The sequence below is a fragment of the Hyaena hyaena genome, unplaced genomic scaffold (genome assembly GCF_003009895.1).
Source record: "Hyaena hyaena isolate Hyena2069 unplaced genomic scaffold, ASM300989v1 scaffold_13, whole genome shotgun sequence".
Taxonomy (NCBI): Eukaryota; Metazoa; Chordata; class Mammalia; order Carnivora; family Hyaenidae; genus Hyaena; species Hyaena hyaena.
This window is the reverse complement of record NW_024080645.1, coordinates 1,996,720-2,139,284: the sequence shown is the minus strand read 5'-3', so window position 1 is coordinate 2,139,284 and position 142,565 is coordinate 1,996,720. Positions and strand designations below refer to the sequence as shown.

The 142,565-nt window shown below is 47.1% G+C and overlaps 3 protein-coding genes and 1 pseudogene across 3 annotated transcripts in view; all 4 read left to right on the top strand.

Moving 5' to 3' along the window:
- Window positions 1-5,007: 5,007 nt before the first annotated feature.
- On the top strand, window positions 5,008-12,408 carry LOC120219818 (annotated as a pseudogene).
- A 38,767-nt stretch (window positions 12,409-51,175) lies between these two features.
- ARPIN (actin related protein 2/3 complex inhibitor) lies at window positions 51,176-61,772 on the top strand. The gene is given in 6 exon segments (XM_039257084.1): window positions 51,176-51,314; window positions 52,644-52,719; window positions 55,734-55,866; window positions 59,398-59,604; window positions 59,997-60,160; window positions 61,073-61,772. Coding segments are annotated over 6 exon segments (681 nt in total). The 5' UTR covers window positions 51,176-51,222; the 3' UTR covers window positions 61,082-61,772.
- Window positions 61,773-67,557: 5,785 nt separating this feature from the next.
- LOC120248660 (AP-3 complex subunit sigma-2) lies at window positions 67,558-121,338 on the top strand. The gene is made up of 6 exons (XM_039257095.1): window positions 67,558-67,626; window positions 70,911-71,002; window positions 71,369-71,480; window positions 86,877-86,948; window positions 115,397-115,504; window positions 117,163-121,338. The coding sequence occupies exons 1-6, from the start codon at window positions 67,558-67,560 to the stop codon at window positions 117,289-117,291; spliced, it is 582 nt and encodes a 193-aa protein (XP_039113026.1). The 3' UTR covers window positions 117,292-121,338.
- Window positions 121,339-139,623: 18,285 nt separating this feature from the next.
- Window positions 139,624-142,565, top strand: part of LOC120220371 (alanyl aminopeptidase, membrane) — a 24,689-nt gene continuing 21,747 nt past the window's right edge. Inside the window, exon 1 of the mRNA XM_039217451.1 lies at window positions 139,624-139,645. The gene's annotated coding sequence lies outside the window, so the exon portion shown is untranslated. The remainder of the gene's footprint in view (window positions 139,646-142,565) is intronic.

Here is a 142,565-nt window from a genome sequence, read left to right as displayed (position 1 = left end):
TATCTTTTTGTTTTAATGTTTTTTATTTATTTTGAGTGGGAGAGAGAGCACAAGCAGGGGAGGAGAAGAGAGAGAGACAGAGACAGAAAGAAGCTCAAGCAGGCTCTGCATGGTCAGTGCAGAGTCCTACATGGGGCTCGATCTCATGAACTGTGAGATTATGACCTGAGCCAAAACCAAGAGTCGGTTGCTTAACCAACTGAGCCACCCAGGTGCCTTCCGTCTTAATCTTTAAAATTTTTTTAAAATTATTAATATAATTGGATGTGATCCTGCCAACTTAAGATTATTTATTTCAATTTTTTTGTTTCCTTTTATTTCCTTCTTGTTTTCTTACAAAAATTGACATCCATATGTCCTCCCCATCCCCCTCACCCCTGCACCATATGACAACAGCCTCATCATATTAATAATATGGTTGGGTTTACCTTTTAGTTTCATCTTAAAAGATTCTTGAACTTTATTTTGGGAGAGAGAGGGGGCATGCGTGCACGCGCACACACACACACACACACACACACACACAGTCAGGGAGGGGCAGAGAGGAAGAGAGAATCCCAAGCAGTCTCTTCACCATAAACTGTGAGATCATGACCTCACCTGAAATCGAGAGTTGGACAGTCAACTGACTGAGCCACGCTGGCGCCCCTTAAAATTTTTTTAAAGACAAGTTTGATCACTTTCAATTCTTATATCTCTTGCAGCATCTGTTAGATATGCTTCTCTTATACAAATACTTTATGCAAAAGTATTTCTAGTGTGAAACTTTCTGTGCTAAATCATCTCAGGGTTGGTGTACCTCGTGATATTTTTTATCATGTCCATCTATTTAAATGAAAGTTAGACTGGATGTAAAATTTTATGTTTCTAAATCCTTTTCCTTCAGTAGTTTGAAAAGAAGACTCTTTTGCCATTTTGCATCCAGTACTGGTATTGAAAAGTTGATGGAATTGGGGCGCCTAGGTGGCTCAGTAGGCTAACGTCCGACTGTTGATTTCAGCTCAGGTCCTGATCTCACAGTTCATGGGTTTGAGCCCCACCTCAGGCTCCATGCTAATAGCATGAAGCCTGCTTGGGATCCTCTCTCCCTCTCTCTCTGCCCCTCCCCCTGCTCTCTCTCCAAAATGAATAATAAAACTTAAGAAAAAAAAAAGTTGATGTAACTCTGATCTTGGTTCCTTTGATAAAATCTGTTCTTTTTCCTGTAAAATTTCAAGTTTCTGTTTTGTCTTCGACGTTCTCAAATCTCACTATTATTTCTCTCCCTGTGGGTTTTTCTCATCTCTCTTCTGTGGTCCTCGTGACCCGCTTCGATCTGAAATCTTTCTTCTTAGTGTAATTCCAGTGAATTCGTCTCTATTTTTTTTTTCAGTTATTTCCTCCTCTCTGTTTCCCCCCTTTTCTAGAGTTTCATCTATTTTTTTTTCTGTTTCTGTTTTCAGTGGGCTGTACTTTTCTGCAGTGGGCCAAACACTGTCCTCCCAAAGACAGCCACCTCCTAATCCCCAGAACCTGCGACTGTATTACTTTACTTGGCAGAGGGGAGTGAAGGCTGCGGATGGACTTCAGGTTGCTAATCAGCTGATCTTAAAATAGGAAGATTATCCTGGATTATCCAGGTGGGGCCAACGCAATAATGGGGGGCCCTAAATGTCAAAGAGGCAAGCAGGAAGGGCACGCTGGGGTGAGGAGGCGTGAGACAGACTCACCTCTGCGAGAATGGAGGGCCAGGAGCCTGGGGACGGGGGCGCCTCTCCAGGCTGGGAAAGGCAAGGAAGTAGATTCTACCCTAGAGCCTCTGGGGGGAATGCAGCTCTGCCCATATCTTGATTGTAGCCCAGTGAAACCCATTTTGGACTTTGAGCCTTCTGGAACTGTAAGCTAACAAATTTGTGTTTGAGGCCACTAACTTTGCGGTAATTTGTCACAGGCGCAATAGGAAACTAATATACTTAAAAAAAACAACAACAGCCAAACGAATACACTTAACAAATTGTTTTGCTTGTTTCTTTTTCTTTCTTAGGGAAATTTATTATATTTAAATTTATTATATATATTTTTTATGTTTTTCAGTAAGCTCCACACCCTATGTGGGGTTTGAACTCACGACCATGAGATCAAGAGTCTCAAGCTCTACCTATTGAGCCAGCCACCTGCCTCTCTTGCTCTCACCCCTCTTTTTCTACCATTTGTTGGCTTGATCGCATTTTATTTATTCTATATTTTCTTACTGATGGTGTGCAGGATCTATATCCCATTTTTGTGATTCTGGCGGTTAACCTTAACGTGTTCACCCTTCTGCAACATCGTGTGTGTGCTTAGTGTTAGGGTCCAATCATTGTGCAAGTCTTGTTATGAAAAATAGTGGGCTCCCCCTTCCTCCCCCCTACCATTTCCTCCTCCCCAGCAGAAACCACTTTCACTCCTAGAGCTGGTTCTTCTCATATTCACTTCTTTATCTCTAAATAGTATGCGTGTACCACTCCTTTGTGATTTTTCACTTTTGGTCATCATCTGTTGACTTTCCATTGGAGAGGATAAAGATTGAACTCTCCCATCAGCACGCATCACACACACACACACACACACACACACACGCACACACACACACACACCCGTCTTCCCAGTCCTCCCAAGCCAGCAGGAGGTAGAAGAATGAAAGAATAAACTTTGGTATGTTCTCATAGCCATGGAAATGCATGAACTATATAGCTCCAGGCAACGACGGACATGAAACTCGACAGCCTAATGATTAGGAGAAAAGCACGTCTCAGATGACAGAACAGAGTGACAATATTTTTTATATAAGATTCTAAACTAAGTAAAACAAAACTATCCGTGTTCAGACACCCACGTATGTGATAAAATCATTTTTACATTTATTTATTTATTTTGAGAGAGACCGAGACAGTGTATGTGGAGGGGAGGCAGAGAGAGAGGGAGAGAGAAAGTCCCAAGCAGGCTCCAAACTGTCAGTGCAGAGCCCGATGCAGGGCTCCAACTCACAAAACCATGAGCTCATGACCTGAGCCGAAAGAAAGAGTCAGACGCTCAACTGACTAAGCCATCCAGGCGCCCCAATGATAAAACCATTTTTTAAAGTTTATTTATTTTGAGAGAGAAAGAGAGAGCAAGCACAGAGGAGGGGCAGAGAGAGAGGCAGAGTGGGAGAATCCCAAGTAGGAGCTTGGAATTGTCAGCGTGGAGCCAACATGGAGCTCTAACCTTAGGAATTGTGAGATCATGACCTGAGCTAAAGCCAAGACCAGGATGCTTAACCGACTGAGCCACCCAGATGCCCCAATAACCATATTTTAAAAAGCAAAGAATGATAAACCCGAATTTCAGGATGGCGGCCACCTTCCATTGGGGGGTGCCGGGGTAGGGGAATCAAGGAGGCCGCAGATAGTTGTGGCTCACTGGCTGCTGGGTTCATGGGAGCTCATGATGAAAACGATGCACGCTGCGTACATAGACGCAAGTCCAAGTGAACCAAATGCGAGAACACGCGTGAGCTGCGGGATGATAGTGTGTTCTCGGCTCTGTAAAAGTGTTCGCAGTGGTACTGTGCTTCACAGCAAAACTTCTGGAACATTTCATCAAGTTACATTGTTCTGTAGATAATTTTCGTGGTTTTCTGGGTCTGGGCTAATTGTTGGACCTTTGGATCTCCTGGATTGATCCTCTGGGTTCTGTCTTCTTCTTTCTCCTTGTCCCTTCCTCTACTTGCTGTGAGATTTTGTCCACCTTAATTTCTAATTCTACACCTCTACAGTCATGGTTTTAACTTCCAGAAGCTTATTTTTTATTCCCAAATGTCCCTTTTCTATGGTGTCCTTTTTTCTTTCCTTTCCTTTCCTTTCCTTTCCTTTCCTTTCCTTTCCTTTCCTTTCCTTTCCTTTCCTTTCCTTTCCTTTCCTTTCCTTTCCTCTCCTTACCTTTTCTTTTCTTTTCCCTTTCTTTTCTTTTCTTTCTTTCTTTCTTTCTTTCTTTCTTTCTTTCTTTCTTTCTTTCTTTCTTTCTTTCTTTCGTGGACCCAGTTTTCCTTTCTTTAAGGATTTCTTTTTTATTCATAAAATTGTTTTTAATGTTTAGTTTTGAGAGAGAGAGAGTGCCATCGTAGAGGGGCAGAGAGAGAGGGAGACACAGAATCTGAAGAAGTTTCCATCTCTGTCAGCAAAGAACCTGACGCAGGGCTCAAACCTATGAACCATGAGATCATAACCTGAGCCAAAGCCGGACACTTAACCCACTGAGCCATCCAGGTGCCCCATTTTTGTTTTACCCTTGGTGTCCTGAAATATCACCACACTGCCTCTTGGTGTAGATCAGTTTTTCTTCCTTTTTGATTGAATTATCTTTCTGCTATATGCATACTTCATGTTTTAAGTGTGTCCATTCTGACTTTGAGGGTTGTTTTTTCTAACATTCGATTTCCCTTTTTGCCAAAATCTCTCTTATTTTTGAATGCAAATTTCTCCTTTTATCCATCTGAGGGTATTATATATAAGTCATCTAAAGTCTTATGGTTTCTTCTGCTTGCTGGGTTTAGGATCTCTGATTCGATGTGTTGTTAATCCTCAAATAGTTTTTGACTCTTGGGTTTGTGATTGTCTTTGTGTTTGAGGCTTCCTTTTAGCTTCCCCAGAAGACTCCGGCAATGGGCTATAGATAGGTGTTCCTCACCTCTTGCTTCCTAACAAAACCCTGATTGTGTTTGGGCGGCCATATGCCCAGCCAGCTCAGGGGACAGATCCTGATTATACTAAATTGCCTGGAATTCCAGTGCTTCTCTTTCCCAGCCTCCCCTGCAGCTAAGTCTGCCATGTGACAGACTTCTATCCGGTAAGATATAAGCGAAAGCCTACTGAGAAATTTCTGGGAAATCTTTTACTTACTGTAAAAGGGACACTTGTATGAAGAAAAGTCAATGATACTACCTCTTTCCCTTTCTTCCTTCCTTTGACATAGATGTGATACCTGGAGCACAGCAGCCATTATGCGACCATGAGGCAGCTGTACACTAAGGACGGCGAAGTGGAAAGTCTGAAATCTGTTTTGCGGACAGCTTTAATTGAGTCAGAGCCGCCAACCCTGAAAGCACCTTGAGACATCCTGTGATGTGATTTAATGAAATGTCTTTTTGGCTTGAGCCACTGTTAGTCATATTTGCCATTACTTGTTAAAGATTTCTGATAAATGTGGCCAGTGTGTGAACGCTATTTCCTACCTCCTGACCCCAGGGATTATGGCAGAGGGATGGAAGACTACTGGGTGGGCAGGACCAGGAGCCTATGTCTACGACCAAAGAGGCTCCTCGCTCCGAAGTGTTGATGGGCTTCCTGACCACAGGCATCATTTGTAAGCTCACCTTAACTACTGACGGCAGCCAGATGCCTCTGTTGTTCTCTTCCTGGCACAAGAAGGGGGAGGAAACCAGAGAGCCAGCCTCCCGTCCTTACTGTGGTGCCTCAACAAACCCGCTTCAAGTAGCGCCTGGGCTCCTTTCTGTTTCCTGTCTCTGCCATTTCTGAGCTTAGAGCATCTCGGCTGCTCCTGACTTCTATAGCCGTCTTCTCTTGCGTGTGGCTTACGCTGTGGTTTCCTCCTTCAATCTAGCCTCACTCTCCTTCTGTCTTTCAAGAGATCCTGATCGTGTCTGGTCTACTGAGAGCACTTGTATTCCACCGTCCCCACAGTGTGCACATGTGTGTGCCTGTGAGTGTGCTCCTCATGCCTGAGCCAATAGCGATGGTGTAGACTCAGGAGAAAAAAAAAATAGCCTTGCTGTTAAACATCTAAACCCTCTTCTAGGAATCTATCTGAAGAAATAGCAGAATTGTAATCAAAGTTTTCTATTCAAGAATTTTCTTTCCAGCATCATGTATGAAATGAAGAGGATTAAGGTCCCAGAAAGTGTTAGAATCTTTCCAAGAACGTGATTTTGTTTCTGTTTGACTGGAAGCACCCATCTGCCTAGAGGTGGACGAGGAGGTATGAGAAAGAGAAATATTAAGGTTTACTACAATTCGTTGTTTTCTAAGACTCACATTTCTTTGAAATTGGGTGTGTCTTATAATCAGTGTTGGCGGATAGTAGCTGTTGGCTAGGCAGCTGTGGTCACAAGGTTGTCATTGTCTGTGTAGATAGCAACTTGGTCTGAAAACCTCTTATTAATACCTCCTGTAAGGTTTTTAGAAGGCTGGGGATTTTTAGAAGGAGGGGCGACTTCACAGCTTAGTCAATTAAGTGTCTGACTTTGGTTCATGTCATGATCTCACGGTTCGTGAGTTCAAGCCCCACATCAGGCTCTGTGCTGACAGCTCAGAGCCTGGAGCCTGCTTCAGATTCCATGTCTCCCTCTCTCTCTGTTCCTCTCCCGCTTGCACTCCGTCTCTCTCTCAAAAATAAATAAAGATTAAAAAACAAAAAAGGCTGGGGAGGCGCAGCCTTAAAACTTATAGGATGGTGGGGTCACCAAGGGGGCTCAGTCTGTTAAGCAGCTGACCCTTAGTTTTGGCTCAGGTTATGATCTCACAGTTCGTGAGTTCAAGCCTGCACGGGGCTGTGCGCTGACAGCACAGAGCCTGCTTGGGATTCTCTGTCTCCCTCTCTCTCTGCCCCTCCCCCCTTGCTCTCTATCTCTCTCAAAAAGAAATAAATAAAGTTAAAAAAAACCTTGCAGGTTGGATGTCAGCAGTGTGGAAGAAAATTCCAGAGGCAGTGGCAGATCTCTTACTTAATCTCCTGGTTAAGAGATCCCACGTCAACGAGTCTTGATGCACAGACAACAACTTTGAGCTGCAAAGGGATTCCAGAGGACCCTCTGCATCCGTCTCTTCTGTGAGGAAGTTTTAGGAATACTTTCCAATTTATTCCTCTTCTATTCTTCCTTTGACCTACACCCAGGAGTGATAGGTGACAAAAATGCGTGTCTCCATAAATCTGACATGAGCTTTTTCAAGAAGTAGAAATCAAAATTCTAAATTGTAAGAAAGCATTGTTTCTCATTCAATTGGAAGCTTGTTTTCCTTTCTCGAGAGGACCTAAAATAACAGTGCATCTTACAACCGAGGGCATCCACTTCAGCCAAATGCAAAATTACAGAAAGAATGAAGAGAGAAAGAAGGAATTACTACCCAGCTCCTGACATTCAGAATAGACTTACACAGCAAGACATGAGCCTTGCAAAACGGGCGTCTGTCTTAAAAGAAAAGATCTTCTAAATTATTTTCCTTTGATCCTAGACGCCCCCGCACCCCCCCTTCATCAGCATTTCAACAGCCAATCTCAGAGGACTCAGCTGTGGGGTCCTCCCTTAGCGCAGAAGACAAGCCTTCCAGCTCTGGAAGGGAGGAGGCTTCGCTGCTCTAGACGTGGGTGGCGTAGGGGAGTGGGGGGGCGAGCCTGGGGAAGTCGGCCTGTGCAGGGCCCTGGGCAAAGTAAGAAGATGAAAGCAATGGGGTGAGCGAGCCAGCCAGGCAGAAATATGAGCAGAGGTAGGTAAGTCCGTGACTCACAGCACCGGTGATGGAAGCTGCTTTGCTTTGCCCCTCTTCCTGCTTGGAGCCCTTGGAGAAAGCCACCTGCAGAAAGCCCCAGAACTCTCCCAGGCACAGTCCTGGGTGGAGGGGCCTTGCGTGGAGGGGCCCTGCGTCTGGCACCCCCGCCTCTGTATTGCCCCAGAATGGGATCCAGGCATAGCTAAGAGGGAGCCGTGGAGTTGCTGGAGGGGATCACTGTGATGTGACATCACCCAGGAATCTGAAGGGACCGGAGGAAACCCACGGCCAAGGAGCCTGAGCCTGCCTTCTGCCCCTGCCTCTGGGATCCCAGAAGCCACCCTCCTTCCCCTTCCCCTTCGAAGGCTCCATCTTGTCAGTAGTGGATGACTGGCCGTTTTCTCTTCGACTGAGCCTCACACATAAGGATTATTGGATGCGACTAATTGAAAGGGCACTTTTTTTCCACACTAGCCAGAGACTAGGACATGGGGAGACCAGAAAAATATGAAAGAGCTGCATTTTTTCTTCACCGCCTCCCCCCGGATAGAGTTGCATTTCAAGGCCCTTTTGGGGTGCCTGGTGGCTCAGTTGATTGAGCCTCCAATTCCATTTCGGCTCAGGTCATGATCTCTTCGTTCTTAGGATCAAGCCCCATGTCAGGCTCTGTGCTGATAGTGCACAGCCTGCCTGGGATTCTCTCTGTCCCTCTCTCTCTCTGTCCCTTCCCTGCTTGAGCTCTTTCTCTCTCTCAAATAAATAAACATTAAAAAAAAGGTAAAAAACCCGACAGCGAACACTGCGCTGGGAATCTCCACACATCGGTTCTACTTGGCGTTCCTCTGCCCAATGTGGGGGCTTCTAGTCTAGGGAAGAAATAGGTTTAATCCCTTCCTAGAAGCAGGCGAGTTTTAGGTGCTCTGGGCAAATTAGTCACCCGTGGGGGAGCAGCAGAGGCTCATCAGTTGGAAAAGGACCCTCCTTACTATTCTGGAATGTGAGTCTGGCAATAAAAGGGAAGCCCCTTAAGGAGACCTTGCTTCAAGAGTGGGGGCTGGTTCCTGTCACTCAGATTTGTACCTTAGCGTGGAGATTCCTGCTGGGCATGGAGAGACCTGCCTGGGAGCCCAGCATCACCGTGCCCTAAGCCTTGAAGGTCAAGTGTCACCCCAGGGACTCTAATCTGTCTAGAACACACCTAGGAAAATAAGTGTGGGAGGAGAATTCAAGGTTAAATTGAGAAGAGTTGCAAAGGGGAACTTGCCCTTTTGGTTACTGGCCTATCTCATAGAACTACAAAAATTAAAACGGCATGGTGCTGCACAGACCCATCGGTGGGCCAGAATAAAGAGCCAAAGGAGGGGACTGGGGGGCTCAGTGGGTTGAGCGTCCGACTTCAGCTCAGGTCATGATCTCACACTTCGTGGGTTCGAGCCCTGCGTTGGACTCTGTGCTGACAGCTCAGAGCCCAGAGCCTGCTTCAGATCCTGTATTTCCCTCTCTCTCTGCCCCTCCCCCACTCACGCTCTGTCTCTCTCTCTCTCTCAAAGAATTTAAAAAATTTTAAAAATTAAAAAAAAGAGCCAAGGGGGAAAAAAGAATAAAAAGCCAAGAAATATTTGTGAGTATCTATATGAAAAGAAAAGGAAAGGGGGGAAAAGAAGAGAACAAAGGTGGCATTTCAAGTAGGGATGTATTTAGTTCTGACTATAATGACAGATTGGAGGTTGGCAATATCAGGAGCTGCTATAGATGAATAAGAATTAGCTCATATTTAGTAACTGTGGACTCCATGGCTTACGTACATGCTTTCAAACACCCTCTTTGCTTTGGTCTTCTATTCTGGTTTTATTTTGGGTCTTGATTTTTTAATATTTACTTACATATTTTTATTTTTTTATTTTTTATTTTTTTTAATATTTTTATTTATTTCTAGGAGAGAGAGAGAGAGAGAGAGAGAGACAGCGTGAGCAGGGGAGGGTCAGAGAGAGAGGGAGTCACAGACTCTGAAACAGGCTCCAGGCTCTGAGCTGGCAGTCAGCACAGAGCCCGACGCGGGGCTCGAACCCACGAACTGTGAGATCATGACCTGAGCCGAAGTCGGACGCTCAACCGACTAAGCCACCCAGGCGCCCCTACTTACATATTTTTAAACATATGTTAAGTGGTTTAGTTTTTTCTTTTTTAAATCATTTATTATTATTATTTTTAATCATGATAAGAATACTCGTTAATCGCCATCCCCTATTCCCGCCACCTTCCCCCACCTCCCCTCTGGAGGGCTCCCCTTTCTTCACATCCTTGTCAACACCTGTTGATGTTGTTTTGTTGTTGATTTTAGCCATTCTGACAGGTGTGAGGTGATATCTCAGTGCGGTTTTGATTTGCATTTCCCTGATGATGAGTGATGGGGAGTATCTGTTCTTGTGTCTGTCGGCCATCCGGACGTCTTATTTGGAGAAATGTCTGTTCATGTCTTCTGCCCATTTTTAAATTCGATTATTTGTTTTTTGAGGATTGAGTTTTCTAAATTCTTTATAGATTTTGAATCCTAACCCTTTATAGGATGTGTAATTCGCAAATACCTTCTCCTGTTCAGTAGGTTACCTTCTAGTTTTGTTGTTTGCTTTGCTGTGCAAACATATGTTACTGTGATGTAGTCCCAGTAACTTATTTTTGCTTTTGTTTCCCTTGCCTCAGGAGGCATAGCTAGAAAAATGTTACTAGTGTAATAATTTCTCTAGCCAGTGTTAGAGAAATTACTGCCTGTGTTCTCTTCTAGGATTTTTATGGCTTCAGGTCTCACATTTAGCTCTTTAATCCATTTTGGGTTTTTATGTATTGTGAAAGAAAGTGGTCCCATTTCATTCTTTTGCATGTGGCTGTCCAGTTTTCCCAACACCATTTGTTGAAGAGACTGTCTTCTTCCCATTGGATAGTCTTGCCTCCTGTGTTGAAGATTAATTGACCGTATAATCATGGCTTTGTTTCTGGGTTTTATCTTCTATCCCATTGATCTATGTGTCTACTTTTGTGTCAGTACCATACTGTTTTGATGACTACAACTTCATAATGTAACTCGAAGCCCAGAATTGTGATGCCTCCAGCTTTGCTTTTCTTTTTCAAGGTTGATTTTGTGGTCTTTTGTGGTTCCAAACAAATTTTAGGATTGCTTGTTCTAGCTCTGTGAAGAATGCTGTTGGTATTTTGATAGGGGTTGCATTAAATGTTTAGATTGTTTTGGGTAGCATTTCATCAATGCTTGTTCTTCAAGGGCACCTGGCTGGTTTAGTTGGTGGAGCATTCAACTCTTGATCTTGGGGTTGTGAGTTCAATCCCCACATTAGGTGTAGAGATTACTTAAAAATAAAATCTTTAGGGAACTTTCCAGAACGCTCGGTGACAAGTGGAGGAGTGGTGGCTGCCCAGCAACGCCAACACGCTCCTTCCTGCTCCCTCACACCGGCCTCGGCCTGCTCACCAGCTATAGAAAATGGTGAGAGATAGAAACTATTTACTGTGTTTTGGGGGTCCAACCCAATGCCACCCAGGAAGAATTGAAAAAGGCTTATAGGAAACTGGCTTTGAAGTACCACCCTGATAAGAATCCAAATGAAGGAGAGAGGTTTAAACAGATGTCTCAAGCTTATGAAGTGCTCTCGGGTGCAAAGGAAAGGGAATTATGTGACAAAGGAGGAGAACAGGGAACCAAAGGAAGGTGGAGCTGGGGGAAGTTTCGGCTCCCCGATGGACATCTTTGATACGTTTTTTGGAGAAGGGGAGAGGATGCAGAGAGAAAGGAGAGGTAAAAATGTTGTCCATCAGTTCTCTGTAACCTTGGAAGATTTATGTAATGGTGCAATAGGAAAACCAGGCCTGCAAAAGAATGATTTGTGACAAATGTGAAGGCCGAGGTGGTAAGAAAGGAGCAGTAGAATGTTGTTCCCATTGCCGAGGTACTGGAGTCCAAGTCAGAACTCGTCAGATAGGACCTGGAATGGTTCAGCAAATCCAGTCTGTGTGCATGGAGTGCCAGGGCAACAGGGAAGAGATCAGTCCTAAAGATGGATGTAAAAGCTGCAATGGAAGGAAGATAGTTCGAGAAAAGAAGTTTCTAGAAGTTCATATTGACAAAGGCATGAAAGATGACCAGAAGATAAACATTCCATGGTGAAGGAGACCAAGAACTGGGACTGGAGCCAGGCGATATTATCATTGTTTTGGATCAGAAGAACCGTGCTGTTTTTACTCGGCAAGGAGAGGATCTTTTCATGTGTATGGAAATCCACCCGGTGGAAGTACTTGTGCGGCTTTCAAAAGACAATATCTAGGGGCGCCTGGGTGGCTTAGTCGGTTAAGCGTCCGACTTTCACTTAGGTCATGATCTCACGGTTCGTGGGTTCGAACCCCGTGTCAGGCTCTGTGCTGACTGCCAGCTCAGAGCCTGGAGCCTGTTTCAGTCTGTGACTCCCTCTCTCTCTGACCCTCCCCTGCTCACGCTGTCTCTCTCTCTCTCCTAGAAATAAATAAAAAACATTAAAAAAAAAAAAAGACAATATCTACTCTGGACCTCACCTCTCACCCAGGTCAGATTTTCAATCATGGAGATATCAAGTGTGCGCTAGATGAAGACATGCCAATTTATCATAGACCATATGAAAAAGGTCACCTAATCATTGAATTTAAGGTCAGCTTTCCTGAGAATGGCTTTCTCTCTCCTGATGAACTCTCTTTGCTGGAAAAACTCCTACCTGAGAGGAAGGAAGTAGAAGAGAATGATGAAATGGACCAGGTAGAACCGGTGGACTTTGATTCAAATCAGGAAAGATGGTGCCATTACAATGGAGAAGCCAATGATGGTGATGAACATCATCTTACGGGTGGTGTTCGGTGTCAGACCTCTTAATGGAGCCGGTAACTAACACTGCTGGCATTTTATATGCGGTAGTGAATGAGTGAAAGACTATAATCATAGCTCACTACTTCCTATTGCTTGCTTTTGTTCTAATATTGAACTATAGTAGTGTTTTAAAAGTTAAATGGAGAATAAACTTAAATATAAAAGCTCTGACTTTGCCCTGTATGATGACTTCAGTGTGCAAGATAAGTTTAATATGTATAAAAACTACTTAAAAAGGGGCCCCTGGGTGGCTCAGTCAGTTAAGCGTCCGACTTCAGCTCAGGTCATGATCTCACGGTTCGTGGGTTCGAGCCCCGCGTCAGGCTCTGTGCTGACAGCCAGCTCAGAGCCTGGAGGCTGTTTCAGATTCTGTGTCTCCCTCTCTCTCTGACCCTCCGCTGCTCACGCTGTCAATCTCTCTCACAAATAAACAAAACATTTAAAAATATTTTTTAAAAACTACTTTAAAAAAATCTCCCCTGGCATTTGTTACATCATACCTCCTAATTGGTTCCGTCTCCATGTGCAGGAAACAGCTTAGGCTGAAATGCTAGGTGTATGTACTGACTTCAGCGTATGACCCTTAATTGTTAAGCTGTGTAGTTAAAATCTGTGTTTAATTGGCAATCAGAAAAAGCACTTAATTTGTAGAGAAGTATTGGTCTGTAGTTCTATTAAGTGGGATTCATTGTGATGCTTCTGCATTTAATTTATTACCTCAGCTGTTACTTGAAGATTGCATGCTGTGTAATTTGGCCTGTGGTATCGGTGATAGAAAGGATACTTTAGTTTTTAATGTTCATTTATTTCTGAGAGAGAGAGAGAGAGAGAGAGAGAGAGAGAGTGTGTGTGTGTGTGTGTGTGTGTGTGTGTAAGAGAGCGACACAGAATCCGAGGCAGGCTCCAGGCTCGAAGCTTTCAGCACAGAGCCCGACGCAGGGCTCAAACTCATGAAACATGAGATCATGACCTGAGCCGAAGTCAGACACTCCAGCGACTGAGTCACCCCGGTGGTCCAGAAAGGATACCTTTTTAAAAAGGGGTTTATCATAATACGCTGCTGTTTGAGGGCTTGCAACTGTAGAATTGCATTCCCTTCTGCTATGCCATCTTTTAAAAATGTGTGTGTGTGTGTGTGTGTGTGTGTGTGTGTGTGTGTATACACAAACATATATCAATCAGTCCTGTTTACACATTTTTCCTTCTCTTTGGACCATGGTAAGCTTCAGAGTAGCGACTTCGAGAGCAGGGTGACTTAGAGTGAAGAGACATTGATTGACATGGAGGAGTTAATTTGCATGTATGAGATGGGAAGGTGTTTTTTTAGGTATGTTACAGGCTTACTTGGAACCATTTAACTTACTCTCTGAAGTAACTTATAATTTAATGTTGGTAGTATAGCAAATTATGGTGAATAGCTTTAATTGTATGTTCAACAGTCATGTTCTCAAGCTTAAATCTGGATATCAGAATTAAGCAACTCTTGAAATGTTTGAATGTCTCCTTAATATACTGATTACAGGGGCGCCTGGGTGGCTCAGTCGGTTAAGCATCTGACATCCACTCAGGTCATGATCTCACAGTTTGAATGTGAGCCGTGCGTTGGGCTCTGTGCTGACAGCTCAGACCCTGGAGCCTGCTTCAGATTCTGTCTCCCTCTTTCTCTGTCCCTCCCCCACTTACAATCTGTTTCTCTCTCTCTCTCAAAATAAATAAACATTAAAAAAATTTTAATATACTGATTATAAAGCAAAAATAAACAAAATCTTTAAAAATTGTTTTGTTCTGGGGCGCCCGGGTGGCGTAGTTGGTTAAGCGTCCGACTTTCGCTCGGGTCATGATCTCGCGGTTCGTGGGTTCGAGCCCCGCGTCGGGTTCTGTGCTGGCTGCCAGCTCGGAGCCTGGAGCCTGTTTCAGTCTGTGACTCCCTCTCTCTCTGACCCTCCCCTGCTCACGCTGTCTCTCTCTCTCTCTCCTAGAAATAAAAAAAAAAAAAAAAAAATTGTTTTGTTCTTCCAACCCATGAACGTGGAATGTCTTTCCATGTCTTTGGGTCACCCTGAATTTCTTTGATTTGTGTTTTATAGTTTTCACAGCACAGGTCTTTCACGTTTTTAGTTAAGTTTATTCCTAGATATTTTATTGGTTTTGGTGCAATTGTAAATGGGATTGTTTTCTTAATTTCACTTTCTGCTGCTTCATTATTCATGTATAGGAGTGCAGTGGATTTCTGTACATTGATTTTATATCCTGTGACTTTACTGAATTCATTTATCAGTTCTAGTGGCTATTTGGTAGTCTTTAGGGTTTTTCTATATAGAGTATCATATCATCTGCAAATAGAGTTTTACTTCTTTCTTACCAATTTGGATGTCTTTTTTTTCACATTTAAAAAAATTTTTTTTTCAAAAGTTTTATTTATTTCTGAGAGAGAGAGACAGTGTGAGGAGGGAGGATCAGAGAGAGAGGGAGGTACAGAATCCGAAGCAGGTTCCAGGCTATGAGCTGGCTGTCAGCACAGAACCCAACACGGGGCTCAAACCAATGAACCATGAGATCGTGACCTGAGCCGAAGTCAGATGCTTAACTGACTGAGCCACCCAGGCGCCCCTTTTTAAAAAATTTTTAATGTTTATTCATTTTTGAGAAACAGAGAGAGACAGAGCATGAGTGGGGGAGAGGCAGAGAGAGAGGGAGACACAGAATCTGAAACAGGCTCCAGGCTCCCAGCTGTCAGCACAGAGGCTGACACAGGGCTCAAACTCAGGAACTGTGAAACCATGACCTGAGCCAAAGTCGGTCACCTAACCGACTGAGCCACCCAGGCACCCCCAATTTGAATGTCTTTTATTTCTTTTTGTTATCTAATTGCTGTGGCTAGAACATCCAGAACTATGTTGAATAACAGTGGTGAGTGTGGACATCCCTGTCTTGTTCTTGATCTTAGGGGAAAAGCTCTCAGTTTTTCACCATTAAGCATGATCTTAGCTGTGGGTTTTTCATATGTGGCCTTTATGATGTTGAAGTATGTTCCCTGTAAACCTACTTTGCAGAGGGTTTTTATCATGAACGGTTGTTATACTCTGTCAGGTGTTTTTTCTGCAACTAATGAAATGATCGTATGGTTTTTATCATTTCTCTTATTGATGTGACATTTCACATTGATTGTTATATGGATATTAAATCATCTTTGCATCCTGGGAATAAATCCCACTTGATCATGGTGCATGATTTTTAAAGTATATTCTTGGACTCAGTTTGCTAATATTTTATTGAGGGCTTTTGAATTCTATTTGTGAGAGATATTGGTCTGTAGTTCTCTTTTTCTGTAGTGTTTTCGTCTGGTTTGGGTATGAGGGTAATGCCAGCTTCATAGAATGAATTAGAAGTTTTCCTTCCTCTTGTATTTTTTGGAATAGTTTGAGAAGAGTAGATATTAACTCTTTTTTAAATGTTTGGCAGGGGAACCTGGGTGGCTCGGTCAGTTAAGTGTCTGACTTCAGCTCAGGTCATGATCTCATAGTCCATGGGTTTGAGCCCCACGTCAGGCTCTGTGCTGACAGCTCAGAGTCTGGAGCCTGCTTCAGATTCTGTGTCTCCCTCTCTCTCTGCTCCTTCCCTGCTCATGCTCTGTCTCTCTCTATCGCAATAACAAATAAACTTAAAAAAAAAAAAAGGTTCATAAAATTCTCCTGTGAAGCGATCTGATCCTGGACTTTTGTTGGTTGGCAGTTTTTTGATTACTGATTCAATTTCATTGCTGGTGATCGGTGTGTTCAAATCTTCTTTCTTCCTGCTTTAGTTTTGATAGTTGTTAGGTTTTTTTTGGGGGGGGGTATTTATTTTTTAGAGAGCACAGGCAGAGTAGGGGCAGAGAGAGGGGGACAGAGGATCCGAAGCAGGCTCTGCACTGACAGCAATGAGGGTGATGTGGGGCTAGAACTCACCAACCAGGAGATCAAGACCTGAGGCAAAGTCGGATATTCAATTGACACAGTCACCCAGGTGCCCCTAGTTTTGATAGTTTATATGTTTCTATGTTTTGAGGAATTTATTCATTACTTCTAAGCTGTCCAATTTGTTGGCATATAGGTTTTCATAATATTCCGTTACAATTATTTATATTTCTAGAATGTTGGTTGTTATTTCTCCTCTTTCATTAATAATTTTGTTTATTTGGTTCCTTTCTTTTTTAATGTGTGTTTAATGTGTTTTAATATCAATTTTATTAATTTTTTCTTTTCTTAATTTAAATTCTAGTTAATTAGGAGCACTTGAGTGGCTCAGCAGGTTAAGCGTATGACTCTTGATTTCAGCTCAAGTCATGGTCTCGCAGTTTGTGAGTTCAAGCCTGCGCTGACAGCACAAAGCCTGCTTGGGATTCTCTCTCTCCCTCTCTCTCTCTTCTCCTCCTTGCCCCCACAAATAAATAAATAAACTTAAAAAAATTCTAATTAGTTGGTACATAGTGTAATATTCATTTCGGGAGTACAATTTCTTTTTAAATTTTTTAAAAATGTTTTTATTTATTTCTAGGAGAGAGAGAGACAGCGTGAGCAGGGGAGGGTCAGAGAGAGAGGGAGTAACAGACTCCGAAACAGGCTCCAGGCTCTGAGCTGGCAGTCAGCACAGAGCCCAACGCGGGGCTCGAACCCACGAACGTGAGATCATGACCTAAGCGAAAGTCGGACGCTTAACTGACTAAGCCACCCAGGCGCCCCTCGGGAGTACAATTTTATTAATTTTTTTCAAGGAACAGGTTTCCAGTTTCATTGATCTGTTCTATTCTTTTTTAGTTTGTATATCATTTATTTCTGCTCTAATCTTTATTATTTCATTCTTCTGTTGGTGTTGGGTTTTGTTTGTTCTTTTTCTAGCTTTTTTATGTTTAATGTTATGCTTTTATTTAAGATTTTTCTTGCTTTTTATTAAAGTAGGCCTGGATTGCTGTAAACTTCTCTCTCAGAACCACCTTTGCTGCATCCAAAAGATTTTGGACCATTGTGTTTTCACTTTCATTTGTTTCCATGTATTTTTTATTTCTTCTTTGATTTCCTTCTTGATTAATTCATTGTTTAGTAGCATGTTACTTAACCTTCATGTATTCGTGGCTGATTTTGAAAGTTTTAAAAAAGGTTTATTTCTTTTTGAGAGAGACAGAGTGTGAGCAGTGGAAGGGCAGAGAGAGGGGGAGACATGGAATCCAAAGCAGGCTCCAGACTCAGAGCTGTCAGCACAGAGCCAGATACAGGGCTTAAACTCACAAACTGAATTCAGGACCCGAACTGAAGTCGGACGCTTAACCAACTGAGCCCCCCAGGCACCCCTCTTGTGGCTGATTTCCAGTTTCATGGTGTTGTGGTCAGAAAAGACGCATGCCATGACCTTCATCTTTCTGAATCTGTTGAGACTTGTTTTGTGACCCAGTGTGTGATCTGTTCTGGAGGATGTTCCACATATACTTGAAAAGAATGTATTCTGTTTTTTTATGATGGAATGGTCTGAATAGATCTATGAAATCCATCTGGTCTAGTGTGTTAATTCAAAGCCATTGTTTTGTTTTGATTTTCTGTTTGGATGATCTGTTCATCAATGTAAGTGGGTTGCTAAAGTCCCCAACTATTACTGTAATGCTATCAATTATTTTCTTTATGTTTGTTTTAACCGTTTTATGTGTTTGAGTGCTTTCATGTTGGGGGGGTAAATATTTACAATTGTTATATCTTCTTGTTGACTTGTCCCTTTATGATTATATAATGTCCCTCTTTGTCTCTTGTTACAGTCTTTGTTTAAAGTCTATTTTGTTCTATATAAATATTGCTAACCTACCTTTCTTTTGACATCCATTTGCATGATAGATGTTTTCCATCTCCTCACTTTCAATCTGCAGGTGTCTTTCAGTCTAAAATGAGCCTCTTGTAGGCAGAATACAGATGGGTCTTTTTTCTTTATGCGCTCTCTCTCACCCTATGTCTTTTTATTGGAGCATTTAGTCCACTTATTCAAAGTAATTATTGATAGATATGTATTTATTGTCATTTTGCTACTTGTTTTGTGGTTGTTTCTGTTGATTTTCTCTGATCCTTTCTTCTCTTGCTCTTTCATGGTCTGTTGGCTTTCTTTAGTGATACACTTGGATTCCTTTCTCTTGATTCTTTGCATATCTATTACTGGTTTTTTGATTTGTGGTTACCATTAGGTTTATATGTAACCTCTTCTGCACGTAGCAGTCTGTATTAAGTTGATGCACTTAGTTTAAAACCTGCTATTTACTCCTCTCCCACATTTTAGGTACAAGGTGTCATATTCTTATATTCTGTGACTCCCTTGATTGACTTATAGAAATATTTATTTTTACTGCTTTTGCATACTTTTACTTTTCACACTGTCACTTACGGTCTTCCTTTCCACTCAAAGTCCCCTTTAACATTCTTGAGGACTGGCTTAGTGGTTATGAACTCCTTTCTCCTTTAATTTTTTAAAAATGTTTTCTTTATTTCTGAGAGAGAGAGAGAGAGAGATAGCGTGAGCAGGGGAGGGTCAGAGAGAGAGGGAGACACAGAATTTGAAACAGGCTCCAGGCTCTGAGCTGTCAGCACCGAGCCCGATGCGGGGCTCAAACCCACAAACCGTGAGATCATGACCTGAGCTGAAGTCAGATGCTTAACCAACTGAGCCACCCGGGCGCCCTTCTCCTTTAATTTTTGTTTGTCTGTCTCCTTATCTCTCTTTCTATTCTGAATGATTGCCTTACTTCATAGAGTATTTTTAGCTGTAGATTTCCCCCTTTCAGCACTCTGAATATATCATGCCACTCCCTTTTGGCCTGCAAAGTTTTTGCTGAAAAATCCAACGATAGCCTTATGGCATTCCCCTTGTTTGTAACCATTTTCTCTTTTCTTGCTGATTTAAAATTTTTTCGTTATTGCTACTTTTTGCCATTTTATTTATTTTTAAGTAAGCTCTATGTGAAAAGTAACCCTTGAACTCATGACCATGAGATCAAGAGTCACATGCTCTCTGGGTGGCTCAGTTGGTTAAAATCTGACTCTTGATTTTGGCTGAGGTCATGATCTCATAGTTCCAGGGATAGAGTCCCACACTGGGTCCTGGGTTTACAGTGCAGAGCCTGCTTGGGATTTTCTCTCTCCTCTCTCTCTCTGCCTCTCCCCACCTCTCAAAATAAATAAATTAATTAAAAAAAAAAAGAGTCACATTCTCCACCAACTGAGCAGCCAGGCACCCCACTTCTTTTTTTTTTTTCTTATTTATTTCAGAGAGAGAGAGAGAGAGAGAGAAGGAGGAGGAGGGACAGAGAGAGAGAACCCTAAGCAGGCTCTGCACTGCCAGTGCAAAGCCTGACACAAGGCTTGAAACCACAAGCTGTGAGATCACGACCTGAGCCAAAACCAAGAGTCAGATGCTTCGCCGACTCAAAGCATTATGAGTATTCAAGGGACTGAGAAATCACATTTGCCTTTGGGTGTTGGGATAAACATTAGGGAAAGGGTGGCATTCTAGATGAGTCTTGGAGAATGAGTCAAATTTAGGAGATGGAGATGGTGTGGGAATGGCATTCTAGGTAGAAGTTACTGAAAATACGAAGATACAGAGGCAGAAAAGAAGTAGCTGTTACGAGGCACAGGGAGTGGTCCTGTGTGGAATATGTGTTTGTTCGTTCACTTATCCCAAAATATTTGTTGAGGACTTAATATGTGCCAGATATTTGCTTCTAGAGTTGGCTCAGCAGCTCAGTTATATGATCCAAGACTTCAGTCCTTTATAGATTTCCAGTTATCAATATTCTGTGTATCAACAACATCTCCTGCTGGGACACAATGTCTGTAACAGCTCCTAGTGCCAAATTCTCATATGACAACATGCAAGAAGGCAGTCTCCTCTCACCTGTCAATTAATATTAAGGAGCAAGTTTCGGGAGCTGCTGCAGACTTCTCTCCGGACCAAGGGCTCTTTCCTTGTCCACCTCCATTTACTGCCTCATCTGCTCCTCCTATTCTGCCATGCTCCCTCTGATACTTACTGATAATTGGAGTTGGGCAAATCAATTATCCGTATGAGACAAAACATAATAAACTGCATCTCTTCCTCCTCAGACCAATATGAAAATCAACTCTGGGTATATTACAGATCTAAATGCCAGAAGGAAAACTTAAAAACTTTTAGAAAACAATGAGGAAATATCTTTCAATTTTAGAGTAAGGAAAGAGTTCTTCAACCAGATGCCAAAAAGTTCTAACTATAAAAGAAAAGATATATACATCGCATTTAAACTAAGAACACAATAGAGACTGTAAAAAAAAAATGAGGGAAAAAAGGGAGAAAATATTTACAACCTATGCATCTAAACAAAGGATTGCTATCAAGAATGCATAAAGGATGTCATCAATGCACTGGGTGTTATGTGGAAACTAATTTGACGATAAACTATTTGTAAAAAAAAAAAAAAGATGTCATCAAATCTATCAAGAAAAAGATCAACCCAACCTTATCAGAATACTTGCAAAAGGCATGAATAGGCATTTCACAAAAGAGAAAACACATACGGCTGATAAGTACATGAAAAGATGCTCAACCTCCATCATAATCAGGGAAATGCAAATCAAGACCACAAGGAGATTCCATTTAACATCCATGAGATTGACCAAAATTAAGAAATCCAATGCTGTGTTTGCGTGTTAGAGAAGATACAGATCAATGAGAACTCATAAACATTGCCGGTGAGTATGTAATATTGATTCAACTATTTTGAAATAATTTTGTGCATTTGAACATTTTATACCCTATGGTCCAATGAGAAGACTCTTATATACATGAATAAGAGATACTATGAAGGTGTCCACAGATTATTGTGCCGAGTAGCAAAACACTGGAATGGAATGTAATACCCACTGGTAGGAAAATGAATGAATAAACTTTGGTATATTCACACAGTGGAATAATAAACAGCTCTGAAATTTCATACAATGAAAATTATATATAGTAACAATAGGTATGAATCTGAGTATATAATGATGAGTGAAAAAAAGTACTTCTTAAATGACCACATGGAGTACAATACACAAAATTTTTTAAAAAAATATTGTTATTAAGTTATTTATTTTGAGAGACAAAGAGACAGAGACACAGTGCAAGTGGGCAGGGAGAGAGGGAGACGTAGAATCCGAAGTAGGCTCCAGGCTCTGAGTTGTCAGCACAGAGCCTGATGCGGGGCTTGAACCCGCAAGCCGTGAGATCATGAGCTGAGCCCAAGTCAGATGCTTAACTGACTGAGCCACCCAGGTGCTCCTACAATACACTTTTTATAAGACTCTAAAACAAGGAAAACAAAACAACACATTGTGTAGGCACTCATATATGTGACAAAACCATTTTTAAGGGCCGTATGGATGTGAAACCAAAACCACAGGCAATATAAGAAAAAAATAGATAAATTAGACTACATCAAAATAATGAACTTTTGGGGCACCTGGGTGGCTCAGTTGGTTGAGCGTCTGACTTCAGCTCAGGTCATGATCTCACGATTCATGGGTTTGGGCCCCACAGTGGGCTCTGTGCTGACAGCTCAGAGCCTGGAGCCTGCTTCAGATTCTGTCTCTTTCTCCGCCCCTCCCCCATTCATGCTCTGTCTCTCTCAATCTCTCAATAAGAAATAAATGTAAAAATAAAAAAAACTTCTAAAAATGTAAAAAGTTAAAAAAAATAAACTGTGTATCAAAGGGCACAATTGACAGAGTGAAAAGGCAACCCACAGAATGGGAGAAAAATTTGCAAAGCATATATCCAATAAGGGATTAGTATCCAGAATATATAAAGAACTCCCACAATTCCAAAACAATGACTACAAACTCCCCACCTCATTAAAAAATGGGAAAACATCTTAAATAGACGTTTCTCCGAGGAAAGTACGCTAATGGCCAACAAGCACATGAAAGGTGCTCAACATCACTAATCATTAACAAATAAAATCCACAGAGATACTGCCACACACAGATTAGAATGGGTATCAAAAAAAAAACCCCAGAAAATAACAAGTATTTATAAAGATGAGAAGTTGAGGGGTGTCTGGGTGGCTCAGTTGGTTAAGCGTCTGTCTCTTGACTGTGGCTCAGGTCATGATCTTACAGTTTGTGCATTCGAGCCCCACATCGGGCTCCATGCCGACAGTGCACGGCCTGCTTGGGATTCTGTCTGTCTCTCTCTCTCTGCCCCTCCCACACTCACTCTCTCTTTCTCTCAAAAGAAATAAACTTAAAAAGGATGAGAAGTTGAAATCTTTATGCATCACAATAGACAAAATTGTGACAGAAACAACCCAAGTGTCCACTGATGTTTGAATGGATGAAGAAAGGTGGTATATAGCTGAAGACATTATGCTAAGTGAAATATGCCGGTCAAAAAATGACAAAAAACGATTCTCTTATATGAGGTATGTAGAGGAGTCAAATTCCTAGAAACAGAAAGCAGAATGGTGGTTTCCAGGGACTGGGAGAAGGGGGAAATTGTTATCGTTTAATAGATCAGAGTTTCAGTTTGGGAACATGAAAAAAGTTCTGGGGTTGGAGGCTGTGATAGTTGTGTAACATTATGAATGTTCTTTTTCTTAGTTAGTTAGTTAGTTAGTTAGTTGTTAAATATACATCCAAGTCAGTTAGCATATAGTGCGATAATGATTTCAGGAGCAGAATCCAGGGATTCATCCCCTACATACAACACCCAGCGCTCATGCCAAAGAGTGTCCTCCTCAGTGTGCCTTGCCCATTGAGCCCCCACCCACCCACAGCCCCTCCAGCAACCCTCAGTTTGTTCTCTATATTTAAAAGTCTCTTATCTTTTGTCTCCCTTCCTGTTTTTATATTATTTTTGCTCCCCTTCCTGTATGTTCATCTGTTTTGTATCTTAAATTCCACATATGAGTGAAGTCATATGATATTTGTCTTTCTGTGACTAATTTCGCTTAGCATAATACCCTCTAGTTCCATTCATGTTGTTGCAAATCATTCTTTTTGATTGCCGAGTAATACTCCATCATATATATATGTGTATATGTATGTATATGTATGTATATGTATATATATGTATATGTATGTATATGTATATATATGTATATGTATATATATATATATGTATGTATATACACCACATCTTCTTTATCCAATCATCTGCCAATGGACATTGGGTTCTTTCGATACTTTGACTATTGTCGATAGCGCTGCTATAGACTTTGGGGTGCATGTTCCCCTTCGAAACAACACTCCTATATCCTTTGGATAAGTACCTAGTAGTGCAATTGCTGGGTCGGAGGGTGGTTCTATTTTTAAGTTTTTGAGGAGCCTCCATACTGTTTTCCAGAGTGGCTGCACCAGTTTGCATTCCCACCAGCAGTGCAAAAGAGAACCTCTTTCTCCACAGCCTCGCCAATATCTGTTGTTGCCTGTGTTGTTAATGTTAGCCATTCTGGCTGGTGTGAGGTGGTATCTCGTCATGGTTTTGATTTGTATTTCCCTGGTAAGATGAGTGATGTTGAGCATTTTTTCATGTGGCGGTTGGCCATTTGGATGTCTTCTTTGGAAAATTATCTATTTATGTCTTTTGCTCATTTCTGCACTGGATTATTTGCTTCTTGGGTGTTGAGTTTGATAAGTTCTTATATATTTTGGATACTAACCCTTTATCTGATGCGTCATTTGCATATATTGTCTCCCATTCTGTCAGTTGCCTTTCAGTTTTGCTGATTGTTTCCTTCGCTGTGCAGAAGCTTTTTATCTTGATGAGGTCCCAGTAGTTCAGTTCTGCTTTTGTTTCCCTTGCCTCCAGAGGCTTGTTGAGTAAGAAGTTGCTGCGGCCAAGGTCAAAGAGGTTTTTGCCTGCTTTCTCCTCGAGGATTTTGATGGCCTCCTGTTTTACGGTTAGGTCTTTCATCCACGTTGAGTTTATTTTTGTGTGTGGTGTAAGAAAGTGGTCCAGGTTCATTCTCCTCATGTCGCTGCCCAGTTTTCCCAACACTGTTTGCTGAAAAGACTGTCTTTATTCCATTGGATATTCTTTCTTGCTTTGTCAAAGATTAGCTAGCCATACATTTGTGGGTCCATTTCTGGGTTCTCTATTCTGTTCCATTGATCTGAGTGTGTGTTTTTGTGCCGTTATCCTACTGTCTTGATGATTACAGCTTTGTAATACATCTTAAGGTCTGGAATTGTGACGCCTCCAGCCTTGATTGTCTTTTTCAGGATTGCTTTGGCTATTTGGAGTCTTTTCTGGTTCCATACACATTTTAGGATTGTTTGTTCTAGCTCTGTGAAGAATGCTGGTGTTATTTTGATAGGGATTGCATTGAATGTGTAGATTGTTTTGGGTAGTATCAGCATTTCAACAATATTTGTTCTTCCAATCCATGAGCATGGAATATTTTCCCATTTTTTGTGTGTGTCTTCAATTTCTTTCATAAGCTTTCTTTTTCTTTCTTTTTTTTTTTAAATGTTTTATTTATTTCTAGGAAAGAGAGAGAGACAGCGTGAGCGGGGGAGGGTCAGAGAGAGAAGGAGTGACAGACTCTGAAACAGGCTCCATGCTCTGAGCTGGCAGTCAGCACAGAGCCCGATGTGGGGCTCGAACCCACGAACCGCGAGATCATGACCTAAGCGAAAGTCGGACGCTCAACCGACTAAGCCACCCAAGCGCCCCATCTTTCATAAGCTTTCTATAGTTTTCATTGTATAGATTTTTCACCTCATTGATCAGGTTTCTTCATAGGTATTTTATGGGTTTTGGTACGATTGTAAACGGGATTGACTCTGTAATTTCTTTTTCTGCCTCTTCATTATTGGTGTATAGAAATGCAACCAATTTCTGTGCATTGATTTTATACCCTGTGACTTTGCTGAATTCATGGATCAGTGCTAACAGTTTTTTGGGAATCTTTTGAGTTTTCCACATAGATTATCATGTCGTCTGCGAAGAGTAAAAGTTTTACTTCTGGCCGATTTTGATGCCTTTTATTTCTTTGTGTAGTCTGATGGCTGAGGCTAAGACTTCGAATACTATACTGAATAACAGTGGCAAGAGTGGACACCCCTGTCGTGTTTCTGACCTTAGGGGGAAAGCTCACAGTTTTTTCCCATTGAGGATGGTATTAGCGGTGGGCCTTGTCTATATGGCTTTTATGATCTTGAGGTATGATCCTTCTATCCCTATTTTCTTGAGGGTTTTTATCAAGAAAAGATGCTGTGTTTTATCAAATTCTTTCTCTGCATCTATTGAGAGGATCATGTGGTTCTTATTCTTTCTTTTATTAATGTGGTGTATCACACTGATTGATTTGTGGATATTGAACCAGCCCTGCATCTCAGGAATAAATCCTACTTGGTCGTGGTGAATAATTCTTTTAATGTATTGTTGGATCCAGCTGGGTAGTATGTTGTTGAAAATTTTTGCATCCATTTCATCAGGGAAATTGGTCTGTAGTTCTCCTTTTTAGCGGGGTCTTTGATTTTGGAATCGAGGTAATGCTGGCCTTATAGAATGAGTTTGGAAACTTTCCTTCCATTTCTATTCCTTGGAACAGCTTCAAAAGAATAGGTGTTAACTCTATTTATTTATTTATTTTTTTATGTTTGAGAAGTGCTTTATTTATTTATTTTTCTTTTCTTTCTTTTTTTTTTTTTTTTTTACAAATAGTTCATTGTCAAATTAGTTTCCACATAACACCCAGTGCTCATCCCCACGAGTGCCCTCCTCCATGCCCACCCCCCCCCACATCCATCAGTCCTCAGTTTTTGTCAGCATTCAAGAGTCTCTCATGGTTTGCCTCTCTCCCTTTCCCCCACCATTTCCNAGTCCTCAGTTTTTGTCAGCATTCAAGAGTCTCTCATGGTTTGCCTCTCTCCCTTTCCCCCACCATTTCCCCCCTTCTTCTCCCCCTTGTTCCTCAGTTAAGTTCCTCCTAATCCTCCTATACGTGCAAACTTTTCTTTAAATGTTTGGTATAATTTCCCTGGAAAGCCATCCGGCCTTGACCTCTTGTTTTTGGGGAGGTTTTTGATTACTGATCCAATTTCTTTACTGGTTGTGGATCTGTCCAAATTTCCTATTTCTTCCTGTTTCAGTTTTGGTGGTTTATATGTTTCTAGGAATTTGTCCATTTCTTCCAGATTGCCCAATTTATTGACATATAATTGCTCATAATAGTCTCTTATTATAGTTTGTATTTCTGCTGTGTTGATTGTGATCTCTCCTCTTTCATTCTTGACTTTATTTGGATCATTTCCTGTTTTAAAATTTTTTAATGCTTACTTATTATTGAGACAGAGAGAAACAGCACGAGTGAGGGAGGGGCAGAGAATGAGGGAGATACAGAATCTGAAGGAAGCTCCAGTCTCTGAGCTGTCAGCCCAGAGCCTGACGTGGGGCTCAAACCTACAAACCATGAGATCATGACCTGAGCTGAAGCTGGACGCTCAACCGACTGAGCCACCCAGGTGCTCCGGATCATTTCCTTTTTCTTCTTGATCAATCTGGCTAAGGGATTATCAATTTTGTTAATTCTTTCAAAGAACCAGCTCCAGGTTTCATCGATCTGTTCTTCTGTTGTTGGTTTTTTTGACATCATTGATTTCTGCTCTAATCTTTATTGTTTCCTGTCTTCTGCTGGTTTTGGGCTTCATTTGCTGTTCTTTTTCCAGTTCTTTAAGGTGTAAGGTTAAGTTGTGTATCTGAGACCTTTCTTCCTTCTTTGGGAAGGCCTGGATTGCTATATACTTCCCTCTTATGACTTCCTTTGCTACATCCCAGAAGTTTTGTGTTATCATTTTCATTGGCTTCCATTTACTTTTCAATTTCCTAATTTCTTGGTTAACCAATTCATTCTTTAGTAGAGTGTTTTTTTTTTTAATGTTTACTTATTTTTTGAGAAAGAGAGAGAGAGGGTGCAAGCAGAGGTAGGGCAGAAGGAGAGGGAGACACAGAATCTGAAGCAGGCTTCAGGCTCTGAGCTGTCAGCAAAGAGCCTGACACAGGGCTTGAACTCATGGACCATGAGATCATTACCTGAGCTGAAGCCGGACACTTAACCGACCGAGCCACCCAGGTGTCCCTGGTAGGATGTTCTTTAATCTCCAAGTATTCGTGGTCTTTCCAAATTTTTTCTTGTGATTGATTTCAAGTTTCATAGTGTTGTCCTTAAGCTATAAGGGAAGCTAGATCAGGTTCACACAGACCTATCCACAGAAACTTGGCAGGCCAGAAAGGAGTGGCAGAATATATTCAATGTGCTGAATCGGAAAAATATGCAGCCAGGAATTCTTTATCCAGCAAGGCTGTCATTGAAAATAGAAGAGATAAAGAGTTTCCCAGACAAACAAAAACTAAAGGAGTTTGTGACCACTAAACCAGCCCTGCAAGAAATTTTCAGGGGAGCTCTCTGAGGGGAGAAAAGACAAAACAAAACAAAACAAAACAAAAACCCCAAAAGCAACAAAGACTAGAAATGACCAGAAAACACCACCAGAAACTCCAGCTCTGCAGGAAATTCCTATCTTTCAGTACTCACTCTAAATGTCCATGGACTAAATGTCCTAATCAGAATGGCTAAGAAAACAAGATCCATCTATACGCTGTTTAAAGAGACCCGTTTAAGACCTAAAGACAGCTTCAGATTGAAAGTAAGGAGTTGGAGAACCATCTGTCATACTAATGGTCACCAAAAGAAAGCTGGAGTAGCCATACTTATATCCGGCAAACTAGATTTTAAAATGACTGTAATGACAGATAAAGAAGGGCATTATATCATAATTAAGGGGTCTCTCCACCAAGAAGAATTATAAATATTTATGCACCCAATGGGAAGCACCCAAATATATAAATCAATTAATCACAAACATAAAGAAAATCATTGATAATAACATAATAGTAGGGGATTTTAACACTCCACCTACAGCAATGGACAGACCATGTAAGCAGAAAATCAACAAGGAAACAATGGCTTTGAATGACACACTGGACCTGATGGACTTTAACAGATACATTGAGAACATTTCATCCTAAAGCAGGAGCAAACACATTCTTCTCAAGTGCACATGGAACATTCTCCAGAATAGATCACATACTGGGACACAGATCAGCCCTCACCAAGTACAAAAAGATTGAGGTCATACTGTGCACAGCTTCAGACCGTTATGAATGTTTTTAATGCCACTGAACTATACGCTTAAAGATGGTTTATATGTTGGGGCTCCTAATGGTCAGTCCGTTGAACATTCGAATCTTGATTTTGGCTCATGTCATGATTTCAGGGTCCTGGGATTGAGCCCTCTCGATAAGATTCTCTCTCTCAGGGTGCCTGGGTGGCTCAGTCAGTTGACCATCTGACTCTTGATATCAGCTTGGGTCATGATCTCTAGGCTGTGAAACTGAGCTCTGTGCTGGGCATGGAGCCGGCTTTGATTCTCTCTCTCTCAAAATAAATAAATAAATAAACATTTAGAGAAGAGGGACTCTAAATAACCCATGATTTATTAACTATTGCTAATATTTTTGCAGTCTTCATTTATATATATACATACTGTGTATATATTTATGCTAAAATTGGAATATGGAACATTCTTTTTTATAACTTTATTTTTCACCTAACAATGAGTCCATAACATTTTTTCATGTCATTAAATATTCCTTAACAGTATTTTACATATAGTCATAGTTGTTCCACATACCAAGTTCATTTAAATAGGTAGCTGTCGTTAGAATTTAACTTCTTTAATTTCCCTATTATTAAAATGCTGGGTCAAACCTCGTAGTTTACTCTTTGCACCGATTCCTGATCCTTTCCTCTGGGTAAACACATGCACATGGAATTGTTGAGGAGAAGATACACTAAAAAGTTAGAGCCTTTGATATCAAAAAAGTCCAGCGATCCTCAGGAGAGTTTTACCAATGCTCCTGTCCACAAATAAAATGTGCAAACAGTACGTGAGCCCATTTTCTCATTTTCTCATCAGCTATGAGCTTTATGAGGTTTTGAATCCTTTCTAAAAAATCTTTTTTCCCTGATGTTTTAATTTGCATATCTCTGATGACAGCTGAGATGGAATATTATGATGTTTCGAGAGTTTAAAAAATTAACTAGTTTTTAATTAAAAAAGCAATTCATGTACATAGTATAACTATCAAACAGCATACAAACATTCACTATGAAACATAAGTCTCTTTCCTGTCCTGGAGCCCCAGCCCTCCCAAGGCAACCGCCGTGATCAATGTCTTGCTTCTCCTTCCTGAAATATGTACATACACACACACACACACACACACACACGCAAGAAGAAACGCATCTATGTAGATTTACATCCTTTTTGTACACAACGGGAACATGTTTTTAAGAGTAAAACGTGTGGCTCCTGGGTGGGAGTCAGTTAAGCATCTGACTTCGGCTCAGGTCACGATCTCACAGTTCGTGAGTTCAAGCCCCACGTCGGGCTCTGTGCCGACAGCGCAGAGCCTGGAGCCTGCTTCAGATTCTGGGTCTCCCTCTCTCTCTGCCCCTCCTCCACCTGTGCTCTGCCTCTCTCTCTTTCTCTCTCAAAACTAAATAAACGTTGGGGCGCCTGGTGGCTTAGTCGGTTGAGCGTCCGACTTTCGCTTAGGTCATGATCTCGCGGTTCGTGGGTTCGAGCCCCGTGTCAGGCTCTGTGCTGACTGCCAGCTCAGAGCCTGGAGCCTGTTTCAGTCTGTGACTCCCTCTCTCTCTGACCCTCCCCTGCTCACGCTGTCTCTCTCTCTCTCTCCTAGAAATAAATAAAAAATAAAAAAAAAAGAAAATAAAAACTAAATAAACGTTAAAAAACAAAAAGTAAAATACAAATCCCAAGCCCTGCCTACTGCTCAACACCCCATCTGGGCTACCCTCCCTGCTAGTCACTACACTCCCACTGGACTGACCATCTTTGTGGCCCTCACTCTTTGCTCCTTCCTACCTTGGGGTCTTTTTTTCTTGCACCCTGCTGCCTCTGCTCAAATGGCATCTCTGGAGAAGTCTTTCTGACCACCTGTTGTAAAGCAGCCCTACTACACTCAAACTGTCATGGTCACATCTCTGTGTTCACAGTTTCCTTTACAGCATTTACCACTATCTGAAGTGATCTCATTTCTGGATATTTAGTTTATTCCTTGCGTCTCTCCTCTGGCGGGATGTAAGCTTAGATTTGAGCCATTCTATCTTCCTCTTTTTCCCCAGTGCCTAGGACAGTTCATGGCAGAAAGTACGTCCTCAACTCATATTTGTCGAATGAGTGATTCTTGGGCACGCAGTACTGTACTTTTCAGTTTTTACTTAACATTGAGTGACATAGTTCAGTATTGCACACACACATGTATGTATATTGCCTGTGTATGTGTTTCATTCTTTTTTACTGCTACGTAAATATGTCCTAATCCAATTAGCCCGTTCCCCATCGATAGACAATTTGATTGTTTCTAGTATTTTGTGACTTCAAACATGCTCACCTGTATGTTATTTCCTATACATAGGAATATATTCCTAGAAATAGAATTGCTGCGTAAAAGTGTGTGTGTTTACAGGTTTTTATAGCTTAGTGAGGTGTAATTGACATATACCATTATGCTGGTTTCAGGTGTATAGTGTAATGATTTGTGTATATTGTGAAATCATTACCGCAGTCTAGGTAACATCCTCCACCAGGGGCACCTGGGTGGCTCAGTCAATTAAGCATCCTTCTCTTGATTTTGGCTCAGGTCATGATCCCAGGGTGGTGGGCTCAGGCCCAGAGTTGGGCTCTGTGCTGAGCATAGAGCCTGCTTGAAATTCTCTCTCTCTCTCTCTCTCTCTCTCTCCCCTGTCTTTCTCTCAAAAATACATAAATAAATAAAATAAGCCAACCAAACAGAACACATCCTCCACCATACATAGTGAAAATTTTTTTTCTTGTGATGAGAACTTTTAAGATCTGTGTGTTTGTAGTTTTAATAGATCAAGTGACCTTTCAAAAAACTCACACATGTATTTCTCCCAGAGATGTATGTGTCTGTATATCCATGTTATAACCAGATTTGTATTGCCAAATGTCCTGATTTTTATCAAACTGGGGAGAAATACGGACGCAAGCAAAATTTGGCTCTTATAGAAAATATAAATATAAATGGCTCATAAAACATTGTTAAAGGCTCTCAACCCTACTCAATGCAATAAGACTATTGCATAGCTTTAACTATGAATGGGGGGGGGCACCTTTTACCATGTGTATAAGACAGTTAATGATAAATCTAGAGCAGTGCTCCCTCCATCTTGTTTTTATGCCATTGGCACATCAGTGCAGAAATTCTAATTACATGCCTTATTATTATTATTATTATTATTTTGGCTGAGAGTTCAGGTTTTGTTTGGAAAAGCCCTATGACTGAAATCATTAAGCTTTTTTGCATTTTTTTGGTATATTTATGGTATTTTAGAATTTTCATCTTGAACCGATTGGGATTCAATTTATCTAATATCATTTATTGATCTGTGCTTCTCTTCCCTGCTAATTTGCAATGGCACCTCTATCTTATGCTGGTGTTCCATTTGTCTGCCATGGCCTCCCTATGGGAATGTAAAGTCACTTATGAATGTGTGAAGCCACCTTCCTTGAGATTTTATTTTGGGGAAGCCTAAGAATCTTGATGCATCATGCTATGGGGAAGGGGAAAAAACAAGTGCCTTTGAGAGTAACAAAAAGGAATATCTTCCAAAATTATGAACACAACACAAATCTGGACTTTCCGTAGGAGGCATTCCTGGCTCTCTCTCTCTCAAGGGCATCATCAGGAAGGCCTGAGGGTGTTAGAGCTTTGGAGGCAGGTGGCTCAAGGGGGAAGTTTACAACCTTATAAACTGAGATTACTAAACCAGATAGAATGAAAACAAATGGATTTAGCATTCAATTCAGGACGCTTTAAAAAGAACAACAAAATAAATGCAAGGAAAGCAAAAGGAAGGAAATCATGAAGCTAAAAGGAGGAAATAATAAATTTGAAAACAGAATTGCTAGAACTGATAAAATCGGAATGATTTTTGAAGAGAAAAATTAAAAACTGGTGGATAACAATGACGAAAAAACAGTAAAGCATACTCATAGCAAGATGCTGTACTAAGATATTAACAAATAATGTTTGTCTATTTCATCTGTTCTAGGCTGAGAGAAGTAAATGAGTCCCTCATTTCTACTGTATTTTTTTGAAGTTTTAATTTCAATTCAAGTTAGGTAACATAAAGTGTAATATTAGTTTCAAATGTACAATATCATGATTCTGCACTTCCTTACATCACCCAATGCTCATCCTGACAAGTGCCTTCCTGAGTCCCCATCGACTATTTCACCCACCCCCACCCACCTCCCCTTTGGTAAACATCAGTTTTTTCTCTGTACTTAAGAGTCTGTTTCGTGGTCCATCCATCTCTCTCTCCCTCTCCCTCTCTCTTTTTTTCCCTTTGCTCATTTGTTTTGTTTCTTAAATTCCACATTTGAGCAAAATCAGGTGGTATTTGACTTTCTCTGACTGACTTGTTTCGATTAGCATACTACTCTCTAGCTCCACCCATGTCATTGCAAATGGAAAGATTTTATTCTCTTTTTTTTGGCTGAATATACCGTATATTCTCTATCCATGCAGCAGTGGATGGACATTTGAGCTGTTACCATAAATTGGCTATTGTAGATAACGCTGCTATAAACATCAGGGTGCACATATCCCTTTGATTTAGCGTTTTTGTGTTCTTTGGGTAAATACCCAGGAGTGAGATTGCTGGATTGAAAGGTAGTTCTATTTTTAACTTCTTGAAGAACCTCCATACTCTTTTCCAGAGCAGCTGCACCAGTTTGCATTTCCCCCAACAGTGTAGGAAGGCTCCCCTATCTCCACATATGTGGTAACTCCTATTGTCTCTTGTGTTGTTGATGCTAGCCATTCTGACAGGTGTGAGGTGATATTTCACTGTGGTTTTGAGGGTACCATTTCCCTGGTAATGAGTCGTGGTGAGCATCTTTTCATGTGTCTCTTGGCCATCTGGATGTCCTCTTTGGAAAAATGTATTCTTGTCATCTGCCCATTTTTAATTGGATTATTCCTTTTTTGGATGTTGAGTTGTATAAGTTCCTTATATATTTTGGATGCTAACCCTTTATTGGATATGTCATTTACAAATATCTTCTCCCATTCAGTAGGTTGCTTTTTAGTTTTGTTGATTGTTTCCCTTGATATGCAGAAGCTTTTCATTTTGATGTAGTCCCAATAGTTTATTTTTTTAAAGGTTTTATTCTTTAAGTAATCTCTACACCCAATATGGGGCTTGAACTTAGAACCCCAAGATCAAGAATCACATGCTTTACTGATGGAGCCAGCCAGGTGCCCCAGTTTGGTTTGGCTTATATTTCCCTTGCCTCGGAAGACATATCTAGAAACTAGTTGCTAAGGCTGATGATGTCAAAGAAGTTACTGCCTATGCTCTCTTCTAGGATTTTTATGATTTCAGATCCCACCTTTAGGTCTTTCATCCATTTTGAATTATTTTTGTGTGTAGTGTAAGAAACTGGTCTGGGTTCATTCTTCTGCCTGTAACTGTTCAGCTTTCCCACCATTTGTTGAAGAGACTATCTTTTTCTCATTGGATATTCTTTCCTGCTTTATCAAAGATTAACTGGCCATATAATTGTGGGTTCCTTTCTGGGTTTTCTATTCTGTTCCATTATTTAGGATTGTTAGTTCAGCTCTGTGAAAAAAGCTGTTGGTATTTTGATACGGATTGCATTAAGTGTGTAGATTGCTTTGGGAGTAGACATTTAAACATTTATCCTTCCAATCCATGAACATGGAATGTCTTACTAGTTCTTTGTGTCATCTTTTTTAAAAAAATTTTTTTCAATGTTTTATTTATTTCTGGGAGAGAAAGAGACAGCGTGAGCAGGGTAGGGTCAGAGAGAGAGGGAGATACAGAATCTGAAACAGGCTCCAGGCTCTGAGCTGGCAGTCAGCACAGAGCCCGACGCGGGCTCATGAGATCATGACCTGAGCCGAAGTTGGACACTTAACCGACTGAGCCACCCAGGGGCCCCCTTTGTGTCATCTTCAATTTCATTCATCAGTGTTTTATAGTTTTCAGAGTACAGGTCTTTCATCTCTTTGGTTAGGTTTATTCCTAGGTATCTTATTATTTTTGCTGTACATGGGGTTATAAATGGGGTTGTAAGTGGGGCTGTTGTAACGCGGGTTGATTCCTTAATTTCTCTTTCTGCTGTTTCCTTATTGGTATATAGAAATGCAATTGGTTTCTGTACAACTTTGTATCCTACAACTTTACTGAATTCATTGATCAGTTCTAGCAGGTTTCTGGTGGAGTCTTGGATTTTCTCATGTCATCTGCAAATAGTGAAAGTTTTTTCTTCTTCCTTGCCAATTTGGATGCCTTTTATTTCTTTTTGTTGTCTGATTGCTGAGGCTAAGACTTCCAGTACTATGTTGAATAACAACGGTGAGGAGAGTGGACATCCCTGTCTTGTTCCTCACCGTAGAGGAAAAGCTCTTAGTTTTTCCCCAGGAGGATTATATTAGCTGTGGGTTTTTCATATATGACCTTTATTATGTTGAGGTATGCTCCCTCTAAGCCTACATTGTTGAGGGATTTCATCACGAATAGATGTTGTACTTTGTCAAGTGCTTTTTCTGAATCTACTGAAATGACCATATGGTTTTTATCCTTTCCCTGTTGATGTGATATATGCTGTTGATTGATTTGTAACTCTTGAACCGCTCTTACAAGCCAGGAATAAGTCCCACTTGATTATGGTGAATGATTTTTATTAACGTATTGTGGGATTGGGTTTGCTAGTATTTTGTTGAAGGTTTTTGCATCTATATTCATGAGAGATATTGATCTGTAGTTCTCTTTTTTTGTGGTGTCTTTACTTAGTTTTGGTATCAGGGTAATGCTGGCCTCATAGAATGAATTTGGAAGTTTTCCTACCTCTTGTGTTTTTTGGAGTAGTTTGAGAAGAATAGATATTAACTCTTCTTTAAATATTTGGTGGAATTCGCCTGTGAAGCCATCTGGTCCCAATTTCTGTTTGTTGGGAGTTTTTAATTACCAATTCAATTTCTTTGCTGGTTATTGATCTGTTCAAAATTTCTATTTCTTCCTGTTTCACTTTTGTAATTTATATGTTTCTAGGAATTTATCAATTTCTTCTAGGTTGTCCAATTTGTTGGCATGTAGTTTTTCATAATATTCTCTTATAATTGTATGTGTTTCTGTGCTGTTGGTTGTTATTTCTCCTCTCTCATTTGTGATTTTATTTATTTGACTCCTTTCTTTTTTCTTTTTGATAAATCTGTCTAGAGGTTTATCAATTTTATTAATTTTTTCAAAGAACCAGCTCCCAGTTTCATCTATCTGTTTTATAATTCTATTAGTTTCTTTATCATTTCTTTCTTTTTTTTTTTAACATTTTTATTTATTTCTAGGAGAGAGAGACAGCGTGAGCAGGGGAGGGTCAGAGAGAGAGAGGGTGTCACAGACTGAAACAGGCTCCAGGCTCTGAGCTGGCAGTCAGCACAGAGCCCGACGCGGGGCTCGAACCCACTAACCGCGAGATCATGACCTAAGCGAAAGTCGGACGCTTAACCGACTAAGCCACCCAGGCACCCCTGTTTATCATTTATTTCTGCTCTAATCTTTATTCTTCCTTCTGCTGGATTTAGGCTTCATTTGTTGTTCTTCCTCTGTCTCCCTTAAGTGTAAAGTTACATTATTTATTTGAGATTTTTCTTGCTTCTTGAAGTAGACTTGTATTGCTATAACCTTTTCCTCTTAGAATAGTTTTTGCTGCATGCCAAAGGCTTTGGACCATGCATTTTCATTTTTATTTGTCTTCATGTATTTTTAAATTCTTCTTTGATTTCTTTTTTTTTTTTTTAATATTTTTATTTATTTCTAGGAGAGAGAGAGAGAGAGAGACAGCGTGAGCAGGGGAGGGTCAGAGAGAGAGGGTGTCACAGACTGAAACAGGCTCCAGGCTCTGAGCTGGCAGTCAGCACAGAGCCCGACGCGGGGCTCGAACCCACAAACCGCGAGATCATGACCTAAGCGAAAGTCGGACGCTTAACCAACTAAGCCACCCAGGCGCCCCTTTTTTTTTTTTTTTAAGTTTATTTATTACTCTGGGGAATGAGAGAGCAGGGAAGGGGCAGAGAGAGAATCCCAAGCAGGTTCCACACTGTCAGCACAGAGCACGATGTGGGGCTCAGTCTCATGAACCGTGAGATCATGACCTGAGCCAAAAGCAGGAGTTGCCTGCTTATCCGAGTGAGCCACCCAGGCGCTCCCGTCTTTGATTTCTTGCTTGATTCATTCATTGTTTAGTAGCATGTTCTTTAATCTCCATGTATGGACTTTTTCTTGTGGTCAACTTCTTGTTTCATAGTTTTGTGGTCAGAAAATGTACATGGTATGCCTTTGATCTTCTTGAACCTGTTGAGGCCTGTTTTGTGGCCTAACATATGATCTGTCCTGGAGAACATTCCATATGCACTTGAAAAGAATGTGCATTCGGTTGCTTTAGTATGGAATGTTCTGAATATATCTGTTAAGTCTATCTGGCCCAGTGTGTCATTCAAAGCCACTGTTTCCTTGTTGATTTTCTGTTTGGATGAACTGTCCATTGCTGTGCGTAGGGTGTTAAAGTCCTCTACTACTATTGTGTTATTATCGATTAGTTCCTTTATGTTTGTTATTAACTGTTTTACGTATTTGGGTGCTTCATGTTGAGTGCATTAATATTTACGGTTGTTATATCTTCTTGTTGAGTTGTCCCCATTATGATTATAGAGTGTCCTTCTTCATCTCTTTAAAAAAATTTTTTTAATACTTATTTATTTTTGAGAGAGAGACAGAGCATGAGCAGGGAGGGTCAGAGAGAGAGGGAGACACAGAATCTGAAGCAGGTTCCAGACTCTGAGCTGTCAGGACAGAGCCTATGCGGGGCTCAAACCCACGAGCTGTGAGGTCATGACCTGAGCTGAAGTTGGACGCTTAACCAACAGGGCCACCAACTGGCCCTCTTTGTCTCTTGTTACAGTTTTTCGAAGTCTATTTTGTTCTATATAAGTATTGCTAACCCACCTTTCTTTTGACATCCATTTGCACGATAGATGTTTCTCCATTGCCTCACTTTCAACCTGCAGATGTCTTTCAGTCTGAAGTGGGTGTCTTATAGGCAGCGTATAGATGGGTCTTTTCCTTTTATCCATTCCGTCACCTTACGTCTTTCAATTGGAGGGATTAGTACATTTATATTCAAAGTAATTATTGACTGATATGTATTTGTTGCCATTTTATTACTTGCTTTTGGTTGTTTTTGTAGATTTTCTCTTATCCTTTCTTGTCTTTCTCTCTTTCATGGCTTACTGATTTGCTTTAGTCTTTTTATATGGATGTCTCTGTCTTTATTGCATATTTATTAGTGGTTTTTGATATATGGTTACCATTAGCTCTGTATATAACCTCTTCTGCCTGGAGCAGTCTACATTAAGTTGATGGTTGCTTAAGTTTGAACCCATTCTTCTCTCCTCCCGACATTTTAGGAATATGTGATTATATTTTATAACCTTTTTTAATGAGCTCCTTGACTGTTTACAGAAATATTCATGTGTACTGTATTTGTGTTTCCTACCTTCATACTGTCGGGATTAGTCTCTCCTTTCCACTCAAAGAATCCCTTTTAATATTTCTTGCAGGAATCGTTTAGTGGTCATGAACTCCTTTAGTTTTTGTTTGTCTGGGAAACTTTTTATCTCTCCTTCTGTTTTGAATGATCGCTTTGCTGGATAGAGTATTCTCGGCTGCAGATATTTCCCATGCAGCACTTTGAATATATCATGCTACTCTGTTCTGGCCTACAAAGTTTCTTTATTATTATTATTATTACTCTTATCATTTATTAATATTTTTAAGATTTACATTCAAATTAGTTAGCATATAGTGCAATAATGATTCCAGGAGTAGAATCCAGTGATTCATTCCCTACATATAACACCCAGTGCTCATCCCACTGAGCTTTCTCCTTAGTGCCCCTTGCCCATTTAGCCCATCCACCCCCCAACCATTCCAGCAACCCTCAGTTTGTTCTCTATGTTTAAGAGTCTCTTGTGTTTTGTCCCTTTCTCTGTTTTTATATTATTTTTGCCTCCCTTCCCTTATGTTCATCTGTTTTGTATCTTAAATTTCACATATGAGTGAAGTCATATTTGTCTTTTTGTGACTGACTAATTTCACTTAGCATAATACCCTCTAGTTGCATCCACGTTGTTGCAAATGGCAAGATTTCATTCTTTTTGATTGACAAGTAATACTCCCCAGTGTGTGTGTGGGGCGGGGTATATCACATCTTCTTTTTTTAATTTTTTATGTTCATTTATTTTTGAGAGAGAGACAGTGCAAGCAGGGGAGGAGCAGAGACAAAGGAAGACACAGAATCTGAAGCAGGCTCCAGGCTCTGAGCTGTCAGCATAGAGCTCGATGCAGGGCTCAAACCCACAATGGTGAGATCATGACCTGAGTCAAAGCTGGACACTTAACCGACTGAACCACCCAGGCGCCCCTATACCACATCTTCTTTATTCATTCATCTGTCGATAGACATTTGGGCTCTTTGTATACTTTGGCTATTGTTGATAGCGCTGCTATAAACTTTGGGGTGCATGTTCCCCTTCAAAACAACACTCATATCCTTTGGATAAGTACCTAGTAGTGCAATTGCTGGGTCGGAGGGTGGTTCTATTTTTAAGTTTTTGAGGAGCCTCCATACTGTTTTCCAGAGTGGCTGCACCAGTTTGCATTCCCACCAGCAGTGCAAAAGAGAACCTCTTTCTCCACAGCCTCGCCAATATCTGTTGTTGCCTGTGTTGTTAATGTTAGCCATTCTGGCTGGTGTGAGGTGGTATCTCGTCATGGTTTTGATTTGTATTTCCCTGGTAAGATGAGTGATGTTGAGTATTTTTTCATGTGTCTGTTAGCCATCTGGATACCTTTTTTGGAAAAGTGTCTATTCATGTCCATTGCCCATTTCTGCACTGGATTATTTGCTTTTTGGGTGTTGAGTTAGGTAAGTTCTTTATAGATTTTGGATACTAACCCTTTATCTGATGCGTCATTTGCATATATTGTCTCCCATTCTGTCAGTTGCCTTTTAGTTTTGCTGATTGCTTCCTTCGCTGTGCAGAAGCTTTTTATCTTGATGAGGTCCCAGTAGTTCAGTTCTGCTTTTGTTTCCCTTGCCTCCAGAGGCTTGTTGAGTAAGAAGTTGCTGCGGCCAAGGTCAAAGAGGTTTTTGCCTGCTTTCTCCTCGAGGATTTTGATGGCCTCCTGTTTTACGGTTAGGTCTTTCATCCACGTTGAGTTTATTTTTGTGTGTGGTGTAAGAAAGTGGTCCAGGTTCATTCTCCTCATGTCGCTGCCCAGTTTTCCCAACACTGTTTGCTGAAAAGACTGTCTTTATTCCATTGGATATTCTTTCTTGCTTTGTCAAAGATCATCTGCCATATGTGTGTGAGTCTATTTCTGGGTTCTCTATTCTGTTCCATTGCTTGAAGTGTCTGTTTTTGTGCCGTTACCCTACTGTCTTGATGATTACAGCTTTGTAATATATCTTGAAGTCTAGAATTGTGATGCCTCCAGCGTTGGTTTCCTTTTTCAGGATTGCTTTGGCTATTCAGGGTCTTTTCTGGTTCCATACACGTTTTAGGATTGTTCATTCTAGCTCTGTGAAGAATGCTGGTGTTATTTTTGATAGGGATTACATTGAATATGTAGATTGCTTTGGGTAGTATTGACATTTTAACAATATTTGTTCTTCCAATCCAGGAGCATGGAATATTTTTCCTTTTTTTGTGTGTCTTCTTCAATTTCTTTCATAAGCTTTCTATAGTTTTCATTGTATAGATCTTTTACATCTTTAGTTAGGTTTATTCCTACATATTTTACATTTTTTGGTGCAGTTGTAAATGGGATAGATTCCTTGATTTCTTTTTCTGCTGCTTCATTATTTAAAAAAAATTTTTTTATGTTTTATTTATTTCTGAGAGAGAGAGAGACAGCATGAGCAGGGGAGGTTCAGAGAGAGAGGGAGATACAGAATCTGAAACAGGCTCCAAGCTCTGAGCTAGCTGTCAGCATAGAGCCCCATGCAGGGCTTGAACGCACAAACCACGAGATCATGACCTGAGCTGAAGTCGGACGCTTAACTGACTGAGCCACTCAGGCGCCCCTGCTTCATTATTGATGCATAGAAATGCAACCAATTTCTGTGCATTGATTTTATACCTTGCACCTTTGCTGAATTCATGGATCAGTTCTAGTGATTTATTGGTGGAATCTTTTCAGTTTTCCATATAGAGTATCCTGTTGTCTGCAAAGAGTTAATGTTTGACTTCGTCCTTGCTGATTTGATTGCCTTTTATTTCTTTGTGTTGTCTGTTTGCTGAGGCTAGGACTTCCAATACTATGTTGAAAAACTGGACTGGAAAGTTTCTGTTGAAAAATCTCCAACTGTCCTTATGGGTTTTCCCTTGTAAGTTAATGATTTCTTTTGTCGTAATGCTTTTAGGAATTTCTTTATCATTCTGTATTACACATTTAATTACAATATACCTTGGTATTGGCCTAATTTTGTTAATTTCTATGGGAATTCTCTGTGCCTCCTGGATCTGGATGTCTGTTTCCTTCCCCAGATTAGGGAAGTTTTCAGCTATGATTTCTTCAAATAAATTTTCTACCTTCTTTTCTCTTCTTCCTCTATGACTCCAATAATATGAATATTATTACATTTGTTGGATTCACTGGGTTCCTTGAGTTTATTCTTGTTTTACATAATTCTTCTTTCTCTCTTTCTTTTTTTCAGCTTCTTTGCTTCACATTACATTGTCTTCTAGGTCATTCATCTGTTTCTCTGCCTCTTCCAGCTTGCTGTTCATTGTATCAAGCATGTTTCTAATCTCATGTATTGCATTCTTCTAAAATCTCTAATTGATTCTTTTTTAATTCTTTTATCTCTGTGGTAAGGATATCACTAATGTCTTCCATTCTTTTCTCAAGTCCAATGAGCATTCCTATGATTGTTGCTTTAAATTCTCCATCAGGCATGTTATTTATATGTTTTTCTTAGATCCCTGGCCATGGTCTTCTCTTGTTCTTTCATTTGGGGTAAATCCTCTGTCTTCTCACTGTACTCTATTTCTAATGCACACAGAGTCAGACATGTACATTTTTAAATGGCATTTCCCCTCCCATTCCAACTCTGTTCTCCTGTCAACATCATCCCCTGGCACCCACATTTACGCATTTAACTATGTCCTTGATTGGTTACGTATCATCAAATTGACATACAGTGTTATGGTCTGAATTGTGTCTCCACCAAAGTTCCTATGTTCAAGTCCTAACCCTTAGAACCTCAGAATGAAATAGTATTTGGAGATAAAGTCTTTAGAGAGAGAATCCAGTTAAAATGAGGTCTTTAGGATTGGCCCTAATCCAGTATGACTGATGTGCTTATTAAAAGAGGAAATTGGGGGCGCCTGGGTAGCTCAGTTGGTTAAGCATCCGATTCTTGATTTCAGCTCAGGTCATGATCTCAAGGTTTGTGAGACTGAGCCCCATGTTGGGCTCTGTGCTGACATCATGGATCCTGCCTGGGATTCTCTCTCTGCCCCTCCCCCTGCTCATTTGCTCTATCTCAATCTCTCTAAATAAATAAACTTAAAAAAGAAGAAGAAGAGGAACCTTGGGCACAGACATGTATGTGCACAAAGAAAAGACCATGTGAAGATGCAGGGAGAAGATGGCCAACTACAAGCTAAGGAGAGAGACCCCAGAAGGAACCCACCCTGCCCATACGTTGGTCTCAGACTTCTAGCCTCCAGAAGCCTGAGGAAACAATGTCTGCTGCCTGAGCTCCCTGTGGATTGGACTTTGTTGTGGCAGCCTAGTAAACTAAGACACCCAGTGCTGGTGTATGAGTGTGTTTGTTTTTTAATTTACATATATCATCTTAGATATAGACTCATTCTGTTTCTTCTTTCCTCCCTTTAGTGCAATTTCTAAAAATGTTTTCTTTTTGCTTATCCTATTTTCTTACATGCATGTGTACATCGATTTTTTTATTGTGGCAAAATATATTTAACATAAAATTTACCGTCTTAGCCATTTTTAAATGTACAGTTCAGTGCTGTGAAGTGCAGTCACGTTCCTGTGATGTTTCCATCTCTGGAAGCTCTACATGTTCCCAAACTGAAGCCCTACACCCCTTGCACAATTCCCCAGTCCTTCCTCTCCTCAGCCCCTGGGAAGCACCATTCTCTTTTCTCTGTGCCTCGAACTATTCTAAGTACCTCATACAGGTGGAGTCATACAATATCGTCGTTTTGTGTCCTTTTATTTAACTGAGCATAGTGTCTTTAAGGTTCATCCATGTTGTGGCATCTGTCAACATTTCCTTCCTTTTTAAGGCAGAATAATATCCTATTGTATGTATGTACCGCATCTTTTGGGTCCATTCATCCACAGCTGGACATTTGGGTTGTTTCCACCTTTTGGCTCTTGTAAATAATGCTGTTGTTAACGTGGGTATATAAGTATATGTTTGAGTCTCTGCTTTCAATTCCTTTGGGTATATACCCTAGGGTAGAATTGCTGGATCCTATGGTAGTTTTTTATGTTTATTTAAAAAAATTTTTTTAAATATTTTATTTATTTTTGAGAGAGAGAGGAGAAAGACAGCATGAGCAGGGGAGGGTCAGAGAGAGAGGGAGACACAGAATCTGAAGATGGGCTCCAAGCTCTGAGCTGTCAGCATAGAGCCCAATGTGGGGCTTGAACCCACGAACCATGAGATCATGACCTGAGCCAAAGCCGGACGCTCAACAAACTGAGCCACCCAGGCACCCCTTTTATGTTTAATTTTTTGAGGAACCTCCATACTGCTTTCCACAGCAGCTGTACCATTTTACATTCCCACCAACGTACACGAAAGTTCCAATTTCTCTACATTCTCATCAAAATTTGTTATTTCTGGGGGTGCCTGGGTGGGTTAGTGGGTTAAGCATCCAACTTATGCTCAGGTCATGATCTCGCCATTTGTGAGTTCGAGCCCCGCATCAGGCTCTGTGCTGGCAGCTCAGAGCCTGGAGCCTGCTTCATATTCTGTGTCTCCCTCTTTCTCTGCCCCTCCCCTGCTCATGCTCTGTCTCCCTCAAAATTAAGTAAACATTAACCATTTTTTAAACATTTGTTATTTCTGTTTTTGTTTTTGTATACTAGTCATTTTAAAGGGTATGAAGTGGGATCTCATTGTGATCTCTTTTTATTTGTATTTTCTCCTACAGCATTTTACTTGTGAATTTTAACACTACCTTATTTGACACATCAGTATCATCTTCACTCAGCTTCTTTATGGATTGTAATTTTTAGCACCATAAAATCCCATTTAAAAAATCTGATTTTATGCATTTTGCGTTAAGTTCACCCTTATCTGTTACTAAAAGTGTGACTCTGCCATTTTGGTTTGTATGTTTCTCCTGTTTGCCAAGTCCTTTTATATTTATCTTTCTGGGTCATTTTGTTTTGGAAAACTCTTAAAAAAATTTTTTTTTAATGTTTGCTTATTTTTGAGAGAGAGAGGGAGACAGAGCATGAGCAGGGGAGGGGCAGAGAGAGACGGAGACAGAATCTGAAGCAGGCTCCAGGCTCCACGCTGTCAGCACAGAGCCCTACACGGGGCTCAAACGCATGATCCATGAGATCATGACCTGAGCCAAAGTCGGATCCTCAACCCACTGGGGCCACTCAGGTGTTCCTGGAAAATTCTTATATATGATTGTATAGATTGGGTTTTTCAAAAAGCATAGCCCGAGACCAAATCTCCCTTGCTACTACTTTATTAGGGAATGCCATCCCAGGGAAGCCAGAGGAAGAGAACATCGCTGAGGGGCAGGGAAGCAGGAAGAACAAATCTCAGGATGTGTTACTCAGCAGGTCACCACCTGTAATTAAGAGGAAGTGTGTGTCTGATCTCATGGGATCATCTTCCAAGAGGCCATCTTCCTTTTTAACTGTATTTCATCATTGTCTATACAGGGAGAGGAAGAAGGAAGAATTTATCTGGCAGCTTTCGTCCCCCACTGGTCAAATATTCTCTCCACAAATGTTAACTGCCCTTGACTCCAGGGTTGTTCAAACTTGGTGCCCAGAGGGCCCCCAGTGTCTCACGCCTCAGTGCTGATGTGGATGTCTCAGGGCAAGCGGGAAAGATGTGCTGCACAGGAGGGCTCAGGCCACTGTTGGGTTGTGCCCACAGGAAGTGAGTTGAAGCGCATGAGGTCTGTCATCTCAGTAACAGCTGGAACGGAGTAAATAGCTCTGTCACCCTTCCAATCCACTGGGGAGCCTGACTTCATCAGTTTGTCCCAGAGCGGCAGGAGATGAGTCTCCTTAAAAACTGTCATAAAACTCCCGATGGCTTTTACAAATCCTGAAGTCGGCCGACAGCTGCCCTGAGCCTATCATTTTCTTTTTTGCAAGGTGTCTAATGTTGTTCATAAAAGCCAGCCTTCCCCGCCTTTCTCATAATTATCATTGCCCCCACACCAACCGAATGCTACAGACATTCCATCTCCCCGCTGAATTTCACCTTCTGCCTGCACCTCACCCCATTTAGCCACAGATGAAAACCTCAGTAATTTTGGTGCCGCTTCATGCCGATGGTTACCACCACCTGCTTTACCCAAGCTAGCGTCCTGATTGCCATCAGACCAGTAGGTATTTCAATTTCACAATCCTATCCTGGGAGTCTTCTCTCTCCCTTTTTTTTTAATGTATATTTTTATTTATTTATAGGAGAGAGAGAGAGAGAGAGCATGAGCAGGGGAGGGTCATAGAGAGAGGGAGATACAGATTCTGAAATAGGCTCCAGGCTCTGAGCTGGCAGTCAGCACAGAGCCCAACGCGGGGCTCAAACCCACGAACGGCGAGATCATGACCTAAGCGAAAGTCAGACGCTTAACCGATTAAGCCACCCAGGCGCCCCCCTGGGAGTCTTCTTTTAAGGGCTGCCCTGGGGACCAATTGTCTCAGGGGGCAAGCGTGTGGCCGTGAGGTGAGGCGTGGAGGCTGCTTTCTGTGTGAAGTCAGCCGGAACCCAAACAGAATTGGTCACTGCAGAGAGGCGGGGACAGGACAGGTCAGGGGCTCTGGAGACACATGAGGACCAGAGGCTCTGATGCGGCATTAGGAGACGCCTGATACAGAGGCGCATCATGGATTTTCTTTCCAAACAAGGCCTGTCCTATTTGCATTTATTGATGTAATGTGATGGATAGGTTTCGTTCTCATTCTGGCATCTTATTTCATATTATGCTTTCCCTCTTCAGTGCTTCCTTTGTTTTGCATCTTGTGCTCTGTCGTGTGTATGTGTGCTTTCTTCAGATTATTTCACTGAATTTGGGGCAATTTGGTGCTCTCTTTCTTCCGGAACCAGCAGACTTTGTCAAGACAAGATGTGTCAGATATGCTAAGATGTGACACGATGCATGAAACCAGAGACTACACACACATGCAGGCGTTCCTTGTTTGTTTCACTGTGGCCTATTTATGCTCAACAGAAATCCTGGTTGGTAAATTCAGTTATGCCCAGTGCCCAGCAAGAGAGAAAAAAAATGTCGGTGGGTTTATGACATGCACATCTTTAGCGAGAACATTCCTGAGAAAACTTCCATTTTGACGAGGGCTATTAAGAACCAATCCTCTGCTTACGATTTTACCTGGCCTGGTGAGTAGAAGAATTTTCTATACACCAGCTTTCGGTGCCTTATGATCCGCACCATGTTGCTTCCCCCGTCCCCATGCAGTCTCAGTGTGAGGCTCTGGAGGACACATTTCTACTGGGATATGATCCCTGGCCCTGCACCTTGGTGCCCTGCACTAGGTGAGTGAGCCCGGAGGGGCACACCCACACCAGCACAGCTCCCAAAAGCCGAATGATAGGTGGGAAAGACTACAGACCCCATAAACCTATTTCACAAAACCCAAACTAAATGTATCCCTTGTCTGCTTGACTCTCATTCAAGTCCATTCCAATATCTGACATGAGGTAAAGGAAAATTGGGGCTAAAAAAAAAAAAAAAAGATTATTGTCTTAACTGACCACACCAAAAGCTGCGTTATTGGGGTGCCTGGGTGGATCAGTCAGTTGAGCATCTGACTCTTGGTTTTGGGCCAGGTCATGATATCACGGTTCATGAGTTCAAGCCCCGTATTGGGCTCTGCACTGGCAATGTGGAGACTGCTTAGGATACTGTCTCTCCCTCTCTCTTTGCCCCTCCCCTGCTTGCCCTGTCCTTAAAAAGGGCCATCGAGGGGCACCTGGTTGGCTTAGTGGGTTAAGTGTCCAACTTTGGCTTAGGTCATGATCTCGCGGTTCTTGAGTTTGACTCCATGTCAGGCTCTGTGCTGACAGCTCAGAGCCTGGAGCCTGCTTTGGATTCTGTGTCTTCCCCTCTCTCTGCTCTTCCCATGCTCATTCTCTCTTTCTCTCTCTCTCTCTCTCTTTCTCTCTCTCTCTCTCTCTCTCAATAATAAATAAACATTAAAAAAAATAAAAAGGGCCATAGAACTGACTGGCCCAAAGCTTAAGCTGTCTCCATACTGTGCCTCATCGTTTACAATTTAATGTAGAGACATCAATAGCTTACAAATAGGTATAAGAAAGTCCAGCAGAGTTCTGGTCTTTTCCCCCATGATGATTGATGCTCTTTAGGAAATAAATATCAAAACCTTTAAAAAAAAAAAAGTTTTCTTGTTCTTTTAGCTTCCTGGCTTGCTGGTGCCTGGTCTCCCAGTTGTATGATGGGGTGAAGTCACAGAGCCCACTAAGCAAAAGATTACTCTTCCCAAGAAAAGACGTACAACAGCGTTGTCCAATAGAACTTCCTGCAGTGATGGAAATGTTTTGTGTCTGGGCTCTCCAAAATGGTAGCCGCTTGCCACATATTGCTAGCTATTAAGCTCTTGAACTGTGGCTAGTGAGAGTGAAGAATTGAATTTTATACTGGTTTAATTAATTAAAGCAAAAATTAAAGTAGTCACATGTGGCTAGTGGCTGTCATATAAGACGATGGAGATTTGAAACCATTTGAAAGGGAAGATGACACAGAAAGGGGAGGGGGAAGGGGGGGCATGTTAGTCATGCAGCTATGACCAGCCTGGGGCTTTTTGTTTGTTTTTTAAACCATTTTATTGAGGTATAATTGACATACAAATAGCTGTAAATATCTAATGTATATCTAATATCTAATGTATACAGCTTGATGAATTTGGAGGTAAGCACATACCCAAAAAACCATCACCGTAATCTATGCCATAAACACACCTATCGCCTCCAAAAGTTTCCTCCTGCCCTTGTTTATTTATTACTATTACTATTTTGTGTGTGTGATAAGAACAGTTAACATAAGAATTACCCTCTTAGAAAATAAAAAATTTTTAATGTTTATTTAAAAATTTTTTAAATGTTTATTTATTTTTGAGAGAGAGAGACAGAATGCAAGCAGGGGAGGAACGAGAGAGAGACACAGAATCCGAAACAGGCTCCAGGCCCTGAACTGTCAGCACAGAGCCCCACGTGGGGCTCAAACTCATGAACCACAAGATCATGACCTGAGCTGAAGTCAGCTCAACCAACTGAACCACCTAGGCACCCCTAATGTTTATTTTTTAGAGAGAGAGAAAGACAGAGTGCAAGCATGAGGGGGCCAGAGAGAGAGGGAGACACGGAATCTGAGGCAGACTCCAGGCTCTGAGCTGTCCGCACAGAGCCTGATGTGGGGGTCGAGCTCATGAGATCATGAATGACCTGAGCCAAAGTCAGACGTTTAACCGATTGAGCCACCCAGGCGTGCCGCCCCCCCCCCCAGTTTTTTAAATGTTTATTTATTTTTGAGAAAGCGAGAGAGAGAGAAGACAGAGCTTGAGTGGGGAAGGGGCAGAGAAAGCCAGATACACAGAATTGGAAGCAGGCTCCAGGCTCTGAGCTGTCAGCACAGAGCCCTGCGCAGGGTCTGACTCACAGAACCCAATGCGGGGCTTGAATCCACAAACTGTGAGACCATGACCTGAGCCAAAGTCAGATGCTCAAGCAACTGAGCCACCCAGCCACCCCACCCTCTTAGTAAATTTTAAAGTATGTGATACAATATTAACTATAGGCACTATGCTGTAAGGTAGATCTCTGGGTCTCATTCATCTTGTAACCCTGAAATTTTGTAGCCTTTGACTTCCATCTCTCCATTTCCCCCTGCCCCTTGGTCCTTGGCAACCACCATTCTATTCTCTGCTTCTGTGAGTTTGCCTATTTTAGATCCCCCATGTAAATGAGATCGGGCAGTATTTGTCTTCCTGTGCTTGGTGTCTTTTCAGGTCCATCCATATTGTTGCAAATAGCAGGATTTCCTTCCTTTTTTAAAGGCTGAATAGTATTCCACCGTATGTATATACCGCATTTCCCCCAGCGTATCCATCGACGAACACTTAGATTGCTTCCGTGTCTCGGCTACTGTGAACAATGCTGAACGCAACACGGGAATGCCCACATCCCTTTGAGATCCTGATTTCTGTTCCTCTGGGTATGTACTCAGAAGTGAGATTGCCAGATCATATGGTAGTTCTATGTTTCATTTCTTAAGAACCTTCCGCACTGTTTTCTTCAGTGGCGATACCAGTTTACATTCCCACCAACAGCGTATCAATGTTCCCATTTCTCCACATCCTCCCTAACACTTATCTTTTGTCTTTTTGATATGCGCCGTTCTGACAGGTGGGAGGTGGTATCTCATTGTGGTTTCAGTTTGCATTTCCCTGACGATGAGTGATGTTGAGTGTCTTTTCATGTGCCTGTTGACCATTTGTATGTCTTCTTTGGAGAAATATCTATTCAGTTCCTTTGCCCATTTTTAAATCGGGTTATTTGTTTTGTTTTTGCTATTGCATTGCAGGAGTTCCTTATATCAGGCTGGGAAGTTTTGAAGACCGAGAACCCAAAGACAGTTCTGCCCAGAGGGACTTCCCACTAAGGGTCTTGTCCTTCTCTCTCAGACCTTTCCAGAACAGTCTGGTAGGCCAGGCTGGGGCTGGGGCTAACTACTCCGTTAGACACAAAGCCTAGGGCCCCTGGAAATGTTTTACTTTTCTTAAAATTAGAAGAAAACAAAAAAGAGTTTTTAAGCTGAAGAAAAAGTTTTAAGATATAATATTAATATATTCATCGTTATGTCAACCCACCCATAAAATATAATTTAAATTTTTATTTATTTTTATGTTTTATTTACTTTTTTTAAAAAATATTTTTTATTTATTTCTAGGAGAGACAGAGAGACAGCATGAGCAGGGGAGGGTCAGAGAGAGAGAGGGAGACACAGACTCCGAAACGGGCTCCAGGCTCTGAGCTGGCAGTCAGCACAGAGCCCGACGCGGGGCCCGAACCCACAAACCGCGAGACCATGACCTAAGCGAAAGTCGGACGCTCAACCGACTAAGCCACCCAGGCGCCCCAGGTTTTATTTACTTTTGAGAGAGAGACAGAGTGTGAGCGGAGAAGGGGCAGAGAGAGTGGGAGACACAGAAACTGAAGCAGGCTCCAGGCTCTGAGCTGTCAGCACAGAGCCAGATGCGGGGCTCCAACCCAGGAACTGTGAGATCATGACCTGAGCTGAAGACCATGCTTAACTGACTGAGCCACCCAGGTGCCCCTAATTTTTTTTTTTTTTTAATGGAGGAAGGAGTCCTTGGAAATAAAAATGCTGGGACCCACCAAAGTCTTTATGTGTGTGGGTGGGGAGAGGGGCTGCTTCTACCACTGGCAGCCCATCTTGGCCATCCGGGTATCTCCCTGGCCACCTGCCTCTTTTGAATGCTCCGCCTCAGAGGCCACAGATGAACTCCATGAATGGGTTCAAGTGCCTATTCCCAGACAGGAGAACCAAGGCTTCTCAACAATCCCAGGGTCAGAACAGAGTCCTGCACCCAGGCTTGGAAAATGCCTCTCTAGACGGTTACACACTTGCCCCAGTGGGCAGTAGGGAGCTGGGGAAGGGTTCAAGAACTGTGGAGGAAGGCAGAGAGGGGAAATGCTAGGTTGTAGAGTGAGATTATTAATCTTGACTCCATAAAGGAGGAAGCATGAGCTCCGAGAGGTTGAGAAACTTGCCGAAGCTTGCACAGTTGGGATACAAACCTTGATCTGACCTAAGCCTAAGCACAGATCCCTGGAACCCCTTCCCCAGCCACTGTGGGAGCATTAAGAGTAGTTTCTGTGTAGGCCAGCCCGCCACCCCTGAGAGCTGTTCTCTCTTCTCCCTTCCTCCTTCTTCCTGAGCCGATCCTATAGGATCTCTGGGCCTCAGTCTCCCCCTCTGCGTGTGTTGGGGCGGGGGTCTCCCTGTAGTGACGTGAAAGAGGAAGGAAAGAGGAGGACGTGGCTTTCCACCCTGCCCACGCTAAGGCGCTAGCCGGGGGTTTCCACGAAGCCCACCTCTCCGCGCGCGCCGTCCCGCGGCAGGAATGGGCTCGGCCCCTTTAAATCCCGCGCGGGCAGGCGGGGCCCGGGCCGCGCCCTTGCCGGCTGGGCGCCTGGGAATTGCCGGCGGGCGCGCGCTCCCGTCGCCGATTCCGCGCCCCCGCGCGCCGCCTCCGAGCGCCGGGCCTGCGGACGCGGCGGCGTGCGCACCATGAGCCGCATCTACCACGACAGCGCCCTCCGGAACAAGGCGGTGCGGAGCGCGCGGCTGCCGGGCGCCTGGGACCCCGCCGCACACCAGGGGTAGGCCCGCCGCGCCCTGCCCCTGCCTCTCGGACCGCCTCGGCCGGCCCTCCGGCCCCGGGCGTGGAACCCGGGCTTCGGGATTGGGGAGGGGACCGCGGTCCAGGTGGGGGTGGCAGGGGAGGCCGGCCTGGCCGAAGCTACCTGCCCCGCCCCCGGTGCTCCCCTGCGCCCTGCAGGCGGAGCGCACCCCCGGGACACAGATCGGCTTAAAATTCCCCACTGCCCGCCTCTCCCCGCCACCCCCCGTGCGGTCGAGAGAGGGTCTGGACCCGACTCCCAAACGGAGCTCGAAAGCACCGACCTTTGTCTCTACCCCTCCCTGTCGCGACAATAAACTCCAATCACTTGCCTCGCCGCCCAGGCCTCCCCACTTCCCGCCCCGGAAGGGACGAAGGCGTGCAGCGACCCCAGCGGCGCAGGGGGTCGGCGTGGCGCGGCCGCGGGAGGGCAATGCCTGCCTGGAGGGGTCGGGATGGGTGGAGGGGAGGCGCTGTGGTCACCCACGCAGAGGTTTTGAGAACAAATGCACCATTTCAGCCTTAGGTGCAAACACTAGGAATTTGGAGGTGAGGAGTGGGCAGGGACAGGTAATAGAGCGAGCTCTCCATCCCTTCCTGTGTCCCCTCCCCTCTCCCATTTCTGTGGCTCTAAAAAGGGAAACCCCAGGTTCTTCCTTTATGGAAACTAGAAACGGGAAGCGGGGAACTAGTAACTCTCAGCGAGGGACCCCACGATCTTGGGCTAGTCATAAAACTTCTGATTTGGGGTTTCACCACCTCTAAGTGCATAGGAATGACAAGAGGAATAGAAAGTGCTTTAAAACAGGTGAAAAGAAAAAAACAGCGGAAAAGGGAAGATACTTTATAGCAGCTTAGGCCCCTTTATTTAACTCAAATTTGGTTAAATGAAGAAGTAGAATCTTTTCTATTTAGTAAGCACTTTATAGTTTACAAAACACTTTCACTCGATCTTAGACTCAGTGAGGTGGCTGTTACTCTCCCATTTTGTAGATAAGAAGACTGAGGCTCTGGGTACAGCAACTCTTTGCAGGAGGGGCCACAACCTGATCTTCCAGCCTCGAGGAGGTCCCTTCTTCTCTCTGGCAGTGCCCCAGCCTTTGCGACCTGCAGAGGCGTGGAGTCCCCATCTGGGAAATAGGAAGAAAAGGATGGCTCTGTATTAAACCTGTTCAGGAACCACGTGAATAGGAAACACTTGCGGGCCTTGCTCCTATCCCGGTGCAGACTCTCCCTGGGCCATTGAACTTGTGGTTCTTCCCTGAGGACTGACGGAACCAGCTGACCCCTTCTTCCTCTCCATCCCCAGCGGCAATGGCGTCCTGCTGGAGGGAGAACTGGTGGACCTATCTCGGCACAGCATCTTGGATGCCCACGGCAGGAAGGTGAGGACGCTGTCCTGGGCACACCCCCGGGGCACTGGCTTCATGGTCCTCACCCAGCGACGCATCTGCATCTCCCGGTGCTTGACTACATCAGCTCCCGAGATTTGGGGGCCAGCTCCTCCCTGCAGGGGCTCACAGCGCAGGGGGGGAGTGGGCGGGGACAGAGCAGCCGAAAGGGGCCACTGAGTGGAAAGGGTTCCCTGGCACTGTGTTGGGCAGAGGACAGATGTCAGGGTCTGGGTTCCTGCCGAGGAGACAGATCAGCACTAACCCCAGTGGTGTGTGTTTGGGGCCGAGATTGGGGGCGTTGAGAGCAGGAAGGGGTGAGGTGATTGGACTGAGGCTATGGGTGCTTTGTGGGCTGGAAAGTGCTCTGAAGAGTTCCCATTGCTTCTCTTTAAAGGGCTGGGAGCCTCACTGGTGAGCAGGATGAGGGGCTCTGTTTTCTGGGAGGGCCGAGGGCCCAGATTCCTCGCTTCGGGTCTGGTGGCTCCCACTGCCCTGGGGCCTAATGGGTCCGCAGTGACCTTCTCCTTTTGGGGGACCAGGTCTGTTCCTGGGAAGTCACATCACCTTTGAAATTTTTGGAATTGAATCATTTTCATCTTTTTTAAATGTTTATTTTTGAGAGAGAGAGAGAGAGACAGAGCGTGACTGGGACACGGGTAGAGAGAGACAGAGGGAGACACAGAATCTGAAGCAGGCTCCAGGCTCTGAGCTGTCCGCACAGAGCCTGCCACAGGACAGGGCTCGAACTCCTAAACCGCGAGATCGTGACCTGAGCAGAAGTCGGATGCTCAACCGACTGAGCCACCCAGGTGCCCCTGAATCACGTTCAATGTCCTGGTGGAGTGTGTTGTTAGAAGGAGACTTAAAGTTCTCCATTTGCAAAGTGGTGGCTCTCGGGCTTGCTCGACTTTGAACAGCACTGTGTGTAGCCGGGCGCTTTGGAGTGTGGGGTTTTTAGAAAGGTCCCTGCTGTGGTCCTGGGCATCCGCGTGCATACAGGCAGGGACATTGGGGTGGCGGGCGGGTTGCTGTGCTCGGGGCCTTTGTCCAGCCTCCGCATTAGGCCTGCATTGTCGACCCCGCCCAGGGCTTCAGTTCCCTCGTCCTGTGCCCTTCTCGCCTTGCCCTCTCACGCCGCTGGGGTCATGCCCTCCATCACCACGCCATCTCAGGTGTCACAGACACACCTGCTGCGCACCCTCCGGGGCTTACCTGTGTCTCTTTCCTGAGCGCCAGTTCTGGGTTTCCACCCCGTTTCTAACAGCCCCGCTGCGGTGTGCTGACCACCTTAGCCCCTCGTTGCCTAAATCTGAGTCCGTCCCAGGGGCTCGGGCCCCGCTGCTGCACTGCGGCCCCGGGAAAAGCCTCCGCTCCCAGCTCCATGCCAGTTTCATGCCAAGAGATGTTTTGCTGCACCCGCCCCCCTCCTTAGGCGGCCAGTCGGCAGGGTGGATGCATCTGTCGGGAGCCCCCAGCCGGCCTGTCGAGCAGGGCCAGCAGTCGCTCCAGGCTGATGTGGGGCCGGCCGGCCTCTGCTGCTCTCGGGGCAGAACATTCTGTCAGGCCCGCGCACACTTGCCTTCTCTGAGTTCTCCCTTCCTCGTGATCATGCAGTCGAACTCCCGGCCGCTGGCCGCAGGCCTGCAGACGTCTGCTGCCTTCCTCCGCCCTGCGCCGGGGAAGCAGTGCCCGGTCCCCTGGTCCCTTCTACCTTGGCCATCCCTTCCCGCCCCTCCCCTTCCTCTTTCCACTGGCCTTAGGTGGATGGGGGGGGCCTCAGGAACTTAGCTTGTTCTCCTCAAGCCTCGCACCCCACCCAACGCGCCTTCTTGCCTTGACGCCCACTTGTTCCCCAAAAGCCATATCTGAGGGCCTCACCGCGGCTCAGAAACCTTTTGGGATTCCTTCTTGTCTACCAGGTAAAGTCCAGACTCCAAATACAAACTCAAGGCCGGTTTCGAACTGATCCCACTTGCATTCACGGCTTGGGCTCCCACGAGGCCCCTGACTGCGCTGGGTCGCTCAGACGTGCACCCCGGACCTTGACTTTTATTTCGTTCCTGTCCCAGGCTTTTAGTATTCTCCCTACTCCTGGGGTGCCTGGGTGGCTTAGTTGGTTAAGCGTCCGACTGTCTCTTAGGTCATGATCTCGCGGTTCGTGGGTTCGAGCCCCGCGTCGGGCTCTGTGCTGACTGCCAGCTCAGAGCCTGGAGCCTGTTTCAGTCTGTGACTCCCTCTCTCTCTGACCCTCCTCTGCTCACGCTGTCTCTCTCCCTGTCTCCTAGAAATAAGTAAAACATTAAAAAAAAAAAATTCTCCCTACTCTCCTTTTCCCGAAGTCACAGGTTTCTCCATCCTTCAAGACTTTGCCAAGAGATGGGTTCCCCTTCTTCAGTGTCTGGGAGCAAGTCGTCCGCCCGCTTTGGTTAGAGTAGCGGGCAAACAGCATGTACAGCCCACTTTACGTATTACACTTGTGCTCGCTCCTCTACGATCTCACTGAACCCTTACAGCATTCCTGAAAGTAGACAGCACATTGTCCCCATGCAGCAGGGGAAACTGAGGCTAGGAGGGATTAGCCCCAGGTCCAACATGTATGGGAAGAGACACAATGGCTGCCCTCACTCGGAACTTTCTATTACCCTTGCCTTCTTCCCCTCCTGCATCATGGTATTTGGGGTCCTGGGTGCTCGGGTTATGGCTTTCTGCATGTGCTTTCCGTCTCTGGCTGTGTGCAGACCTTGGGGTCGGGCGGGCCCGCCATCTCATGGCCATGTACGTGGTTTGTTATGTGTGGCAGGTGTGTACCGAGCACATGATTGGATAAATGAATGAGTATGGGGTGGGGGTATTCTGCCCAGCTTGAATATCTTTTGGAGCCGAGGTGGGATTCGGAGTGGAGAGGGAGGTTGGGGGGCCTGCAGTGGAGCCCTGTGAGGAGTGTGTGTGTTGGAGGGAACGGGGTGCCGTGAAGCAGCGCCCTCACTGTCTCTGTCTGGCCCCAGGAGCGCTACTACGTGCTGTACATCCGGCCCAGTCGCATCCATCGCCGGAAGTTCGACCCCAAGGGAAATGAAATCGAGCCTAATTTCAGTGCCACCAGGAAGGTGAACACGGGCTTCCTCATGTCATCCTACAGTAGGTATCCTCTGTCCTTCCTCTCTCGGGGCCCTCCCACCCTGTGGCCTTCCTGTGTCTCTTGGTCCCTAATGAGTGTCTGCTCAGCCTTGAAGTCCATGTCTGGCCTGAGGGCCTGCTGGCTGGACTCCCCCCACCCCTCATTCCGTCAGAGGATCCCTGGTGGCCCCCCTCAATCCCAGGGGCCTGGCTGGCCTTCTGACTCCTGCCGACTCCCGCGGTCTGGCACAGTCGCCCATGAACCTGGCTCTGGGCTCTCACTGCCTCTGTGCAGAGCCCGGGCCAGGCCCCTGGCAGCCTCCATCTTCCTGCCCAGATTCCCATTTGATTCTTAGGCCCTTCGTGACCTCATTGCTCTTCCCTGCGGTGGCTCTGCAAGGAGCTCTTTGCTGTCTTCCGTGGTGGAAGAAGGTTTTGCGGCTGAGTGAGAATCCATCCATCCCTCTATCAGTTTATGATTCGTGGTTTCGGTTGTCCACTCGTTCTCTGAATATTTAATGAGCATCTACCCTGTGCCAGGCCCTGAGCCACATGCCGAGGGTCCAGGGACGAACAAGACGTGGACCTGCACCCAGGATGCCCTCGGTCCCTTAGAGGAAATGGACGGGAGAGAGGAGGGGCTTCGGGCCCACGCAGGCGTGGTCAGGGGTGGGCCTGGAGGAGGGAACACCAGTATCGAATGCTGAAGGGAACGGCGTGCATCAGCAGGGTGCCGGGGTTCGGAAGGGTTCCCCGGAGGGGGCTGCGTGCCGGGGCATGCTGGGACTGGGGGCGCCTGACGCACGCAAAGGGAAGACTGTAGGGAGGCAGGGCCAGGTCGAGAAGGGCCCCAGAGGGGACACCTGATCAAAGGTACAGGGGAGCCCTGTTGTGAGTGATTTTAAGTAGGTTCCGTAATGTGATCAGAGTGATTTTTTTTAAATCCCTGGGTGGAGGGGAGAGCACCTAGGTGGCTCAGTCGGTTAAGAATCCGACTTTCGCTTAGGTCATGATCTCACGGTTCGTGGGTTCGAGCCCCGCGTCGGGCTCTGTGCTGACTGCCAGCTCAGAGCCTGGAGCCTGTTTCAGAGTCTGTCTCCCTCTCTCTCTGGCCCTCCCCTGCTCACGCTGTCTCTCTCTCTCTCTCTCTCTCTCCTAGAAATAAAAAAAAAAAAAAAAAAAAAAAAAAGAATCCGACTTCAGTTTAGGCCGTGATCTCACAGTTCGTGAGTTTGAGCCCCACCTCGGGCTCTGCCCCTGGGTGAGGGGCACCTGGCTGGCTCAGTCAGAAGAGCATGTGACTCTTGATCTCAGGGTCGTGAGTTCAAGCCCCACGTTGGGTGTAGAGACTCCTAAAAAAAATAAATAAGTAAACTGAAAAAAAAAATCACGGGGGATGACCAGCAGGCCTGTGTGGAGGAGACTGTCATGGCCAGATGAAGGGCCTGTCAGTGAGGATGGAGACACGGACAGACTCAGGACAGCGGCCTCCGTGTTGGGAGACGGGGAGAGTGAGAGAGGGCTCAGGGACGACCCTGGGTCTGGGCTCAGGCGCAGGTGCGGGGAGAAGAGCTCCGTCAGGGACACGTGGCTGCACCTCTGGGTGGAGGTCGATGCCCTCTGGGGCCTTGGAGGGACAGTTCTGGAACCCAGGGAGCTGGCGGGGCCGGTGGAACGCATTTAGGAGCCATCGCGCATTGCTGGTACTGAAGCTGTAAGCGCGGATGGAGTGGCCTGGGAGGCGGGAAGGAGCCCCCCCGGGAGCCAGAGAAGGGACCCCTGCAGAGGTCCGAGGGAGATGGGGAGTACATGTGTCTCTGAGGCCCAGTGAAGTGGCGGGGTGGGGGGGTTGGGGGTAGCAGTGGGGTCAGGTGCTGCCTGAGGCCCAGGAAGCATCCGGTGGACTCACAGTGAAGAGCTCCCAGTGACTCGGGGAGAGGGAGGGGGAGGGGTCTGGAGTAGTGGGTGTCAGAGCGAGAATTCAGGAAGGCATCAAAGTAAGATCCAGTGTGGAGAAGGAGGCCTAGGTACCCGTCGAGGGAGAGGGGGTGGGATCTGGAGCCCAGACGGAGGAACGGAGTCGAGGCAGGAGAGGGACACTCGGTCCTTTGAGACAGAAGAGGAGGAGAGGCTCCATGTGCTTATCGGTACGTTGACAGGCAGGTGGGGGGGGGGGTAAGTAGCCCCACCTCTGGCTTCTGTGATCTTGGGACATGGAGGTGACAGGTGGGGTGTCTGAGGGACGTCGGGAGGGGGAAGGGCTGAGGAGCAAAGAGCAGTTCGAAAGCCCTTGGTGGGAGTGCGGCATCAGGGGAACCCCAGAGGGCGTCCCTGATGGAACTTGGCAAGGTTTTACACCCTGCATGCAGCGGGGTCCGGCCTCTCCGGGCTGGCTGGCTGCTCCCCCTGCCCCTGGCTGTGGGCCAGCGCTGGGTTCCTGAGCTGGGGTGACTGTGCCCACCTTCCTGGGATCTTGGGGCCTCGTGAGTCCTCCCAGGCATGTGAGGCCTCACTTCTCAGTCTGGGACCCTCCTTCCTCATCCCCCCGGTCCCCACCCGGGATCTGTAGATTTGGGACATTCAGGGCAGGCAGGGGAGGCTGTTGGGACTCCCCCTGAGCCTTTGAGCTCTGCCAGTGCTGGGGTGAGCTGGCCAGGGGAGAGTATGTGGACCCCATAGCTCGCTGCTCCTTGCACAGACCCCAGCCCAGCCAGGAGACCCTGAGAGCCTGGGGGGGGGGGTGGAGCCCTGTCTAGTCACTGGGGACTCAGTGGGGAGGCAGACTTTTGTAGAGCATTTGAATCCTGCCTCTTCCACTGACGAGCTGTGTGACCTTGGGCAAATCACCTAACCTCTCTGAAGCCATTGTTTTCCTCTCATGTATAAAAGGAATAATTAGGGGCACCTGGGTGGCTTAGTCGGTTGAGCGTCCGACTTTCACTTAGGTCATGATCTCGCGGTTCGTGGGTTCGAGCCCCGCGTCGGGCTCTGTGCTGACTGCCAGCTCGGAGCCTGGAGCCTGTTTCAGAGTCTGTGACTCCCTCTCTCTCTGACCCTCCCCTGCTCACGCTGTCTCTCTCTCTCTCTCTCTCTCTCTCTCTCTCTCTCTCTCCCTCTCCTAGAAATAAATAAAACATTAAAAAAAAAAAATAAAAAAAAAAAGAAAAGGAATAATTAACGCATTTACGCTCGCTGGGGGTTTACCACACGCCAGACACCGAGCTAAGTGCTTTACGTGTCATTTCATTTATGCCTCACGTCAGCCCTACCAGGAGGTACCATCTCTATCCCTCTTTGTCAGGCACAGAGAGGTTAATCACTTGCATGGGCTCAAGCGGCTTGTGAGCAGATTTGCACGGGGGCAGCCTGGCTCCAGGACCGGAAGTCCTGTGCCAGGAGAGCCCTGATGAGCACTGGCTCCGTGGGTACGCAGAACCCTGCCTTCAGGGGGTGGTGGGCACGTCCATCCAGGTCTCACCTAGCTCCGAAGAGCCCCTCCCGAAGTGTTTGCTGTGACTGCGGTGATGACCCTCCCGTGCCGTGTGCCTGCAGGGGTGGAAGCCGCGGGGGACACGGACAGACTCACGCCCGAGGCGCTCAAGAGCCTGGTACAAAAGCCGGAGCTGCTCGCGCTGACAGAGAGCCTCACCCCCGATCAGACAGTGGCGTTCTGGATGCCTGAGTCAGACATGGAGGCAATGGAGCTGGAGCTGGGGCTCGGGGTGCGGCTGAAAACTTGAGGCGACGGCCCCTTCCTGGGTGAGCGGGGCAGCCCTCACGTGGTCACGTGTCCCCGTGGCCTGTAGCAGTTCCCGGCCTCCCGGCCGAGGCTCCTCCACCCCATCTGCTTAGAACCCGCTTGAGCAGGTCAGGTCTGCGTATTCCTGAGACTTCTTCCCAGGTCTCTGGACAAGGCCCCGGGGCCAGCAGCCTAGAGGATCCTGGGGTGCCGCCCAATCCCGTGGTTCCCGCGGGTGACCTCTGCTATCGAGTCACACTCGGGGGTCGCACCCAGGGCTTCCCTGAGGGCACCCGGGCCTGATGAGAAGAGTGGCTTAACCCAGGCCCCGGGGACCCCAGCAGAGCAGGCCAGCCCCGACTATGTTTCCACGACAGGGAGATGAGCCACTCAACTCCTTCCCTTCTTGCAGAGTCATTAGCCAAACTTGAGGCTGGAACGGTGACCAAGTGTAATTTCGCTGGTGATGGAAAGACGGGGGCATCCTGGACGGACAACATCATGGCCCAGAAGTCTGCGGAGGGGGCCACAGAGGAGATCCGAATGCAGGGGGATGGCGCAGGGGACGACGAGTGGGTGGGTCAAGAGATGTGCCCGTGGACCTGGCGTTGGGACGGTTCGTCCCCGGGCAGGAGCTCTGTGCGTACGGGCCGTGGCTGGGTCACAGCAGCGTACATTTTACTCCCTACCCCCCCCAGCTTTGGCGGAGCTCATGGAATTTCCTAAGAGTGTGTCAGCCTCGGGAAAATTCCTCTCGAGGCGGGAAGGGTGACTGCTCGAGAGGCCTTTCTTTTGGGTAGGTCTGAGCTGTGCTAATCCATAAGAAAGTTCCAAAGATGGATAAAAGCAAGAGATGGAAAGAATGGAATTCGGAGGGAAATCAGCGTAACCTGATGCCATGAAATCTCCAAACATTATCACTTCAAGTGACTACATTAGCCGCGTTGTGGCCGCTCAGCTGAATGAGCTTTTTCTTTTCCCCTCCTTCATTCCGGGCTCCCTGCCCAAAGTGGCTAGAAAATGGCTGGCTTGGTCCTCACTAGTTGTTGGCTTTTTTTTTTTTTTTTTTTTGCCAAGGATCAGCCCCTCAGTCCATCTTTAGTCTACCCACAGTTGATGTGTTTTTCTGAAGCATATTTTGCCTGCAGATTTGAATTGATGTCAAAAGGCCCCAAATTGAACATTTACAACAAAGTCTCTAAAAAATGGGCTCTATGTCCTTGGCCAATGAGGTCATTTGCCAGAGAAAGCAGGGCAGGGAGAGTAGAGGGTCTGGATTCCCCCTTTGTCTTAATAAAGTGAGTCTGGGAATGAAAAATAATTGGAGCGGCCAGGCCAGCTCCTTGGGGCCCGCCCTAATGAGGTGAAGCCAAGGAAGATGGCCGAGGGGCCTGTTTGTGCCACTCGGTTGAACTCTTGTTTGTCTGATGACTTGTAGAAGACTTTCATGAAATGTACTCTGTTCATACCTCTTTACTTAACCCGTAGGATGACTGAAGTCGCCCCTGGGTCCCACCAGCACTGCTGAGAATTTTGTCCATCACTGTCTACCCTGGAGCTCGCCTTACCTGGTTCTTCCCTCCGGCCGCCACGGAACACCCTTTAAATAAGCGCTGCTGAAACCAAACCAAGACCAAGCCAGGAGCAGTGGGGGCCCCCATGCCCATCTCTAGATATTTTCATGGTGGCCCTTGCCCTGAGTGGCAGCCTCGTTTCTAGAGGCAGGCAGTGGATGGGTCCCCCCAGGGCCGCCGGCAGAACTGAACTTGGTCTTGGCGTGGACGTGGGGACTGTCCCTCATCTGCATACAAAGTGGCTCGGGTGTTCCTTCTTCTGTCCTTGTATGTCTTGCCTTCCTTCTACACCTGCCCTCTTTCCCCAGGGCCCAGTGGTGTAGCCTCTGCTCCTGAGTTCAAACCTCCTTTCCCCTGTGTGCCTTTTTCTTCCCCTATAGCTGCCCATTCTTCGTCCCCACTCTGCTTCTCTGCCACACTGGGGGCTCCCATCTCCTGGCCTCCTTGGCTGCTTTCCTGCGGATGCTGTTCTCAGGGAGGCCTGGTGTAGTCACAGGTGTGGCTGGCTGATCCCCACCTTTCAGACCCACTCTGCCAGGCCACATTTTGAGCCCACCTTGGCCGTTTTCGTACTTTGAGAACTTTTTATGAATGAGTAAATTTCCAGAAAAGGATTCCTTTACATTGACTGGGTTATGTCAGGTGTAAACCGTCTCCCAGCTGAGCAGTGATCCTATTAAGAAGGAACCCGTGTCTTTTTGATCATGAACATTTCCTTGCTGGGTAGTGAGCCCACACCCAGATCTGTGACGGGATGTGGAATTGACATCTACGTGTCCCAAGAATGGGCTTGCCTTAGAGACAAGAGGGGGTGGTGACGAGTCCCCTAATGTATCAAACACAGCGCTAGATGTGCTTCATGATAATAATTGGGCCTGCTTCCTGGCATCAGTACGGATGTCCCCTGCTTTTTAAAAGTTTGTGTTATGACCCTTGGCTTCTATGAAAGACCTTACTTAGTACCTGTTCTTGCTGACCAAAAGAAATCTGAAGAGGGTTTTCATTTTTATGAAAAAAGGCCAAAGGTGAAAATCACATTCAGCATTTGTTTTGCAGTGAGCCTTTACAGACGCTGTGCACCCCCCCAAGTCGTGAGAGTGGACCCACCAGTGCCCCCCTGGGAACGATCCTCGGCATCAGGCCCCCATAGCTTTGAACTGTGCCTGTGCGCATCTGCTTTATCTCCGTTGATTTTGTGCTTGCATTAGCAAGGTGTGCCCTAAGGTTTCAGAAAAGCCTAAGTGAACACTCAAAAATTTTTCCATATAAATTGTTTCTTCACTTTCTACCATTTCAGTTTATAAGATGTTTCATAGGAATGCTGTACTTTTTGGATAGCGGGGGAAACTTGTTATTTGCTCAGCACTTGCAATATCTTACTTACTTATCACAACAATCCCAGGAGGTACCTGTGATTGGTTTTTGAGCTGCATGTGATTATTAGTCCCCCCCCACCTTTTTATTCATATGATTCTGAAGCTTACAGGCTCCACCCATAGTATACAGAAGAGAGAGGAATTTAAACCCAGGCGCTCAGATTTCAAACTCTTTTCTGCTTCCACATGTACACAACAGGGGAGAAAGGGGGCCTCGGAGAGGGTAAAGCAACTTGCCCAGAGTCATAGCTAAGAAGTGAGACAGCCAGGATTCAAATCCAGGGATGTCCAAAGCAAAGCTTATGTTCCTTCCCTTCTCCTTGGCTTCCTTGGCCTATAGAAGGACCTTGAACGCACGGGCCCGAGGAGTCCTGGCCCGGTGAAGGAGGGTTCTGTTCCTAGACTTTACGGAACTTGCCTAACTCCTTGACTGCTGATATGCCCAGGCTGAAATCAGTCCTACTGATTAGCAGTTGAGCAGGTAATGTTGTGCTTCTTGCATTTATTATCTTGGTTCCCATTTTCATTTACCTTCTTGCATAGTTGAGCCTGGGTTGGACAGTATGGCTGTGAGGCTTGGGGTTAGCACTTCACTGGGGCTACCTGAAGTCCCGGGTCCCTGGACTGCTCATAGATCTCTTCTGTTCTTGTTGCCCTTTTCTTAATTCAGATCCTTGTGACCTTTGACCTTGACCATCGTAGAAGGTGCCTCCCTGGTATCCTGTGTCTGAGTAGGGCTGGCTGGTGTTGAACCTGCTGGGACCTCAGCCATGGGGGTGACCAGGGAAGTGGTTAAGCAGCAAGAGGCCTGGGGATACTGATGAGAGACACCCTGTGAAGGCTTCCTGCTGCTCAGAGCACTGTGGCCAAAGGGCCACATGTCATATAGGCAGGTCACCATTCCAAAAAAGGAGGGCCTGTGTGTCAGTAGGGGGAGACCTGGACAGTAAACGGGTTTGGTGTCTTGGGTGGGCTGGGGGAGAGAGGAAGAGGAGAGGAAGGAAGAAAGGAGAGAGGAACGAAGGAGGGAGAGAGGAAGAAAGAAGGGAGAGAGGAAGGAAGGGAGAGAGGAAGGGAACGGTCCTTGTGGCTGGAGCTCAGAGAGTGGGTAGAGGTTGAGGTTGTTTGAGATGAGGCTGGACATCAGCCATGGCATCTTTAGCACGTTAAGTACTTTAGGACTTTATCCTTAATTTCCTGGAAGGCAGGGATTCTGGGAAGGGTGATAAGATTTGATTTGTTTATATCAAAGATCGCTTGACTGCAGAGAACCTGAGAGCAATGAATCCAACTGGGGCCGCTCCAGTTGTCACAGTGATGGGGCTGGAGTGGTTTGGTGTATAAGGGCACAGGACAGAAGTTCAGGTGGAGGAGGAGGAAGGGGGTTTCCTGCAGAGCGGAGGTGGGGGAGCGGCCTGCCCATGGAATATGCAAGTTCTGTACATGGTTTCTGCCATATCACACCGACACATAAAGCCCCTTAATCCTTTTTCAGTTAATGTTGTACATTCGCTTTCTGTGTTGCTACACAGTCTTCATAACCATTGTTTTTTAAGATTGACTGCCATTTAATAGCTCTGTCATTGTCCAATTTGGGGGTAGTTAATAGAGTCCTATTTGGAGCTAAAATAATTAATGTTTTAGATTATATACTATTACATAATTATATACAATTCTTTTAGATTATATAGTTCCCTCAACCCCACCCATACAGCCTCTCCCACGCCACCTCCTGCCCCCCTCTTCCCCACCCCCACCATGCCGTATTTTTGTATCTTGGGGTTGTTTCTTTAGGGACAGATTCCCACAAGTTAGATCACTGGAAATTTAGGAGTTTTTTTTTTTTTTTTAAGTCTCTTTAGATCATCAAATTTGCTTTCCCAAAGGGTTGTTCTAAATTATAGTTTCACCAGCAGTGTAGGAGAGGACCATTTTCATGCTCCCCCTGCCAGAACTGGTGTGATAACATTTTTAAAAAATATTTGATCAAGTAAAAATAAAAAATAAATTTTTTTGTATTAAAAAATTGTTCTAACATTTATTTCTTTTTGAGAGAGAGAGACAGAGTAAGAGCAGGGGAGGGGCAGAGAGAGAGGGAGACACAGAATCCGAAGCAGGCTCCTGGCTCCGATCTGTCAGCACAGAGCCTGACACAAGGCTGGAACTCACAAACTGTGAGATCATGACCTGAGCCAAAGTTAGCAGCTTAACCCACTGAGCCACCCAGGCGCCCCAAACTTGAAACTTAATCTCAAATTTAATACTTTAATTTTGATTAGACTTCCCCCCATTAAATAGTGAACTTAAACTTTTTTTCATGTTCCTTTCCTAGATATATTTCCTCTTTGCTTACTCAGTTTCTTTGCCTGTTTATATACGGGGGGTGGCCTTTCAGTTTTATTTATATTTTAAGTATAATCATTTATCATATTTTAACAACTTTTTTTTAAAGTGATTTTTTACAAACATAAAATCTTTATGGATTTATCTGTTGACTTTTTGTGATTTGTATTGCTTCTAGGCTTATATTCTCCTTTCAGATCTTAGATATTCAATTTCTGTTTCTTCCATTTGGATTATTATATGGTTTTACGTTAACTCCTTAATCTACTCTGCCTTTATTTGTGAAAGGGTAGGAAGTAAGATAACTAAATAGCTTATTTTCAAATTGCTAACCAGTAATCCCAACATGTTATCAGATTCCTTCCCACTTTGAAGTTAGGATGTCTCCTATATCCTATATTAAAGTTATTTAAAAAATTGTTTTTATTTATTTTTGAAAGAGAGAGAGACAGAGTGTGAGCAGGAGAGGGGCAGAGAGAGAAAGGGAGACAGAATCTGAAGCAGGCTTCAGGCTCTGAGCCATCAACACAGAGCCCGATGGAGCTCGAACCCACAAACCACGAGATTATGACCTGAGCCAAAGTCGGACACTTAACCGCTTAACTGACTGAGCCACCCAGGCGCCCCTAAAATTATTTATACTTAAATTATTACATTTCAATAACCGCTTAACTGACTGAGCCACCCAGGCGCCCCTAAAATTATTTATACTTAAATTATTACATTTCAATAAGTCTTCCTGTGGTGACAGTTTGAACTTTCATAGCATGCTTTCAGATTTCATAAAGCTAGGTCTCCCTCATTACTCTTGTTTTAGAATTTTGATATTCCGTCTCAAGATTTGAAACGTTTTGTCAAGTTTCAGTGCATATTGACTGCCTTTGGATTTTTTTTTGGTTAAAAAAATCTGGCTACAAGAGTAATACATATTTATTTTAGAAAATTCAAAAAACAAAACAAAAAACATACACTTTCACCATGGTTTATTAAATCGCTTATGTAGTACTGTTATATGCCATGCATTGCTCCACATGCTTACAAACAGTAGCTAATTTTGTATTTATAATTGTCTAAGGAAAATAATTACTTCCAAGTAGAAAAAATGTCTGCTATTACAGTAAACGAAACTGGTATTATGCCTGTTCTACAGACACTTACCCAACGCGCCCAGGTGGTCAACAGAGCCAGGTTTTTACCCAGGACAGTGTTGTTACCATGGCCCACGTAGAACTCTTTGTGATGCTCCCATTCCATCAGATACAGTTATTATTTATATTTTAGTGTGTCCACTTAGTCTTTTGCAAAATGGGGTATCCATGTACATGCTTTCAGCGTGAGTGGGGGAGATGCAGAGAGAAGGAGAGAGAACCCCACTAGGCTCCGCACTGTCAGCGCATAGCCAGACATGGGGCTTGAACCCGCCTGAGATCATGCCGAGTGGAAACCAGCAGTGCCAGGACGAGGTTTAAATGACTGAGCCACCTCGGTGCCCCTCACAACATTATTATTTTAAAAAATTTTTAACATTTATTTATTTTTGAGAGACAGAGCATGAGTGAGACAGAGCATGAGCAGGGGAGGGGGCGGGGGGGAGATACAGACTCTGAAGCCGGCTCCAGGCTCTGAACTGTTTGTTAGTGCAGAACCTGACGCGGGGCTTGAACTCACCAAGGTGAGACCATGACCTGAGCTGAAGTCAGACGCTCAACGGACTGAGCCACCCAGGCGCCCCACAACATTATTTTTAGAAATGACCATTTAATATTTCTCATGTCCAGATGGAGCAATGCACTTAACGACCCTCGCGTTTCGGAATGATTAGTGTCTCATTTCCCCCTGCAGTTAACACTGCTGAGATCCACATTCTTGAGGCTTTTCACACATCCACAGTCGTTTTATTGTAAATTCTAAAACTGGAAATACTGCGCCTCATGCTCTACCCATGGTGAAGGTTTCTGCTGCCCACTGCTCAGCAGCCCTCTGGACAGGTGCTTCCGATTCGCAGCTCTAGCTGCAACAAGGGGTCCCCCAAGTCATTAAGGCAAGAAACGAAATCTACAAATTTGGGATCGCCACTGAAGATTCCTAATTCCAACGTCCGCTTTTTGCACGAGCAGGCGTGAACACGGACTGCAGCGTGGTATCCAATACTGAAAATCAAAAATGAACTTCACGTTCCCTAAGCGGGCATTGGTTAAACAGGCTGCGAACCGTTCCGCATGTGTGCTTGGGGGCGGGGGCGGGGGGGGTGCAGGACTGCATACTTTCGTGCGGACGGGGGGACGGGGAGGTGCCCGCCGCCTCTTCGCCTGGGAGCGCGGTAGCTCTCAGGAGCTTTGGCTTCGGGATCTGCTTTCCCGACGCGCTCGGCCCCAGATTGTGCAGCAAGCGGTCCGTCCGGCCGAAGGGCAGAGATCCGAGTTCGCGCCCTGGCCGGGCCCTGATTGGCCGACCTGCGCTAGCCGAGGTGACGACCCTGCCCGATCCCCCGCGAGCCCACCCTGGCGCTTTCTCCTGGGGGTGCGGTGACGCCGGACTCTTCGCGGTCGGACCCCTCAGGCGCCGGGGCGCGTTTCCGCCGGCCACGCTCAGCAGCGCACCAAGCGGAAGTGGCCGTGTTGTGGCGGAAGTAGACGCTTCGTGGGGGCCGCCGGCGCTGGAAGGAACGTGGCCGGCAAAGATGATTCAAGCGATTCTGGTTTTCAACAACCACGGGAAGCCGCGGCTGGTCCGCTTCTACCAGCGTTTCGTGAGTGCGGCCCGGCCTCGTCCCGCCCCTGCCGAGCGCCCGCGCCCCCCTCCCTCCCCGCGGCCCCTCCCGCCGACGCACCGCCTGGGGCTCCCGCACCCGGCGTCACCCACGCACCCTTCACCCTCCTGGCGGGGCCGGGGCTGGCGTCCCGCGTCACGTCCCATCCCCGCGCTCGCAGACCCCATCCGGGACCCCAGCATTTGGTGACGCTCTTCTATTTGGTGACGCCTCCCCTTGCGTCTCGGGGCTCTCTAAAGGCCAATGGGGGGTGTGCCCCATTGAAAACTTCACTGGTCGCTGCCCCTTTAATCGTGCTGGTCGTACGAATAGGAAGAAACATGCAGCTTATTAAAGTTCTTGCGTTAGCCCAAAGATCTGGAAACGTGCTTCCTTGGGATTATTGTGCTTCAGTGCTGGGTGGGACTGCCCAGGGACTGGATACCCTTCCTTCTGTACAGTTGAGGGAAGTCAGCTTCAAAGTGGGAGATGGTGAGAAATTATAAAGGCTGCCGCGTGAGGGCTCAATAAATGATCATGGCAATTTGAGTTTTCCCAAAACTCCTCTGGGAAAAGAGACATCATTATTTGTCTTCTGCCCTCCAGCGTTGTATTTCTTCGCGGCAAGGTTTCAAAATGTTACATACGTTGTCAGTGAAAACGCAAGCGGGTAAAGAGTCAGAAGACGCCTATTCAGGAGGCCTCATCTCACTTTTTTTTTCTTTTTTCTTTTTTTTTTTTTTTACCCTGTGTCTATCGACCTTGTGTTATTTTCCACACAAACCCCCTTTTTTTGTCAAATAGGGGCGAGCAAAATAATTTTACCTTTTTCATAGAATTTTTAAGCTAGATTACATTTAGTAATTATTTCCAGATAAAAATAGTATAATTCACTACAACCATTTAGTTTGTATTTGTGTGTGTGAATTTTTCTTTTTCTTTTTTTTTTAGGTTTTATTGAGAAACAAGTCATATATGTGTAGTTCACCTATTTAAAGCATATAGTTCAGTGGATTTTAGTACTTTTGCAAAGTTGTGGAACCATCCCCGTGGTCAGAAAATTTCCATTTCCCCAAAAAGAAACCACTAGGCATTAGTAATCATTCCTTATTTCCTCTTCAGCCCCCTCAGCCCTAAGCAGCCACTAGTCTACTTTCTGCCTCTCTAAATCTGCCTATACTGGACATTTGATATAAATGCTATTCAATATGTGGTCTCTTTCACTTTGTATGTTTTTAAGGTGGCAGGTGTAAGTTTTTATGTGCACATATCTTTTCATTTCCCTTTTTTTTATTTTTTATTTTTTTTAATGTTTTTATTTATTTCCAGGAGAGAGACAGCGTGAGCAGGGGAGGGTCAGAGAGAGAGGGAGTCACAGACTCTGAAACAGGCTCCAGGCTCCGAGCTGGCAGTCAGCACAGAGCCCGACGCGCGGGGCTCGAACCCACGAACCGCGAGATCATGACCTAAGTGAAAGTCGGACGCTTAACTGACTAAGCCACCCAGGCGCCCCTCTTTTCATTTCCCTTGGTTATAAATCAAGGAGTAGAATTGCTGGGTCATAAGGTAACTTTATGGTGAATCTTTTGAGGAACAACAGAACTGTTTTCCATAGCAGCCACACCATTTTACATTCCCATGAGCGATGCATAGGAGTTCCAATTTTCCCACCTCTCTTTCAACATTTGTTACTATCTTTTTGATTAAAAACACTTTAATGGGTATAAAGTGGATTCTCACTGTGGTTTTAATTTTCCGTTCCTCTCATGACTAACGACCGTGAACATATTTGCATGTTCATACTGGCCTTTTGTAAACCTTTGGAGAACATAGGAGTTTTATAACTAACATTAGCTCATGAGTGAAAATTAACCTTGAAAACTGCAGAGTACTAAGCGGTAGGAGGGGTTGTTAAAGTCATTGAGGCATGAAAGCAAGTGGTAGTTCGGTTTTTTATGGAAATTAGAAATTGGTTAGCTTTACTGTTTCATACCACTTTCCCTCTGTTGCCATTTCCCTCTAGTGTCAGGTAAAAGGCTTCGGTTTGAAAGATGTTTTTGTAGGTTTAAGAAAGTGCTGATGCCTAGCACGCTTTCTGTCTCTAAGTACACAGTTAATCCTTTCCGTCATCCTGGCGCACTCAAATTTACGGTGACTAGTTTTCATTTGTTCAGTAAAATACAGAGAGCCACCATATATCCATGCTGAGTCAAAGTTCTGAAAAGTAATTTCTTCACAATGAGATTTTCCTGTGTGTTTCTTTTTTTTTTTTCAGTCTTTTAAACAGCAATTTCAAACAAATTCAGTGCTGTAGAAAGAAGGGATTAGCGTTACTTCAGTCTACTTTCTGACTCTTAGGGCAAGTCCAATCTGAAGGTTTTCTTAAGCTTTGCTCCTCAGAGTGTGATCCCCCAGCCAGCAACTTTAGTATCATCTGGAAGCTTGTTACAGACGCAGTCTCCAGTCGTACCCCCAACCTGCGAAATCAGAACCTGTCTTGTAATAACATTCCCAGGTCACTGGACTAGCGCTTTTGATTACTTTTGTCCTAATGATTTGTTTCTTCCTCCCATCATCCTTTTTTTTAAACCATACTTACGATGAACCTCCTCTGTATAAATGGAAATCAGTGTAAGTTATCAAGAGATATTCTTGCAGTTGAGCTTTCTTATATATAGTAGTGGGGGGGGTGTCTAACTGTTTAAAATTCTAATCTGTAAATAGAATTTTTTCTGTCTTCCTCAGTAATACTTTGTTGGTAACACCTCCTCCATCTTCTACATATTACCAGTGCAAAAGATGGAAAATTCAGTTTTTTAAAACAAAATTACATAATTACATCATGACCTCCATGAAAGGTTAGACCTGTTGACATTGGTATAGATGTTTTCTAAGGGAAGACAAAATATCCCAGGATTGCCCTTCTAGTTATTCTTTGATCTTTTAGGAGAGTTTATCAGTTCTCCTTCCTTCCCTTGGTTATTTACTCTAAGGAAGTGTCACCTTACCTATCAGGACAGTAACGGTTAGTGACTAGGTATCTACGTAAATATACCCTATCTCAATTCCTGTAACTGAGTCTTGATCCATTTTTCCATAGATTCCCCTTTTATTTTTTTCTTTACTCATCATTTTTTATTTTTTCTGAAAACTGGTACCAAATGTTCAGAGCGTTGGAACCTGAATTCCTGGTTGGAACCACTTCTCTTCCTGTACATCCCCATCCATAGAATGTGGTTTTTCAGACCTCCCCACTGAGTCACTTTATTTATTTTATTCCACAGCCAGAAGAAATTCAGCAGCAGATTATCCGAGAGACCTTCCATCTAGTTCTGAAGCGAGATGACAACATCTGTAACTTCTTGGAGGGTGGAAGGTAAATGACAGGTTTCAGTTTTCTACTCACACATCTTCCATTGGGTGGCCTTCGTCAGTGTTTCCTCAAGTGTCGGGTGGGTACGTGAGCTGCCCAGGAAGAGGCCCGCTTCTGTTTTGGAAGCTGTTGAGTGGTGATGCTTCAGGTCTCACTAAGAGGTTTGGTTCTTGGGAAGGTGGCAGAAGAACAGGTGAGGTCAAGTGGCTTAGGCATTTCTGCCAAACTTGGTTGCTGGTCCCCTGTGAGAAATGGCCTGTTGTTTGGCCTGCCCTCCCCTTTCTCTTGCGCCTGTTCTCACTCTTTGGCACAAGGTGTCTTGTAGAAAAGTTAATATCCAGCCCTTTAAATGTATCCCATTCTCCACAGTTTGATTGGCGGCTCTGACTACAAACTGATCTATCGGCACTATGCGACACTCTACTTTGTGTTTTGTGTGGACTCGTCAGAGAGTGAACTTGGAATCTTGGACCTCATCCAGGTACGTGTAGTCAGCTAACGATGGCAACCACTAAAGAATTTGCACTGGACTCTTGCGTGACCATCCTGTAGATCTTTTTGTCAGTCTCTTTACAACACTGCTAAGAGCTGCCAGCTGTCCACCCTGTGGTACTGTAAGGAAGCTCCTTGCAACCGTAAAAACTCTTAGAACTTTTGGCCTCCTTGGTTTGTACCCCGCTCTCTCACTGCCCTTGGTTTTCATGTACGATTCTGACACACACTTCCAAGGTGTCTGTTTTTTCCCAGCGCCACGTAGCAGTTAGCTCAGTTCTCTGTGGACATTGACCAGGTGTCCCACAAATGTAACTCGGTTCTGACACCATCTCCCTGGGATAAAGGGACCCCATTCGCAAGTCTAGGTTGTCTGTGACCTGTGCTTCTGACTGAATGGCTATACATCTGAGGTTCCCATGACATCCTCCTTGGGTTTGATTAATTTCTTAGAGGGGCTTACAGAACTCTCTAGAAGAACATTGTACTCACTAGATTACCAACATATTGTAAAAGGATGCGCAGGGCCAGGAAAGGGGAAAGGGCCTGGAGCTTTTATGTCCTTTCCAGTCAGGCCACTCTCTCTCATCTCCACTAACCTGGAAGCCCCCAAACCCTGTCCTGTTGGGTTTTTCTGGAGATCCGGGGTGGGGCTGAAAGTTCTGATCCTCTGATTGGATGGTGGTTTTTCCTTGCAACCGACCCCCATCTTTAGGTGCTTTCCAAAAGTCACCTTATTAACATAAACAAGGCACCTTTATCACTTAGGAAATTCCAAATTTCTTTATCACTTAGGAGCTCTGTGCCAGAAATAGGCATGAATACCAAATATTTTCTTATTGTAAATTATAAATAGCATACTATGTTTAGAAATTTTTTTCAACTCTCAAACCAAATGATATTTAAGAACTCATACGTTTTTGGGGCATCTGGGTGGCTCAGTTGGTTAAGCGTCTGACTTCAGCTCAGGTCATGATCTCACAGTTCATGGGTTCGAGCCCCGCGTCGGGCTCTGTGCTGACAGCTAGCTCAGACCCTGGAGACTGTTTCAGATTCTGTATTTCCCTCTCTCTCTCTCTGACCCTCCCCTGCTCATGCTCTCTCTCTCTCTCTCTCAGAAATAAATAAAATGTTAAAAAATTAAAAAAAAAAACCTCATACGTTTTATTTTTACTTGTAATTCTAGCCTGAAACAAAGAGGTTTGATGTTTTAGTCTGTGCAGTCTTAACAGGGATAAACATGATTTTTTAAGGCTTTACAGATCCTTTTTCATTATCTTCATGGAAACTGAGACGTGCAGGGAGCCTGGCTTGGGAACCATTAATTTAGTATAATTTCATCACTTTATTGTTTTTTTTTAAAAGTAATCTCTGCACCCAATCTGGGGCTCGAATTCACAGCCCCGAGATTGAGAATAGTATACTGTACCGACTGAGCCAGCCAGGTGCCCCTAATTCCATCATTTTATACATGAAATTTTAGGTAGGCTTCCTTTAAGTGGCTTGAATAAGTTACTTAAGTAGAAGGCACTGAAGTAGAAGCTTGCACTAAAACCTAACTAACAATGATTCTCTAGATATAAAAATACAAACTTTACACTCAGAAAATAATTTAAGATGATTAAATTGAAAGTTCATACATTTTATTCACTATTCACTTATTGTACATAACAGTCTAAATAATCTAAAAAATATTAATTTTAAAAGCTTTCTTAAAATACCTGAGTCAGATTAGACATTGAGAATCAGTGTGGCATAAAAGAAAGAACTCCACATCTAGAATCATAGAACCTGCATTTGAGTCACAGATCTACCATCTGACTATAGAAATACCAGGTTGTAGGATTCAATTGTGATGATGTATTTTATAGTATTGTAAACTATAGAATGCTATAGAAACGTACATATAATAAGCTTGTTAGAAAAAAAAGGAAATGTAGTGAAAGTATATTTTAAAAATTGAGATACATTTCAATATCTATATTAGCAAGAAAAAAGAAATTAACTGTATATGGTAATGGACATTTATTAAATAGTGCGCACTGGGTTTGGGAAGATAAGTAAAAGGTAAAAACAGTAGGAACTAAGGGGTTTGATCTTTGAAAAGACAATAAAATCAACAAATAGTTGGCTAATATATTGAGGATAAAAGTCAAAAAACAACATGTTTTTAGAGGATGAGCTACATAGTTTTATTACCAATTATTTGAAACAGCTGACTTCAAAACATAAATACCCGAATTAAATCAACCACAGGGCACCTAACCCAGTATCAGGATGAAATAAGAAAGGTTTAAAAAAATGATTCCACCAACTGAGTCAGATGCTTAACCAACTGTGTCTCCCTCTCTCTCTGCTCCTCCCTCACTCGTTGTCTGTCTCTCAAAATAAAGACATAAAAAATTTTTAAATAAATAAAACCAAGAACCAGTATTTTGTCTCTCAAAATAAAGACATAAAAAATTTTTAAATAAATAAAACCAAGAACCAGTATTTTCTCAGGAGAGAAATGTATAGGCATTCACAAAAACAAGGGTATCTCTTACTCTTTACTCTAATTTGGACAAATGTTTGTTACGAGTGATAAAAAAGGAAATGAACAAGTAACGTGGTAAAGGACGAGAGAGATGAGCTGTCACTATAACATGGCCTGATGACATGCCTAGAAAACTTAAAAAAAAAACCCACAGCAAAGAATTATACCAAGTAATGAATTATACTAACAAAATGGCAGAATGTGAGATAAATTCATCAGAATTGAATCTTTTTTTCTGTGAAAATAGGTAGAAAAACCTTAATTAAAAAAAGAAACCCTGACAATAGTGATAAAGGATATTGAATGTTTGGAAATTAATTTAGTTTGGAATACTTGACATTAATTCCAAGAAAATTATAAAATCTTAAAGGAAATACATAAAGGGATACTTAAATGGAGATACAAGTCCTCTCCTTGTTGGGAAAAGTCAAGCAAAGGTAACAATAATAAGTTAAATGGGAAACCAAGTATAATTGCATCAGAAAATCTTATAGCACTTTTGGTGAAGGGAAAATTTATCAGGAAAATGAGTGGCTAAGAAATGCAGAAATATTTGGAGGGAAAAAGGTCAGTAATTGGGGGTTGGCTTTACTAGGCTTCAGAATATATGCTGATTGCAGACAGAATTATTACCTACCTAGGAAATCCAAAACTCAACTGGTAAACCATTAGAGCTATGAATAGAGTTCATTATGGGGACGATTTTAACATATAAAAATCAATAGCTTTCCCTTAACAATAATAAGGAAATATTTAAAGGGGTCCACTCAACAGAAGCAAAAAGCTCCAGAAGATATCAAGGAATAAATGTAAAATATGTGCAAGATGTGGGGTGCCTGGGTGGCTCAGTCGGCTGAGCATCTGACTTCGGCTCAGGTCGTGAACTCAAAGTTCGTGAGTTCGAGCTCCGCGTGGGGCTCTGTGCTGACCGCTCAGAGCCTGGAGCCTGCTCCGGATTCTGTGTCTCCCTCTCTCTCTATGTTCCTCCCCTGATTGCATTCTGTCTCACTGTCTCTCTCTCAAAAATAAAGAATAAAAAAACAAAATTTAAAACAAAAATCAAAACAAACAGAAAAAACATGTGCAAGACATATATGAAGAAAACTTTCAAAATCTACCAAAAATATGAAAAAAGCAAAATAAATGAATAAAACATACCCTTTGTCTGTTGAGAAAAGTCATTACGATGTCCGTACTTCCAGATTATCCATTTACTGAAAACCCAACCAGAATCCCTGTAACATTATTGTTTTTAAAATTATTTTTCTTAAATTTTTTAGTGTTTATTTTTGAGAGAGAGAGAGACAGAGAACAAGCAGGGGAGGGACAGGGAGAGAGGGAGACACTTGAGCTACCAAGTGCCCCTAAAATTATTTTTATTGTGAAATATTGTATATACAAAAAAATACACTAACCATGCTGGTATAGTGTTAAAAATGCCAGTAAGATTAAACTGTCACCCAGATTAAGAAACAGTACATTGCTAGTGCCATTAGGCTCATGTCTGTGGTGCCTCACTTCTGTCCCCTCATCCTGCATCCGTCCTCCAGACATTCGAGTTGGTCGTCCCTTTGCTTCTCTTTACAGCTGTCCAATGGGCTGCACAGTCCCTAACTGGTGCTTATCTCAGTTTGGAAAATCTGAGCGGCAAGCACAAACGGTTGTGTGAGGATAGTGTGACTTGCCACTTTTAGATGAAGGCCCCCAACACAAGACAAGCTGAGCGGAGTGTCTGGGTCATGGTCTCGCTTCATTATCCCTGAGTGTACGTGAGCTGCTTCTGGGGACATCCGAGGGCAAGGTGGTGTGAGTGATCTGGAGAAACCGAGCTCGCCGTAGGCGGGGCATCTGGCTCCGGCGTTCTGGCAGAAACACGCTCAGGAGGAGTTGGCCACCGCGCATTTTCTGTCTTCAGCTTGTCTCCTACCTCGCTGCTTCGGGAGTAAGTCAAAGCAGAACATTTCAGTGGGGGTCAAGTGAGTGTCCTCAGCTAACCCAGGCAGAGCAGTAGGAGAGAGATTAGATTGCTTCCATTTTTCTCCTTCCTTCCTTCCTTCCTTCCTTCCTTCCTTCCTTCCTTCCTTCCTTCCTTCCTTCCTTCCTTCCTTCCTTCCTTCCTTCCTTCCTTTTCGATTAACACAAATAAAACTGCCTCATGTCTTTATGCAGCTGTTGGGCCTATTCACAGAACAGACTGAAAACAGAGTTCCTGAGTCAAAGATACTAATATTTCTAATTATAATGCATGTTGCTAGGTAGAGGTACAGGAAAGCTATGTTAATTTATAATGTCTCCAGGGCTGTTTGAGTTCATGTTTCTTCTTAGCTCAAACATTGAAATAGGTCATTTTTATTTTCTACTCAGAGGCAGAGTGGTGCCTCACAGATGTCTGGATTTTTATTTATTAATCATGCCTACTTTTTCCATGTGTGTATTTACATTGTTCTTTTCATATACACCTGTTATAATATAACTGAACCACTGGTCCAGCAAAGTCTAGATCCTGGTTTATGGTATTATATTTCATATTTCTTTTTTTTAATGTTCATTTATTTTTGAGAGACAGAGAGACAGCATGAGTGGGGAAAGGCAGAGAGAGAGGGAGACACGGAATCTGAAGCAACCACTAGGCTCTGAGCTGTCAGCACAGAGCCTGACACGGGGCTCGAACTCACAAACTGTGAGATCATGACCTGAGCCAAAGTTGGACACTTAACCGACTGAGCCACCCAGCGCCTCTCTATTTCATATTTCTAAGATGCACATTTTTTCCACACTTTGATTATTCCAGCATCGGGATGCACATTATAATAGATCATCTTACAGTTACAATTGACATCCTTTTCTTCTTAGTGCAGAAATGATTTCTCTTATAATCAATGAAGAAGTAATTCTTTGTATGTGTATGTGTATATATATATATATATATGTATATATATGTTTTAATTTTTGTGGATGTTTTATTTATTTCTGAGAGAGAGAGACACAGTGTAAACAGGGGAGGGTCAGAGAGAGAGGGAGATACAGAATCCGAAACAGGCTCCAGGCTCTGAGCTGGTAGTCAGCACAGAGCCCGATGCGGGGATCAAACCCACGAACCGTGAGATCATGACCTGAGCCAAAGTCGGACGCTCAACCAACTGAGCCAACCAGGCGCCTGTCTCTGTATATTTTTTTAGTTTATTTTAAAACTAACATTTTTTTCCTGAATTATTCAATGTAAACTATCCACTTTACTTCCCCTTGTTGAAGAAACCTTAATGTATGATATGTTTAGAATAAAATTCAAACTCCCTGTCAGCCCACAAGGCCTGATGTCATCTGGCTCCTTTGTCTTTCTCTGTCTGAGCACATCATACTCATTTTCACCATCACATCCTCTAGCCATTTCAGCCTTCTTTCTGTTCCTCAGACACAGGTGCGGTTTTTACTTCAGTGCCTTTGCACTTGCTCTGTCCACCAGAATGCTCTTGCTCAAATTCTTGTCCTCTGTAGCTCTTCAAATGACTGGCTTCTTTAGCGTTCGTGACTCGGCTCAAATGTCGATCCTGAGACTTTCATGAGGGCCTATCTGGAGTAACCCCCATCACACCATCCTGCTCATTTCCTTCAGAGCACTTACTACAGTGGAGAAGATCTTGCTTTTATGCCTCGTTCTTCCCATACCCAGAATGCAAGCCGGCAAGAATGTGACTTGTTCGCCAAGGTAGCCCCAGAGGAAAGTGGTAGGTGTCTAGCACATAGTAGTCACTCACTAAACGTCGGTTGAATAAAATTTATAATACATAGTGAGATTTAGTTTTTACTCATTGTTTTGTTCCACTGAGTTGTGTTTCTGTAGGAGTTTCACACTGTTTTATTTATTGTTGTTAATATAGGTTCATATACTTAATAAGACCAGTTATTCCCCCTAGATGCAGTTCTTTTTCAACATAGTCTCTGCTATTTATGACCATATGTTCATCTGGATACATTCTTGAATAATTTGTAAAGGTCCCAGAAGTCTCTATTGGATTTATACTTAGAAATGTATTAAAAATAGCATTTCTTTCCATTCGTTTGTTCTTCTTTCAGATCTTAAAGTTTTTTTTTCAAAGATCCTAGTATCTTATGGTTTATTCTGAAATTTTAAGATATCAGACTTTTATTCATCATGATATTCACAAATATTTCTTAGAATTACACAACACTCCCTTTAATTCTCAATTTGTGATTTATACTGTTTACTCTTCACTGAAACTCTATGCTTATCTTCTCTACTTTTTCACTATAAGTTTATCTTCCTGTCTCAGTCGTTTTCAATTAAAAAATATATGTATTTCATGTGTCTGTTGGGTCATCTGTGTGTCTTCTTTGGAGAACTGTTCATGTCTTCTGCCCATTTTTTAATTGATCATTTGTGGTTTTTTGGTGTTGTATAAATCCTTTATATTTTTTGGGTAGTAACCCTTTATTGAATATGTCATTTGCAAATATCTTCTCCCATATAGTTGGTTATCTTTTCATTTTGTTGATTATTTCTTCTGCTGTGCAGGAGCTTTTTACTGTGATGTGGTCCCAGTAGTTTATTTATGCCTCTGTTTCCCTTGCCCCAGGAGACATATCTAGAAAAATGTTGCTATGGCTGATGTCAGAGAAATTACTGCCTGTGTGCTCTTCTAAGATTTTTATGGCTTCAAGTCTCACATCTAGGCCTTTAATCCATTTTTAGTTTATTTTTGTGTATTGTGTAAGAAAGTGGTCCAGTTTCATTCTTGGATGTGGCTGCCCAGTTTTCCCAGTGCCATTTCTTGAAGAGACTTTCTCCCATCGTATATTCTTGCCTTCTTGCTAAAGATTAATTGATCATATACATGGCTTTATTTCTGGGCTCTTTATTCTGTTTTCTGGTTTTGTTTTGTTTTGGTTTTTTTTTATGTTTTATTTATTTCTGAGAGAGAGAGAGAGAGTGAGCAGGGGAGGGTCAGAGAGAGGGGGAGATACAGAATCCAAAACAGACTCCAGGCCCTGAGCTAGCTGTCAGCACAGAGTCCGACACGGGGCTCGAACCCACGAACCATGAGATCATGACCTGAGTGGAAGTCGGACACTTAACTGACTGAGCCACCCACAGGCCCCTATTCTGTTTTCTTTTGATCTGTGTGTCTGGTTTTTTGATGTATGATACTGTTTGATTACGATAGCTTTGTAGTATATCTTGAAATCTGAGATGGTGATACCTCTAGATTTCTTTGTCAAGATTGCTTTGGCCTTTTGGGATATTTTGTGCTTCCCTACGAGTTTTAGGGTTATTTGTTCTGTTCTGTGAGAAATACTGTTGGTGTTTTGATAGGGATTGCATTAAATGTGTAGATTCCTTTGGGTGGTGTGGCCACTTTAACAGTGTTTGTTCTCCTGAGAAAACCATTTTTATCGTTATCACCACCCAGTTTATTTGTGCTGGATTTTGTAGCAAATGGCCAGATTGTCTAAAGAACATCTGCATAACATTTCTTTCATGTTACAAGAGAAGAGAATAACTGTAAAAATTTAACTACAAAAGTACCCAAGATGACACACAAAATCCATATGTGATATTTTATCCCACCTGCAGCATTTATGTATTTGAAAAGTAGAATTCATGAACTAAAAATTATTGTCCTGTAGAGTTTAGTGGAAGATTTAGCCTCATTACAAGACTAACACCAGTATTGCTGATTTGATATTTACCAAAATTGATGTTTCTTCTCCCCCCAACTTAATAAGGGGTACAGTCTGTTCATTTGATACACTGATATATTGCAAAATGATTACCACTGTAGCATTAGCCAACACCTCTTATCGCATCACATAATTACCATTCTTTTTTTAGTGAGAATCATATTTTTCAATAAATTAAAGTCAGTTTGATACCCACGCAAGCCAGAATGCTAGCTGTTTGGCGAGCAAGGAGCTGACATCCAAACAAGAAGTCTCTTAAGTCCCACACTTTAAAAATGTGATGTTTTTCAAATGGAATCCATTCCTTGCATTGAAGATGTGAAACTCAGTCCCATGAGTGGGTTTACGATCTTCCCATTTCATACTGAGTGTCCAGATTTCCAGGTACAGTTGACCTTTAAACTGTGCTGGTCCACTTACACGTGGGTTTTTTTCAATAAATATAGTACAATACTATTTTCCTTATGTATTTACAGTACAGTATTTTCCTTACGATTTTTTTTTTTTTTTGGGGGAGAGCAGAGGAGAGGCAGAGAGAGAACCTCAAGGGTGTTTCATACTTAACGTGGAGCGCAGCACAGAGCTCTATCCCACAAACCGTGAGATGATATCTGAGCCGAAATCAGGAGTCTGACGCTCAACCAACTGGGCCACCCAGGTGCCCCCTTATGATTTTCTTTTTCTTCTTTAAAAAAATTTTTTTAATGCTTGCTTTTTTTTGAGAGAGAGAGAGAGAGAGAGCGCGCGCCCTCGAGCGAATGGGGGAGGGGCAGAGAGAGACACGCACGCAGACTGCTAAGCAGGCTCCAGGCTCTGAGCTGTCCGCACAGAGCCCGACGCAGGGCCCAAACTCACAAACCTGTGAGATCATGACCTGAACCGAAGTTGGACACCGAGCAGACTGAGCCACCCAGGTGCCCCTCCCCCTGTGATTTTCTTAATGATATATTTTTCTCCAGCGTTTTTTGTCATAACAATGCAGTGTATAATACATATAACTTACAAAATGTGTGTCAGCTGACTGTCTATTGGTAAGTCTTCCAGCTACTAGTAGTAGGCTATTAGTAGTTACATTCTGGGGAAATCAAGTTACAGATGGATTTTTGACTGTGCAGGAAGTAGGGGAGGGTCAGCACCCCAACCCTGGTGTTCTAGAGTCTACTGTACTTCCTGTTACTTAAAGTTTTGGAACTTTCCTCATCACCTGAGCTATATCTAGCTTATTGCTTAATTTTCTAAACTTGACATTTCAAAATCTAGTTTGTTCCATAATTAAGTAGTCTGGGATTTGTCCCCCATTTCTTGCCTTGCTGAAGTATCTTCCTTTTTTTCTCTTATTGAGCAGGTTTCACTCGATTCACAAGTGCTAGGCTGTACTAGCTGCATAAGGCTGTTCTGATCTCGGCCAGAGTGTTAGTTGGGGCTCACATCTGAGCCATGGCTGTGTGAGGAGTCAGGGTAGCCCCCCGGTTATGCACAGCTCTGTTTCCCTGGTCTCAGTTACCCAGGTCAGCCGCGATCCAGAAGCAGATGATCCTTCTTCTGACTTGTCATCAGGAGGTCAGTAGCAGCCGAACGCCGGACCCAGTGCCTGCGTCCCTCACGTCCCTCCCTCTCCTCGTGCAGCCACCGTGTCATCTCGCATCCTCAGGAGAAGGGTGAATAGAGAACAAGAAGATAGATCCATAGAGACCATGTCTCTACAACTTTTATAACAACATAGTGTCCTCATTGTTGTACTTTATTATTACTAATCTCTTAATGGGCCTCATTCATAAAGTGCCATCACACGTATGTGCGAATGGGAAGAAGCATAGCCCCTGTCCGTGGTTTCAGGCGTCCACAGGGCTCGTGGTACCCGCTGTCGACGAGGGGAGCCCTGCTGTCCTTGCCCACAGGGCAGCGACATCGACAGCAGAGTCTCCAGCAACTGCAGCTACTTTCTGATTTTGTTTTTCAACGGCTTCCTTTTCTCGCTGTTGTTGTCATTTCCAGCCCCTGTCTTTTCCATCCTGTGGCTAAAGCTTTTGTGCACCAGCGCCACGTCTGCCCCTGAAGAGAGGCCTGCCAGGAGTCTGCCTTCCACTTTCGCTGCCCTTACTCGGTTTGTCCGTTCTCTTCTTCCTAGCTTGGTGTCTCCTCTGCTGCTCCCGCTTCTACCCCGTGTCTTGGTCCTCAGCACGAGCTAGACGTGACCCGCAGTGTTCTTCCCTGCTTCCGGATCGTGGTTCTTCCTCGCTGACTTCTGGATCAAGATATTTCCACTCCCGCTTCTACTGTGATGATGCCTTCAATGACACTTAGATCTTGAGTAACTTCTGCCTCTTGATGACTTTCTTCTTTCTTTGCTTTTATCTGTCCTCACCATTTTCAGGTGAATTTAGTCACTCCCTTCCTCTTTGAGAATGATCTTTGTCATTATGTTCCTCAAATTTGTGTTTCTTTGAGGGTTTTTGATTTTGTTTTGTTCTTTTTTAGTTTCAGGTCTTACTTCTTTGCTGTCTGAGTCTGTAGCACCTTCATCTTCAGGCATTAGCATAGCCTGTGCCTTGGCTCTAGCTCCTGCACTTTCTTCTTACATTATCTGACTTTTATTTTCTATCAGTCTTGATCATGATCTTGAATGATGATATTTCGAGGCTCTAGGAGGATCAGATACATCTGACTGCTCTTTTTTGATCTTTATCTGGGGAGATCTTTTCTGAAGGTATTCCGTCTCATTCCATATTACTAGCCTGTGTGAGAACCATTGTTACAGACTAAGTTGTGTGCCCCCAAGTTTATATGTTGAGGCCCTAACCCCCTGTGTGACTATTTTTAGAAATGGTGCTTTTACAGACATTATGGTTAAATGAGATCATAAGGGTGGGCTCTGACCCCATACAGTGAGTGTTCTTGGAAGCAGAGGAAGAGGCACTTCCCATGTGAATGAGCCCAGGAAAGTGCCTTCAAAGACACAGCGAGAAGGTGGCTGTTTGTGAGCCAGGAGGAGAGCCTTCATCAGCCTCCAGCACTGAGAAAATCTATTTCTGTTTAAGCCACACCACCTGTGGCATCTGTTACGGTGGCCCAAGGCGACTGATACACAGATCTTTGTGTCATTAACCCTCTAATGAAAACAGCCCCTGGGCGCAGCGCCATAAGAAATACAGCTACCTCTTCTTCTTCTTTTTTTTTTTTTATGTTTTTTTTTTTTTTATTTATTTCTAGGGGGGAGAGAGAGAGAGAGAGAGACAGAGAGAGACAGAGAGAGACAGAGAGAGACAGAGAGAGACAGAGACAGCATGAGCAGGGGAGGGTCAGAGAGAGAGGGAGTCACAGACTGAAACAGGCTCCAGGCTCTGAGCTGGCAGTCAGCACAGAGCCCGACGCGGGGCCCGAACCCACGAACCGCGAGATCATGACCTAAGCGAAAGTCGGACGCTTAACCTACTAAGCCACCCAGGCGCCCCTACAGCTACCTCTTCTTATGTGTGCTCTGGGCATCTTGCTCCAGAGTCCCAGCGGCTGGGGCAGCACTTCTGACCATGCCAGCCACCCAGAAGCTTCCCATAGACTGACCAGATCCGTTCCCGTGAGAGATGTGAGTGGCACAAGAGGAATCTGCCATTGCTTTTTTAGTTTGTTTTAGCTATGAGGCGTTTTTATGTCTGTATTGAGACAGGTTGCCACCTTTAACTTTCCCCCTGAAGGACACATTTGTCCTGGCACTGTCACCTAGTGCGCCTTTCCTCCACCAAGTTAAAATACTGCCTTTATCAAAAATTGTGTAATCTTGGCACGAGAGGCCCCCATGCACGATGAAGGGTCTCCAGACCTTGCAGGGCAGGGAAGAGGAGGGAGCATGGGTGAGAGAGGGAGGGGAAGAGGATTCGCACACTGACCACTCTAGGCGACATGAATGCAGTGCCAGGCGTGGGAGCTCTGGGCGTGGAGGCAGCCTGGTGACAGCAGGCCGCTGTGACTGTCACACACTGCTATGGCTTCCATGCTTTTGGTGTTCCTAGGGCATCTAAAAATACTACAGACAAAATCAACTTTTTACTCTTAATTTTCTCAAACTTCAAAACCCAGAGTGCCCACGATGTGTCCCCGCCATGCTTCACTGCGTTTCTCAGCAGTGGCCTTATAGTGCAGCTGGTCTCAGATTCTTGGAGTTTAGAATTCAAGACTGTGGTAGATTTTATCATGATTTGCTTTTGAGCTTGGTCTGTTGAGGTTCACAGTAAGTGGAAACAGTTGTTAGAGGATTCATTTTTGTTCAGAATTGGATAGAATTCTAGAGCAGCATTGTTCAGCATGATGGCAAAAGCCTCCCTTTGCTTTTTATAGAAGGTATTACTTGATTTAAGAGATAGATATGCATTTTAATCTACTTTTGTCTTAGTTTTTAGCAGATTTTATATGAATTTTAGCCTCTTAGCAAATTTCCAGAACTGGATTATGCCTTTGACAACGAAAATTATTTACCACTTCTTAGAAAAAATGTATTTTCTTACACACGCGTATATGTTTCAGTATTTTATATTCTGTCCTATTTTTTTAATGTTTATTTTTGAGAGAGGGAGAGTGAGCATGAACGGGTGAGGGAAAGAGAGAGAAGGAGACCAAGGATCTGAAGCTGGTCCCATGCTGTCAGCACAAAGCCCGAACCCATAAACCCTGAGATCATGACCTGAGCCTAAGTCAGATGCTTAGCCAACTGAGCCACCCAGGTGCCCCTAGATTGTGCCCCATTGATGCATACTTTATTTCTATCTTAGTTTTATATTATTTTAATGACCAAAGTTTTACAGTGAAGTTTTTAAAGTTTATTATTTTGAGAGAGAGAGAGCGCAAAAGCCAGGGAGGCTCAGAGAGAAGGAGAGACAGAATCCCAAGAAGGCTATGCACCATCAGTGCAGAGCCCGATGCGGGGCTTGAACTCATGAACTGTGAGATTATGACTCAAGAGTAAGATGCTTAACTGACTGTGCCACCCAGGTGTCCCTGCAGTGAATTTTGATACGTAGTAAGACTGGTCATTCCTTGTTATCACTGTTTTTCTAAACATTCGTGGCAGAGTAGTTTCACATTTTATTTTCTGTTAAAACCTTGAGACTTATTTTTTTTAAGTCCTATTGAGAATTTCCACTTCTGAGTTCATTTTTTTCCTTTAAAACCAAGGCCTTATGCATACACACAGGGACAGAACAGGAGAGGAAACAATAGCAAGGAGCTTCTCAAAAGGAGGAAAGAAAATGGATGCTTGGTAATTGACTTGGCCCATGTCCTGGGCCAGCAGGAGAGAGGCTGACGGCCGAAGTGCTACGTGCCGCGGGAGCCTCCCTGGGCCTGGAGCGGGCAGCACCGTGCTGGGTGTGGTGTGGGGTGGGCAGGGACAGCTGTCTGAGAACAGCGAGATCCCTGAGTCCCTTCCTTCCCCAGCTCCAGTTCTCCGGCCGGGGGGCCACCAGACACAGGTGCTGGCGCAGGTCGGGGGAGGAAGTGAACGTGTGCCTAGCCCCTTTCCCCCACTCAGCTCCCAGGTTTCGGGTAGCTGGTCTTGTAGACTTTAGGCTGGAGATTGTAACATTTCTCTGGGAAATCTGATCAGTCTAAGGGGAAGGAATAAAAAAGCCAAAGTGGATGAAGGGGAGGATCCCCAGCAAATTGCTATGATTGTAGAACTTCAGTCGGCCATTTATTCTTAGGAATAAAGAAACAGACAATCAGTGATCTGAGGAAAGCCTGTAACATGGAAGATAGAAACTAAAACCAACAAACCCTAAAAGACAACATAGAGGAAATAGAGCCCATACAAAGAAAGGAAAACAGTAGAACAAGCAAACCCCTGTCTTGAGGCCACAGGGAAATCAAACAAATATAAACAAGCTGCTAAACCGACAAGAAACACGGAACAAAATGATCTCTTAGAAATTAAAGACCTGAGAGAAAACTGGAAGAGAAGGGATAAGAACATAAGGAGCTCCAGTACCTTGGGAGAAGCAGCCCCAAAAAGGAAGATTAGGAACGTGGAAGGGGGGAAATTCTCCGCCAACTACAGGTCTTGAGTTGCTGGATTGTAAGGGCAAACCAAGTGCCCAGCACAGGGATGGAAAACACGCCTTATTCAAGAATGTTATCCTTGCTGGGAAATATTCAGCCTCTGATAAAAATGGAGTGCTGTTATGAAATTATCATACGTGTTTTTTGGCACACGTGTATGCATTTCTGTTGGGATGTACCTGGGGTAGAATTGCTGCTGTAATAAATAGTGATGTCAAGTAGTTGCCCAGAGTGGTTAGAAACAGGATTTCCATTTATGTCAGTTTATACCCAGTCAGAAGCTGAAAACCGCTCAAATGTCCCGTCTGCAGGAGAATGGATAAATATTTCTATGCGATAGTCTGTGGCAGCGAACACGAACAGGCTTTCACGACACACAGCAACACGGAGGAACTCTCCAGCACTGTTGAGTGAGAGAAGCCAGACAGAGTACATGCTGTGTGACGCCATCTGTAAATTCAGAGACCGGAGTCAGGATGGCAGCCGCCTTTGGAGGGGTGCGAAGGACAGCTAGGAGCCGGTGACAGGCCACGCGGTATCTGGGTGGTAGCCGGCTATATGATGTGTCCATTCTGGAAATTCATTAAGCTGTACTCTCCCCATCTGTACCCTTTCCTGTTTAAATGTTACATTAAAAAGTTAAAAACCGTAAGTTGTGAGCTTGTTAATGATTTGTGCAAAGGTGTTTTGAAGTCATTGAAATGAGCAAGACAAGACCATAGCAACACCATGATAGGGACATTTTCTTGTGGGTACATGTGGGGGCTTGCAGAGAGGACACGGCACTGCAAGTAGTTGGTATTTCAGTTCGTTATTTTTCTGTGTAAATTAGCATCTTCTAAAGGGGGAAAGAAAGACAGCGCCACGTGTCTGCTGGTTGTATCGCGGTGCTGGAACCAAGATTGGCCTGTCCTCAGCCGTGCCCTCTGAGTTGGGACGGGAGGGTGATTGCCCAGTGCTGGTACTTGTTTTGTGTATTCTGAGATTCATCATAAGGTAAATGGTATCATGCCTGTCCCTCTTTACTTTCAAATGTGACATTTACGAAGGTGTGAATATGTTCTGATTCCGTTTCTTTTTCTGTTTCTCTTTGTTCCCCAGGTTTTTGTGGAGACCCTGGACAAGTGTTTTGAAAATGTTTGTGAATTGGATTTGATCTTCCATATGGATAAGGTACCTTTTCTCCCTGACCAGGGTTACTGTCCACCTCTACACCTTTATGTTCTCTCTGCGGCTTTTTACTCTGGAGCAGTCCCAGAACGTGTTTCATTCAGTCACTTGAGTTTAATAATTTTGGGGGTGTTTTGCTAAGATCTGCTATTAGTTTTAACACAGGAGGTTATTACCGGGCCTGTGTCATGGTCCATCTTGTCACAGACCGCCTTCTTGGTATAGGGCAGTGATGTCACTGTGGTGCCTGGCTGGCTGCCACACCAGAGGTGAGAGAAATTGCTTTGTGTTGATTGTAAAATGAGTTTCCGAGGCATAATCAAGTGACACGGTGAAGTTTTGAAAGAATCATGACACAGCGTCTTTGACTTAGCTAGCGAGGTTTATAATTTCCCCAAGAGTAAGAGAGTGACTCAGACGTCAAGAACAAGGTTGGGGTCAGGTGATACTCTATAGGGAAGCAGACCGCCAGGCAGAATCAAAGTACAGAGTCCACGTTCTCAGACTTGTGCTGCCAGCGTAACTTTGACATGGCCTGTGACCTCTTGTGCCAGATTCAAGGTGAGAGAGAGCCAGCGCTGGCACGGGGACTGCACGTTTGTTGTACCCGCCGGGCGCCCGCTGCACCCGGTGCCGCTCAGCTGTGTCGCGGGTGTTGCGGCTCCTGCTCTCCGTCAGCGGCTTGTTGTCACTGTGGCTCGTGGCCCTGGGAGAGAGGGAATGGTGTTTTATAAGACAGCTACTCATTGCTAAGCCGTGATCCTTTGTGAGTGTATTTTCATCGCGACAGGGTAGTTGTTTTCAGATCCAGCGTCGCTAGCCTTGCCATCTGGAGGCCTTTCGGGTCATTTTCCAGTAGGGTCTTCGGTCTCCGTTAACTCTTCCCGAGTTTGTTGGATAACGCTTCCCAGACGGATGCGGTGAGTGCATTCCTAAGGTTGGATGTTGGAATGGAGGGAGGCTTTCTCTCTCAGCATCTAGCCTGGCTCTGTAGCTCCAGAGGTGGCCTGGTACACGAGAGTCACACAACCCCATCCTCGCTGTAGATACTTGACCTGGGGCGCCCTGATAGGCTCACGAGGCATCCGGAGCTCATTGGTGCTTTTGAGGTGGTCACTCTCCCTTTTTATAAGAAAGAATCTTAATCTTAGAAACTTCAGAGACCCCTTTGCCCCCTCTTTGCAAGCATTTAGAGTTGCTTTCAGCTTGTCAGTTGTTTTTCTTTTTCAAAAAAGTTTTTTAATGTTTTATTTCTGAGAGAGAGAGAAGAGGCAGCGTGAGCAGGGGAGGGGCAGAGAGAGAAGGAGACACAGAATCTGAAGCAGGCTCCAGGCTCTGAGCTGTCAGCACAGAGCCATGAACCGTGAGATCATGACCTGAGCCGAAGTCGGATGCTTAACCGACTGAGCCACCAGGCACCCCATTAGCTTGTCAGTTGTTAAAGGTGCCACTATCTTGTAATTTCCCTTAAGGAGGACCACAGTTCAGATTCATCTCCCGTTTATACCAGTGGGCGTGGCTTTCAAAGGAGATTAAAAAGTCATAAAAATGTTCTTTCTCCTGTGCCTTATCTTCAGATAGGTTCCATAAAGTGGTTTGCTGCCGCTGCAGATTCCTTTTACAGTTTATAAAACTCTATTTTTAGTTGTTCCCCTGATATCAGGAAATTGCTATCCCTGTTTCCTGAGATTTTGGAAAGTGCTGATGCAAGGGCTTGGAATCTCCTCCTACTCCCTTGAGAGTGTGTGAAGGTGTCTTCCAGAAGGTGACTTTCTCATGGTGAGGTTTCACACTTGTCCTTGCCCTCAAGTAGAGCTGCTGCTAATTCAAGCTTATCTTCTACATACAGGTGAAAACGGTCTTTTTACTCAAGTAGGCAGAGGACCTGGAACTCCACCTTTCGGAACCGAAGAAGGCTCTCTGCCTTAAGTCTCTTCACCTCCTCACCCCTTCTTCCGTTCTTAATGGAAAGTGTGTTTCATTCCATATGTAGATCCAGATCCACTTTCTGTCTGTACCCAGCATACACCGTAGTCTCAGTGTCCCCTCCTCTCTGAGGTGCCTTTATTTGTTCCTTCCTCTGTGACTCCAGTGTCTCACAGAACACAGCTCTTCCCATGTCTCAGTGCAGGCTCATCTCCACGGTTGCACTGGAGGTAAATACCTTGAATGCGTTGAGTGACATACACCCAGTCTTGCATTTCTGCTTCATCGTTTCCCTTTCTTCAGCCTGGTAGCCTGCTTTTCACTCTTACCCAGAATTCCCTGGTGATCTCCTGCTCTCATTTGCCAGCATCACCTTCTCTAATGGTCGTGCAGCGTTTGAGGCTGTGGATCCTTCCAGATGCACTGCTTCTTAGTCTTTCCTCCTTTGTTTCTGTTACATAGAGGCCTCCTGGCTTCTCTCTTACTCTCTCCCACCTTCCCTCACTAACTTAGGCTGTCAGTCATCTCTTACCTGGCTCTTCTCGCTGTCCTCTTTCAATTCTAGATCATGTCCACTTCGCAGTTTAAATTACCATCTGTCTGGGTAATTCCCAAACTCGTGATTTCTAGTCCCGTGTGGCTCGAGTCCTGACCCTGTGCTTCCCGCTGCCGGATGGCCCTTCTTCCTCATCTCATTCCAGCCGCCGCTTCTCCAGAGCCGGACCCGGCATGTGTCTCCTGAGGGCCATTTCCTCCCGCAGCCACCCTTTGCCAGTGCCGCCGCCTCCGTCCTCCGTCAGATGCACCCACAACCTTCCGCCCTCTTCTTTGCCCCCAGTAGCCAGTCGGTCACGAAAACCTGTTGCTCCTTCCTGAAGACTCCTTATGTCTCTTCTCCCCAGTGGTTCGCGTTTGGCACGCTTGCCTTTCTGTCTCTCTGGACAGACGTACTTTTCTTCTTGACCCATCTTGACTTCTCATCCCTAAGTACTTCCGCAGAGACCTCCTGAGAACAAGGGCGTTGTCGTATGTAATCTGTTGTGCATAACAACATATTCAGTTGGGGCGCCTGGGTGGCTCCGTTGGTTAAATGCCCGACTCTTGATTTCGGCTCAGGTCATGATCTCACGGTTCATGAGTTCAAACCCCGCGTCGGGCTTTGCACTGACAGCGCGGAGCCTGCTTGGAATTCTTTCTCTCCTTGCTCTCTCTCTGCTTCTGTCCTGCTCATGCTCCCCACCCCTTCGAAATAAACATTAAAAAACATAGTTAACTACAATTTATTAACATACTTAAAATCGAGGAAGTACTATTATTCAGTAAATAGTTCGTATTTCTTCACTTGTCTCACTTAACATCCTTTATATTTTTCAGTCAGATTCTGACAGTAGGTCAAGTGCTATCTTTAAGTTATAGCACCTCTTGATGTCAGTTATGCCTGACAGGTTTTCTAACCTAATTTCCTCTTCTTTCTCATTGGTCCTGCCCCCTGGAATTCTACATTTTTCCCTAAACCACCCTTTAGACTAACTACTCCCTTGAGCACAGACCATTTTTGGTCACCTTGACCTCCTGGCCAGGCATTCAAGGCTGTCCACAATTGTCCCTTTTCTGTCTTGGCCTTCTTACTGTTACTTCTTGCAGGACAGCCCTGCGGCAGGCCAGACTGGGCCAGCCTGTGTCACGTTGTAGTACCTGCTCAGAGCCTCCGCCTCCATTGCCTTTCACATCTTTTTGTAACTGGATCCAGCCTGTCATTCAGGCTCAGCTCGAATCCTGCCACCCTAATAAAGCTTGGCCTCATCCCCGTGGCCTGTCATGATCTCCGAGGGCATGTGTAGTGCTGTTTCTGGCGTCACGTGCTTCAGTTTAGCTAGGTTTGCGCGTGTTGCCCACTTGATCAGACCATCCTTATCTTTGTGTTTGCCCTCGTCTCCCTCGCGGAACCCAGCGTGGTACCTGTTACTCAGCGAGGTGGCCTTCACGTGAGCATCACCAGAAAGTCCCAGGTAACTAGACTCACAAGGTTGCTTATGCTTTAAACTGCCGCAGGCCGGGTGAAGGCTGAGTTCACAGTCTCCGGGGTAGTCGTCAGTCCCGACTGTGCCACGCGGGGCTTACCTTGCAGCGGCTGTTGGTCCCCTTTTACATTCAGAAGCCCCCAACCCTGGCACAGTGTCATGACTGAGTTAGGTGTTGGTTCATTGTGATGAAGGGAGTTTTGCTCACAGAAAACCGCATGGGCAGCGTGACATTTTGATCTAGTGGTGCCTCACCAGCCAGGCCGGACTGGGCTCCCAGTTGGGCGCTCAGGGTTTGGTCATCAGAGTCACAATTCAGTGGCTGGCTGTGTCAAGGGAATTATCCGTCCTTTTTATAGATTTCCGTTTGTAGTGGGCCATCTCAGCACAGTTGCAACATACGCTTTTGGGCAGGTCTGAGGCCAAGAAACCTCTTAGTATGGAGAGATTAAAAATCTCTGCGAAGTGTAGGCTGCTGACGTGGGAAAATGCTGAGGGCTGAAATTTGGAATGAACTGGTGAGCCCAACATGAAAGGATCTTAAACATAATAATGGACAGTGCTATTAAATGCCTTTCTGAGGACAGAGCTATGATAACAGAGCTCATTAAGGCTCTCCACACCCTAGTGACATTAAGGCCCTACACACCCTAAGGAATGACACTGAAGCTGGTATCCTGATTGCTGGTCCCCAGAAACACCAGAACGAGTTAGGGACACATATTTTGTGTGTTTTTAGTGATGGGTGAGTTGCGGTTTGGGCATAGAGAAGATACTCTGTTTGAGTTTTAGTGCTTGAGAACATGCTAGTTGGCATGCTGACCACCACTGGCTACCTGTTTCTTTCTGGATATGCCCAAGAGAGAAGAGGGGAGCCTAGGCCAGCCTTTATTTCATCGTATCCTGAGCCCTTCTCCGCTGACGCTTGATCAATAAGAATTTTGTGGCAGAATACTTTTCAGAAGCCCAGTATCTTACCCTTTCAGAACAACTGACAGACTAGCAATAATGATTTTTAAAATGTCTAGCCTCACTGTACTTTGTTTAAAAGGAAGAAAGAAAAATTGAGACTGCTCCAAACTACACTTAGTTTCTGCTGCAGTCCACACTCTCACTTTCTTTCCCTGAACTTTGCACTGCCCTGATGCAGGGTCTCATTGTCTGCCACTTAAAACTACAGAGAGCCTTTTTACTCTGTTTAATCATTCCTTATTAATGGTTATGGGCACTAGAGGGACAGTGGACACAGAACAGCACAATTTGACCTTTAGAGGTATCTGTTGGTTATCCTGCCTTTTCAATAAAACCACGTATCTGTCAAAACTGTAGTCAAGAGCAAAGCTTATTACTAATGATAGTACTTGGGTATGCTGCACATAGAACACATTGTTTATCACTTTGTTGATTTGTAGGTGCCCTAAGGTTAGAATCGAGATTCCATTCTCCTCTTCTTGCTGTTATCCTTTATGACGCAGGAGAGGATTGGCCTATTCTCAGATAAAACCCAGAATTTCTTGATCCCTGGTTGAGAACCTTTGCCAGGCTTGATGTTTGTATCAGACTCGCTGGAGGAGGTAACATATAACTGCAAAATGCCCGTGGCTCATGGAGCAGCAGGGTTATTTCTCACCCGCGCCGTGTGGTCATTGCGGTGTCTCTGTTCACTGCAGCCACGTGGGTGACCGGACTGACAAAATCCTCCCCAGCCTGGGCACTTGTGTCTTGGCTCTTAAAGTGCCACTCCCCATTGTACTCCCACTTCATTGGTCAGAGCAGGTCACATGCCCACACCTACGTGGCCAGGGGAGTGCGTTCTTACCATGTGCTCAGGGTTGCGGGAGCCTGAACTTGTTTTCAGAATTACTAATGACTACCACACTTTTTTCATTTATTTGTTTATTTTAAGATTTTATTTTTATGTAATCTCTGCAGCCAGCGTGGGACTCCTACTCATAACCCCGAGATCATGAGTCACACTCTCCTGACTGAGCCAGACAGACACCCCTTTTCATTTATCTTTAAGAGGAAAAGCTGGCATTTGCTTCAGTTTCGCTTTATAGGCAGAAACTTTGAAATTTCGGTGTCAGAAAAATAGAAGAACGCTTGCATAGGAAGGAAGCATGGTTGAATCTTAGAAAAAGACCACTCAGGTAGCAGCTTTTCAGTTTCTACTAGAATTTATGACACGTAGGGTCACCTGGGTGGCTCCGTCGGGTAAGTGACCGGCTTCGGATCAGAAGAAGCTCCTAGTCCCAGCTAGAAAGATGGGTCATATATAGGCACATTCCTTGGCCCTGGAGTAGCCACAGTTTTGGAGAAGATGCCATAAGTCGAGTGTAATATCTTAGTAGGCATGGCGTCCAGTGGGGGGCTCTCATCCTGCACTGCTTTTCATAGAAGTGGTCACAGGCTCTGCATTTGGTCACACGTACATAGTGTGTCTGCATATCATACATCATAACACTAAAGTGTATACAAATCGTTGATATAGAATAACTTAGTAGTGAATCGCGAGTTCTTTTATTAATGATAAATGGTCAGAGGTGGAGAAAGAAGAGTGAGACTTTAAGCAGTGGCAGTTTCTGAGGCTCGGCTCAGAAGTGGAGGGGAGCAGGATAGATGGCAGCCCATCTGTGCTTCCGGCTGGGCGTCCGGGGTCCTCAGTGTGGGAGCAGGCCAGGCAGCCCACTGAGCGCCGTGACCCGAGCTGGGTTGTAACGACATGGGTGAGGCTGAGCGGGTACCACAAGGTGTGATGTCCCAGAGTCAAATAATTGGGAGAAAACACCAGCAATCTGAGGTAGAAAATCACTGCTAGCGGAAAAGAGCACTGAAGGCTGTATAGACTCCTGATGAGGGCAGTCATCAAGGGAAGGGAAATTAATGTTGCCCGGTAGCTGCCCGCTCCAGGCATTGTGGTAGGTACTTCAAGCCCAGCAGTCTTTCCTAAAGGAAGTGGTAATAGCCCCATTTAACAGATCAGCAAGCCGAGGCTCAGGTTGAAATGTCTGAAACGTTAAAAACCCGTGTTCTTTGCATTAAACCTCAGAATCTGAGAATATTAAAGCATGAATATTATGATAAGATAGGTAGAAATTTATAGAATCTGTCCATTTCTATTTCCAAAACCAGAATTCCAGGAGACACAGCAGCATAGGTAGTGAAGGTTTGGTGAAGGGTGGGGAGAAACGTGCGAACATTCCGGGGAGGACTTGGAACCGTGCGTAAACTTAGCTCGAGCAAGAGAGGGTCCACCGTTAGAGGCATTACTGACATTGTGGGTGCAATTTTTCATTGAATTGCTGGTGTTTAGCAGCCCTGACCGCCTCCACTACATGCCCGCAGGGCGCCTGCCTGGTGCGTGTGCAGACGCCCTGCAGGGAGGGAGCAAAGTCGGCAGGAATAAATGGCATCCGAACTGAGGAGAGCCCTGTCGTGTTTGGTGCTGGGTCCAGTGAGCATTTCCCAGTGCCCTCTCCCCACGCGGTTTCCAGGCTTCTTCACCCTTACAGCACTCTGTTCCTCCTTCCCCTGGCACACGGTCACCTGCTCTTTTACCCACCTTTCTGGCCATTCTGTCGGGCCTTTCGGGCTCTTCCCTCTTGTTTAAGTCCCTCTTCTCTTGTCTTTTAGACACTCTCTTCTTAGGAAGTCTCACACAGCCAGGGCGCCTGGGTGACTCAGTCAGTTAGACCTCTGGCTCTTGGTGTCTGCTCAGGTCATGATCTCATGGTTTGTGGGTTCGAGCCCTGCATCAGTCTCTGTGCTGACAGTGCAGAGCCTGCTTGGGACTCTCTCTCTCCCCCTCTCTCTCTGCCACTCCTCTGCTCGCACGGTCTCTCTCAAAATAAATAAATTTTAAAAGAAAAAAAAAGGAAGTCCCACATAGTCCCCTGTCTGCTGGTAATTTCTGAATTACCAACCAAACACACTTCAGTTCTAACTCATTTGTATCCAGAACGGAATCTCTAGTCCCCAGCATCTCCAGACTGACAATTCTGACTCACCCTTCCAAGAAGTTAGTCTTTATAACCTGTCTGACATTCCTTTCCCCACCCATAGACCGAAATAGGTATACTTGTCTTGTTTCCCCCGGCGCCCCTCAACTACTTTCGCCATTGCCGTGAACACAGTGTGTTGTGGGGTCTTGGGGTTTTGTTGTTGTTGTTTTTCTTTTGCTTATTTACCTGGTTAAGAGCACAGACTCCAGAGCCCACATGGCTGGGCTTGAATCCTGGTTCTGCAACATAGGAATTACATGACTTGTGCCTTAGGAACTTACATGTGGACAGGGAATTGGGGTAGCACCTAGCTTATATGGTGGTTGTAAGCGTTAAATACATGGAAAATGCTTAGAATAGGGCCCATACGTAGTAAGTATTTCATTCCTTTGTTTGCCCCTTGCACACCCAATAATATTAAGGTAGGGATCAGACTTTCTTGTTTACCACTGTGGGTCTGGTTTATTAACACAATACTTGGCACACATACTGATTACTCAGTTATTTTTGAATTCATTTATTCATCCACTATTCTAGGTGCTTGGGAAACAAAACTGTTCTATCTTTACGAACCTTGTATCTAGGAAGGGGCAACAGAAGGTACATCAGGTGATGATAAATGCGGGCAAGAGAATAAAGCTAGCTGAGGTTGGGTAGATACAGTTTGATACGAATGCAGGGCTGTTAGGAGAGGCGTCTCCGATAAGATGTTATGCGATCAAACACCTGAAAGAAGTAAGGGAGGGGAGAGAGATGTGGCTTTCTGGATAAGAACATTCTAGGTAGATAGAACAGCAAGTACAGGGGCGCCTGGGTGGCTTAGTCGGTTCAGCGTCCGACTTTCACTTGGGTCATGATCTCGCGGTTCGTGGGTTCGAGCCCCGCATCGGGCTCTGTGCTGACTGCCAGCTCAGAGCCTGGAGCCTGCTTCAGATTCTGTGTCTCCCTCTCTCTCTGACCCTCCCCTGCTCACCTGCTCACTCCCTCTCTCTGTCTCTCTCCTAGAAATAAAAATAAAAAAATAAAAAATAAATAAAAAAAAAAGAACAGCAAGTACAAAGACCTGGAGGCCAGTATAGGCAGATGGAAGTGAGGAAGGTGGGAGGTACAGTTGAGCCTTAAACAGTTTTGAACTGCGTGGGCCCCACTTACATGCAAGGTGTTTGTTGTTGTTTTTTAAATAAATACAAGATCATACTATACATTTTCCCTATGATTTTCTTTTTTTTTTAAGTTTATTTATTTATTTTGAGAGAGAGAGTAGCAAGCAGGGGAGGGGCAGAGAGAGGGAGAGAGAATCCCGCAGGCTTTGCGGTATCAGCAAAGAGGTGAGATCAGACCTGAGCTGAAGTCAAGAGTTGGACGCTTAACCAGCTGAGCCACCCAGGCACCCCTCCTTATGATCTTCTTAATGCTTTCTTTTTCTAGCTTGCTTTTCATAAGAATATAGTATAGACCACGTATAACATACAAGATGTGTGTTATTCGACCATTTATATATCGATGAAGCTTGCAGTTAACAGTAGGCTATTAGGAGTTGAGTTCAAGGAAAGTCAAAAGTTCCATAGCAGAATTTGGCTATGCAGGGGTACAGGCGGGGTGGTCGGTGCCCTAAGTCCCAAGTCATTGACGGGTCATCTGTTATAGGAGTTGAGATAGGGGTGGGGAAGAGGATCAGATAGGTCACTGTAGATCACTCTAGCAGAAGAAATTAGTGTCCGGGGAAGGACTGACTTTTGAGAAATGTTACCCAGAGAAAGAGAAGCATCATGTGCTTTCACTCATGTGGAATCTAAGAAACAAAATAGGTGAATATAGGGGAAGGAGAGGAAAGATAAAAAGAGGGAGGGAGACAAACCATAAGAGAATCTTAAATCAGAGAACACACGGAGGGCTGCTGGAGGGTTGCTGGGTGGGGGTATGGGCTAAATGTGGGGAGGGCGCTGGTCAGGATGAGCACTGGGTGTCATATGTAAGTGATGAATCATTAAATTCTACGCCTAAAACCGTTTTTACACTGTGTGTTAACTAACTTGGGTTTAAATAAAAATTTTTAAATATAATAAAATTTAAAAAGTAAGAAGAAAAGAAATGTTATACTGTGTGCATATATTGCCTGCCTGTCACCCTGGGCCTTAAGGGCTACTGCACGGAGGAGTATAGGCAGTTCACTCTCTATACAGCTTTATTGCCTAGCACGGTAAACATTAAATGCTCTCTGCTGTTCTAAGGCAAAGTTCTGAGCTTGAAGCCAGATCGATCATTTGATAGATGGCCTGCAAATTAGCCCCTTCACTCTCACCTAGGAACTATGATTAATGGCCGGAGCACATGTGGGGAGGGCCCAGGGAGTGTGTGCAGAGCAAGGGTAATGGCCTAGGGTGTGCCTTAGGATGCATTTATGAGTCTGAAAGCAGATGGATCTATGAGCTTGGGAAAAACAATATATTTAATTCTCAGTTGTTACGAAATCTTTGTGGCCTTATCTGCTTATGACCTCCAGAACTGAGGTTCACATTCTGTGGAGAGCAAATGTTGAACCTGTTTGTGACATTAGCCAGGTCTGTACCATGGTCCCTGAGACGTTTTCAGCGGCTCTGGCAGAGGCCTGACCGGCCCACCCCCACTGGCTTCATCCCTGCTGGTCTCACCCCCGCCGGTGTAACCGTGAGCGCTGGAGAACAGAGTCACCCTGTCAAAGCCAGGAGCAGAGCGCTTGCTGTCTCTAGGCCCGGTCACGACCTCAGTGCGGCCCTTTAGATTTTCAGAGTCCACATACCGGAATTCAGCCTATACATATCATGTATAATGTTGGTTATGGAAGCCTCAGGACAGGAATGGAAGGTTCTCTGCCCCCTGGGCCTGACCCCCTGGGCTTTAAGACTGCTGTTCCTTTTCCTGCCTACTGAGTGAGAAAGATGGATCTGTTGCCCGCATCTCAGCTGCCGGGCCCTCTGCTGCCTTTCTCTGTGTGCGTGCACCCTGGAGCACACGCGTGCTCTCATCTAGATAGGCGACACATCTGCGTTTCATGCTGCCCAGGCCCGAGGCTACATTTCCTCAAATGTGTAACCCCCCTTCACCTGAGTGACCTGCCGCCACACCAGTCCACTCATTTCCTCCCCCCGGGTCCACCTCCTTTCCCGCCTGCCCTTCACCCACTGACCTCTGCACCTGATGTGTTCTCAACTTCCCCAGCCCCTCAGCGACATTGACTTTCTTCAAGGCCTGATGTCTCGGTGACGAGGGCTTTACATTCGAGCTCCAAGGGTCCACCAGCTGGTGTCAGCTCTTCTTCCAGTATTTTCTTCAGGTCTGCTTCTTCCTTCTCTTCCTTGACCTTCCCTCCCGTCCCCTTCCCTTCTCTCCCACTCCTTTCCCTTCCCTGACCTGAACCCAGGTAACTACCGTATCAGCACTAGGCAGCTACAGTGGCTGCATCCGGCCTTTCCCCAGCCTCCCTCACTAGTTCTGTCTTCCATAGAAAACATTTCTCCCATTGGCCCTTTAGTCAACATTCTTCTCTTTTGCTTCCCGAGATCTCTGGATTATGGACCTTTGTGGCCCTTAGGCTTTCTCTGTTTGGGGACACCAAGCCTGTAGGCCCATCAGATGCGTCCTCCAGACATCCTGTGCCTGGGCACACACCATCCCCCTGACCCCCAGTACCCCGAGTCTTCCTGTCAAGCCTCCCAGACCTCAAGGCCCAGCCCAAGTTTTCCAGTGTTGTGGTTCTCCAAGCTATTTGTCTTGCTCTAAAGTTTTTAGCCCTAATTGTTTCTACTATATTGAAAAGTGTTGGAACAGTGTCAGTTTGTGATGTTGGTTATCTGAACAGCACAGGGTACTCAGATATAGCTGATTGGTTGACATGTAGTAAATGTGTATCCGAATTCACCTGTGATTTTAAAATTTTTCCAAAGTACTTATCAGATATAATGTCTGATTAGCACAGATAAAGGCCTCTTTTTATGAACGAGATTTTAATTAGACCTTGACTTTTAAGGTGTATGACCTGTTCATGCTCGCGAGTTTCAAGGTAAGACTCATTCAACTTTGCCGTTGCTGCCTTGGGAGACGGAGAACCTTTTCTTGGATGCACAGGAGCCCTGTGTTCCCTGAGTGAGGTTCTGCCTAACGTGCCCCTGTGAACTTCTGGATTCCAGTTGTGTGACTTGGGCCACCCTCTTGAAGACTCTTTGTGCCTCACTGTCTTCAGTTGTAGAACAGGGGTCATACCACATTTCATTGATTCTTAGACTCCCACTTTGGGCAATATTTGTGATTTTAACATCTCAAGTCAAGAGTTGTGTTACATCACGGGCATTTCATAGTTTAATTGGCAACATTTTTCTCTTTTAGTGGTACACAAAATAACGCCATTGTTTTATAATCAGTAGAGTCTTGGCTTTGATGAAGTGCGGTAACCTCCACCATTCATGGTTACTTTGAGGATTGGAGTTAGTAATTGCCGAGCTCAATAAATGGTGACCTTGTCTTTATTTTTACTTTTCCCCCCCACTGTTCTCTCTGCCTCCAACATTATTCACTTAAATCCATTCTTTACACACCCGCCTAATGACATTAAAAATGTGTTTTGACTGTTCACTTCCCTTGTTTGAATTATTCAGTGACTCTGTATTCTACACAGCAGTGATTCTTTTTTTTTTTTTTTTTTAAGATTTTATTTATTTCTGAGAGAGGGAGAGAGTGTGAGCAGGGGAGGGTAAGAGAGAGAGGGAGACACAGAATCCGAAGCAGGCTCCAGGCTCTGAGCTAGCTGTCAACACAGAGCCCGACGCAGGGCTCGAACCCACAAACTGTGAGATCATGACCTGAGCCGAAGTCGGACGCTTAACCGACTGAGCCACCCAGGCGCCCCTACACAGCAGTGATTCTTAAAGAAAAGGAGAACACGCCTCTCTCCCCTGCTGTCGTCAGAATCCACGTGAATGCTAAAATGTGTGACTGAGGAAGCGTGTCATACAGATGAATATTCGTGAGTGTAGAAAGAGGGGGGACCACTGCCAAACAGCTGGCGCTCAGGCCCCTGCAGATCGTTTACAAGGACATGTGACATCGGTCCCACCTGCCTTTCTAGCCTCACCTCTTGCCATTTTCTGCTTTGGACTTTGTGCTACAGCAATACCTAGCTATTTATGAAATATTATGGCTTCCTCGGGTTTTGAGCCAGCACGTAAAGAGCTGGAGAGGATGAAGCAGGGTCCACAGCCATCTCAGGAGCAGTGCTGGTAGAAGGGACAGGAACTATGTGGATGTACATCATCTCCTTAGAAACAGGTTTGTGGATCTAAGCACAGCATTGGGATTTTTTTTCCTTGATGGTCAGATAGATCGTGCTTCCCTTCCCCGCCTGCCTGCCCTGTGGTCAGATCAGGAGGAGCGGTAGAACCCCAGGGTAGGCGGCAGGGGGTTATTCTCTGTCCCTCCCACGGGCATAGGTAGGGCCGGGTGATAGAAATGGTTCCAAGCACATTGCAGCTCAAAAAAGTTAAGAAGGTTCTGACAGTACCTGCTGGTCCACAGTAGACTGGGCAGCTTGGGCACAGCAGGGAGCTCTCTCCACTTAAGTGAAGGCTCTGTTCTGTCTCAAGAGCTAAAGAATCAGTTCTTGCATCACGAAGGAGGTTGGACAACATGACTTTGGTCATAATTACTCCACTAACTAGTATTCATCAAGTGCTTATTTACATTTCAGGCACATAGTAGCTGCATGCTTTAAATTACAGTGTCTCCTTTAGTTCCTGCGTCATCTTATTTTGTCTTTAGAATAGGCCCGTCAGGTGAGAACTCTAGTTCTCCTCATTTTACAGATGCGAAAACTGAGTTTAGAGGTAGAAAAGCTCAGTTTCTCTAAGGTCACACGATCCTAGCAAGCAGAGACAGGATTCGGACCCTGGATTTGCTGGTTGCAGAACCCACACTCACCCCCACTGCCCATGGTGTCCTCTCCTGAGGTGGGGTCCTCGGTGTGGAAAGACCTGTATCTAGGTCGTGTTTTGTTAGCAGATAACCAATCAGAGAGAGGATAAAATTCAAGTGGACAAGGCCCAAACTTTTCTTTACCCGGTACTGTGCTTAGCATTTGGGACCAGTATTGCAAAATACTGGAAATAGGAAATGAAGGAGAATGAAACAGACGAGTAAGAAAAAGTCCTGCTTGGACATCGTTTTAAAAGCTATGTCACAGAGCACTCTGACTCATAATAGGAATTCTTTGGACATAATAAAAGGGGTACCACGCAGTGAGTTTGCTTTGCTGCGGTCCGCCGTGCACACTTGCAGAGTCTAAGACATACAGCCCATGTGTGAGGGGTCCTTGTCTTAAAACTGTAGGCAGAGCATGGAGAACAGTTCGTGAGTTGTCAGGCGAGAGGCCGTTCCCTCGGCCCAGATGCCTTCTCTTCCATTTACTAGTTCAAGACCCACCCTCCTCCAAGCTGCCGTAGCATTTTGTACTTGGGTCATAGTACTTTCACAGTCTTCCTCTAATTATAGTTAATTTTGTACATGTTTTATCTGCCTTATTTGATCCTGAGCTCTTTGAGGACAGGGTTCACGTCTTATCTTCATTTCCGCCTTCCAGCTCTTACCTTTCTGTGATGTTAAGCATATTTGAAAACAGATGTTGTCACAGGTCAGATTCTGCGGGTGAAAATGTGTGAATGCCTTGAACCTAACGCATCACCTTGTGTGTAGTGGGTACGGTGGGCTCACATACACGCATTGAGCTTAGGTAGATTCAACTCTAACCATTTGGAAAAAAGAGGATAAAAATTCTCTTTTATTTTTTACTTTTTTAGAGAGAGCAAGTTGGGGAGAGGGGCAGGGGGGGAGAGAGAGAGAGAGAGAGAGAGAGAGAGAGAGAGACTCTTAAGCAGGTTCCACGTTCAGAGCAGAGCCCAGTGTGGGGCTCAATCCCACAACCCTGGGATCATGACCTGAGTGGAAGTCAAGAGTCGGATGCTCACCTGACTGAGCCATCCAGGAGCCCCTAAAAATTCTGAATACAGAATGATCCCACCCCCAGTTCGACTCCATTTGTTTATGCCTGGCACGAGCGAGTGTGAGTTGGAAGACTTGAATCGGCTCTTCTTTGCCTCTGCTCTTGTGTACCTGTCTTGCGCCTCTCACCGTCTGCTGGTGCTGGGAGTGATTTGAATGCTTAAGGATGCAGTACAGATTTTCAGTCTGTGGTGCCTAAACAAGCCAGCAGCCACTTCAGCTAGTGCTAATTGTGCTAACTGGTTTAAAAGAAAAAAAAAAAAAGACAGCGGTTCCCTTGGAGGAGGACTGTATACGTGATTTAAGGGACTTGGGGCCATGCATGCTTCCCATCTCTTCTGGTGACTTTAGAACTTGAACTTCTATAAAATGAGATTCCACTAGATTCATTCATTTTTCATGGAAAGAGTGTATGGCCGTGTGAGTGTAAAAAAGAAAGATAGTCAAGGGCAGGGGATTGAGGTTTGTGGGGCTACATGACAAGATGGCATCTGGAGAAAATCATGCAAACGTCCTGCCTCGGTCTGAAGATGAAAGGAGATCAAAGAAGTAGTTCGGGAGGCATTAACCAGTGAGGAAAAGAGAAGACAACTTTACAAGGCAGGTTGTTTCTGTGCCTGCCTGCCTGCCTGCCTTTCCTCCCTTCCTTCCTTCCCTTCCTTCCCTTCCCTCCCTTCCCTCCCTTCCCTTCCTTCCTTTCCTTCCCTTTCTTAAGTGAGAGTGTGTGAGTGGGGCAGAGGGCAGAGGAAGAGAGAGAGTCCTAAGCAGGTTCCACACTCAGTGTGGAGTTCAACATGGGGCTCGATCCCACAACCCTGGGATCATGATCTGAGCAGACAACCTGGTGCCCTGTCCCCGAGGGCATCTCAGTGTTAAGAGTGCATTCGATATGGATGTTAACGAGCAGCACAGAAAAGCTAAATTATGTTCGCGATGTTTTGGTTTAGAAATCATAGGAATGTGTAGTACGCGCTTTTACCTTTTCTTGCCATCTCTAGCCAGTTTATTTTTCGCCTCCTACGGCATCACCATTTCTGTTATGTAATGTTCCTCTACAGCGTAATGTCTTTGCCGATGCGGATACTTTAATAACGAAATAATCCTCGCTCCTCCATACAGTCCCTTGCATTCTGACTGTCATTTATGTCACTGAGATGTGAGCATGTATGTACACACAGGCTTACATCATAAAACATGTGTTGCCTTTTTTTTTTTTTTTTTTGCCTTCCCACTTATCTTTTTATTCCAGCCAGATGCATCAATCTACAAATTACAGATTGGAGGTTAGTTTTCTCCTCTCTGGAAACAATATAAAACCTCGATAGTCTTGTGTTCCTCATTCTGAGTCAGTTTTTCTGGGAAATCATCTGATCTTTTCACCATGTAAAATCAAGTTACATCTTTCGTCTATTAATCGTTGAGTAGATTTTCTCCATTTCTGTTTCAGGCATACCAGTTTCTGTACATATTGTCTTGCTCTTTTTTCATTTTTTACGCTTTTGACCCCCTTTCACCCGTTTCTCCACCTCCCACTCCGTCATCCCCCCTCTGCTGCCTCTGACAGACACTATCTGTTCTCTATATTTATGAGCTGTTTTGTTTTGTTTTGAGATTCCATGTGTAAGAGAGATCATGCAGCACCTGTCTTCTCTTTCTGACTTATTTTATTTAGCATAATGCCCTCAGGACCCATCCATGTTGTCACAAATGGCAAGATTTCCTTTTTTGTGGTTGAATAATATTCCACTGGGTATCTATATTCCACATTTCTTTATCCATTCATACATGGATGGGCCCAGATTTTTTCCATGTCTTGGCTCTTATAAGTATAATGTTGCAGTGAACAGAGAGTACGTATATTTTTTCAAGTTCATGTTTTCGTTTTCTTCCAATAAATATCCAGAAGTGGAATTACTGGGTCGTATGGTAGCTTTATTTTTAATGTTTTGAGGAACCTCCGTACTGTTTCCCGTAGCAGTTGCACCAGTTTGCATCCCCACCAGCAGTGTACAAGGTTCCTTTCTCGCCACATCCGCATCAACACTTATTATTTCTTGTCTTTTTGATTCTAGCCATTCTGGCAGGTGTGAAATGATAATCCCGTTGTGGTTTTGATTTGCATCTCCCTGATGATGAGTCACATTGAGCATCTTTTTGTGTATGTATTGTCCATTTGTATGTCGTTGGAAAAATGTTCAGATCTTCTATACTTGTGAAGCTTTCCACTAAAATAGTTTAATGGTGACTTAATGTTTGACTCTTTCATGCATTGTCTTGTCTCTCTCGCTAGAAAGTCAACCTCCCAGTGGATCCAGGTATGCCTGGTACTCCGTGTGCTCCGTACTCTTCATTCCAGTTATACCTACGTAGATACTCACCTGACAGTTGTTGCATCTAATTACCACGGGTTCATTTGTAGGCAGGGAAGATGAAAGGCAAACCGCGGAGATGAGTACGGGCAGTCCTTAGCAGGTCTTAAAACATGGACAGAACATTGAACTTTAGAATGAAAGTAGAGATAAGAGAGAATGCCCACATACCAGGTCTCTGGGAAGTGTTTTTATATGCTCTTCCCCTTTATATTTCTTTCTAAAACTGACCATATGGGAACTACCGACAGACTCTGGGCCAAGATGACTCTCAGATGATTTTTTTTCTCCTCTCAGTGCTGAGTCCTCTTAGAGTGGCTTGTTGAGGCCACTGCCCTCCAGCATGGACCAGGAGGCAGTGCAGAGCTCAGCCTACCAAGAATTTCTCCCTCCTTTCCTTCTGGAGGTCTTTCCTAGGAATTCATGAAACCAGCCAAGCCAAGAAGAGGCTGAAAAGTTACCAGCACTGAACCTTTTTTTTTTTTTCTTAAATAAGTAATCTCTACACCCAACATGAGCCTTGAACTCACAACCTCTAGATGAAGAGCCACATGCTCTTCTGACTGAACCAGCCGGGCACCCCAGCACTTAGCTTTTAATATAGTAAAGTATATCTCTTATCAGTGGTGCTTTCTTAAAACTTGATTCTTCCAATATTGGGACCCCCCCTGTGACCATGTTCTTTTGTTTTTAATTAGTGCTTTACTGTCTTCTATGTGGTGACACGGTTGTTTTTAGAAAGATCTGAAAATGCAGATAGGTAGTGGGGTTGGAGCTCCCGCCTTTCTGATACAACAGGCTTTTGTCCTCCAGTGCAAAAATCTGGGAGGGGTTAATCTCGTCTAGAGGCTTCCATGGATGTGATTAAGCTTGGAGTGTGGTATGTCTTAATCTGCCATTTGTGTCTCAGAAGATCTTAACTACCCTCTGCCCGAGGAGGTCTGGTAGATAGGTTCCTGCCATTCCAGGATGGAACCGCATTTCACTACAGTCCTGGGTGCTGCTCAGCCTATTAAGTGTCCAGCTGTTGGTTTTGGCTCGTCATGATCTCGCGATTCATGGATTCAAGCCCCAAGTCGGGCTCCGTGCTGATGGTGCCATGGAAGCCGCTTGGGATTCTCTCTCTCCCCGTCTCTCTGCCCCTCTCCCCCTTGTGCTGGCTCACTTCCTCTCAAAATAGATAAGTAAACTTTAAAAACAAGTATATTGAAAAAAAGCAGCAGCAGTGTTACTCATGGTATATAGCTACAGATGCAGGTGCTCAGGGGTACCGCACTCCAGGTAGCATATGGATTTAAGTTGCTTTTGCTGTGAGCTGCTAGCATGAGAACCTTACTTGTTATCTCTCTAGAAAAATACGTTGTAAGTGTTATATTTAAGCCTGTGGAACACAACCAGTTTAAGGTCTAGAGACTGTGTGTTTTTACTAGAGGAAGAAGTAATGTCTTGTTTGTTACCGTCAGGCTCCAGATCAGTTAGGTTTTAGTGATGGTCTCGGCTGACCTGGGTTTGGATTCCAAACCCAGTTAACTTCAGTGAGAAACATAACCAAGGCTCGAGCTCTTGAAGATCCTGGACTCCTCTGTCCTTGGTTAGGGTTGTAGAAACCGATTTGCCTCCATCCCCAGCAATCCCAGAGCTGTGTCCTAAGGAGCCTCTCTGTCCTTGAAGTGACACTTTTAGGTTCCCTCTTGGGCTCTCGATCCTGACAAGAAACCAGCAAGTGTGTTTTAACCCACCCTTATCTGTAGAGGGCAACTCTGTGTCCCGGGCAGTCGTGCCTGTTTCCTGGTGCCGGGATGGGAAGCCAGGCCTGTCCGGGACTCCCCAGAATCAGGGGAGCCCCTGTCATCCATTCAGCCAGCACTTACAAAGGTTGCGCCGTTACCAGGCTCAGTGCTTGGCACTGGAGACCCCGAGGTTACTGTGACATAGATCTGCCCTCGGGGAAGATCATGATCAGCCGAGTAAAGCCTGTGACTGTGCTACAGGAGCCACCCCAGCAGAAGTGCGCAACGGGCCGCAGCAGGCCCCTCTGAAGCGGCTGATTGTCTTTGCCTTTCTTGAGCTTACTTGCCACTGGCTGTGGGTATTCAGCACCTCGAGTCCCGGAAGAATGTCTCTGATTTTTACGGAACTTTAGGATCAGCTTAAAGAATGGTAGGAGGTAGTCAGGGTGAGGGTTAAGTCTTAGCAGAGCCGGCAGCAGAGCAAGCCCTTGGTCCAGTTCGGAGAAGGGCTTGCTTTTCCTTCAGGGAGTCCCGGCAGGCTCGGCAGTCCTTACGCTCGCCTCTGATGCCTCCCGGTGTCATTTTCCCCGTTATGTGCATCCTCACGGGGGTGCTGCTGGCCAAGTCCTTGTTGGCCCAGGACCTCTGACTCCGGCTCTTCAGAGCAGGAGAGTCGCACTTTCCAGGAACCCCCGGGTGCACCTCAGCACACGCCAGATTGTTCTTCCTGTTCCGTCTGTTAACAGACTGGGTCACGGAGAAACTTCCTGGGGCAGCCTTACGAGCCAGGTCCCCATCCTGACCAGGACACTCGTTATTTTTTATTTTATTTTATTTAGTTAGTTAGTAATTGGGAGAGTGCAGGTGGGGGAGGGGTTAGAGAGAGGGGAACAGAGGGTTCAAAGCAAGCTCTGCACTGACAGGCTGACGGCAGCCGTCCTGGTGTGGTGCTCAAACTCAGGGGCTGAGCTGAGGTTGGATGCTTGGTCGACTGGGCCACCCAGGCGCCCCAGGACACTCTTCATTGCCTGTAGGGAATGAGATGGGGAAGGTCTCAGTTAATTAACTTCTATTGATAGAAAAGAATGGTGAGGCCCAGTGAGATGCCAGAGGATCCACTTATAGAAGCAGGTACCTTCAGCAGAGGAGGACAGTGTGGCAGCTTCCTAGAAAAGAAAAACAAGGGGCACCTGAGTGGCTCAGTTGGTTAAGCGTCCGACTTCGGCCCAGGTCATGGTCTCGTGGTTCGTGGGTTCGAGCCCCATATTGGGCTCTGTGCTGACAGCTCGGAGCCTGGACCCTGCTTGGGATCCTGTGTCTCCCTCTGTCTCTGCCCCTCCCTTGCTCATGCTCTGTCTCTTTCTCTCTCAACAATAGACAAACATTAAAAAAAATTTCTTTCTTTTAAAGAGAAGATGGGGGGGGGGTCTGGGTGGCTCAGTCGGTTAAGCATCCGACTTTGGCTCAGGTCATGATCTCACGGTTCGTGGGTTTGAGACCCACGTCGGGCTCTGTGCTGACAGCTCAGAGCCTGGAGCCTGTTTCAGATTCTGTGTCTCCCTCTCTCTCTGACCCTCCCCTGTTCATGCTGTCTCTCTCTCTCTCTCTCTCTCTCTCTCAGAGATAAATTTAAAACAAATTTTTTTTTTAACCTTTATAAAAGAAAAGAAGGAAAATGGAAGAAGACCGTTGTCCAGATGTGTTGGGAGGACAGCCCGGAGGCTGGCAGCAGGGTAGACCGCCTCCAGGGGCAGCCGTCTTTCTGGGGTTCCAGTTTGTTCTTGAGCAACGCAGGGTTAGGGGCACCAACCCCCAGCTCAAGAAGCCACGTGTTAACTTTTGATTCCCCCCAAAATGTAACTACTAATAGCCTTCTGTTGACCAGAAAGAAGCCTTACCAGTAACATGAACAGCCGATGAAAACATATTTTGTATGGTATGTGTATTCTGTACTGTATTCTTACAATAAAATAAGCCAGAGAAGAGAAAGTGTTGGTAAGAAAATCATAAGGGAGGGGCTCCTGGGTGGCTCAGTCAGTTGAGCACCCAAACGGAGCCTACCTTGGATCCTCTGTCCCCCTCTCTCTCTGCCCTTTTCCCACTCACTCTCTCTCCAAAAATAAACAAACATTTTAAAAAATAAAAACAAATTTTTAAAAATCTAAACAGGATAGAATTTTAAATACCATCTGTTTGCTCGTTAAAGTGTGGCCATAAGGGTGTGTAGGTCTCTTTGATCTTATAAAATATGTTTCTACCCAGCATTTTCCCTGTTAAGATTTCAGATTCGTGCCCCAAAGTATTTTCTCTGTTGCCTTCCTGTTACATCAATTTGATCTTTTGGTTTATTGGAGTTATCTTAATCTTTCTGTTCAGATTAAACTTTTCCTGGGTGTGATTATTCCTAGGTCAGCTTTCCATTGGATTTGCTGAGAACTAAGAAATCAGTAATGCTTTAGCTTAAATTCTCCTAACAGGTACTTCTGAATGAACCTTGCTATTGTCGTCGTTTTAGATGGTTGCCGAAATAGCAGAAAGCTGTGAGTTATAATTATTTGATAATTCATATTTGTTCAGCACACATGATGTTAGGCTGGGTTTAGGACTCTTGAAGACCTTTATTTCTTTGCTTTCTTCTACTGTGGTTTTTATTGCCCCTACGTGACTTAGATTTTAGGTTTCCTTTTCCCCTGCCTCCGCTCTGTTTGTCTGGTACTTGTAACTCGCAGTGTTCTCTGAGGAACTCACCTACGTGTCTGCTGGCATCCTCGGGGTCAGCCCATCACTTAACTCTTGTCATTTAATTCTTTGTGATCTGACTGTACATAGTTTTTTTTCAGGTACGTGAGTTTGATATTGATTCTTCTTCCTTTTTTATTCAAGTATGATTAACAATACAGGGTTATATTAGTTTCAGTTGTACAATATATCGATTCAACAATTCTGCACATTTCTCGGCGCTGCCCACGAAAGTATAAGTATAATCTTGATCCCTTTATCTCTTTCACCCTCCCTCTACGAGCCTCCCCTCTGGCAACCACCAGTTTATTCCCTGTTTTTAAGAGTCTGGTTTTCTGTCTGTCCCTTTTTTCCCTTATTTGTTTTGTTTCTTAAATTCCACATGTGATTGAAATCACATGGTATTTCTCTTTCTCTGACTTACTTCACTTAGCTATACCCCCTGGGTCCACCCATGTTGTTGCAGTGGCCGGCGCTCGTTCATTTTTATTGCTGAGTCATACATCTGTGTGTGTGCGTGCGCATGTGTGTGGTACGACTCTTGGCTGCCTTCTATGTACACCCAGGCTTAGCAGCCTCCAGCTTTCTCACGTCCCCTCTGTCTCCACTGGAAGAAGTGCTATTCCTCTTTCACAGTGCACTTCACCTTCAGTGGAAGGGGTCTTCATGGACTTGCCAGATTCACGTGGGCAGCTGGCACGCTGACCCTTAGTTACTCACTCTTTGCTCATCTACATCATGTGAGTCACTATGCGGACCAGAGGTCAGCTGTGATATTCTTAGACCTGTTGATGCCAGTCCAACTGGCATTGTACTTATGTGACTTAATCACATACAGATAACCCGTAAAGAGAAAAGAGCTGTTCTCTGAAAACTAAGGTGAATGCTTCAGAAAGGGAAGTTACAGGGCACCTGGGTGGCTTAGTTGGTTAAGTGTCCGACTTTCGCTTAGGTCATGACCTCGCGGTTCATGGGTTCGAGCCCCGCGTCGGGCTCTGTGCTGACTGCCAGCTCAGAGCCTGGAGCCTGTTTCAGTCTGTGACTCCCTCTCTCTCTGACCCTCCCCTGCTCACGCTGTCTCTCTCTCTCTCTCCTGGAAATAAATAAAACATTAAAAAAAAAAAAAAAGGAAGTTACTTTCAAAAGGCAATGAAATTGAATCAGGCGTGGGAAAGATAAATACAGAAGACTAGAGGTGGAGGCTTCTAAAAATCTAGAAGCAGTCTATACATACTGCTTCACAAGAGTCTGAGTTCTCCCTGTATACCTTCAAGAAACTGGAAATTGTAGACAATGCATTATGGGTGTATTTTATGCAAGAAAAGTGGCACAGGACTGTGGTCAGTAGGAAAGATCTTGGCTCCAAATCACAGGTTTGGTGGCTCTAAAAGGATTGTTTATAGCGAGTGACTGTGGGCTTGGGTACGGCAGGGCCGGGGGGATCACAATAAAAGTCATAACTAGAGCTTTATTACATGAGTTGTTGGTTTTAAAGGATACTCATTGACTCTGAGTTATCGAGAATGAGGAAGTCAGGGCTCTTGTACCTCCTTCCTCCCCGCCGACCTCGTCTTCCTAATTTTCTGCTAGCTGTAACTTTCCCTCATTGTCAGGCACGTAGCATTGGCCTCTGTTGTCGCTGTAACCCCACCTTAACCTCGGTCCTCCCTGTAAGCAGACTCAGTGCTCACCGCCAGGCTCTCTGCCGTCACCCCGTGGCTGCCGATTTCTTAAGAAAGACTCACAGGAAGAGGGTTTCCCATTCTGTTACTCTTGACTGGGTGTAGAATTCTTGGATTACACTTTCTCTCTTTGGGAATTTTGCAGGTATTACATCTTTTTTCTGCTAGCATTGGATTTTCCTGTGGAAATTTTCAAGATTTTACCCCGCTCTTAAATAATTTGATCTTTGTGCCTTGTGCAGAAGTCCAGCATTCGTACCCTCAGGGCCTGTCTCGGCATTGACTGTTGTGGGTCAGTTTTCCCCGGGATACAGTGTGGCGCCTCAATAGGTGGACCGTCTTTTGTTTCAGAACTGGCTTGAATCACCTTCACGTGACCGCTGCGAACACCTCTCTTCCTGTGTGTTTGCCCCGCGCCCCCGTTTCCCTTTTGCACCTGCTGCACGTCCTCTGCCGGCTCCTCCAGCTCCCCTCTTTCTCTCTGTTCCTTTCAGCCTTTTCTGTTTCATTGTACCTGCTTTTTTCCATTTCCCTCCTTTGTGTCCCTCGCCACGCTTTCAGGGGTGTCTCTTCTCCCTCTGCTTCCTTCTAGTTTCCCCCTCGTTTCCACACCGCCTCCTCCCCCGTCTCCCCGGAGCACTGCCCGCCGGGTCTTCTCTTGTTGCCGCCTCCCCGCCTCTCCCGCAAGCGCTTGCCCTTCCGCCCTGAGCTCTTGCTCCCCAGTTTGCTTTTTTTTCAGTTTTGCAAGAAGATTGTCCTGCCATCCATCTCCCTCGTGGCGGCGGTTTTCCAGTGTGTGGTCCTCGTCTGCCGTTTGGTTTTGCCGTGTCTTTCCTCGTTTTGTTCTTGTTGTATCTTTGTGCACATCCTGTGTAGACTTCATTCCTACACGTCCTGTTTGGGCGGGGGAGCGTCTCAGGGACTAGCGTTTGCGGGGTGCGGGTTGACAGGAGGCCCCAAGTCTGTGTTCCAGGCTCACTGCAGTCCTTGTTCTGACAGATCTAGGGTCCGGGGTGAGTCCTTTTTCCCTTTCTCCCCGTCCAGCCAGTAGAGAGAGACCCTGCAAGCTCCTCCGCGCTGCAGACACCTCCACGGAGGTGAACTCTGAGGCGACACGGCTTGTTTGTGTGGTTTCTCCCGTGCTTCTGGCTCCAGGTCCACGGACATTCCTGCCTCCCCAGCAAGGAATCTGTTGGGTCCCAGGGCGTGTGTCCTTTACCCACAGGAAGTATGTTTTGGCAGATCTTTCTCTCCAGCTCTCATGTCCCCTCTCCCTGGTATCCTTTCTTCTTTTCTTTCTCTAAAGGAAAGGGGCCTTGCTTGAGCTCCTTGCTTTTCTAGCTGTTTAGGGTCTGGGGCTTGGGTTGTCTTCCAGTTTTGTTAAAAACGCAGTTTGCATGTTTGTTTATTTCTCCTTTTTGCACTTTGAACACATCTGGAATAGCAGTTTAAAATTATGACTTCATGATGCAATATTCAGATCAGAAGTCTTGACTAACATTTGCTGCGACCCAGCTGCTGGGCCCTGTGACACTCTGTATTAGGCCTTTTACCACACCTCCTGCATCAGGCCTCCACCAGCACACAGCCATGTGTCTTCTAAGCACCTAAAGCCCAAGAAATATGCTGCTCAGACTTAGGAAAAGCCCCATTATTCAGTCAACATGCCTACTGCTCACTAGACCTTGGGGATAAAGCACAGAGAATTCCTACAGGATCTTTGACTCACTGAAGGCAACTCTTAAAATGATTCCATACGGACCAGGGCTAAAGGATGAGCAGGTGGAAGATGCAGCTTGGGATTTTGAGGAGCCGTGGTGGAAAGGGTAGCACGTGAGCTCTGGAGCCAGACCGACCTAGACTCAGTGCTCTGTTCTACTACTGGTTTCTGTGACATTGGAATAGTTTATTGCCTTTTCTATGTATCCTTTTCCTCATAAATAAAATGAAGATTGTATTACCTACCTCAGATAGATATGACTAAATGTTTTTAATGTGTATTTATTTTTGAGAAAGAGAGAGGCAGAGTGTGAGCAGGGGAGGGGCAGAGAGAGAGAGGGAGACACAGAAGCTGAAGCAGGCTCCAGGCTCCGACATATCAGTACAGAGCCCAACACAGGGCTCGAACTCACGAACCGTGAGATCATGACCCGAGCTGAAGTCCAACGCCCAAGTGACGAAGCTACCCAGGTGCCCCAAATATTACTAAATTTAAAGTAAGTCCCATGTAAAGTGTTGACGCATTAAAGAGTCGACGCTCAACAAGTACTGCTTCCTCCCATGAAGGAGCTCATTAAACAGAATAAAATGCTAGGAGTACTGGTGTGGACACTTCTGTTTGGTTTTTAGTTATGGTAAATATTACATAACAAAGCTTGCCATCTTCATTTTTCAGTGTACACTTGAGTCGTGTTAAGTGCATCCACATGATCGTGCAGCCCTTCTCCAGAACTCTCTTCATCTTGCAGAACTGAACTCTGTTCCAAATAAATGACAGGCGTCCCCTCCTCCCTCAACCCCAGCAGCCACCTTTCTACTTTCTGCCTCTGGGTTTGGCTACGGGTACTTCATATAAAGAAATCGTGCCATACCTCTCCTTTTGTTTCTCGCTTATTTCACTTGGTGTCTTGGCTTCAAGGTTTATCCGTGTTGTAGCGTGTGTCTGAGTATTCTGTCTTTTTAAGGCTGAATAATATTCCTTTGTGTATCTGTATTACATTTATCCATCCGTCCACCGATGGGCACTTGGTTGCTTCTACCTTTTGGTTATTTTGTGAATAATGCTGCTGTGAAGATAGGTGTAGAAGTATCTTTTGAATCCTTGGTTTATATCTTTGAAGTATATTGGGGTTGTTCTGTTGTATGGTTATTCTGTTCAAAATGTTTTGAGAAACCACCAGACTATTTTCAGAGGTTGATTTCTTTCTTCTTCCTCCTCTTCCTCCTCCTCCCCTTCTTCTTCCTCTTCCTCTTCTTCCTCCTCCTCTTCCTCTTCCTCCTCTTCCTCCTCCTCTTCCTTCTTCACTTGAGTTCAGGCTGGGGAGGGATGGGGGGGACGGGGGGAGAGAGAATCCCAAGCAGGCTCCATGCTCAGCACAGAGTCTGATGCGGGGCTCGATCTCACAGCTGTGAATGCATGACCTGATCCAAAATCAAGACTCGGATGCTTAACCGACCAAGCCACCCAGGTGCCCCCAGCAGCTGATTTCTTGATGGGAAAATACAGTGTCATTCCCCAGTGAATAATTTTAAGACGAGTATCGTTTAACACTTTGTAAATTATCTAAATATGAGAGGTTTACTGTTAAATCTCCATTTGCATTAAAATATTGAAATAATTCCTCTTGTATAAGATTTAAGAATGCCACACGAGTGTGTACGTGTAGATGAGAAGGTGGTTAATAAAGCTCAGTGTAGGTGAATGTGCTTTATTTGTATGTAAACATACGCTCTTATTACACCCCTCCCTCCATGGGCAGGATAGGAAGAGCTGCTGGGCCAGAGAACTTCCCGTGTCAGACGTGCACGTGCACGAGAGCACAGACACACAGACACGTCTTGGGTCTGGACTCTTCATTGCCTATCGAGTAAATTGGCTTCACGTCCTCCGCGGTCCAGTGTAGACACTAGACTAATGGGGCTAAACCGGGGACACGCTCGCCAGGAGACATTTGTGGTGTCACCGCTGGAGAGTGCTTTAGTGAGCAGAGCCCAGAGGTGCTGGGGACCAGGCTGCCGTGCACAGGACAGCTCCCCCAGCAGAAAACCACCCAGCCCCAAACTTCAGACCCAGACCACCTCGTCAACAGGTTCCGCGCGAATACTTCTCTGGGCGCCAGGCCCACGTGTGGACTCGGGTCCCTCCAGCCAGGCCTCCGCAGCTTTAGCAAAGCCGAGTCTCCGTGTGCTCGTGCCACTGTGCGGACTCCAGCACCCCCCACCCCCTCCGTACCGTGGCAGCTGCCATAGAGACCCCAGACGGGCAGGTCACAGGCGCTCGCTGGGATCTTTAAGGGTTGGAGCCACTTCCTTCAAATCACATCCTACCAGCGTGGCCTTTTCGGTGCCACCTTCTGTTGTTAATTAAGCGCCAGTCATCAGTGAGAGAAGGAAGAGGGCAGCTAGAGAGACCAGAGAGATTCACCCAGATGGTGGGTGGACTGAGCTGGGCTGTGACATTGGAGAAGCAGAGAGAAGGACTTTAGGTGAAAGGCACCGGAGGAAGTGGTTCCGCTGTGGTGGGTCTGCGAGCCCCTGGATCTGGCCGGAAGGCGGATTTATGCGACAGGCAATGCTGACAAGGTGGTCAGGGTCTAAAGAACCGGATTTCTTATCCAAGCTGTAAGAAAGGGATGAGGACAGGTACAGAGGCGTGGGTCTGTTTCGCCTCCAGCGGAGCGCAGGCTGGAGGGTCTGAGGAAGCCCGGGAGACGTCCCATCTCACGTAGGACTGTGCTTGGGCAGGGACTGTCGTGCTGCTGCTGCCATGACCGGAGTGTGCGTCAGCAGTGCTGCTACTGAGAGCAGTAACGAACGCCAGCCTGGTTCGCTTAGAACCCGTGTGGAGGCCGGGTGTTTGGTACAGGTTCTCAGTCCTCACCACAGTTCTGGAAGGAGGCTGGAGAACGGAAAGAGTAATTTGCCCAAGGTCACCCAGCTTAAACAAGGTCTGTGTGACTTGAGAGCCTGTGCTCAGCCACCAGCCCCTGCCCGGAGTGTGGCCAGCCGGTAGGAATGAGCCACCACTGCTCAGGGAAGAGATTGGTGTTCTGGTGTGGCCAGACGCGGGGGCGCCCCGTGGTCTCACATGAGAGGCGGAGCGCTCCGCCTAGGTGTCGGTTGGGAATCGGGCCAGCCGCCGTGCTGGTGCAGGAAGGCCCGCGGGGTTTCCGTGTGGGTCACACCCCCCAGCCACCGCAGGGCGCTCCACCCCTTCTCATTCTCGCTTCCCCTGTAGGTGCACTACATCCTTCAGGAGGTGGTGATGGGGGGGATGGTGTTGGAAACCAACATGAATGAAATCGTGGCGCAGATTGAAGCTCAAAACCGGCTGGAGAAATCCGAGGTGAGTGCCCTGGCCGGTGCGGTTCGAGAAGCCCGGGGTGGAAGGAGGAATGGATGCGCGTGTTGGTTTGTGTTGCTGTGGAACTTCGGGAATGTGCGTACTTCTCTTCTGTCCTCCCTGAGTCCATCAAAACCCGCCTGTGGGAAGGCCAGCCCTGAAGATTAAGCAAGTAGGAATAAGGCGCAAAGTGTGGCCGAAAAAGCCAGATGGCACAAGAAGACAGACACCGCCTGGCTTGGGGGCCTCTGGCCGGTGCTTATGGTTTACGATTCCTCCTTTCAAAGCTACACGTTCCCTGGCGGGGATCCCCTTCTCTGGTCCCAGCGTGGTGTCCCAGCGCTAGAGGGGTCTGCTCTCAGCAGCCCTTTCTCGTGGGGTCTCTCGGGCCTTAGACTTGGCAGTATCCTAATTTCCAGTTAGCCTTCTACTCAGCTAGAGTAGAGTTTGGGCTGCGTTTGCAAACTGCCCACCCCGGCCCGCCGCCACACCATGCTGGGCTTCATACAGATGCTCCCAGCAGGGGCGCCTGGCCGGCTCAGTGGGCAGAGCGTGAGACTCTTGATCTGTGTCGAGAGTTTGAGCCCCACGCTGCAGGTGGAGATTACCTAAAACCTGACAAACAAAAACCGCTCACGGTGGATTCTGTCCTCCCCCCTGAAGTTTCTCCATCACCTCCGTCACCCTGGCTGGAGAGTGGAGTAGAGTAGAGGCTATAGGCATACACCTTCATGCGTGGCAGAAATAGAATTTTAATTATCTGAGTGTCTTCAAGAGCTTCACTGCTCCTTGTAATGGAAGCTGATCTTGCAAAGCCAGGAATTCCTGTGTCCGTGAGGACTGGCAGCCCTGCTGAGGAAGCTTCCCCAGACCACAGCTAGAACGGCGTGACAGTTCCTTTAGTAACACAGGCTGGGAAGCTTCCAGGATTAGTAAGTGAGTCAGAGGCAAAGGGTTTGGAAACCGGAAGAATGGGGACGTGCTGGGCGAGAGCGGAACCGGAGTCAGTATCCCGATGGTCACGCAGGGGACACGGTTCCGAGAGAGCCGCGTTGGCTCCTCCCCTTCTCCGCACGCGGGGGGTGAGCCAGGGGAGCGCTGACCGTGGACCCCTTCTCTGCTTGTGTGGCCAGTCCTTCCGGGGCTGCGGGCGTGTCAGACCGTCCACATGTCCTTCCTCCCATCTTGCTGCCACATGGCATTTCCGAAGCCAGCTCTCTCCCATCTCACGTTGACACTTGGCAGGCAACTGCCCTGAACTGACTTTGCTTTTCCCTGTGAGCATTTTCCCGTGACGGCGCCCGCCTCACGACTGTTTTGTTTTGTAGTCTGGAAAGTGGTTAAACAGTCTCCAGTTACTCCAGCAAGCATTTATTGAGTACCTGCTGTGTGCCAGGCACGGTCAGGTGCTGGGGTTACCACCCCGCATAAGCCACCACCCCGTCGGGAGCACAGACTGCGGAGCCCTGCCCCCGAGCCCCCGTCCAGCCTCGGGATTGCTGCGTCGGCTACACCTTTGAGAAATAAGGAGGAAAAATCAAAGCGTGCGTTGTGCTTGCTCTGTGGGGACACTTCCCGGGTCTCTGTCGCTTGTGTTTTTAAGCGTTAAGCTACCACCGCCGCTGAGCGCTTATCTCATGCCCCCTCTCGTGTCTCCTCAGGGTGGCCTTTCGGCAGCCCCCGCCCGGGCCGTGTCCGCCGTGAAAAACATCAACCTGCCGGAGATTCCTCGGAACATCAACATTGGTGACCTCAACATCAAAGTCCCCAACCTGTCCCAGTTTGTCTGACCGTCCGCCGCTGCTGAACTGGAGTCTTTGAAACCAGCCAAGCCAGTCCTGCCGCAGATCCCACTCTGAGCCTTAGGAGCGTGGAGCGCCAGGCCCTGACCCTTGCTGCCATGGAGTGAGGGGGCACCCTGGGTTCACTGCCAGCTTGTGCTTGGTTCTCGTGCGCCGCCTTGCCGGCCTCTGAAACCCGTGGCCACAGCAGATGGGGGGGGCGGGGGGGCTGGCCTCCCCCGTGGGGTCAGCGTGCCCAAGCCGCTCAAACCTTTACCTCCCGCATGTAGCCACTTCCGGGGACTGGGCACTGGACTGCGGCCACCTGCTTCCTAGAAGCCAGTGTCCAGCACCAGGACCCTGACGGGAGTCCTTGTCCTTAGCGCCGCCAGCCTTCTGCGGTCTTGTCACATTCACTTAGCTGGCGAGGTGCCGTAGCTAGTACAGAGCCAGCCTTCCAGGCTGCGGCGAGCAGCAAACAAGAGCAGAGTTTTATGAGGACCTGGGTTGCCTCCTGGCTGTACGGGGTCACCCCGCCCACAGACCCCGTTCCCCCGCGGCCCCAGTGCTCGCACAGGGAGCGATCCAAGCCATGAGCGGCTGCATGCTGCTAGGGAGGTGGCCCCCTTCCCCGCGGCCGTGTCTCCGCCGCAGCCAGAGGGTCCCTCCGCAGAGGGGAGAGACCCCGGGTCTGAGGAAGGTGAAGCTGACGACGTGTGGGGCATCTTGGAGTTATGACTCTTTCCAGGTGTAAAATACATTCTTCTGATGAGGGGCGGATGGGTCTGGTGCCGGGTTGGAAACGGTGTTCTCTCCGTACGGGAAAGCCACCGCCACCTGCACCTGCCTGCGGCGTGTGAGAGCCGGGGGCACACGTTCTGGAGCGGCCACTGCGAAGGCTGGGGACGCAAGAGGAGTGCCGGCCTGGCCCCGTGCCTGCGCGGTGTCTTGTCCCCACTGTGGGAGGAGCCCCGCCCTGTCCCCCCAGATGACGTCCGCCCACAGCTGGCTTTGGAAACCTGTAAATGTTTCCCTGTGACCAGAGTCTTCCTTTCTGTGGTTAACGTAGAGCAGAAACTGCTCCTCGGAGTCGTACCTCTTGCGGCGCTGCCTCCGAGGCCGGGTCCCCGGCGCGGTGCTGAGCTGCCTGCCGGTAGGGAGCTCACCGCCTCACCGCAGCGACACCCCCCAGCCAGGGGGCTTCTCCTGCCGCTCCGGTGCCCTGCCGTCGCTGCAGAGCCCGTAGGAGGTGGTGCCCACCGCGACCACGGTGCCCCCTCCCCGCAGCCTCCCGTGCTCTCTCGGTCAGAGCCTCCCTGAGAGCCTCCGAGACGGCGGGTGATCAGAAGGAGGCCCTCGACTGTCCGAAGAGGGACCCGGTCACTGCTAGCATTCTTCTGAAGGGCTTGGCTTTTCTTTCGAGACACCTCAGCGCGTTCATGCTCCTCTCACGTTTACAAAACGTGGACTGAGAAAGAAGGAGGCGCACGGACGGAAGGCCTCACAGCAGACACCATTGTCCCCACTGCGCAGGGAAAGAGAGAGGTCCAGTAACCTGCTTCGCGTCACAAGGGCTGAGACTGCCTGCTGAAATCCAGAGTCCACTCCCCTTCACTGCTCAAGATGGCTTCTTCCAATCTTCTCTTTGTTCTAGAGAAGGACACTGAGTCCCGGAGAGGTTAATGGCTTCTCACAAACCCTGATAAAACCAAACCTGGTTTGCTGGGGCGGGGGGGGGGGGGGGCAGCGATGATGTCCCGGAGGGCATCCCATGCTCCGCAGGGCTGATGAGGGACCGGCAGCCCCGAGTGTTACGTGCCGTGTTGAGGGTCACGAAGCTGGAGCCTGGTCGTTTTTCTTGAGTGTGTGTGTGTGTTTTGTGGTTTGATGCATTCGTGCAGGACCCCGGTCCCCAGGCTTCCCAGGGCAGCCTTGCAGTGTTTTTACCTGTCAGAAACCGGTGGATTCCGGCTTCGGCTCCCCTCGCACGGGCCCCTGACTGGCCCCAGAGACGCCACCCAGCGAGCGGCCCGACCTCATCCCTCAAACGGCCTCCACAAAGGGCCTGAAACTTCACCCTGGTTTTTTGTTTGGAAAAGTCCATCCCTCGGACCAGCCACTGTAATCGTTCGTTAGCTACTTGAGGCTTGCGTGCAAATGCGGCTCGCTCGTCTGCCTGCTGCCAGCAAAGCCGTAAACTTTCTTTTTTTAATAAGAGGAAATCATAGGCTTTTTTTGAAGAAGGATACAGGTACTGCTGCTGAGAGTTTTCGGTTATGAAAATAGGGACTGGGCCTAAATTTGAGAGTCCTTGGCCCTGGATGATTGAGGCTGAGGGTCTCCTGAAGTGGGACAGAACCCTGGGTTTCCAGGGCTCCCCGCCCCTAATTAAAACCAGAAGTTCCGTGGCGCAGTTTGTAAGTGGCTGGTGCAGGCCAGGCTCGCTGCCAGGCACTGGAGAGAGCGCCGAGGCTCAGCTTCCGCTGTGCTCTCTGCTGAGGACCTGGGAGTGCCCAGCCTGAGTGACTGGCAGCCGGGATGTGTAGTGACTGGCGCTGGTGATGTTCTGTGGAGTATTTGAAGGACAAGAGCCCGTTTGGCCCCCACCGCGGCCCCCACCGTGCTCCGCCGGGCCATGCTTCAAACAGCCTTTGCTCAAGCTGCTGTCCCCAAAAGACTGGCTGGGAGGCTTCCCAAACATCCCTCACAGTTCTGCAGTCTGATCAAGATCAAGGTCCCAGCAGGTTTGATGTCTAGCAAGAACCTGCTTCCTGTTTCATAGATGGCCATCTTGCTCTGTCCTCAGTGGCCGAGAAAGTTCTTTGTTCTGCATCCCCTGATAAGGGTGCCAGTCTCATCATGGGGCTCCACCCCACGACCCCATCCAAACCTAATCTCCTCCCCAAGGCCCGCCCCCTCCAAACACCCATCACATTGGGGATTAGATCTCAGCACAGGAATCTGGAGCCGCAGACATTCATCCACAGGGCACCTAGTGACCTGCCTTTCCCCTTGGCCTGCACAGCCCTGTGCCTGTCATGTTGAGGATGAACTCGGGATATCTTGTCTTCTCAAGTCCCTGTTTGTTATTCAGGCCTCTGCCCCTCACAGAGCCAGCCCTCCCTCACCCCCACCTCCATGGGGCCGCCCTGGTGAAGTGCCCTCCGGCCCCAGCTCCACCGGAAAACCGGGGAGCGTGCCGGCTAACTCCCGCCGGCTGGGCCAGCCCTTAGTAGGGGTGCGGCCGTCCGGCCGCGGCTTTCCAAGTAGACGCAGCGGCGGTGCCTGATGATAAGCGGGGTGAACGTGAGGGCCAGGATGGAGAGCCCCTTAAGGGTGAGACGCCCAGGCCGTTGTCGGCTGCCACCTCCCTTGTACCCCGGGGCCACCTGTCTCCCTGTGCTGAGGACCCCGCTCACCGGCTGCCTCAGGGCTTGGCCCTCACGGGGTGCTGCGCGGCCCCCGGCAGCCATCAGCGGAGATGCAGGCAGGCCCCCTCTAAGGGAATGGTTCCGTGAGAATGATTCATCGTTTCCACAAGACTGTGTACGTTCTTTCCTGTTCGATGAATTAATGCTTTAAGAGAAATACATTCACGTAGTTCAGAATTTAAGATAACAGAGGCTGTTCAGCCAGATTCCCACCATGTTCCCGCAAACCACCTTCCCCCACTCCATGGCGACAAGTGTTTCCAATTAAGAAATAAAGTCCCGGGATTTTTATTACCAAAACTGAGAGTGTCCTTTTCCTGAAAGAGTTATGTTCCTTTTGACCTTGGTGTCACCTCAGCCCTCTGCAGCCATGCCACCCTCTGGATGGGGGAGGGCCCCCCGGACACCCCGCATAAAGGAGCTCCTGCTTGGGCGTACCTATCCCAGCTCTGCTTTTCCTGTTTTCAGGTCACTCTGACCTGATGTGTGTTTGGATCGAAGTTACTGGCTGTCCCCTGCTAGAATGAGTGTCCCCGTGGGCGGGTGTGGTCTCTGGCTCCGCATGGCGGGGTCGGTGCCAGGTGTGTGGCTCTTGCTCTTAATAAAGAAGTGTTGAATGAGTGAATGGCGGAGGCTTTCCCGGGCCCTGCGCTCCGCCCTCGGAAAGAGAACCCGGGCATTGGTATTGGGAGCGGCAGGAGGTGAGGGGGGGGTGATGGCCTGTGGAGGCCGAGGGAGGGGAGAAAGGCGAAACTGATGACCGGGGAACCCAAGTGACCGCAGGACCCGTGGGGGTGTCCCTTGAGAGGAGGGAGCGGTTTGGGAGGAAGAGAGGCCCAGAGTGGATGAGGGTGGGTCAGATGGGGGGGGGGGCAGGTGTCCGCCAGCCAGCTGGGGGCCTGGGTGCGCGCAGGAGAGGAAGCTGGTTAAAGCTGTGGGGTGAGCGACATGGCCCCGAGATGACAGCTGTGAGGGGAGCCACATGGCCCAGAGATGACGGGGAGGGGTGAGGACACAGCCTGCGGGCCGGGAAAGGGAGAAGAGACAGTAGAGCAACCTCTGGCCAAGGGGCTAGGGACTGAGACGACGTGGCCTCCGAGCTCGCCCTTGTCCTCCAGCGCGGAACCCAGAGCCTCTAGCCAAGTGGCAGCGCATTCGAGCCGCAAGGTGGTCGTGTAAGAGCGTGAGACACGCGGAGCCCGCGGAAGGTCTCTGCCCTCTGCCATCAAAAGAGGGACCCGGAACTCCTGCCTTGGGGACCTGTGAGGGCTAAGGAGAGAACCGGTGTCGACGGCGAGCTGGGGCTGCTGTCAGCGTGGGGCGTCTTACAGAGGCGGTAGGGGGAGCTACAGGAAGCGGGGACCGGAGCCCAGGTGGGCCTGGCCCCACCAGTGAGCCCAGGCCCATATCCCGAGGTCACCACCGGATAAAGCAGGGGAGGGGAGGCGCTGGAAAGCGAAGACAGAAGATCAAGCCTGTGGTGGGCAGGACCTGAAGGGTAGGAGGGGCGGCCAGGAATCGCCTTCCCCAACGGTGTGGTGTCCGCAGGGAATTGGAGACACCCAGAGGCTCGGGGGAGGGAGTCTGTGCAGGGGTGAGGCCCGCCTGCCTGAGAGTCGGGGTCCTGGAGCGCTTCCACGAGGAGGGGGCTCATTGGGCCTTCTCAAGGGCAAATCTTCCGTTGTTCTTCAACTCTGACATCAGCGGGGCCTCCAGAGAACACTTGGGCACAGGGGTGCCCTCCCCTGCCTCCTGGGGGTGGGGGCCGTGGCTTCGGGAGGGCAGCTTGAAGGCCGTCTTCTGCGTCACCGAGAATGAATGCCCTGTGCAAACTCAGGACACAGAGGCACAGCTGAATGGGAAGGAAGGCAGAGTCTCAGGTGTAAAGGGAAACCAGGTAAAATTCTCGACAGACTGGAGCCCATTGGTCCCCCAGATTGAGGGGATACTCGAAATATTTACCAACCAGCCTGGTTCAGGCGCTGACCGGTCAGAGAGAAGGCAGCAGATAGGGAGTGAGGGTGTTACTGGGGGTCCGTGTTGGTTCTGCCCCCGGGAAGGACCTTGCCTCTCCGGGGGTGACAGAGGGGCGAACCCAGGAGCCAGCCCCTCCCTCACCAGCCTGGGAGCAGCCAAGGGACAACGCTGTGGTTGCACGTGTGGCAGTGACCCTCACAAGTGGCGGTGAAGCTGGAGGCTAACAGGCAGCCATGAACCCAGCGCCCCACCCTCCCCGTGGCAGGACACGGCTCCGTTCACCCTGGGCAGCACGGGTGCGAAGGTTTCCTCCGGCCTCTTGGTTCTGAGCACCTGGCACTGAGCCCCCTTTTGACTCCTCCTGAGCCTCCAGGGAGCCCCCCAGCTGGCCGCGGGCCACTGGAATCTCACCCTGGCTGCCTGGCCCGAGGTAGCTGCGGGCCAGAGATGCCACCACGTACAGACCGGGAAGTCATCCTTTCTTGCTAGGGAAAGGCTTGGCAAACTGAGGCACGCCGGGATTTGAACTGCCAGCTGCTAAGCCAGCTGTGTGTGGCCGGAAGGTATGGGTATGCCTGCTCCCCCAGCACCCTGAGGATGGCGCTCCCACTCCGATGCTGGGCTGGGCACTTCGAGGCATTCTCTGTTGAAATTCCTCTTCTTCTTTTTTTTTTTTTTTTTTTTAATTTTTAATGTTTTATTTATTTCTGAGAGAGAGAGAGACAGATAGACAATGTGAGCAGGGGAGGGTCAGAGAGAGAGACACATACAGAATCTGAAGCAGGCTCCAGGCTCTTAGCTGGCTGTCAGCACAGAGCCTGACACAGGGCTCGAACCCACGAATTGTGAGATCATGACCTGAGCTGAAGTCAGACACTTAACTGACTGAGCCACCCAGGCGCCCCTGAAATTCCTCTTCTTAACCTCCCAGCCTCTACCTGCCCCTCCTCCAGCATCCAGGCCCTCCTGGGCCCCAGGAAGTGCTGACCAATCCGTCAGCTGCTTAAAGGGTGCCGTGAGGTTACAGGATTGGAAAAAAAGACCTGGGTCCAAAGTCTGTACCCAACAGGCAGGCGCCATGGTGATGCTGCCTCCTGTGGCGCCATACCTGGCACAGGTTGACAGCCCGGGGCGGGCCCTCCCCCTCGGGCCCCTTCCTGAGCTGCAGATCTTGAGGCCATAGCCCTTTCCTGTCAGCCACCCCACTCCCCGCCCCAGCCCAGCCCCGCTCAGCCCTGGGAACCAGTGTCCCCAGAAAGGCACTGGCCCGGGGCCAGGCCAGGAGAGCCTGGCCTCCTTGTGACCTCAGAGGCGGCCCCTTTGTTCTGGACCCGCAGTCCCCAGCCATGTCCCTGGTGGGAGCCTCGGGTGGTCCAGCCCCAATGTTCTCACCCCCCCAGAGCCCCGGGATTGAGCCCTCTCTCTCCCTGGGAGCCCAGTACCCACGAGTCTCAGATCCTGTCTGACAATCAACCGACTGTCGAGTAACTCACGTCTCCACCACCGCGGCCCCTGAACCGTCGCCCGACCCCTCCCCTGCCTCCTCGTGGCCCCATTTTATCACCCAGCAGGCAGGCTGAGCCTTCCGAAGTATTTTTTTTTTTAATGTTTTATATTAAGTCTGAGAGAGAGAGAGTGTGAGTAGGGGAGGTTCAGAGAGAGAAGGAGATACAGAATCTGAGACAAGCTCCAGGCTCTGAGCTGTCAGCATAGAGCTTGACGCGGGGCTCGAACCCATGAACCATGAGATCATGACCTGAGCCGAAGTCGGACGCTTAACCGACTGAGCCACCCAGGCGCCCCCCGAAGTATTAATCAGACCACAGCACGGCCCCGCAGGGTTTAACCATCCCCCCCAAGGCTTCCCACTAGCCTCAGGGCAAAACTCAGGGCGCTGCTTAGCTGGCCGCTGTCCATCTTTCTGTCCTCATTTCCTGCTGCCCCGCCCAGCCCCCTCCTTCCCCCTCTCCAACCACACTGGCCTTGGGGGGGGGGTCCCTAAACACAGGGTCACAGACGCCGCGGGGCCTTTGCCCCTCCCCCCTGCTGCCTGCCTTCCGGTCTTCCTCACTCTGGGAGAGTCTCTGCTCAGATGTCCTCAGAGGACCTTGCTGTCCTGCCTTCCGCTCGTTCCTGTCCCCGTCCCTCGCCCAGCTTTAGCCTCCATGCGCTGAGCACCTGACGTGATAGCGTAGGTCGTGTGTCCTCTACTGTCTTCACTACTTCTTGTGCTGTTTTGCTGGTACCTAGCACAGCTTCTGATCCCCGTGAGCTGTCGGGAGTGAAAATGGTTATTCGACGCATGGATGCGCGTTCCCGGTTCCCTCCCTGTGTGCTGAAATACACACTCGGGCTTTAGGGCAGGAAGCTCTGTGGGGGTGGGAGTCACACGGCCCGACTTAGCTCTCCTTGTGTGACCCTGAGTGAGTCATTTCGCCACTTCCTTCAAATTGTAGGCATAATGGACAAGAAAGCACCATCAGCTTGGACAGAAAGCCCTAAGTGGGGTATAAACTTGCTGTGTGACCTGGGGCAGCATACTTGACCTCTTTGTGATTGTTTCCTCATCTGTGAAATGGGAATAAAACAGCTCCCCCCAATCACCTGGGGTTCTCGGTTGCAAACAATAGAACCAGCCCAGAAGCTTACTAAAGAGCCACAGGGAAGTTCTCGCCCGCCCCACACCCTGCTGGCCAGGACACCAGGAAAACCAGATCCTCTGGAATGTGTCACCAGCAGCGCCAGCACTGTACCCGGAGGCCACGGGCCCTGCTGGCCTTCCTTGAAGACACAGAGTCCTAGGCAGGTACCTCTGATCGGTGATGCTAAGGCCCAGGCCCAGACACACGCAGAGGAGGCCGGTCCCAGAGACAGCTGTCCAGCATATTGCGTGCGGAGGGGCCGTCGTGCGGATTAAGAGTTAATGCAGAGCCCTCCTCTACAGCCGGCGGGAAACTGTGGAATCCACTGGAGCGAACACACACTTATCCTATGACTCAGTGGTGCCAAATGAGTGCACGTGTCCAGCCCGAAGACGCGGACAGCGATGTTGATAATTGCGCGTAATCGCCAAGAACCAGGAACGGTCAAACGCCCATCTGAATGGAATGCACGAATAAATAGGTGGCCTGGAAGGCTGTATACACGGCCGCAGCCAAGTCCACCTTCACGGGGCCTCGTGGGTGAATCAGACCAACAGGGCGCCGGGTGTGAGAAGCCAGGCGCAGAGCAAGGGTGTGCGAGCTCACGCGTTTGCCCTGCAGGCCCGGGCCACGTGAACGTATGGTAGTGGGGGCCGGTGAGGAGGTGTCCCCCCGGAAGGCTGGCGGCAGAGGGGGCGGTGGGGGGGCTCCTGGGGTGCTGGTTCACTCTGTGAAGCTTCGACGAAGTTCTTCACTTAGGATTTCATAGTTTCCTCTAGGTTTGTCGCCCTTCAACAAATAACGCGAGTGTAAGAAAGGAAGAAAGAAAAAGAATGCCTGGGAAGCACTTGGGACAGTGGCTCATGGCGAGAGCTGAGTAAACGTGAGGTCAGGGTTGTCACTGGTTGGTGTCTCTCCCACCCCAGCACTCCACCGTCCGGGGGCCCCGAGTTCGTTTGCGGGACACCAGAGAAACTGCTGGAATCACACGTCCCAGCTCCTTGGTCACGGAATTATCCAGCTCTCCCCGCAGAGGCCTGGGGACCAGGGAGTGTAGGAGTTGGCGAGCAGCCAGAGCGGGTGTGGAGACGGCGAGGCCGGGGAGGCGACCAGAGCCGGGGCCTTGAGAGCCTGTCCTGAAGACAAGCAGGAAGCCGGCGAACGGCTGTGCATGTTTGTTGTGCATGGGGAGGTGGTTACGGGTCCGCTTGGCAGGCTGGCTTTAGTGCAGAGGAGGGATGACAAGGGAGGGGAAAGTCCCAGGAGGCCTTCCGTGGCGGCCCAGACCAGGTCAGGATTCTGGGCTTAGAGCTGATGAGGCTTGGGGCTTGTCGTGTCGCATCGACGGACGTGGCGGCCACGTGGGCAATGTGGGCCTGTCTTGTCGGGCACCGCGGGAGGAGCAGGAGTCAGGGGGGCAGGTAGGTTAGGTTTGGGGAGCAGAGCCAGAAGAGATGAGACGCAGCGCGCAAAGCCTGTGGAGGGTCCCCGTCACGCAAGGGCAGGGAAGCTGTGTGCCCAGACAGCAATTAGGAGAGTGGGGGCCGAGGGGTGCCTGGGGGGCTCAGTCGGTTAAGCATCCGACTTCGACTCGGGTCATGATCTCACGGTTTGTGGGTTTGTGAGTTTGAGCCCCTCATCGGGCTCTGTGCTGACAGCTCAGAGCCTGGAGCCTGCTTCACATTCTGCGTCTCCCTCTCTCTCTGACCCTCCCCTGCTCACGCTGCCTCTCTCTATCTCTCAGAAATAAATAAAACATTTAAAAATTAAAAAAAAAAGGAGAGTCGGGGCCGAAGAAGGAGGGTTTCTGGGTCTCAGTGGGAAGCGGGAAGTGTGCAGAGTGGGCTGTGGCCAAGGATAAAAGAGATGTGGGGGCTGGCGGCCTCGCCTAATCTCTGCCTTTCCAGAACAGTGAACTGGGCCCTGGTGGATGGGAAGACCATGTCCATGGAAAGGAGAGAGCCCAGTGCGGGGTGATGGAGCCTGGGCCATGAGGCCAGACCGTGTGTCTGGGGTCTGTGTGATCATGCTCTCCAGCCCACAGGAGGGGTTGAGCAGCAACAAAGATAATAGCAGGGTAAGCAGCGCTGGTAGGTAGTACAACGGTCCAGAAGCTCTGTGGCCTCTCTCCGTTCTGGGGGAACGCGGCACTCCCCCCAACTTGGCCATCCAGCTTGGCAGCCCGATCTGCTTCGGTGACCTGACCATGGTGAGGTGCGCGACTTCTAAGAAGAAACTTCGGGGTGCGCCTGGGCGGCTCAGTCAGTTAAGTGTCTGCCTCCCGACTTCGGCTCAGGTCATGATCTCGAGGTTCATGGGATGGAGCCCCACGTCAGGTTCCTCACTGACAGCACGGAGCCTGCTTGGGATTCTCTCTCTGCCTCTCTCTCTCTGTCCATCCCCTACCCACGTTCTCTCTCTCTCTCAAAATAAACATAAAAAAAAAAGAGAGAGAGAGAGAGAAGAGCCATGGTATGGTGCTGCCATGTCTACTTTCATCTCTGCCAGGAGACTGGCCGTCCCAGATAAGGGACGCTCCTGGGTCACGGGTGGGACTGACTGGGCACAGCATGAGCAGGAAAATGAACCTTGTAGGCTGCTAAGAGTTGGGGCTGTTTGTCACTGCGGCAAAGCGTGGCCTCGGCGGACCGCCTCAGCAGCCTGGGGTTGGGACACCCCGCCTGCGCCGGGCACTCTGGGGTTAACCGTCACACACTCTGGGAGCACAGCAGCCAGACATGTGACTGCACTTACTACAATTCAAGAGACATAAAGTAATCCCTAATGACAGAAAGCAGGTCAGTGGCTGCCTGGCGACGGGTGGGAAAGAGCTGGGGTTGGGGGAGGGTCACAAAGGGGCACGAGGAGACTTTTGGGTCCACAGATGCCTTCAGGGTCTCGCTGTGGAGATGCCGTCACAAATATGTACCCGTCGGAGCTTGTTGACGTGGCACAGTTTACCAAACGCCACGTCCACCTCAATGAAACTGTTCTTAAAGAAAACCCAACTCTGGGGGCGCCTGGGTGGCTCAGTCAGTTAAGCGTCCGACTTCGGCTCAGGTCATGATCTCACGGTTCGTGGGTTCGAGCCCCGCGTCAGGCTCTGTGCTGACAGCCAGCGCAGAGCCTGGAGCCTGCTTCCGATTCTGTGTCTCCCTCTCTCTCTGACCCTCCCCTGCTCACGCTGTCTCTCTCTCAGAAATAAATTTAAAAAACATTAAAAAGAAAAAAGAAAACCCAACTCTTTTAGACTAGAGTTCTAATAAAGGTCTTATCCCCAGCTCGCCGATGAAACGGGGCTCCTTGGGATTTCATCACTTGCTGATGGTCACACGGCCGCCAAGGGGCGGGCTCAGAACTTGAGCCAGGTGTCCCTGAAGCCAAGACCTGTGCTTTTCAGCCTTGAAGGAGTCCGAGCGGCCGACAGAGTACAAATGTGGGCCCCACACACGAACCCCAGAGCCCGCCCCCACTTCAACGTGGTGCTCCCCCAGGGTCACCGGGGGGTGAAGAGGAGGTGGGCAGACGCCAGGCCCTATGGTTTTCAGACAGTCCCACGTCTCCTGGAAAAGTGGGCATGGCTGGTCTGCAGCCAGCGTGTCCGGCTTGTGAGAGCCTGTGTTAGAATCACATGACGTTTTTGAGTCAGTTGCAAAACAGCCATTATTAAAAATTAAATTCTAGGGGCGCCTGGGTGGCTCAGTCAGTTAAGCGTCTGACTTTTGATTTTGGCTCAGGTCATGATCTCACGGTTCATGGAATTGGGCCCTGCATCGGGCTCTGTGCCAGCAGTGCAGAGCCTGCTTGGGATTCTCTCTCTTCCTCTCTCTCTCTGTCCCTCCCCTACCCATGTTCTCTCTCTCTCCACCCCTTCCCTGGTCATGTGCATTCTAGATAGATAGATAGATAGATAGATAGATAGATAGACAGACAGACACAGACACATAGACACATAGATACATAGATAGAGAGATACATGGATGGATGGATGGATGGATGGATGGATGGATGGATGGATGGATGGATAGATATAGATACATAAAATTATATAAAATCTTTTTTTGTGTGGTTTATTTATTTTTAATGCTTTATTTATTTTTGAGAGAGAGAGAGAGAGAGAGAGAGAGCGTGACTGGGGGAAGAACAGTGAGAGAGAGAAGGAAACACGGAATCTGAAGCAGGCTCCAGGCTCTGAGCCGTCTGCACAGAGCCCAATGTGGGGCTCAAACTCACAAATCCACAAACCGTGAGATCATCACCTGAGCCAAAGTCAGACGCTTAACCGACTGAGCCACTCAGGTGCCCTTATAAAATCTTAAAAAAAAAAGGGGGGGGTGATTGTCTGGGTCAGTTGGTAGAGAACACAGCCCTTGATCAAGGGGTTGTAAATTTGAGCCCCACGTTGGATGTAGAGCTTACTTAAAAATAAAATCTTTTAAAAAATTAAATTATGTATGCTTACAACTAAAGTATTAAAAACAAAGGTATGACTCCAAGCTCATGGCTTCCTAATTATGTTCCCACAGCTGACTGGTGTCACGTGAGGCTCAGCACGTCGACCGTGGCCCTTAGTCTACAATGCTGTGCCCTCCGCATCTGGGCCCAACTCTGCCTCGTGTGGGGGATGGAACTTGGAAGTGGGGGCGGGGGTTATTCATGGCGCAGAGATCAGAAAAGGCTAAATCCGGGCTAACCCCTCATGCCCACCAGCTGCCCGTTGTTAGACATTTAACCAACACAGCACTGAGCCCTAGTGTCCACCACGGCCCGTAGCCCCGCCCCCAGGAGGCCAAGGGCGGGGCAGGAAAGCCAGAGGCCGAGGCCGGACTCCCTGCAATAACAATGATAAAATGGCTACTCGGAGCCCTGCCTGCCGCCCGAGGAGTTTCTGTGTAATCCCTCACCACACCCTGTGAGGCAAAGCGCTATTGCTATTGGCAGATGAGGAAACTGAGGCAGAGGTGCTACCTGCCCCACCGCTCAGCTAAGAAATTGTCACAACCAAGATACCAAGCCTGGCCCTTACTGCTCACTGTCTGTACTCTGTCCCCCAAAAGGACCGGGGTTGGACACAGGGTCTGGCCTCTTTCCTGAGGCCCCCAGCGAGGGGCAGAGCCCAGACACCCCGGAAGCCTCGAGTGGGCTTCGCAGATCAGCAGGGCCATGGCCTCACCTCTCCCGTGGACACAGAGGCTCGGGGACCACATTTTATGCAGATCCGAGTGCCAGGGACGGGACTCGGGAAAGAGCACTTTCAGGAGAGGGAAGGGCCTGCGCAGGCAGACGGGGACAGCCCGGAGCTGAGGATTGAGGGGAGAGAGGCTGATGGCCCTAGGAAGACGCGTGGCCAGAGGGAACACGAAACTTGCCAAACCGGTCAAAGGCTGATGTGTGCGTGTGCGTGGTAGTGTCTTTACAGAGGCCTTCCTGTGGGCCGGCAGCAGTAAACGCTCCACTAGGGACTGTGCCCATTTTACAGATGAGGAAAGTGAAGGCTCCTGGGTAAGTAAGCACCCGAAGTCAGCTACCTCGCTTGTATGCGTCAGACCCGGATCGGCAGCCCAGTGTCTGCAAAGCTGGCCTCTGACTGAGTGCCCTGCCCTGGCCTGGGGAGGGTGCTGACGAAGCGCGAGGACGAGAGCCCACCCAGGGGTGCGGGACTCACTGTGCCTCACTCTCCGCCCTGCCTGCCTCTCCCATCTCACCCCGCCTGGGGGCCCCTGGCCCTCCCACTGTGCTCTGGTCAGTCCTGTCCCTTCCGAGGCCTAGGACCCTGCTGGGCCCGGCTCCACATCAAAAGTCCCTTCCTACTTCCGGCCTGGACAACGCAGTTTGCTCTCAAAGCTGCTCTTTGTCCTCCTTTTTGCCCCAAACAATGTTTTTCTGTGTGTGTTTTTCTTAAGTTTTTTTTTTTTAACGTTTATTTATTTTTGAGAGAGAGACAGAGTGCGAGTGGGGGAGGGTCAGAGAGAGAGGGAGTCACAGACTGAAGCAGGCTCCAGGCTCTGAGCTGGCAGTCAGCACAGAGCCCGACGCGGGGCTCGAACTCACGAACCTGAGATCATGTCCCGAGCCGAAGTCAGACGCTCAACCCACTGAGCCACCCGGGTGCCCCCCAGACAATGTGTGTTTAATCAATTTTATAGTAAGACCCAGACTGAATTCTTGAGAACAACAGCAACGAGAAATAATAATAATAAAATCCCATCCCAGCAGCAGCTCTGGACGGCGCTCCCTCTCAGTTCCTGGTCATCACGCCCCTCCCGCGAAGCCCCTCCCTCCGCCCCTGAGCCCCCCCCCCGTCTCTGGAGAGCCCGTGCCCCTCCCAGCCGCTCTCCCTGCCTCCCACCCGACTCCCCTCCACACTGGTCCCAAATGTTCTCAGAATTCATCAGGGACTCAGCATCCCCGAGGAGTAGAGCCCAGAGTCCTTAGCACGGCGTCCAAGGCTCTCGGGTCCTGTCCTCACCTGCCCCGGCCTTGCGCCCCACCATGCACTTGACCCTGTGCCTTTACTGGTCTCTCTGCTCCAGAACAGCCTTCCTCCACCTGTCGCTTAGGTTAACGCACTCAGTCCTCAAGTCTCGACCCAAATAGCTCCCCGCTGTCCGCTGACCCTCCCCTGCCCTTCCCCAGGCACAGAGCAGACCTCCTGACGGTAGTGTGGGATCTGGTTCCTTCCTTCACCGGTGAGCGAGCGCCGGGTCCCGTGCAGCGGACAGCAGTGCAGATCTGGCCCCGCGCCCTCGGGGTCCATTCTCCCAGCTACCGTTGCCTACGCAGGTGGGTCCCCTAGACCGGGTACCGCCTGCGTCCCCGGCGCCAGGCGGGGTGCCCCCACGCAGTGTATGCCCCTCAAACATTTGCTGACTGCCTGACCAACCGAATGAGTGAATGAGTAACCGTAATGCTGTCTCTCTTCACTGTCTCCCGGCTCCTGGGCAGGGGCTGTGTTGGCCTCCGAGTTGAATCACCCGCTCACAGCAGCTCACAGCAGGTGTTCGGTTCAAGGACACGGTTGCTCCCCTGGGAGAGGGAGGAGTGTGTAGGGAAGGGGGGGAGGGGGGCGGGACACCCCAGGGGTCCTCTCCTGCATACTCCCACTCTATTTCTGAACTCATGGGGAGTGGAGAGCTTGAAGGGGCTGCCCAGTCCCTGGCCCACCCTGACGGCCAGGACTCCCCGCCAGGGCTCTGCCCAGAAGCCCCAGAGCCATGGAAGCGCCCCACCTGGGCTGGGCAGAGCCTGACCCCTCCCATCTCCCCCTTCCCCAATGCTTCCTTGTATCCTTTCCTTTTTTAAGTAGTACTTTACTGATTTTGGTGGTGGTTGCTACAAAATTAGTATATGATTGTTCTACAGTGTAAAGAGAACACAAGTGTATAAGAAAACAGCGGCAGTCTCCCTGCCCTCCGCCCTCCCCCCTACCACAAGTCGGCCTTACTGAGAACACCCGGGTTAATCACTGGGCACGTGCCTTTCCACCGGCCGCAACACTCATGACACCATAGTATTCATGCAGTGACAGAGTTCGGAGGAAGACGGAACACAGGAACCGCGTTCCCATAGCGCTTTGCTTTTTTTTTTTTTTTACTTAAAAATATCCATGGACATCATTCCAAAGTAAGTATACAGAATTCACTCGTTCTAACTGCTGTGTAATGCTTCCTGTGGATGTTTGATAATTTGTTTAAATGACCCGCTACGACACTTTGACCTTTTTTTTGTCCCCCCCCCCAACAAGGAATGCCTTGATAAACCTCCTACACATCTTTACGTTGTTAATGCTTAATACGTGCATTTTTTATTTTACTTTCTCAAGCAGTCAGGGCAATTCGCAACTGCTCCAGGAGCCTGGGTCACGCAGGCCAAGGGGAGGTACGCCTCGCCTCGTTGTCTAAATCTCTGCCAGCGCCCTGGGCAAAACCTGACATCTCAGTGTTTTGAAGTTGTGTTTCCTGAATACAACTAAGGTTGAACGACTTTTCATATGTCAGTTGGCCTTTTTTATTTCCTCCTCTATGAGTTTTTGACTCTAATCCTTTGTCCTGTTTTCTTTTTTTTTTTTTAATTTATTTCTGAGAGAGAGAGAGAGAGAGAGCGTGAGCAGGGGAGGGTCAGAGAGAGAGGAAGACACAGAATCTGAAGCAGGCTCCAGGCTCTGAGCTGGCAGTCAGCACAGAGCCCGACGCGGGGCTCGAACCCACGAACTGTGAGATCATGACCTGAGCCGAAGCCGGACGCTTAACTGACTGAGCCACCCAGGCGCCCCTCCTTTGTCCTGTTTTCAGTGGTGCATCTTTATTTTTAAAAATCACCCTGTGGATGGGGCGCCTGGGTGGCTTAGTCGGTTGGGCGTCCGACTTTCGCTTAGGTCATGATCTCGCGGTTCGTGGGTTCGAGCCCCGCGTCGGGCTCTGTGCTGACTGCCAGCTCAGAGCCTGGAGCCTGTTTCAGTCTGTGACTCCCTCTCTCTCTGCCCCTCCCCTGCTCACGCTGTCTCTCTCTCTCTCTCTCCTAGAAATAAATAAAAAACATTAAAAAAAATTTAAAAAAAAATCACCCTGTGGCAAGTTTAAAAAAAATTTTTTTTTTGTTTATTTTTGAGACAGAGAATAAGCAGGGGAGGGACAGAGAGAGAGGGAGATACAGAATCTGAAACAGGCTCCAGGCTCTGAGCTGTCAGTACAGAGCCCGACGCGGGGCTCGAACTCACAAACTGAGAGATCATGACCTGGGCTGAAGTCAGACACTTAACCGACTGAGCCACCCAGGCATCCCATATGGCAACTTTTTGAGTGTTATGGATATTCTTTGTTACATGTGTTGTAAATATAATATAGTTCAGTGCGACTGTTGTCTTTTGCCACGTGGAAGTTCATATGTACTTAAATCAGTTTTAACTTTTTTTTTTTTTTTTTTTTTAAGAGAGCGCAAGCCAGGGAGAGGGGCTGAGGGAAAGAGAGAAAATCGCAAGCCCACTCAGGGCAGAGCATGACCTGGGGTTCAATCCCACACCCCTGGGATCATGACCTGAGCTGAAACCAAAGTTGGGTGCTCAGCAGACCGAGCCACCCAGGTACCCCCATTTTTAACTTTTTATTACAGAAATTTGAAAACACACTCAAAAGTAGTAAGAACAATATGATGAACTCCCCCCGTGCCCCCAAATCTGTGCTCCAACAGTGATCAAGACAAGGTCGATTTGGGGGCGCCTGGGTGGCTTTGTCGGTTAAGCGTCCGACTTTCGCTTAGGTCATGACCTCGCGGTTCGTGGGTTCGAGCCCCGCGTCGGGCTCTGTGCTGACTGCCAGCTCAGAGCCTGGAGCCTGTTTCAGTCTGTGACTCCCTCTCTCTCTGACCCTCCCCTGCTCACGCTGTCTCTCTCTCTCTCTCCTAGAAATAAATAAAAGCATTAAAAAAAAAAAAAAAAAAGACAAGGTCGATTTTCCCTTCCAAATTCCAAATTCCAGTATGGAATTTTCTTTTCGAGGTTGCTTATAGTGGTTTCTGCAATGCAGAGATTTTTTTGCTTTTGTGCAGTCAGATTTCTTCGTCTTCCCTTTTGTGACTTTTGGACAGTTCTCTTCAGTCTAAGACTATTAACAAAACAAAACCAGATTCTTCCACTACATCTAAAATATGATTTGTTATCTTTTGAATGATGGCATAGTATTTTTTCACACGGAGGACCACAATTTATGGAACCAATCCCCAATGGCTGAGCATTAAGGTTGTTTTTTATTTTCCCCTATTTTAAATCATGCGGCATTGGGCAGTCAGCCCTGACTTCCCCACTGCACCTGGATTATTTCAAAGCAAACCCCAGGCATCAAGTCATTTCATCTGTAAACATATAAAAGTTAAAAAAAATTTTTTTAATATTGTAAAATCTGTAAATCCTCTGGTCTTTTTGTCTCGCACTTTTACTCTTATTTACATTCAAATAGGCAGCATATTCACATGACTAGACATTCAAAAAACCAAAGGAAGCATGGAAAAATCCGCCTTCTACCCCATTCTCTAGCTGCCCCGTTCCCTTCCTGGAAAACAACCAGTGTTATCAGTGTCTTGTGTATCTTTAGTCATTATTTGCAGATGTAAAAGCAAATTGTGTGCTTTGTCCTGCTTAGAACACAATTGGCAATGTATTGAAACAACGATCTCTGTATTTTATTTTAAACACGTTTGCATTTATGATTTTTATTGCTTAACAGCGTGTCTTGAGATTGTGCCGGGTAACATCCTCAATCTTTTTTTTTTTTTAATTTTTTTTAATGCTTTATTTATTTCTAGGAGAGAGAGAGAGACAGCATCAGCAGGGGAGGGTCAGAGAGAGAGGGAGTCACAGACTCCGAAACAGACTCCAGGCTCCGAGCTGGCAGTCAGCACAGAGCCCGACGCGGGGCTCGAACCCACAAACCGCGAGGTCATGACCTAAGCGAAAGTCGGACGCTTAACGGACTAAGCCACCCAGGCGCCCCATCCTCGATCTTTTTCATCCCTCCATACATCCCGTTGCAGGGACACACATGAAGGGCTCGGCTATCCTGTCCCCCCTAGTGGTACGTTCATCCCACCTGCGGGCGATTTTGCGTGGAAAAGCCTGCATTCACCGTTTCTCTTGCGAGGAAGGGTATCTGCGGGACAAATCTCTAGAAGCGGAAGTGCTGAGCCCAAGGGTACTGTGTTTGTATGTTTGATAAATACCATCAAGTTCCTTCTTTCGGGGTTTTATCAGTTTACACATCAGCCAGCCGGACAGGAGGGGTCTGTTCCCCACCCGCAGCCCGCAAACCTTGTGTGTTACCAAACCTTGTCGTCTCTGCTGATCTGATAAGTGAACCAGACTATCTTTGGACATCAAGTTTTCGGTTATCCTTTTAAGAGAGTTGCTGAGCATCTTTTCACACGTTTAAAAGCTCATTTGAATTTCCCCTTTCCTTACTGTTTCTTCACATCTTTGCCTATTCCGCACCCCCCACCCTGCCCCCGATTTGCGTCACTGTGGGTTCATTTAAAAATGATTTGTGGGATCCCTTTATATATTAGAGAAATCATTCCTCTGCCTTTGTTATGACCTGCAGTCCCCCCTTCTACTTCTCAGTTTAAAGTTTTTCTTTTTTTTTTAATGTTTTATGTATTTCTGAGAGAGAGAGAGAGAGAGAGAGAGAGAGAGACACACAGCGTGAGCAGGGGAGGGGCAGAGAGAGAGGGAGACACAGAATCCGAAGCAGCTCCAGGCTCTGAGCTGGCTGTCAGCACAGAGCCTGATGTGGGGCTCGAATCTACAAATTCTGAGATCATGACCTGAACCGAAGTCAGATGCTTAAGCGACTGAGCCACCCAGGGGCCCCTAAAGTTTTTCTTTTGACTTCCCTTGTGGTAGTTGTGGGGATGCAGAAATTTTTACTTTTTTATATACTCAAATTTATCAATCTTTTGAGGCTTCAGGTTTTGTGTAATACTTAGGAAGGACTTCCCCATTCCGGGATTTGTTGTTAGTGGTAGTGGTGTTTTGTTTTGTTTTGTTTTTTTAATTCTCCCATGAGTTCATTCAGTAGTCACAAAACATAATTTGTTTGGAGCGCCTGGGTGGCTCAGTCGGTCCAGCTTTGGCTCAGGTCATGATCTCACAGTCTGTGGGTTCGAGCCCCGCGTTGGGCTCTGTGCTGACAGTTCAGAACCCAGAGCCTGCTTCGGATTCCGTGTCTCCCTCTCTCTCTGTCCCTCCCCCGCTCGCTCTCTGTCCCCTCTCTCAAAAAAATAAAGACATAAGAAAAATGTTAAAGAAAAAAAAGATTGACTTAAAAAAAAAAAAACATGATTTGTTTTTCATGGTGGGGTAGTATTTCATGGGACGGGAAGACCGTAATTTATTTAACCAATCACCTACAGCTGAATATTTAGGCTATTTCCAACCTTCCTGAATTATAGAAGTCATACTGCAGTGAAGAGGCTTGTCCGTAAATATGCCATTTCATTAGGCTAAATTCCTGAAAGTGACCTTCATTTCTGTCCCCAAACTACCCTCCAGAAAGTTGGGCTGCACTCTTCTGCCACAGAGGAGGCGTGTTTATTCTTCTCAAAATGCCCTCGGAGCCTAAGGCAGAGCAGCAGGGACCCAGGGCAGAAGACTCTCTCCTGCCCTGAATGAATCTTTTCTTGGCTTCTCAGCCAGAGAGCTGATTACGTGAATTATGCTGGAGGAGGGGGCGGGGCAGGAAGAGACCGGCAGAGAGAGAGAGAAGGCAAACCCAAACTAGCTGCTGAGGTCTCACTCAGAGCCTACCTACTCTTACTTTACACACAGTTCTATCTTCCAATAAACCTGTGAGGTGGCCGTTAACAGCACAGGAACAGATTAAGAAGGGGAAGCAAGATTGTTGCGTAGAGGTACCCTGGTCGGCTGTGTGCAGTTTCCAAATGAAGAGCAAGTGAAAGTGTAATCAAATGGAGTCAGGTGGACCACGCAGTTCAGTGCTTAACTGTCCCACGGATCCCAGTCACGGATAAGGAGGAGCCGATTACATTGGGTGATGTCTACATGTGCTTCTACACCTGAGATTCTGGAAGGCATCTTGAAAGTCTCGCGTAGCCAGAATGCTGCCCTCTTCCCCAAAGATGTCCCTGTCCCAATCCCCAGAAACTGTGACCACGTCATGCTGTGTGCCAAAGAGGAACTAAAGTTGCAGATGGAATTAAAATTGCTCATCAGCTGATCTTAAAATGGGTAGATTATTTAGGATTATCTCGGTGGACAGTGTAATCACAAGGATTTTAGAAGTAGAAGCAGGAGGCAGGAGAGCTAGTTGTTGGATTGACCCAGTGGCAGAAAGACGGGCCATTGCCGGCTTTGAAAATGGCGGAGGCCACCAACCAAGGAATGTGGGTGGTCTCTGGAAGCTGGAAAAGGCAAAAAATGGATGCTCCCTAGAACCTCCAGACAGAGTCCCCGTGGACACCCTTGAGTCTAGTCTAGAGAGATCTGTTTTGGATTTGATGTACGGAACTGGAAGGTACTAAGTGTGCATTGTTTTAAGTTTGTGTTAATTTGTCGCAGCAGCCAGAAGAAAGGAATACAAGTCTCATCGGGGACCGACCAGTGAAAAGAGACCCAGAGAAGAATGCCCTGCTGGCTTCACAGCTTCTGGAAACCGAATCTGAACCAGGAGCGTGTGCACACTCCTGGCTCTGGGCTTTTTACTTTTTTTTTTTTAATTTTAAAAATTTTTAATTGTATTATTATCATCATCATCATCATCATTATTATTTTGTTTTGCTTAACCCTGCTTCTTCTCTGCCTTCTTGATGATGAGCCCCGAGTCTCACCAAAGTTAAATTCTGTCCTGGCAAGGGGCACCTGGGTGGCTTCGTCCTTAAGTGTCCGACTCTTGATTTCAGCTCAGGTCCTGATCTCGAGGCTCCTGAGACCCAGCCTGAGGTCAGGCTCTACTCAACTGCACGAAGCCTGCTTGGGATTCTCTCTCTGCCTCTGCCTCTCTCCTGCTCGCCGCCCCCCCCCCCAAAATAAATAAAAACATTTTAGGAAATATGTTAAATCTGAAAAATACGTGTCTGTTGGCGAGGTTCAGTTATCTGGTTTCTTTCTGGTGACAGGGACTCTCGCTCCCCACCCCAGACTCCAAAGCGAGGCTCTTCGGTGACAAGTGCGGTCCAGATGTGGAAGGGCGGGGCGCCGAGGCTGCGGGCCCCCGGGGGACGGTGGGCGGGAGGGCGCAGGGGGCCCCGAGCCCGAGGGCGATTGGGGGCTGCGGGCTGCGGGGGCGGGCGCGGGGGGCGGGGCCGCGGGCGGGTGGCCGGAAAGGGGTTAACCCGGAGGAGTAGTGGTCGGGTCAGGTTACTTCCCTTTAAAAAGCCGGGAGAGGAGGAGTCCGGCCCTGGCGGGGCAGCTTTCGGTGGCGGCCGGGCTGGTGGACGTCGTCGGGGAGCAGGCTCCCACCTGGCCTGGGTCGAGCGCCCGTGCGGGGTCCCTCGGGCAAGTGGGGCGCGGTGGGGGGGGGGGGCTGCGGGCGCGGAGGGGTGCGGGGCGGGGGTGAGGCTGCGGGCGCGGAGGGGTGAGTGCGGGACGGGGCGGGGCTGAGGTGAGGAGGGGCGAGTGCGGGTCGGGGGCGGGGCTGCGGGCGCGGCGGGGCCGGCAGGGTGGGGGCGGGGCTGCGGGGCGGGGGTGGGGGGCTGCGAGGCGGCGGGGCAGGTGCGGGGCTGCTGCAGGGGTGGCGCTGCGAGCGCGGAGGGGCTGCAGGGCGGCAGCAGGAGTGAGCCGGGGACCTGGACGCCAGCAGAGAACCCCAGGTCGGCTGCCGACGCCCCTTTCTCAGTCCGGTACACTGAGGCCCAGGGAGAGCGGAAACGTTTTCTTCTTTCCTTCTTTTTCCTTTCCTTCCGCCCCTCCTCCTCCTCCTCTTCTTTTTACGAGAGGTTGTTCCTAAACGGACAGCAGGTTCCATGCAGGACGACACGTCGTGGCGGGGAACCCAGATGTGTCCGCGGGAATGGAAGGGAGGGTCGCCAGGGCCCCAGGCTCGGGCGGGGCTCGCCGGGGCCAGCTTCCTTCACTCCACCTGCGGCCTGGGGTCCTTCCCCGCGGGTGGTTCTGTAGCCCCTGGAGGGTGTCCTGCCCCTGTCTCTCCGTTTCTCTCCGTTTCTCTCCGTTTCTCTCCGTTTCTGCCGGGAGCCTTCTCTCGCCGCCTCCCGGATGGCTTCAGGGGCTTCGTGCTGGGCCTTGGCGGCCGGGCTGGGTGCCCGCTGCCCGTCCCCCAGCCCCCCCCCCCCCCAAGTGCGAGGAATTCCTCTGGCAGAGATCCGGCTGAGATCTTACAGCCACTCACCTGCTTCCCCTGAGGCCGTGGAGTCTAAGGCTAGACTCCCTGCAGAAGAAGGTTAAGCTGCTTCCATTTCACAGGTGGGAAGGCGCCCAACAGCGTGAGGCAGCCGCCCCCCCACCCCCTCCCCCAGTCTCTGGGGGCTGGAGCATCAGCTCCTTTCCACTCCCACATCCCTAAGCTCCTCCAACCCCCTGCTTGAAGTTTTGGGTTTGTTTTGTTTTTTTTACTTTTTTTTTTTTTTTTTTAACATTTATTCGTTTTTTGGGAGACAGAGCAGAGCAGGGGAGGGGCAGAGAGGGAGAGTTAAGAATCCAGAGCAGGCTCCAGGCTCTGAGCCGTCAGCACGGAGCCTGACCCAGGGCCGAACCCACTAACCGTGAGATCGTGACCTGAGCAAAGCCCGACGCTCAGCCAGCGGAGCCCCTGAAGCTTTATCGCTGAGCACTCTGAAGAGACAGGGGGAGTCCCCAGACCGGAAGGGGCCAGGGGAGTGGGGGGTTGGAACCGGGTGTGGTTCCAGGGCTTGTGGCTCTAGTGGAAGGTCCAGGCCCCCTTGCTGGGGGCTACGGGACAGTGCGAGGCGAGGCGGGGCTGGTGGCCCAGCCGCTCCCGCCGCGGCCCCGTGGTGCCCTCCTCCAGGTCAGCCGTCACCCCCTGCCTGGGCCCGTCCCTAGGTGTCTGTCATCAACAGCCCTACAGTGGCCCCAGCCACACCCATGGAGTTGGGCCAGGGTCCTCCGCGGGCAGCCCCTCGGCCCTGCCCTGCTGCCAAGAAGTTCCACTTTCTAGAACCACCCGCAGCTTCCCTTCCTGGAGGCACGGAGCTTCCGGCCCTTTTGCAGAGCCCGACCGACCGTCAGATTTTCAGTCTCTCGGCCACTCCCTGCAGCTCCGTGCGGAATGTGCCTCTGAAACCCAGACGGGACATAGTTCCCCTAAGATGATCAGACCTTCCATCCTGCCCGGATCTGCGACCTGCTGTCTCTCACGTGCCCTGCAGGACAGAATGGGGGCTGGGGTAGGAGGGAGGTGGGGAGGGAGGATGCTTGTGTAGCCGAGCCTGGAAAAGCTGCCGCTAACCAGCTGTGTGACCTTGGGCGAGTCACTTAATCTCTCTGTGCTTCGGCTTCCACTGGTGGTGATTGTCCTGGTGGGGCACGCGGCTTGCGGTAGGTGCTCAGTTACACAGACGGCGGTTGTCAGGCAAGAGCCGCAGCCCCGGAGTGTCCCCCCCCACCCCCACCCCCCCAAGGCCTCTCTGCTCCTTTCCCCCTGAGTGCCCTACATTGGGCTAGAAGTCTATAGCAGGAGCTCACTCCCCATCAGGGCCCTTCTGAGGTTCTCACAGGATGAACAAGGTCCGCTGCTCCCAGAGGAAGCACCCTGGGGGGCTGGCCCACACCCAGCCCGGTGCAGCTGTGGATGGAGACCTCAGAAGCCTGGCAGTAGGCCAGGGACTTGAGGGGCCAGAGTGTGCCCTGTGCTGGGGCCCCAGCCTCGTCGCTGCCTCCCACTCACCGTTCCTTCAGGACAGACAGATGGGCTTCAGGCTGTCCCCAGGACCCAGCCCGCCCAGCCCCGCAGGTGACAGGGCAACTGAGCAAGCGCTGAGAAGCAGCTTACCCAGGGGTCTGTGAGGGAGCCTGGATCGCGCTGGCCGGCTGGTCCGGGGCTCTCCCCGCCGCACCCCCTCCCAGGCTCCTGGTTGTTTCCATGTTTGAATAGGAGGCAGTGGGGGCGCCTGGGTGGCTTAGTCGGTTAAGCGTCCGACTTTCACTTGGGTCATGATCTCGCGGTTCGTGGGTTCGAGCCCCGCGTCGGGCTCTGTGCTGACTGCCAGCTCAGAGCCTGGAGCCTGTTTCAGTCTGTGACTCCCTCTCTCTCTGCCCCTCCCCTGCTCACGCTGTCTCTCTCTCTCTCTCTCTCCTAGAAATAAATAAAAAATAAAATAAAATAAAACATTTGAATAGGAGGCAGTGTGTTCCCCCGCATCTGAGACAAAGGTGACTTTTTCTTGTTCAGCTGAGGTCTCCTACATGTGCGACTATGGCTTAAATATCCTCCAAGGTGTCTCCTTAATCTGTTTTTCAAATTTGGAAGAACCTCTGTTCTTTAGATCAAAATATAGACAGACAGAAATGTAGGAACCCATAGGAAGGTTGCTTTGGGTGAGTTGGGGCCAGAGGTACTCAGCTTCTCCCCCGTCAAGAGATTAACGGGAAAGGGAAGAGCCTGGGGGGCTCAGTCGGTTAGGTGTCCTCCTCTTGATTTCAGCTCAGGCCATGACCTCACAGTTTGTGGGTTCAAGCCCCGCAGCGGGCTCTGTGCTGACAGCACGGAGCCTGCTTGGGATCCTCTCTCTCCCTCTCTCTCTGCCTCTCCCCTGC

Excerpts from the sequence above, each read along its gene's own strand:
- LOC120248660 (XM_039257095.1), top strand. The coding sequence starts at position 67,558 with ATGATTCAAGCGATTCTGGTTTTCAACAACCACGGGAAGCCGCGGCTG. Across the intron at positions 67,627-70,910 it reads TCCGCTTCTACCAGCGTTTC|CCAGAAGAAATTCAGCAGCA; the intron begins GTGAGTGCGGCC and ends TTTATTCCACAG. Across the intron at positions 115,505-117,162 it reads ACCGGCTGGAGAAATCCGAG|GGTGGCCTTTCGGCAGCCCC; the intron begins GTGAGTGCCCTG and ends GTGTCTCCTCAG.